General features: G+C 42.8%; 2 protein-coding genes and 1 long non-coding RNA gene across 6 annotated transcripts; 2 read left to right on the plus strand and 1 right to left on the minus strand.

Annotated features, from left to right (window-relative positions):
- The first annotated feature begins 16116 nt into the window (after positions 1–16116).
- On the plus strand, positions 16117–22146 carry LOC106149501. Its single transcript, XR_001235729.1, has 3 exons — positions 16117–17106; positions 18518–19788; positions 20620–22146. It is a non-coding gene; the product is annotated as an uncharacterized LOC106149501 (long non-coding RNA).
- Positions 22147–23633: 1487 nt separating this feature from the next.
- Positions 23634–56303, plus strand: Elk3 (ELK3, ETS-domain protein (SRF accessory protein 2)). 4 transcript variants are annotated; one of them, XR_259422.2, is made up of 5 exons: positions 23634–23842; positions 40124–40452; positions 40773–40903; positions 47925–48047; positions 53724–53813. XR_259422.2 is itself a non-coding variant. In XM_013518521.1 (4 exons), the coding sequence occupies exons 1-4, from the start codon at positions 23636–23638 to the stop codon at positions 53945–53947; spliced, it is 891 nt and encodes a 296-aa protein (XP_013373975.1). In that variant the 5' UTR covers positions 23634–23635; the 3' UTR covers positions 53948–56303. The 4 variants fall into 4 exon arrangements, 3 of the variants coding, with proteins under 3 accessions (XP_013373975.1, XP_013373968.1, XP_005374552.1); XM_013518521.1 differs by lacking the exon at positions 47925–48047 and having other exon boundaries at positions 53724–56303; XM_013518514.1 differs by having other exon boundaries at positions 40124–40903; positions 53724–53920.
- A 5612-nt stretch (positions 56304–61915) lies between these two features.
- Cdk17 (cyclin-dependent kinase 17) lies at positions 61916–105111 on the minus strand (the record flags this gene model as incomplete). Its single annotated transcript, XM_013518508.1, is given in 15 exon segments — positions 61916–64257; positions 65500–65590; positions 66582–66624; positions 68473–68578; positions 69683–69780; positions 72139–72259; positions 77499–77622; positions 79738–79800; positions 80025–80119; positions 80743–80857; positions 81819–81875; positions 93035–93160; positions 95706–95839; positions 100685–100849; positions 104965–105111. Coding segments are annotated over 15 exon segments (1572 nt in total). The 3' UTR covers positions 61916–64141.
- Positions 105112–113850: the final 8739 nt, after the last annotated feature.

Here is a 113850-nt window from a genome sequence, read left to right on the forward strand (position 1 = left end):
AGCCGGGGACGGCGCGGCGTGGGTCCCGGGACGTGGAGACCGCGGGGCGAGCCGGCTGCGCACCTGGAGGCTACACGGCGCTGACCTCCGGGGGGTGACCGGGTCCTCCCGGGCTGGGCAGGGGGCGCCGGCGCTGGGGTCCAGGGAGGGAGACGGGGATGGAGAGGCAGGCGGAGGGCGCGGGCGGCGAGGGCGCGGGGCTGGGGGCTGCGTCCACGCCGCAGGGCAGGTGACCCCCGCCCAGGTTACCGCCCCAGGCGCACGCCCAGTCCATCCCCCTCGCCACGCCGGTGCTGGACCAGGTTTGGGGGAACGACGGGGCTGGAGATGACCGTCGGGCCCTGCGCCTTTAACTTCAGGCTGAACGCTGGCCTATGGTGCTACTGTAACTTTTCTTGGGGAGGGGGTTGGCTCATATTTGGGGACGTAAAAAGGAAAAATAAGAGTCTCGGTTTTGTTCTGTTTTCTAAACCAAATCATCCGGGGGACAAGCTGTTGTTAGGCGGCGGGTGGGGGTAGGAGCAAGAAATGCTATTTCAGAAACTGCAAAAGGGGCTTTTTAGAAGAAAAAAAAAAAAAAAAACAACGAGTGTCGGGAGAGTTTCTGGCTTGTCTGGAAACGGCAAGACTAATTGCCATGCGCTTCCGCTTTGAAACTGGCAGCAGACAGCATCTTGAAAATGACTCACTAGAGGAGCTCACAAAGAAACTGTGGTTTGCTCCTTCCCAGGTTTATGTATTTGTGCCTTTTACAGTTTCCTTTGTAGTGTTCGAGGGTCCCCCGCCCCTTCCCCTCCAGCTCACTCCTGTCCCCCCTGCTTTGAAAGCGCCTGGCCGGTCTTTAACTCCCCCCAGACCCCCAGCCCCGGGTGGGGGCAGAGCGGAGGGGGAGGCCGAGTTGTTTTTGGAGTTGGCTGGGGAGAGGGTTAAAGGGATTCTGCTGCTGCAGGGGGAAAAAGTTCCCTGAATTTTCCACTGGCTGCTGCAGGAAGAGAGAGCCCCTTTAGTCATTGCTAAGTAATGTCTGCACACACACCAACTAATCTCATTAGGAGTTTCCGCTGCTCCTCACAGGAGGGGTTTTGTGCGGCCGCTGTCAGCCTGGGGAGCCCAGCGCTGGAGCGGGAGACAAGTTACTGCCTTATTTACTTCGAGGTGCCTTTTCCGCCCTCAGAGCCTTTCTAGGGCAGCGTCTCAAAAACTTTCAAGTCACTTTGGCCATTTTGGATTTCAGGCTTACAGGTTTTTCTTTGTGTGTGCGTGTGTGTGTGTGTGTGTGTGTGTGTGTGCGCGCGCGTGTGTGTGGTTTCTGTTGCCCAGGCAGCTTGCACACACCCATCCCCTCGCATCTGTGCTTTGTCTTTGTTTTGTTTTGTTTTTGTTTTTGTTTTTGGTCGTGGTGGGGGTGTGTGTGTCTGAGAAACCGAATGTGTTCCGGGCATCTATTAATGAGCCTAACTTGATTTCTGAGCCTTATTGCCCAACAAAATACCCTCTGATCCCACTCTTTTTCCCTCGCTCTGTGGCACACATTTATTTGGAAAAGGTCAGTTATGAGTTTGAATTTATGAGGATTATAAAATCGCAAATTGTGTTAGGAGGGCATGGGGTCAGACAGTTAAGGAGACTGTCCATAAGTGTTCTTAGGGTTTCCAGTAATGATCTCGCTCGAAAAACCCCCTGCATAGGAAGAGTGATGGCCTTTCTCTGCCAAATATAGTGCAGGCCTGTGGTCTTTTTTTTTTTAAAGCCTTTAAATGTTGCCTAGAAATGTGTAGAGTTGCTAAAAAGAGCTGAGTTGAAAAGAACCCTATTGGTACAATAGGTCCCTTGATCAGCAAGGACAGGTTGCCTCTTTTGAGGGTGCTGGCATTTTCTTGTACAGTGGCAGAGCATGCCCCCAACAGCCCAGCCCAGCCTGACCAGGGGGCGAGTCAGTGGCCAGGACTGGGGCGTCTCTCGTACCATGCCTGGCACGGAGCAGATACTCAGCAAATCGTTGCATCGAAGCTGTGATCAGGCTAGCAAAACGTTGAGTAGATGTGGTAAAAGCTTTCAAGGATGGGTGTCATTCTGTAAGGGTTCCCTTAAGACTGGAGGTTGTACATTTCCTTTGAATAAAAAGGAGGTAACTAGAGCTCCTCATTCCAAGTTGTTATTTGGGGTACATGAGGGATCACTTATACCTGTGGTTCTCAACCAGAGTAATTTTGGCTACCAGTGGGCATTTTGAGTTGTCACACTAGAGGGGATGCTACTGGCATCTAGTGGGTGGAGGCCAGGGGTGGCATGAGACATCTGACAATGCCCAGTCAAGCCCCCTATAAAGAATTTCCCTGCCCTACGTGTCCGTAGTGCCCAGACTGGAAAACTCCTGATTACCCTAATCATGGTGATAGAAACTCTCCCACCTGCCTTCATTCAACAAACAGGGTGCTTAAAAGTCCTCAGTTACACTTTGGGGGAGGGTATGTGTAATATACTATTTATGAGTTTTCCATCTTCTCTTTGGTTGGTGGTGTGCAGCAGAATGACATGCAAATGCCGACCCTGTGGTGGTGGCCCTGAATTAGTCCACATCCCAAGCTCCACCGTGACAGCGTCTTCACACACTCAGTGCTAGCGTCTTCTCGACCTAAATAGCAGCAGCCCGGGTCGGGGAGAGCAGTGCATTTTCAGCCACATCTAAATCTTGAAGTTACCTAACATTTATGAAACATCTTTCTTATTTAAGAAATTAAATAATTCAAAACTTACAACACAACAGTAAATGTAAGTCTGAGATCATATTCAAATTTATACTTGTGATAACTTTTGGGAACTTGAATCTTTCCCTGAAATTGCTTTTAAAGGACTTCCAGGCAGTGTATATAAATTATAATATTCTTTCTCGGCTGTCAGATATTGGATTTTATGTGTTCTGTGCTACCCAATTATGTTTATGTATCTGTTTGATTCAGATCATCGTGGTGTTGTGAAGGTTACAAAACTTGGCTTGGTGGCAAACCCAAAGCACTTAAGAACAAAATTGTCCAAAGATGTGACTTCCTGGTGTAGTCTTTCTTTTTTTTTTTTTTAAATGTGGGTGAATTAGTAACAGTTACTGATTGATGCCTTTGTTCCCTTATAGAGAATGACGTAGTAACCCCCATATCTCCTAGACTTGGGGTTTCTCAGTACCTTTTAAAAGCAGTGGGATCTCTGTTATTTCGCTTATTTCGATTTTGCCTTCCTGACCTTCTCCTAAGGGCCTACCTTTACCCGTACCCCTGAGTGGCATGGGTAATCTGCATGAAGGATGCCGTGCTTGTCAGACTTTCGTGTACGTTCCAGACAAATTTTTCATGTCATAGTTATCCATAGTTCTCTTTCCTTTGCAGATTGATTATGGCATGGTAGCCTCAAGGTATTTTCTAAAGGTTAGTTGTTTTTTCCTGTTATGAAAAATATTAACACAAATTGCCGTAGGAAAATAACAGAAAAACGGCAGTGAAAAAGAAAATAAACATCTCCCATAATCTTCCTGTTGACATCCCGAGGTATATTTTTGCAGTCTTTTAAAATGCTTATGTGTATACGTACACGTGGGAACATGCACACACGTAAAGTTTTTATTTGGAATCACACTGTACTTTCTGTTTTGTGACTTATTTTCACTTAACATATCATGTAACACATTTTCCCAGGGAGTGCTGAGGCCCAAATTACCACACATCGAGCTTGTATTTATTGATCTCATAAACGTGTTGACTCAGCGATGGATTGACATAATTTCTACGCAGACTTGCTTGGTGTTTTTGTCCTCTGTGGCTCAAGTAATGTTCCAAGAATGCTGCCTCTCAAGACGGAGTTCCTACGTGCTGTGAATTTTGGGATTTTGACGAGTTTCTCTATGATTTAAGAATGAGTCACGATCTGCAGTAGAATATCAAGATGTAGTAACAGGAAGCGCAGGGCACTACCCATCAAAATAGAATGGTAAATGCTTAAAGAAGAGAAACCAGGTTAGACCAAAAATACACCTTGACGTTGTCATACTATGAAGGGAAAGGAAGGTATATTCTGTGCTCTGAGACAGCTCTTATTTATTACTGTTTCATTTTATATCAGTAGAGTTTCCAAATTTTGAAATTGGTGTTTTAAATTGATTTCTAGCTCAAGATTGCTATTGCCCGTGGCCGCTTTGGATTGAGGTCAGTTAGCTTTTTGATTGAGCCCATGAAAACTCTGATTCTGCCACTTATAACGCAGCCCTAGTAAATTGAATTATCCGTATGTGTGTCTGTGTTTAACCTTCCACTAATAAATCGTAAGGGCCTTTAAAAATAGTAGGTTATTCAATCTTTTGAGAAACTACTCTTTGCAGAAATTTGACTCTCCATGATTGTTACCATCAACCAAAAGAAAAATAATCTTTCATTTATTGCCAGACAGATGAGAAGCTTTCAAATAAATTTTGATTTGGTCATTTTGGTAAACTGTGACTTAGTTTGAATTGCCACAGGGATGAAGGTTATGACTGCTTTATTGACATATTGATTTAAATTTCCTGGAAAGTAATTACTAAATTATTTAAGAATTAAATAGAATTATTTTATAACTTGGCTGATAGATTTATTTGTATTATTTTTAAAGAAATTAAAATGATGGTTCTACTGGTATATTTTAATTTGAATTGGACTAAGATGAATTGACTCATAGAATGTAAAAAATAGGATCAAAGGCTCATAGTATCATAAATATTTTTAAAGCTGTTATATCCAAGAACAGTCCTTAATTATAGTATGATGGGATAGATATAAAACACACATATCTGTTCATCTTAAGATGGGGAGTTTAGGGTACCAAGCAATAGAATTTTAAAAAAAGACTCACGATACTTTTTTCACCTTTTTTAAAAAAATTGAGGCATAATTAAAATACACAGATCTTAAGTGTTATTATATATATGCACGTATACTTTCCTTCCAATAGAGAAAATTTCCAACACTCCCAAAATATTCTCTGCCTGGTTTTTTTTTCAGGCAGTTTCATGATTCTACCAAGTTCATTCTTAAACCCCAGCACACCTTGAAAATATACTGCAGTATTACTATTGTTATTGTTATTTCCCTATTATCTGAAATTTTACTTCATAAAATAAAAAAATTAAATGAACCACTAGGGTATGTATATTTCATCATGCAATAAAAGGAATCTCTTCCACATCATTTGATGCCTCCAACACATTTAATCAAAAGTAGGACAGTATATATCCTGTAGGAAAAAATACATTCCTTTAAATCTAATGAGGTTGCGAACTCGTTAATCTTCCTAGGCCTCAGGTTCATTGGCCGAATGGTAACGTGACTGAAGTGACGAAGCAGTGCTGACCCCTTTCCAGTGTGAAGTCCTGATCGTGTGCCACTGTTTTGGAGTGAATAACTCTCTTGACGAGCTATGAAAGCGTGATGCACATTTTCCCGTTATCCCTGAACTGCCGACTTAGAAGCCTATACAGTATTTCAGCTTGGGAAAAGGAATTTGCTTGAAAGTTTCCTCTTCCACTTCCTCTTGGCTCTTTGTTGCCTTTGGAAGACCCTTCTGAAGGCAGTGTCACCTGCTGTCCTCCTTTGAGGTTGGTGACAGCAAGACTCATTTCTGATGACCGCTTCGCCTCCTTCATCCTTGGCAGGCAGAGAGGCCTCTGGCCCAGGTACGGTTTCCGCCATGTTGAAGTCCCTGCTCCTCCCTCTGGTCATCTTGGGGAGCACTCTCCACCACGCTGCATCTCCATTCCCTCTCCCTCCACCCCTTCTCCATCAGGAGCCAGGGCTGTCCTTTCACTGTACACTTTCGACCTTGTTAGCCCTCTCCTGAACTTCGCCAGGGGCTTCAGCGCAGGAGAAGGACCTAAATGCTTAGCTCGAGCTGCTGACTGTGGTTTGGGGCACCCACATGACCTTTCCTCAGCCCCTCTGAGCTCACTGTGCCGTCTGCCACTGGGCCTTTGTAAAGGCCCTTCTCTCCTGGGACTTCCCTCCCCTGGCATGGGGCACCTCCCCTGTGCGCAGCCAGTGAGCTCTCTCTCAGCCGCTCCCTGTCATCCCTGGGGAAACCTCTGCGGTCCCCAGGCTATGTATCCCACAGTCCTCCGTTTCTGGCCCACAGGGCCCTTGCCCCAGGCTTTACGTACAGGTTCCCTCATGACCCACATCTCCTTCTCCCATTCTCCCTGTCAGACACGGGAACCAGACAGAGTTAGCTACATGTTTCTGGAGATGGGGCTGTTGTCTCTCGTTGTTCATTAATACTTTTCGTCCAAAACTCAGGAAATAAGTACACGGGATAGATAGCGCAGTGTCCTGCCTTTTCCGAATTCGCTGAGGGTTTCCTCGAACCTGTTAGATTTGGATCGATCATGAGGGGTCCCTGTATTGTGACATGTGCCAAATCTGCGGTGCTCATCAGGCTATGAACTTCTGGGTCCCCGTCTCTTTGTCTCTCTTGGATCTACCCGAGCGCTCATGCAATGCCCGCACTCTATGAATTAAAAACAACACTGGGGATGGGGTGGTCAGGGCAGCTTCCCTTCCTTTGTGTTGGACTCCATAAAGCACTTTATCTCTGGGCATAAATCTTAAGTCTTTACTAGACAGTAGGCCGCTGACATTAATAACAGGCAAATCTCTTGGTCAACCATAAAAAGCCAGGAAGATCTTACGTATCAGTTTTGATAGTTTTTGTCTAGACTTCCAAGAAAAATACAAGTACAGAAGTGAGGTTAGGGTGCCTGAGAAGACAAACTTTGGTTGTTGGTGTCAGTGCTACTATGCTGAGAAGGGCTGGTGGGGAACAAAGTAATTCCCAGGGTAGTTCAGCTTGAAAGGACTAGAATATGAGGGCCTTCCCATGCTAGAATTAATCGCTCTAGAACAAGCATCATTAGTCCTTTGCTGAGGTCTTCAGTTGACCAAGTTTTAGACGTAGTTCCCCTGGATAATCATTTTGAGTTCCATTATAACCATAGCTCAGAGCCCTGCTTCGCTTACGGAAGCTGTGTGTAGCGCCTGTCCATAACTTTTGGGACAAGGTGTTTCTGACTGAGTTTTAAAATAATGAAAGACTGCCTGTGTAATGATGAAAAGATGAACGGCTAAAGACCCAGAGCGTTGTGGGCGGAAGAGGACGAGTTCGAAGTTCACCTGCGTTCCGCCAATGAGCAGTGTTGGCTCATCAAACCTCAGTTAGCCAGAATTTGTGATGAAACAGATTCTTCTCCATGCAGTGAGTTGTCAGGAAAAAAAGTGACTAAAACAACAGCAAAAACCAAATAAGGCCTGGGGTTTACTCCAGGCTGTGTGTCTGGGTAGATGCAGGAATTGACCGGGGAATCCATACCGCCTAAACCGGTGTGGCGTCACCATCCTCAAAATGACCCTCCTGAGGCCCAGACGATGGAATGCTCCTCAAGCAAGAAAGAGAAGCATCAGCGTCAGGCTCACTTCCTAACTCTAAAAGTTAGGAGGAACACTTCTGTGGCTGATACTCACTGAGATGGAAATACAACTTCCCCCATGTTAGCACTTTATTGGACCTTGGAAAGTTTGCAGAGGCTGAAATACAAGCCCTTCACTTACTTAGCGTTTATAAGACATGAAAGAGACTGGTGTGGGACAGGAGTGCGTGCAGGGGCTTGTGCGGACGGGTTTGCCTGTGAGGAAGGTTGCAAGAGGGATGATGTAGGAACCTGAGAGGAAGGGACGATATGCACCTCAGTGTCCACTGGTCCTTTGCACGGCCATTCTGCCCATGTAAAATTTGAGCCCTAGTGCTTTGCAGAGGGTGGGTGTGTTTGGGAGTGTTTAATAAACTTCTCCAGCTGGAAGAATCATTATTTCACTATGAGAAGTCAAGTGAGAACCTGGACTTACAATTGCCAGGAATTAGATTCCTGATATTGTCAGCAAGTGCCGTTATGAACACGCAAAGAAGGGACCAAACCATTTAGCAATGTTTGGAAGACTGTGAGTTGCACGACCTCACTTTTTTTGTTATGTTCTTAGACTTGGAATCCCGAATTCTTGAGCCGTGGTAGGGAAGTTGTTTCTTCCAGTGTTCCTCTGTGTTTTCTGAGCCAAGCCCCAGATACTGATCATTTAGACCAGAGGGTATTAGATGGTTTCTTGTTCTGTTTTTTTAAAAGCATTTTAGGACAATGCCTCCAGATGCTCCCAGGAAGAGGTATGTTATCACCTCTGTGCCTCAAGGCTAGAACCGTCCTTGGATGAATCCACTTCCCTCACTGACAGAAGTCAGTCATCCCCTGGCTTCGCTAAATTCACCTGCGGCTGCTCTGTACAATTCTGCACTTTTGATACTAAATGGAATACTCTGAAGAGTGTTAAAAATGCCTTTGAATAAAGGTGTTTGAGGACTTCTTGACTCAAACAGACCCAAGTATACTGTGGTTCTCAAGAGTGGCAGTTGCAGCCCTCCTGAAGGTTGGTGCCTTGCTCTGGCTTAAGTCAGAGCTGAACCACAAGAACTGCATCGTTCGGCCATTGCCACTTCCTCTGATTTTTTTCTTAACCTAATTATTAAGGCCCAGTAATTTGTCTTTAAGAGGACAGAAAGTTGAGGACCTTGTTGGTGAAGATTTAAGTGCAGCAGATTGATTGAAACATGTTCCCTAATGCAAATGTAAAATGGATAATTTTCTTTAGTAGGGGATAAACATGATTATCTAAATCCAGATCTGTTATTCTGCATAGCTAATAGATTCATGCAGAACAATTATAAGGGGTAACCAAAATATAATGAATGTTTAAGTTTTAAGATTTATTACAGTAAAAGACAGATTGCCGTTAAGTCCCCCTCAAAATACTTCCTCTTGCTTCAGACAGTATTCTTATCCCATTATTGTTGCCACTTTCCAAAGCAGTTCTGGACATCCTCTTTCATGAGTGTCTTCACAAGATAAGATCAAAAATACATTGAATGCTCCTGGCAAGTGCCGCCAACGGAAAGGCAAGCTCATAAAAACATTATACGGCGTCTTTGTGCACCTCCTACACCAGATCTGGTGCCGTGAGACGTTAGGCTTTTTCCCAAAGTGAAACTGACTATAAATCAATTCAGGACATTGGGGAGGACAGGACAGTGCAACCAAAGACACCCGTGAAAGCACTGACTTCCAGAACTGCTGCAGAGAGTGGGACGAGTATCTTTGTAATGAGGGCAAGTCTTCTGAGTTAATGATGAGTCTTTGGATTAATGGCCGTGTATCTTTTACTGTAATGATTTCTTAAACACTTAAACATTTACTGCGTTTTTTTCAATCATACCTCAGACCAGAAGAGGAAATAGAGCAACAGATTGTGTGTGACATTTTAAAAAGGGCCTAGCGATGTTAGCAGGTGACGGATTCCCTTGTGAAGATTAAGGGCAGTGAGGTTCCTTTGCGCACGGATGAAAGTGTGATGCTGACGCCTCTGACTGACATCTCTTCCAAAACATGGTGTTGGCGGCTTTTATGAAGCAGGCTTCACCTGGTGGGAACAATCCATCGGTCAGCCACTTGATCACTCTTTTAATGTTGCTTTGTTCACCTATTGAATGCATTTTGCTGATGAATTTAAAATAGGTTTTAAGTATGACACGTTGGAGAGGGCTCCCCTGTCTTGAAATCACTCGTGTATATTTTTGCAGCAGTTTTCTTAGGGATGACAATATCCACTAGGCACGCCGAAATACTTTAAATGTGTTCGACTCACTGTGGTTTGTCCACAAATCAGGCATGGTTTTAAATAGATTCAGTGAAAGCTGGGAGGCGTCTCGCTTGCTCTTTTATCTTCGCAACATCCCATTTTCACTCCATGTGAAAAAGAACTTTATTAGGAGCTGTTTACGTTTAGAATAGGCCCTCCGCATTTGGCGCTGGAACTGTTGTGGGTCGCTAGGCTTACTTTCCACGTGGAAAAATAGGAGAGAAACAGGAATTTGGGGAGAAAAGAGCTGAAGGCCATAGTCACTACCTTTGTGGCTCTAGACCCGGCGAAAATCCCACAGATGTCCACCACATGAGCAGGTGATGATGGGTTGAAGACTACAGATTCACTGCTTTTTACAGACCTCTTCCAAAGTGAATATATTATCAGACCAGATTTATGTATAAAGTTCATGCCTAGAATATGCATTTCCCAAACCATGACAAGGTTTTCTGTGAGCAGAACACCACAGAAAAGCTGTGAAGCTGGTGACCGTGGGCCCAAAGGCCCAGAAGAGCCCAGTTCTGACTCAGGCAGCTGCCCCTGTAAGGGGCTCTTTGTACTTCTCAACTCTCCAAGCAGGATGTCACTGGTGATACCTTGTTTATAGAGACCAGTAATTCAGTCATTTTTGTGACTGTACTATATATACCAGGACTAAAAGACTAGCTAGTGTCAATGTTGTCCAGCTAAATCTTGACTTTGCCAGATTTCAGGAACACATTTTGGCTAATAACTAATTTCAGAAGAAGAAGAAGAAGAAGAAAAGATTTATAATACTCCTAGCCCTTTGTAAATTGTCAGTAGTTCTAATAGGCTCCAAAGTTTTAACTCTCATCATATACATCTAAGCAGAATCGAGATCAACTAACTGGTATCTTTGCACCATTAAGACAAAAAATAGTGTCAATGAATTTATTCCAGTAAGAGAAAAAGGTAACTTTTCTAGGAGGACCAGTGTTGGGGACTTTTTGTTGCTGTTTTTTAGTGACTTGGGCATCCAGAAATGATTGAAGAAGTAACAAAAGAAAGTTTCCAGTTTTGCTGGGAAGAGCATGACTTTTCCCCTTGGCCAGTGCTTTCTGTGAAGAAAAGCTGGAAGAAAAAGATCAAAGGTTCCTATTGCTCTTTCCAGGCCCCTAAAAAATCGCGGCCTGATGCCTTACACAAGCACAAGAAGGGGAGAGTAGTGAGGCGAGACATATTTCAGTTGCGGCAATAAATGAAATAGAGACAGAATGAAACAACCTATGGATTGGCTTGTAGGATGGATTGGCTTGTAGGATGGAGGAGAGAAGTGATTCTCATGCTAGAGGAAGTTATCTTGGAGGGGCAGGGGAAGACCGGAGGGGTATGAGCCACAGCGGAGGGAAGGCTCTGTGGCCCTCGGAGGTAGAGCGCGAATGGAATCCCTGTGCGTCTGTTGGAGGTGGCCTGGGCCAGATGCAGAGGGGCCGCAGAGGGGAAGGCGCACAGATGGCTGGTACCTCTCTGCCAGGAAACGCCTGCCTGTCCCTGCAGCTGGATTGGGATGCCGAGCACAGCTGTGCAGACTTCCCGGACCCCGGTGTCCCTTGGGAATCTTTCTGAGCGGAAGGGAAGGTGTCACAGTTCACACCTGACCCCACCTGGGACTCCTTCCTCCCCAGGCTTGGTGCCATCCTTCCTGCCCCTGGTGTCACAGCTCAGGGTGTGTGCACACGTGTGAGGGAGATACAGCAGGTGTGCTGGGAGAGGTCGCTTGTCAGGGGCACCGATCCCAGGTTGTCAGTGATGGCAAAAAGAACAGTGTCTCAGTTTTTAATTAGAGGAGGGAAGACGCGACTTTTTCTTTAATTAAACATATTTTATCCTGCCTTTTTGTTTTCTAATGTTTCCACTGGGTGGTGCTGCAGGAATTCCTACCTTTTGCCTTGAATCTACCCTTCCCAGAAAGACGCCTCTGCAGCATAATAGGAGGAAGTCCTGATTTAGAAAGATTTTACAGTTGCAACACAATAGAAGAGTTTGGAGGATGCTTTGGCAGGAAATGGCTCAGTTTGTGGATGTGGAAAAACCACCATCACTTTGTATCATGCAAAAAGTGTTCTCACTGCAGTGGGTACAGATTTGGATTTTTACCAGCTTCTTCTGTAGCACAGTAAAGCTTTCAAGGGTATCTGGAAGATTAGGGCTTCCTTCTCGTGGAAGTGGTAGGTGAGATTGCCTGTATTTTGATTTTGGTAAAACCATCCTCGAGTGTGTAAGTCAACAAGTCCTTCCTAAGAGTAAGAGAGCCACATATGTAGGAAAACATTTCTGCTAAGGCGTTGCTTGAAACCGAAGCCATTCTTATTTTAAAGATTACTTCCTCTGTGTATTGATCAAAGAATTATCTTTTTCCCCCCCCCGCAGCGCTGGGGATGGAACCCAAGGCCTCCCGCATGTGAGGCAAATGCTCTGCCACTGAGCTGCATCCGTAGCCCAACTACATAGTTTTTCTTCCAAAATACTTTTGATCTTAAAAAGGCTCTCAATTTGCTAACACCTAGCTAAGAGGTGGGGCTGTCTTTACCCCTTTTCCAAACAAGTAGACTAGGAGAGAAAAACTGATGTCCCAGTCTCCAGTTTGAAGGCTTTGGCTGTCACGAGAACTTGTATAACTTAACTTCCAACTTTTCCCCTGAACGCTCAGGATTGTATTGTATTAATACTAATAGAACAAAAAATGGGGTGGAAGATTTTCCAAGCAAAGGGCAATACATACAAGAGTTGAGAGTATTGGGAGGGTAGGAGGTGCCCACTGGAGGTGAGGGGGCTCATTAAATCGAGGCTTATGTTTAAGGACACTTGGCAAGATTTGAGTGAGTCTTACGAACCCCAAAGTGCCCCGATTTTTCAGGGCGTGTTGTAGTCTTCCAAACTCCACTTGGTTTAGAACCCTGCACAGCTTCTTGGGAGCTGTCTTGGGTTATCTTTTTCCTTCCTTCCTTTTTGCAGTGCCAGGGATTGAACGTAGGTCCCACATGCGCAGTCCCTGAGCTATGCCCCAGCCTTGCAGTATTAATTTTTACGGGGAGTTGCAGAGGCCCCCCTGGGTGCTAGGTCCCATGCCTGTGCCGCCATACGCAATTCCAGCAGGGCTCCCAGCCTGTCCTTGTCCCTCGTGGAGTGGTTCTCACAATTCATGTCAGAGCAGTGTGAAATGCACACGTATTTGGGATCCTTCTCTGGGGCCAGGCTTGCTCGCCAAGGTTGCGTGTGACTTCCATTTCCTTGTCCTGCTGCCCGGCGTACACACACTGAGGAGAGGGACCCATCTCTGTGTGTCCCACAAGCAGCTAGGTTCTAGAACTCAGCACCTCAAGTCCTGTTTCATCATGGAGAGCCAGCCTTGATATGTAACCTTCTGGGGACTGGGAGCCATGTAAATCCGCACCCCCATCTTTCAACAGGGCGATTGGTTTAAAAAATGGAGTCATGGGTTCAAAGATTCTGTCCTGAAAGAGAACCCAGCCTCAGATGAGACAAGCCCAGGAGTGAATCCAGACGTTGCCTGACCTGGATCCTAGTGGGGTGTCGCCCAGTCTTCTGAGGTAGCAAGACAGGCCTCGTAGCTGCAGTGAGGCATGCATGCAAGGGGTGACTGAGAGCTGGACTTGGCCCCGGCTGTTTCCGGAGAGGGGTCTCTGTTCGCCTTTATCGTAACTGTGGCCTGAGTGTCTGGTCTCGCATTTTTCGATCATGGCCTCCTCACTGGTGTGGCGAACTGAGAGTGTGAAATTCGGACAGCGTGTATAAAGCCCCCAGCACGTGGCCGGGCATGTAAGTGGTCGTCAGATGTTACCATTAAAACGGAAAAGTTTTTATGGAAGTGCACCTTTTGGTCTAAACCTTATTCTTGGGCATTCCCTGGGATCTCATTATTACTGGCATTGAGAATGTAACACGGTTTTCTCAGAACACGGCTCTTAGTGTGGAATTTATAAATCATCCTCAGAGTTTTGAAAGCCCTGCTGAAATTATTGTATGTAATGTATTGTGTGTATGGATGTGCACGTACATGTATGTACTTGTATGAATGTATATGTGGATGTATGTGTGTTTTCTGCTTGAGTTTTAGATTCTCAAAGGGGTTCATAGGGCCAGGAATATAGCTCAGTGGCATAAGTGCCTGCCTCAAAGGGGTCCATGGACCAAACATAGTAAGATCCTGCCCCGGGGCTGTGAGCATATGTGTATATGTGCATGTGTCTGCATCTACTTTATGTGTCTGCTTCTGTGTTTTAGGTTGAGCATGTGCTAGTGTTGATGTTGAACTGTTTTGATCAACAGAAATAATAATTTCATGGTGTTCAACCTCAGTTGTGATATCATTAGAAAACCTAACTTGAAGTAGTACCCTAATGGTCATACCTTTTTATATGTCATTTATCAAAACCTAGCAAGTTGAAATTTATTAGGCAGCCTGGGACTGCTAGTAACTGTATTCATCTGAAATAACATCTCTTGTGTCTTGTGTTAGAAATAGTCTCAAATTTTCACTGGGGATTTATTGGCAGCTTTATCACATCTAATGGATACTTTTCTGCTTAGTTTTGTTTGTTTGTTTGTTTTTTCTCTGATGAATTCCTAGGGTTAATCGCTTGGGGGAGGCAAGACATTTTCTGAGTTTTCTTGGGCAGTCAGACACCGGTACCTTGGAGCGTTGCCGTCCTAGGCAGGGTTAAAACAGAGCCGGCACCCGAGGCCAGCTGAAACCAGAGCTGCAGTTACAAAGTGGGACAGATGTGGGAGGCCAGGTTTCCTGTGGCCCATTTTCCAGTTTCCTGCCTGCAACCTGCAGAAGAGGAAGCTGAGTGCTACCAAGTATGAGAACGGGAGAGAGCCGTGCTTCGCGCCAGCAGTGAGATTCATGCAAACCACACAGACAGCAAAAACAATCGCAAAGAAAGTGAATGCTCAGGTTTTCGTCCCAGAATATCCGGCAAGGAGCAGCCTGCCTGTTTAGAGAAAAAGCGTGATCCACAGAGCCTGCAGTCGCCCGCAGGCAGAGGTGGGGGCAGAGATCAGCCAGGTTGCGGGAACCGCTGGTTTTTACAGCCCTGCTCACCTTTCAAGACGTGGCCTGCTGTTGTGATACGGTTGGTTACCTGAAAAGATTTTCCCTGCAGAGCCCGGGGCTTCTGACTCTGCTTCCTGGGCACGTTAATGTGGGAGGGAGGTGGATGTGGTTAAGCCGCTGGCTGTAATGAGCTGCAGCCCCAATTTGGGGAGGCAGGGTGACCAGTCACCTACTTTGATCTGGCAGGCTCATGTTCCTTTGACTGCCCAGTAAAACTTCTGTCTGATGTTTTCAAATAAGCAATTACACAGAGGTGTGTGTTGAAGACAACAGCTTACACACTGCATTGGCCTGCTGGGATCCAGGCAGTCGGAAGACACCAGAGAATGTGAATAAATGCATCTTTTCCCGATGGGGAAAAATGACCCACCATCTAGGCTCTTTCACTCATTTTAGGAGTTTGTGAAGTCAGCGCGCTCCTACCTTAACGGTAAGGAAACTGAGATCGAAAGAGGCTGTAATTCATCGCACACCTCTTTATTGAGTACCGAGTATTTGTCAGGTGCTGGCTTCGCATTGCTACTGGCTGATGCTAATGAAATAATGGCTATACATAAGCCAGACATGGGGAGACGCACCTGTAACCCTAGCACTGGGGAGGCTGAGGCAGGAGGATTGCTGTGAGTTTGAGTTAGTGAATTCAAAGCCAGCCTGGGATACATAACAAGAACCTGTCTCCCAAAATGAAAATAATGGTTAAAAAGATATAGCTCCATTTGTGGAAACCATGTTGCTGATGGCTTGTAATGCACAGGGCACTGTTCTGAGCTTTTCCTTTGCAGCATCTTATTGAAACTGACTTGCAATATTTGAGGTACAGAGAAAGAGGCATGTGCTTCTGGGACAGCCGGTTCCTGACCCTGCAGACGGACCACCTCTTCTTCACGCTCGGAAAGAACAAGCTGTGTATCAGGAACCTTAGGAAATTTTGAGATATTGCCAAGTTAGAGATCAAAGAGGGGCCCGTGTGAGGCAGCCGGAGTGAGGACGGCCCTTCCTGTCTTGCTGCGGGCCTCTGCTGGAAATGCGGGCTCAGACAGAGCCGGGGTGTGTGGTGCTCGGGTGGGGTGGGAAACGGCATGGATTCACGTGTGGGAGGAAGCGGAATATCCCAGAGACGCTTTCCCCGCCAGAGTCAAGGCAGCTACCCATTCACTTTTCCAAAGAATCCTCACCCATGTACAGATCACCAGTGAGCCTGGTGTGGTGATGCATTTCTGTAATCCTAGTACTCTGGAAGGCTGAGACAGGAGGGTCACAAGTTTGAGCCCAGCCTAGGCAACTTAGTGACTTAGCCAGATCCTGTCTCAAAGTAAAAAAGGGCTCCAGATGTAGCGAGTGTGGAGGGCCTGGCCTCCGTTCCCGGTACTGCACAAATAAATAAATGAATAAAGTCATGCAGTGAATCAGTCTAGTGGCTTCTAATTTACACACAGATACCAAGATTTCAGGAAGAGAGGAGTGGTCCACACACAGTAAATTGCATGTTTTGTCACCACTGGTTATCGGTGATTTCTTCTGTAAAATCTTCTTCTTTCCTCAGACGAAAGAGTTACTTAGAAAATATCCGGACTGCAAGTAGGGGCAAATCAATGGGCTGAATACTCCATTCTCCTTTCTGTATTCTCTGTGTCCCTTAAAAAATGGTCAGTCTAGATCTTTACAGTGTAAATGAGGAGGCAAAAACTTGTTATTGAGGGAAAAATCTTCAGAGGACACGGAGCCGGCCTTGCGCATTTATTTTTCTGTACGGTGGTTGACAGTCCTGAGTGTAGTTTTTGAAAATAAATTATAATAATCGTAGCTTCACCTCACGGAACTGGCAGAGAAGACCTCGGTGGGAAGATTTGGGACTCGTCCCCAGTTCCGCAGCCGTGGGAGTTTCAGCCAATACCCAGCTACACGCGGAGCGGGGCAACACCAGGCTCTTCCTGTGCTTCGGTTCTTTTTCTCTCTACTTTTTTACTATAGATATTTTTAATTGACCGTTTCATTAGTATAATCTTAGATTCAGAAGTGATTTTTCTGCTCAACTCCCACCTTAGTGCATCTTTAAAAGTGAAACCGCGAGCGTGCAAAGGGCGCGTTAGGTGTCCACTGACCAGAGAACAAACAAGTGGGCATTTGGTTGCGACTTCTAACAATGGAAGCAAAAACCTGCCTCCCGAGGGTCCTGGGCAGCCGGCTCACATTAGGAGGCGTGGCGCCACCTTGTGGCCGACAGGAGGCAACTCCGCCTCCAAGAAGAGGGAAGTAAGTGCCTGCCTTCTTTTTTTTTTTTTTTTTTTTTTTTTTTTTTTAAAGAATAAAAGAAGGATAACATAATAACAGGGGGGACTTAGCAAATTACAGACAAAATGGTAGGAAATTATCAATGGTTATCATTTTACATATTATTGTCTACAAAATAGTTTCTCAGGAAAACAAATAGACAAATAATAGTGAGTTACAGACAAAAGAGGTAGGAGATTATCAAGAGTTGTTGTACTATACTTTGGTATCTTCAAAGTGGCTTCTAAAGAAAATAAATAGCGCTATACATGAGTGACCTATTGAAAAATCATTAACTATTCTCAATGGTTGTTGTAGGAAACACATAATAATAAACAGACATCCATTTATGAAATAGGATAGGAACATTACAAACTTTACACAGTTATGGATAGATTAGTAGGAAAATATCAATGGCTGCTGTAATACGTGGTGGTATCTTCAGAGTGGTTTCTCAGGAAGACAGAGATATGCAAGAGGGACCTATTAAGGAGTTACAGCCTAAGAAGTGCCTGCCTTCTGTAGAGACCCTGAAGCTGAGAGGCGATACTTGTGTGACCCGCAGAACAGGCTCGGGAACAGTTCGGGGGTCGGTTTCCCTGTGGCATCTTTCCCTTTGAGGGGCTTTCCAGGTTAAAGAATGAACCAAGGATTTTTATAATTTGTTTTTGCCGGCCCTGGGAATTGAACCCAGGGCCTTGGGCAAGCTGGACAAGTGCTCTATCTCTGGCTACCTCCCCAGCCAGAAATCAAAGGTTAAAAAAAGAGAGAAAAGACTAAGAGGAGCACAAAACTATTCGCATATTATTTGCTCTCTGAAAACAAAGAGTTGAAAACTCAGAGAGCAGAAAACGTAACTTTGAGCTGCAGAAATGCACTACATAGCCCAGGCTGGCCTTGAATTTGCAGTGATCCTCCTGCCTCAGCCTCCCAAGTGCTGGGGTTACAGGTGTGCACCACCACACTCAAGCTATACTTGGATTTCTTAAATTGGAGTCAGAACAGGCGCTAGGTGATCTGTGTTACCCATAAGACTTCAAAAATTCTCAGAGAAACAAACATAAGCGTATTCCAAGTCACCACTCGGATTCAGTGCCTGTGTAGGGACATTTAATGAAGGTGGGTACAATGTCGGAATGACTCTTCGAGCCCGGCCCCATGATTTCACAGCATGGCGCCTGCTGTGTACCAGGTCTGGTGACTCCTGTAATCCTGGGAAGGGAGCTACGGGTGTCATGGTTGTGACCTCGGAGGGTACTGCGGCACAGAGAGGGTCGGTAACCTCCCGGCTCACACAGCCAGGCAGGACTCCCGACAGTCTGACTCCAGAGTCTGCTCCTGCCCACTCTGTAGCCTCCCAAGTAGACAAAATTGTTCCTTCTCTCACTTCCAGGTTAGAAAACGGTTGTGCTTCCATGGAGACCTGTATACTGTCGGGACCGAGAGACGGCTCCTCTGACTGACTTAATTTGGAGTTTACGGAGGCCATGTTAATTATAGAGAACTGACCACAAAATAACTCTTGTCTGTGGAGATGCAAATTGTGTTCTTTGGCTGACGCCCCACCTCATTCTGTCTCCGTGGCATGTTCGTTTTCCTGTTCCTATGCTGTAGATGCCTCTGTTCGCATTGTGTTTTTGAACCCTGGTAGTGCCTGCCTGGTTCTCTGGGTGGTTAATAGGTAAAGTAACATCTTTGAAGTGCTCCTTTTTATGTCATATGACAGCCACGATTTTACTGTGTTTTGAAAATTATTTTCTCCACTCTCAACGTCTTGATGACCCCATCGACACCTCCACCACACCCCGCCTGACACCCTGAGCGCCCCGGCCCCTCACCTGGCTTGCTTCATTTTTTCGTAGTCTTTCTCTTCCAACCTGCTGTGGCATCTCATTCCGTCTTCTGTGTCTATATGGTTCCTGTTTACCTTCTCTGCTTGTCCGTGGATTGGCATTTAGGCTGAGTCTGTATCTTGGTTATTGTGAATTGTTATAAATGTTGAGCTGCAGTAAACATGGGACTGCAGATCTCTTTCTGACAGCCTGGCTTCATTTCCTTTGGTCGCATACCCGGCAGTTTGAGCGCTGGTTCTCATGATAGTGCTGCTTTCACTGTTTTGAGGAGCCCCATCCCGTTCTCCTGAATGGCTGTACTAATTCAGATCCCCACCCCCTGTGTGTAAGAGTTCCTGTTTCTCTGTATGCCCACCGGCACCCGACAGGCTATACCAAGTTATCTAGCTGTACCGCAGCAAGATCGTGGCTATAAATTACAAAGGAAATGTGCGGTTGGGACAAATAGTAGGTAAGTGTATTCTTGCGAGAGAGCTGGAGGATCTCAGCCAGCTGCTGTGCCCTCCGCCTGGGGCCAGTGCTGGCACAAAGAGGGAGAAGCTCAGGCAGAGATGGAGAGGGCCCGATAGCAGAGGATAGAGGGGAATGTAGAGGAAGACAGAAAGTATGGGCTTTGGTAGTGTTTCATCACTTGACTGAATACCTGAGAGGGAAGGGTTTATGCTGGCTTATGATTTCAGAGGTTTCAGTCCCTGGTTGCTGGATGCTATTGTTCACAGCCTGAGGGGGAGGCCCTGAAACTTCAGCTGTTCACGTCCTGGCAGCCAGGAACAAGAGGACAAGGAGCAGGGGAAGGAGAGGAAAGAAGAGGGTGAGCTGGGAAGAAGGAGGAGCAGGAGGGAGGGCAGGAGAGGAGGGAGGGCAGGAGAGGAGGGATGGAGGTGGGGGCAGGAGGGGGACCAAGGTCCAGTATACCTGTCAAGGAAATGTCCCCAGAGTCCCGCTTTCTCCAGCCAGGCCCCACCTGCTGAGTTCCTAGGACCTCCCAATGGTGCCACCAGCTGGGTACCAAGCCGTGTGCACGGGAGCCCTCGGGGGTCTTCTAGATCCAGACTGTGACAGAGCAGTGTGCCTTTCAGCATGGGCCGAGTGTCCTCCAGAGGGCAGAGCTCAGTTTTGCATAAAGAAAGGCATTAAAATACCTGCTAAAATTTCAGACATTCAAAATGAGGTTTGGGCAGAAGAAAGGAGTAGAAAATCACTTTCTAATTAGAATAAAAAATTGATTCATTCATATGTAGAAGCTTTAACAAATTGGCCTAAATGAAGATAGCAACTATGAGAGGTTGGGAGGCTGGGGGCTGGGGGGAGGGAGGCTGGGTTGGGGGATCAGATACGCATGGAGAGAGAGAACGGGTCCGGGGATTCTGCAGCACCGGTGGGTAAAGTTAGTCCACAAGAACAGTGTGTATTTTATAAAGACCTAGGACAGAGCGCTCAGAGGCTATGAACATAGAGAAGCGAGGAGAAGGAAATGCCAATGACCTCGATTTGATTAATGTATGCTCTAGGCTTGTGTTGAAAGATCACACCGAAGCCTAGCAGTAGGTGTAAGTAAGGCATGTTAATAAAAAAGTAAAACAAAATTGATTCGGGGAATTTTTCTTAAAGATTTCTAATATTTCTTTTGTGTGTTCTACAGATCTGGAGCTGAGAGTTGCGGGCAGGGAGCTAAATGAAGTTGAGCTGATGAAGGAGTGTAATTTAAAGCGGGCTTCTGCAGGCGGAGAATGAGACATAAATCTCATGCATCAACGCTTTCTTGAGCTTTTTGTTAATCAGAGCCACAGTTTCTGGCTGGATTATATTCTTTTAAAGCGGCATCCAGATGGGTTGGACTTCATTGTACCTGTGTGTTACGATTATCAGAGTTCGTTCAGGATTCTAGGCCCCAGGGAAGTAATTTCTCTTTTCCTGAGTGAGAGGGGCTGCTGGCTTTGCGAATGTGTACGGTGGCCGAAGGGCGTGCTCCCAGGCGCAGGGTTAGAACTGTTTTCTTTCCAGCCGTCTCAGAGGGCTGAATCCGTAGCTGCAGAGGTGTGGAAGAATATAATGCCCAGTTGTATGTGAAAACCAGTGTAAATTATGAAACTCACCTTCATCACAATTAAAATAAACAGTGGAACCGAAGTGAAAGAACAGTTTGTGCCCTCGAAGGGAGAGGACGTGTGCAGAGCCACTGGCTGGTGGCTCGCTGCCCACCTGGTCCCCGCCTGTCCCCCGCCCCCGGGAGCCTGTTGTAATTCCACCCAGGGCTGTGGCTGGCGAGGGTGGCAGGCCTGGTGCTGCGCGCGCGACATCCCCCAGTGACTTCCGCAGAGTGGAGAGAGGAGCGGCAGGCCTTGTAGACGGGAGTCCAAGTGCAGAGGAAATACTTTCTGAGACTCATCTCGGAGTAATGTGTGACTGGGATGCGCAGCAATCCAGCTTTAGGGCCGTGCGGTCGGGAGCCCGGGGCCTAAGTCAGCTAAGGAGTGGCTGGGAGTGCAGTGCGGGGACAGGGGACCAGGTCGGTGCCCTGTGCGGGCGCCCGCGCCTTAGTCAGCACCGCTCAGCCCTGTGACCTGTGAGTCTGGGTGTCTGCGGTCCCTCTCATCCAGTAACTGCTCTTTCCAGTTGAGACACACCCAGTGTCAGGGACCTGAGCTCTCCTGCGACACGTGGTGTGTGCGGGGCAGTGCAGCACCCCAGCCTCTTCAGACCTGGCTCAGAGAGGGCCTGTCATCCCTGCTATCTAATCGGGGCCCAGGTGGAGCTGGGGAGCAGAGAGCTGGGGACGCTGGTGTGGCCCCTCCAGCCTCTCTCTCTGCACCCAGCAGCGGAGGCCCTGACAACGAGGGAGTGGAGTGCACGGATAGCAATCCGGGTGCGTGCGGAGGTCCACAGAGCCTACTAGTGGGAGTGCAAGGTGGTCACGGGTGGGTGCTTCTGTCCCCCAGCTGCCCCCGGGGAATGTGCCAAAGGGAGGCAGTGGCCGGGCACTTTGTCCTCTGCCCCCAAGCTGGAGGCCTGGCAGCACTTTCCATCCACAGTGCCGTGCTACCCTAAAGCTCAGCCCCCCTGAACCGTTGCTTTGAACATCGTGTTTAAAGTTTCAAAGATATTTATATATTTATTACTGGTCTTTTGAGACAGGGTCTTGCTGTGTAGTTCAGGCTGGCCTCGAACTCACTATGTGGCCCAGGCTGGCCTCGAACTTGCAGCGATCCTCCTGCGGGCTGGTGTGACAGTTTTGAAGGTATTTAAAAACTCAACCGCCTGAAGTGTTTGGCTGAAAAGACATCAAGAATTTGAGACAGCTGACGAGCCAGGGGCGGGCGATGAGAAAGTCCGTAGCTGTGCTCTAACCACCAGCGGGTGTTTGGAACTCACGGATGGCACCCCTGCGGCCCAGTGCTTGTACCTCGGGGACTCGGGGACTCGGGATGTGGGGAGCAGTGAACTGATTTACTGCTGCGCAGACCAAGCGGCGGCGGGCTGAATATTGATTTCAGAAAGGAGCCGCGCGGGCGTCTGGAGCGCGTTCCCGATCTGCCGTCCTCTAACAGAGGCACTCGGGTGGCACCCGTGACGAACGTGCTTTGGGGTGAATGTGTGAAGGGGAATAACAAGGATCTGAGCCCTAAAGGGGAGACCCTGGCGGGAGGGGAGGCCCCGGCCCCGCCCGGGTCAGACTCTGACAGCCGCAGTTTGGAAGCAGGGGGTATGTGGGGTTGTGGAGCCGCGGACCGCAGAGGACCCGCCCCGAGGAGGCTGTCATGCTGGCTTCCGGGTCTCTCCATGCACGTCCACCTGACTATGCCCTTGAGGGTGTCGCCCTGTGTCCCCTGCTCTGAGAGGCGATGCTGCCTCGTTCCATCCGCTTGTCCCCGCCGAGGAGGGCTGCTTTAGAGTCAGCACTCGTGTTATGGGTATTTTGGAACGAGCACTCCTGCTTATGGATATTTTGGAATCAGCACTCGTGTTTGTGAATAGTTTCCTCCATGCCTGAAGCTGGGCCCGCTTGAGTTCACCAGGCTGCAAGGCTAGGGAAGCGCGCTAGGCGGAAGGAACGGCTCTTAGAAGTCGAAAACAGCCAGACACCTAAAGCAAAGGTAACATTTTATAGGCCTTCCTCTCCTGGGAAAAACCTGTGGCCATCTGCAGCCCGTGAAGTCTGGGAAAGTGACAGTCTCTTCAAAAGGCAATGACTGGTTGATTCTTCATTGCCACCAGCATCCCCCAACCTGTCAGCTGTCCCAGCGGTCATTGTGCCGGGACGCGGGCTTCCCAGCCTTGCTGAGGAATCTGACCGTCTCTATGCCTGTGTGACAGGAAGGGACGCTTGTGTCTACCCCAGGCCCCTCTGAGTGCTCTGAGCCTGGGGCCAGCATTTCGCACGGAATGGGCTAAGCAGGGAGGGTGGCCAGCCGGCCGGGATGGGCGCTGCTGGTAGGTCAAGCGAGGGAGACTTGGGGTGTAGCCTTTCCCAGAGGGTTCATCTCATCTCATTCGCTCACTGTGGGCCCATGTGGGTCGCGGGTCGCAGGGTCCCCGGATGCCCTGTGCTTCTGGACGGAAGCTGCTTTCAGAAGTGCAGCCAGAAAGCGCCCGTGCAGGGCGCCAGCGGGGGGAAGGGGGCTGCGTGCCCCGCCCTGACCTGCCCCTCTCCCGCAGGTATGGAGAGTGCAATCACCCTGTGGCAGTTCCTGTTGCAGTTGCTGCTGGACCAGAAGCACGAGCACCTCATCTGCTGGACCTCCAACGATGGTGAGTTCAAGCTGCTCAAGGCGGAGGAGGTGGCCAAGCTGTGGGGGCTCCGGAAGAACAAGACCAACATGAACTACGACAAGCTGAGCAGAGCCCTGCGCTACTACTATGACAAGGTGAGCCGGCTCCTCGCGGGGGCTGCGTGCGGCGGTGGGCGTGGCCCCGTTTCATTGCCTCCTTCAAGAGGCAACCATGAGCGGGGACCAAGCTGGAAGGTGGGGTGGGGCAGGTGGAGGCCTTTTCCCCGCCTTTTTTCGGTGGGGTAGGGAGTGCTGCTAGAGGGGTTTTTATTTTCCCCTCCCTGGATATTATTATGGGCTGGATTTTCTTCCCGCAGCTTTTTCACCTGTAGTTTGTTGAAGAACGTTGCTAATGATAGAAATGATATGTCCCGAAGTTCTGGGGCTTCCCTAACCGTGCCTTGCTTCAGAAACAGAATGAGCGTTAAAGTCTACCAAGTCTGATAATCGCATCTTCTTTGTAGTTTTGTCACAAGGCGTGCTTTTCCTTCCTAACTTACTTCCTTTTGCTCTTTCTTTCTCTCTCTTTTCCTTCCTTCTTTCTTTCTTCCTTTCTTTCTTTTTCTTTCTGTCTCTTCCCTCTCCTCCCTCCCTTGCTTCTGCCCTATTCTCTCTCACTCTATTTCTGTCTTTTTTTTTTTTTTGGTGCTTGAGATTAAACCCTAGGCACTGGTCCAATCCTCAGCCCCTTTTTACTTTTTGTTTTGAGACAGTATCTGTCTAAGTCCCTAAATTACCCAGGCTGGGCTTGAATTGGCAGTCCTCCTGCCTCAGCCTCTCTGAGTGATGGGATTACAGGCATGCGCCACCACACCCGCCTAGGCCCATGGCTTTTAAACCCCTGGGTCTTAGTGCCCTGTTCATAAAATGGGAAGGATAATAATGCTGATGGGATTTGTAGCTTGATGAGAAACTTACCTAATTTTGTTTCTAAATCACAGAGACGCGACAGAGTGCTTTGCTAAGTAAAAATAGACTATAGTTGCCAAAGACAGAAAAGTTGGAGTGAGTTTAATGCATTCCTGAAAAACAAATAATGGGCCTGCTAGAGCGAGGGTGTTGCTCTTCAGGATAATCACATCAGGCCTGGAATTGTTGACCATTCCTATTTGAATCGGTTGTTGCTGAGTATTAAGCCTCATAGACAAGAAGGCCGAGAGGCCTCGTAACCACACGCTTTTGTCCTGGCTTCACCGTTCACATTGAAAGGTGAATTAAACGCTGATTTAAATATTAGGTCCTGATCTATATTTAGTGCCTTCTCTCTGCCAACCCCTTTGGAATGGAAGACACAAGGATTATACATTTCAGGAAGTGAAGACATCATTAATTACAAAGTATTCCTTTATATGATCGTAATTGCATATGATTATGCCATTGAAATGCTAAAGGTGCTTTCCTTTAATGTGGCAATTAATTAATCCTGACTTAATGCAGAGCCCCACTACGATGTAAAAGCACTTCCTGCTAATTGCACTGTCTGGAAGCCAAGCAGATGGCATATTGTTTTGCATTTCCCCCCAGGTTCTGAGTTATACCCTGGGAATCGGGCCGGGAGGGAAAACAGTCCTGTTGTCTGTTGTGCCTGCTGGCAGGGCGCCCAGAGGCCTGGCATTCTCGTTGCTCAGAGTCAAGGTGTCTTGCTTCTCTGCATGCCTGGGCCTCAGGGTGCAGGGTGTGGCTCCGTGGCGATCTTCCGGCTGGATGGCAGTGACTGTTCAGACCCGCAAAGCCCTTGCTACCGAGCTCCCTTGCACCTGCTCGCAGATCTGCAGAGAGAGCTGTTTCCGCCTCAGCCAGCTCGTGTGGCTGGAACTTCCTGTTAGGCGTCTAAGGTAGTGGGCTGAGCACTTCCTCCTCTGGTCTGCTTTCAGCTAGACACCAACCAGTGAGACAGGTCCTGGTGTTGGCCTGCTCTTATGCAAATGAGAACTCAGACTGAGAAACCTGTCTTTGGCCCGGGCGCGGCAGGGCCTAGATTCCAGCCCAGCTGGTCTACGTGTGCTCCTGCGAAAGGCACAGCCGCCCCCTCCCTGCTGCGATCTCCACTTCCTTTGCCTTTGAATATCTGAGTTCCAGGCTGGCAGTCGTGCTGCCCAAAAGCTGTTCACAGTCTAAGAGGTTTTTGTTTATTATCAAGAACTTTTAAACCCAGGTGTGGTGGTATACACATGTAATCCCAGCATCCTGGAGGCTGAGGCAGGAGGATCTCCATGTTTCAGAGCTACCCTGTGCTACGTAGAAACTCAAGGGCAGCCTGAACTATATAGTGAGACCCTGTCTCAAGACAAAACAAAACAAAACAAAACAGTGCATGTGCTTAAGGGACGTGTAAGATTAAAAGACTCTATATCAGCCCATTTTCTGTTGCTGTAGCAACATACCTCAAGCTGAGTGCTCTGTAAAGAAGAGATGCCAGGTTTGGTGGCTTGAGCCTGTAATCACAGAAGTTGGGAGGCTGAGGCAGGAGAATCACTTCAAGTTCAAGTTCAAGGCCAGCCTGGGCTACAAAGTGAGTTCATCACCAGGCTGAACTGCATAGTGAAACACTGTCTCAAAAAAAAGAGAGAGAGGAGGGTGTCTATTTAGGAAACCGTAGGGGTCAGGAGCCGCCACGGGTGAGGGCCCAGGGCTGTGTCACAGCACCAGGGATGACAGCATGGCAGGAGCGTGTGTGAGAAGAGATGAACAGTGAGGCAGGAAGCCAGAAAGACCCAGGGCCAGGCCGGCTCTGGTGTAGCAACCCCTCTGCCGGGTGGACCGAGGTCCCGCAGAGCAGGAACCTCTCCCAGGCAGGCAGGCTGGCCGGAACCCTGGGGACCTAATTAGTGTACCAGGCCCCAGTCCTTAGGCTCCCGCCGCCTCCCATCCCTGCCCGTGGGGACGGAGAGCGGCAGGCAGTTTGGAGAGAAACGAAGAGGAAGAAGAGGGAGGAGGGTGAGAGCTGCCGAGTGAAGCTGGTGGGGAGCACACCTTCCTTGTGCTGTAGGGTCCACACTTTGAACGCAGCAGCGGAACTCCAGGATGACCTGTGGGAAAGGAAGCGGCTCAAGCTGCCAATATCTGGGCGGGGCGTCACCTTCACGCTAGGCTGCCAGTCGCACATTCCTGGGTTTATCCTAATAGGGAAGTCTCCTTGTTGGAATAGACAGGCGTGGGAATACTGTTCTTTTTATATGTTCTATGGTATATTTTTAGCTCGTTCCAGAATTTTAAAAATGGACAGAGGGGGAAAAAGTGGAAATGTGAGCGAAAGCGTGCGGGAGACACCAGAGGGCAAGACAGGGTCTGGCCATGTAGTTCAGGCTGGCCTTGAACTCAGTATGTAGCCCAGGTTGGCCTTGGACTTGTGGCAGTCTTCCTGCCTCAGCCTCCCAAGTGCTGGAAATACCGTTGTGGCACCGCCATGCCCAGCTTCAATCACTGTTTTGACAAATTCAGGTTAAGTACAAAGAAGAAAAGTAAAACCTTCACACCACACGCCTGCCTGGGCAGGTGGAGTTTGGGGGACCTGGCCTGGGAGCGACAGGTCTTTCTCATAGAAATCGGCAGGAGCCTTTCGTGAGACGATAACAGCCTCTTTGCCGGGCGCCTATTTCTGTACATTTCAGCTGCTCAGAGCTGAACTGCTGAGGTGTGGTCCCATCTCAGCGACTCTGTGCAGCTCAGAATCAAAGGCTGCACATGAGCGCCCCACATCGGAGGAGCTCCTGGTCTTTCCTTCCCCCCTCAGCAGCTCAAGTGCGCCTGAGGCCTGGTGTGGGGGGATTCAGAGTCACTGGGAGTCAGCAGTGCCCTGATCTGGAACGGCAAAGGACTGAAAGGGGAAGAAAAGCCGGCCGCGAGGGCCCTAAGCCTGGGCTGGCAGAGGCTGCCGCCCGCGCTGTCTTCTGCTCCTCTCCCCGTCTGCGTTTCGCTGTTTCCGAGGCCCAGGGGCCAGGGTTTGCAGCTAAGGCCTCCTTCCTCCCTCGACACTTTTGGAGACGCTGCTGGGCAGACCCGGTTAGCCCGGCCAGATGGGAGCGAACCGGTGCAGGGTGCCCACCGGCTCTTTCCGCTGAGAGCCAGCGCCTGGTGGGGCCAGGGCTGGGGACTGAAAGGCCCTGGTCACCTCCAGTGGTGCGCAGGGAGCAGGAGCACCCGGGTCTGAGCCTGAGCTGGCCGAAGAGACCTCATCGAGGCCTGACGTTGCGGCTGGGCCTTTTACAAGGGTCCACCAAACAGCGTGTTTCCTCGGGCTCGCTTTCGGCCCTGGGAGATGGGTTTGTTGCTGGAGCTCTGACGACCTGACTTTTGGGGTAGGATTTTTACCCTCCTTAGGTTTACACTGAGTCTCACAGAAGATAAGCATACTGATGTCGCTGTAAGGATGTCTTTCAGAGGTCGTATGTGTTAGCAGTGTGTATTAATCCTACAGAGTAATGGATTCGCGGTGCCACGTTGTGTACAAGCCTGTGAGGCGGTTTGGTTGTACTGTCCCCGCCCGATTATCCGCCCTGGCCCTCCTCCCCTCTCCCCTGACTCCCTCCCTCTCTGTAATAGTCCCCCCTCTACTTTCATGGCATGGTTTTTTCCCTAGATTCTGCAGATGAGCAGAGACTTATGATATTTGTCCTTTTGAGTTTGGCTCATGTCCTTAACATGATGGTCTCTAGTCCTGTCCAAGTCCCAGCAGATGACGCGATCTCACCCCTGTGTACGGCACAGTGGCGCTCAGCTATGTGTGCGTCCGCGTTCCCGTCCTCCGTTCCTCTGCTGATGGACACCGAGGCTGACTCCATGCCTTGCCTGTTAGGAATTGTGCTTCGCTCAACATGGGTGTGCGGTTAGAGAGGGTTTATTTCTTAATGGACTCATTTTCTCACTCCTTAACCGTGTTGGGAAGATTTAGTTTTTAAATCTTTCGTCTTGGGGCAGAAAAGAGAGGGGGACGTGCAGGGCTTGCCTGTGACTGGCCCTGACACATGGCACACACCCGTGGGCCCAGTGTAAGGACAGGAGGACCTGATGTGATTCACAGCATCTGTTCACTTAAGCAAGTTCGGGCTGTGTTTAGTGAGGCATCTGCCTCCAGTTGACTGTCCCACTCCTTCACCTCTGCCGTTCCATTGGAAACATGCTTGCCTCAAGGGCTTGAGCAGCTGAAGTGAGGGAGACAGACACGGAAGCCAGTTTTTCCCCAAGAAATCCTGGGAAGGGAGCCAGGCATTGTGGCCGAAGCCTGTAATCCCAGCACTTGGGAGACTGAAGCAGGAGGATCTCAATGAGTTCAAGGCCAACCTGGGCTGCATAATAAGACCCTGCCTCAAAAACAAATCATGGGAAGAGCTGGAGTGGCGATGGTACTCACACCTTCCGGGAGGGACCGGAAGTAAAGGCAGTGGAGAGGCATGTGGCGGACCTGGGTCTTAAGGACAAAGAATGAGTCTTCCAGCTGGAAAAGACAGGAAGGAATCTACCAAGCCTGAAGGAGCGTGTGCAAAAGCAAGGAGTGTGAAAGAGCCGGACTTTGCCAAGCCAGGCATTCTTATTTAAGGATTGCGGGGTAGACGAGGGTGGCATAGAACACTGAACCATGCCACAGTCCCTGCTTTCCGGTGAGAGCCAATAACGCCTTGGAGGTAGCGAGTGCCATGATCGGATTTGCGTTTTAAAGTCAAAATCTCCATCTCCTCTTACTCTTCTTGGCATTGACCGCCTGGCACTCAGACCCCACATCGTGCATCGTTTTGGCCCGTTCCGGGAGCCCATGTTCCCCCTGGCGAGTCGGCCCCATCGGCCCGCAGCACAGGACCTCAGGCTACCCTGGACCTGGGGCGCGGAGCGGGTGGAGGGAGGGAGGGCAGCTGTCTCCTGCCCTCAGCAGCCGGAGACTTGGACTCTGCAGGTTGCTGCTGCAGGACACTCACTCCACCCGTCCCTTCCCACCCAGCAGACCTCGGCGGTGAAAGCCCATCCCGGGGGTGGCTGAACACCCACGGACGGGCACAGAGATGGGGTGAAAAGCCCTCCCGTGGCCACAGCAACACTCCGGCCTCTGTTCACGCCGCACCCGACTGCCTGAGCCTCACTGGAAGGGATCTCGGAGACAGCAGCTGTTGCAGCCTGGTCTTGGAAGGCCACGTCTCCTTCTTAACTTAATTGGAGAATTCATTTTAAATTGGGTATATGGTCACAACAGGAAACTGTTAGGAGTTACAATCCGTAGCTGAGGTCCACTGCTGGCCCCAAGAAGTGCAGCCCTGGCAGAATGCTTTAATTCCCTGAAATAAAATTGGTGAAGATAAAATGATGCACCGTGTCCACACCCGAACTTCCTTGCAGACCGTCCGGCTCTTCTGGACGCTGTTTGCGGGGCCGCGTGTGCCCAGCCCTGTGCCTGAGGGTTGACAGCTTGTGTGTTCCTTCGGGGTCCTTTTCTCTTTGCGCCAGGTCAGTTGCTCAGCGGTTTGTAGGACAGCAGATGGCAGCTGGGCTTTGTCTGGGGGCAGAGGAGGGAACCAAGGCCTCCCTGCAGGGATCTGGCCCGGGATGCTGCCCACCTCGCGGGGGGCATCCAATCTGGTCTCCCTGCCCGGGGAGATCATGGCGGAATAGGGGGCCAGGCTGCAGGGAAGGGGGGCACCCTGCGTGTGTTTGGGGGTGCTTTCTGTCTTGCACAGGCTCCCGCGCCAGCTTCCTGTGGCACTCAGCGTTCTCCCAAACAGGGCGGTTGCTAAGGAACCGAGATGAGCAAGGCCCGGGAGCACTGGCGACGCCGTGTTGATGAGGATGCTTCTGTGCCCGGCGCTCGGCTGCCAAGAGTCCCTCGGCTGTGCCAGATCCACTTGCGTCAGGCTGTTGCCCCCGCCCACGCCGGGGCCGCCTGTGCCAGCTCCGCCGCTCCTGCTCCTGGGCTTCTCACTGCAGGAAGAGTAGGGGTTGCGTAGACAAGCTGACAGAAACCCCAGCGCTCCGCCCCGCCGCCCACCGGCCACCAGCTGCTCCTCTGCGTGGCCTCTTCCCACCTCCTGCCTGCGCTCGGCTCCTGCCCGCATCGCTGACACGAGGAGGGAGCCTCACGTGGCCTGAGCATTCTGTCTCAAGTCAAGCACTGCATTTGGTAGATTTATATGTATCGCTCATTTTCTGACTCCTGATATGCTTGTTCTCATGGCCAGCGCTCTGAGAGCTGGGGAGGCTGAGTCAGAGAGGTTTTCAGTCAAGCTGGTCAGTGCAAGCTTTAGCTTTGGAGTCTGGACCCCCAAGGCCTGTGCTTGGGCTGAGAGAGCTGCAGCCTAGAAGAGGGCCAAGGAACCACCCCGCCGCCTGCCCCTCCTTTGCTAAAGCAGGACGCTCCAAGGAGGGGTGATTTTCCTGTTTCTTTACTTTCTTGGTGTGGTGCTGAGCACGGAACTCAGGACTCTATCTCCACTCAGCTCTCTCTCCAGCCCGGGAGGTGATTTTTAAGGCAGTGGTGGCAAAGCCAGACCGAGAAGCATCCCAGACCCCCGTGGCCCCTACTCCCCTGCACCATCTGTCAGTGCGGAGGCGGCCACTCGGAGCAGGAGGAGGTGGAGGAGGAGGAGGGAGGAAGGCCTGCGGCAGTGCCCTCCCCCGGAGGGGACAGCGAGCAGACTTCACTGGGGGAGCAGATTTAGGTTTTATTTTGTTGACCTCAGATGCCCTGTGTTTAAAGAGTGTTTAAAGAGAGGCAGAAGCAAGACAGGACTCTTCCAGCGAGAAGCAAGAGCAAGCCAAGCAGGAAAAGGGGTGAAGACCCCTCGTGGCCAGCCCGAGTGCCGCTTGTCCTGCTCTGCTCCTCGGAGCACCCTCAGGGCAGCGTGCCGCACAGGCAGCCCGGGTCAGGGCAGCCGAAGTCCGCCAGGCGGTTCACACTGCAGCCTAGCGAAGCCAGGAAAGAAAGAAATCTCAGCCGACCCATAAAGCAAAGCTCCCCGTCAGGAGGCGGCGGTTCAGAGCCGGAGTTAGAGCCCTTTGTGGGCAGCGCGTTATTCGTAGAGGCTTGCGGCAGCGAGTGGGTGTGTGTGAGCACACACTCCAAGCTCAAGCTCTAGCCCGGAGGCTGGGGCGGTTGCGTGTGTCTGATGCGTGGGACCATGTTGCTGAAGGAGGGTAGACCAGGGCTCCCCTCATCCACCCTCGGAGCAGAGGTGACCGCGGAAGGGAGCGTACCGTCCCCTAGGGCTGCTCTCACAGGCGGCCTCAGACTTGGAGCTCAGAGCAGCAGAAACCCACTCCAGTCATCCTGGAAGCCGAAGTCTGAAGTCAGGGGGCCCGCAGGGTCACACGCTCTCTGCACCCTCCACGAAAGACTGTCTCCCCTGTCTCCTCCAGCTCTGGTGGCTTCTGGTGATAGGTGGTGTCCCTTGGCTGGTCCCTGTCTCCCCCTCTTCTCATAAGGACACCGGCGGTTGACTTTAGGGCCTGCCTGAAACCCTGGATGATTCCATGGCAACATCGTTAATCAGTTACACCTCCAAACAAGGTCATTTTGAGGTTCTGGGTGGCTATGAATTTGGGGGACACCATTCAGCTCACTCTAGGGGGAAGACTGTCCCAGTGAGGAGCAGCTCAGGTCAAAAAGCCAAGTGTGGTGGCTCAGGCCTATCATCCCAGCATGTGGGAGGCTGAGGCAGGAGGATTGCTTCGAGTTCAAGACAAGCTTGGTTTACATAGTGAGTTCAAGGACAGTTTAAACTACACAGCAAGACGACCACTCGGTGTTGTTGGGAGAGGTTTTCTCCTCGTGGGGCAGGACCTCAGGGCGCGACTCCTACAGGAATTACCTGTTCTAACTTTGGAGAGCTGACAATTCAGGTTTGTGTCAGGAAGAAAGTGAATCAGACCCTGGTCTGAAAGGAAAAAGTCACATGAGGAGCGAAAGAGGGGTTTTGCCAGGGGAGCCGGCGGCCTGGACAGTAGCCATTCATGATGACCTCAGCTCAGAGTCGCGGGTCCCTCATCTGTAAAATGGGTTTCCAAGTGTTGTGAGGTTCCCAGGAGACCCCCTGCCAGCCCTCTGTCATCTGTAAAATGCCATCCCATCTAAAGAATACCGACTGTTTGAACCAGAATAAAATAAGACAGTGTGATTAGATCATTGCTTGTGAAGCAGAAGCCCTCTGGGTAAGGGGTCACGTTGCAAGGACCTCACATACAGGATACTGCAGGAGGTGTTTTTACTCCATTTGAGGAGTGGGTACACTGAGGCCTACAGACCTTAAGTAAGTTTCCCAAGGCCTCAGTAAGTTCAGAGGCTGGGATTTGAACCCATGTCTGTCCAATCCAGTGTTTGCTCCAGGTCCGGCCCGTCAGAGTTCCAGGTCTTGCCCTTGTGTGAGCTGCTGTTTGCTCAGGCCTCTGGACACTCAGAGGAAGAGGTCCAGGGGCCAAACCAGCGTGGCCAGGGTGGGCAGTAGTTTCCTGTTGTTTTCCTGGTTGGCCTCCCATGTCCTTCCGGTCTTCGGGGTGGGACTAGCAGGGGGCCGAGAGCCCGAGTGTGCCATGGAAGCAGGTGCCTGCTCTGCCCCGCGCTGGGCAGACGGTTCTGTCTGCAGGCCAAGCAGAGCCCCTGTGGAAGATCAGCCTTTTCCTCGTGAGGAGCTGGAAACAGCGGTTCCTAAGCAAGGGCCTGGCTCCCCCTGGCACCCCAGCTGGCTCGCTCGGCCCTGGCAGATCCACTTCAGCGGCAGCCGGTTGGCCAAGTGCGGCTTTTCTAGCAGAGGGCGTGGTGCTGTACGGAAACAGCTCCAGGACCGGCTCGGCTCAGGATACAGCTGCATTCAGACTGCGCTTCACAGTGACGGGCTACGCGACCGTAACCGGGCCCGTGACTCATAGTAAATACCTACTATTTCTTTAAAAGGGGAAATGCAGATAAGCAAAAAGAAATGTCAACATCGCCGTTCAATTTTATTACACACCTCTCAAGATTAGTTTTCATTTCTCCTTTTATTTAAACATACATGTACCTATATAGAAGATCACGTCACTATAATAATAATGACACCCGGCCCAGGTCATTTTGCAGCTAACAGATGTTTACGGACATGGGAAAATGGGGACACCGTACCGCTCCCTGAAGTAGCGAGGCCGGGCTTCCAGTGTCCGGCTTTCCCAGTAGCTAACCTACTGTGTGGTGGAGAACTGCACCTGACCTCACTGTCCAAGCAAGAGCGGTGACTGGTGAGCTCCTCCGCGCAGAATGGGACGCCGCGTGCCGTGGCAAGCTGGCTGTGCGTGTGCAGCGTGTCCCAGCCCCTGCACGCTGGCTGCTGTCCCCGTGCCTCCTCCCCACTGCTCCTTCCACAGAGCTCAGCCAGGATGAAGACAGAGGAGCCCCCCCAAGCCCACCATCCCGTGTGTCTGCTGGCTCCCCAGGGCCGGGGACCTTGGTGACGGGTGCGGAGCCGGCAGTCCCCACGATGACCCCCAGGGCCCAACCTGCCGCCGTCACAGAGCCAGGCTGCTCCTCGCCGGCGCTGCGTGCTTCCTGCTCCACACTGAGCGCTTGGACACCCGGGTCAGCGCTGCTCCCCGAGGGCCGCCCCTCTGTCCCCTGACCCTGGGAATTGGATCGTGCGAGCTTTTCTTCACGGGGGACATCCAGTGCTGGCCACCGTGTTGGGCATGACGTGCCCTCAGCCTCACGTCTGTTTGTGTCTGAATCCAGCTCCATAAAACATGTTTCTCCTGCTTGGCAAAGCACCCAAGGCAGATGTGACTGCTGCTGCGCTGCGCGTCGTGCTGCCAGAGTAATGGTAACGCCGGGGGTGTGCACAGCCCGCTGCAAGGGCTGGTACTGTACTGCTCAATCGTGGCGGCTGACAGAGGTGATGGCTGTGTCTTTCTTTTGCTTAAATGTAAGGACTGTGTGTGTGTGTGCGCACACTCAGGCACGCACACACAAGTGTAAACATAATGATGATAATTCTATTTTTTTTTTTTCTGGTACTGGGAATCGAACTCACGACCTTGCGCTTGCCAGGCAGGCGCTGTGCCGCGGAGCTAAACCCCCAGCCCCTATGATGATAATTCTAAGAGCTGGCACAGTATATATTACAGGTATCGTGTATAGATGTAGCCAGCATTCTGATACCAGCCCCAGGCAGAATGGCCCGTCCCCATTTTATAGATGAGCAAACTGAGGCACATGGCTAGTATGACAGGGTGGTCTTTAAACTTAATCCCAGCAGCAGCCTCGGTGAAATGGTCAAGTGCATGTTCCTTAGCAAGGTCTCCCTGCACTGCCCTCCCCACCAGGCCCTGCTGCCAGTGTGGTTAGGAAGAAGCTTCTCCCACCTTCCTGGGCTGCTGACCTTTCTTGGTTGTGAGGATGGGGACTGGGCAGGTTGCAGAGTCAGGGTGCAGGAAACTTGTGATCTGGGGAGCCCTTGAAGGGTGGAGCTTTGAAGGAAGGGGAGCTGAGTCCCGGGGAACTCCGAAGACCTGGCTCCTGCTGGGGCGGAGATGGGGGAGTGGATAAGAAGGGTGGGTGCATGGAAGCCAGACGCACGGCCTGAGACCCAGCCGAGCAGCACAGATGGACAGACACGCGGGGACACGTGTGCTGAGCCAGTGGGCAGGTGACCTTACGCCTTACTACGCTCTCTAGGGAGGTGTGAGGTTGTAGGCTGCAGAGATGTACATATGGCGCCAGTGTCCGAGAGAGCTCAGTTTAGAAATGCCAGCATAAAAGCATATGCGGGTCTCACCAACACACCCAGCTTCAGCCAGCCTGGGAATTCGCCTTCAGAAACGTGCATCTGCTTGGGTTTAGCTTCTGGCTTCCCGTGTGGGTCACTTCTCCTGCAATTAGTTATACTCATTCACTAAGGAGCATTTAGTTAACTTTTTTTAGTATCACCTTAACATCCTATAATATGAAGAGAAGGTAAATTTAATTCCACAAGCATCTCTTCATTACGTAGTTCTCCATGTATATATTTTTTTAAATTATAAAACTTAGTGGGTAGTGGCGGCGCATGCCTGTAATCCCAGCACTCGAGAGGCTGAGGCAGGAGGATCGTTGTGAGTTCGAGGCCAACCTGGGCTACAAAGTGAGCTCAAGGCCAGCCTGAACTGCATAGTGAGACCCTGCCTCAAAACGCCAAAAAAAAAAAAAAAAAAATTATAGAACTTAATAGAAACGCTTCTCATCTACCCACTGCAACTTTCGATGGGAAACATTCAGGGCAGAAAAAAGAAATTGCATCAGTGCTGAACATGTGCAGATCTTTATTCTGTATCATTACTTCATAAATACAGTAGAACCTTTTTTTGTAGCATTTATGTTGTATAAGGCATTCTAAGGAATCTGAGATTCATGTAAAGTGTAAGAGAGGTACGTAAATACCATGCCATTTTATAATATAAGGATGTGAGCGGGTTTGGGGGTGATGTATTTGAGATTCTTCACACTCCTTTCTCCTTTTGAAAGACAGAAGGCAGGGTGGACTGTGTGGGTGTGTGTGCTGATGCATGCACACCCAAGCATATTTAAACACACCCATGGACACACCTGGTCTTCCAGGAACACCTGTAATCCGTCAGAGCAGCAGACAGCATTGTGAGCAATGCAAATGGGTGTTTTCTGACTTTGGGGTGAAATAACCTTGGGATCCTCTCCTGGGCACTCAGTGGAAAGGGCCCTGGGCCCCAGACTGCCATATTCCTGTCCCCTTTGGGTTGCCTGTCCCAAGGCGCCTGTCAGATGACAGCATGGATAGGGTGACGGTGCATTCATCCTGGAATCCACTGTCCTCCTTTTCCTGGGGCCTGTCGTGGATGCTGACCTTGCGGCCTGTGGCTGACCGGGGAACCGGGTGATGGAGCCAGTTGTGAGCTCACACGCCGAGGTCCCGCATGTGTGAAGGAGGCAGAGTGTGCAGCTGTCTCTCAGACCACACTGAGCGTCACTGTGCGCCCCTGGAGGCAGACCAGCACTCCTTAGGTTGCCAGGCAACCGGAAGCAACAAATACTTGGGAGTCTGGGATGGAAGGGTGCAAAAAAGACTGTTTCTAAATATCTTCGTCACTTATCATACTAAGAGCCCTGCCTACCCACGTCATCCTCCATAGTGGCCAGAGGTGGAGGCCGGACTGCCTGGCTGCCACCTGGCTGCCCCCAGTTCGGGGCTGTAACCACTGCCTCCTTTTGGCCTCTATCCCCTCACTGCCCGAACTTTCCCTGGAATCGTCTCAGGGTGGCTGATGCAGGCCCTTCCCTGCGCCCCCTTTTCATCTGCACAAGAAGAGTTAGCCCTTAATGGACTCAGTGTCTAGCGGTAGCAAGTGCTCGGTTTTCCTTTAAAATGGGAAAAATACTTAGTCTTTGTAGGGTGCGTGTGTGTGTGGGGGATTGGTATTGAACACATCCGTGGCCCTTTATGTTTATTTTCTCTTATTTTGAGACAGGGTCTTGCCAAATTACCCAGGCTGGGCTTGAATTTGCAATCCTCCTGCCTCGGCTTCTTGAGTAGCTGGGATTATGGGCATGTGCTACCTACCACTCATGTTCTTTATTGGGATGTAAATCACTCAGCATATAATTCACCTATTTAAAATATACAGTTCAGTGGCTTTGCTTATATTCAGATCCATCCATCCATCCCCAAAATTGATTTTAGAACATTTTCATTATCCAAAAAAGAAACCCTTACACCTTTTCAGCCTTCTGAGGCTTAGGTTACTGGACTCTACTTTCTGATGTGTGGATTTTGCTTATCTGGATATTTCCTGTAAATAGAATCGTATCATATGTGGCCTTTATGATTCAGTATCTGGCTTCTTTCACTGAGCAGGAATGCTGGGTGCATCCGTGTTGTAGTGGGTACAGGGCTTCCTCCCACTCCACAGCCTGTGTTCCTTGGTAAGAACCACGTTGTGAAGCCATTTGTCTGTGGTGGATTCGTGGACCTTCCTTCTGTTCTCTTTCACCTAGTAAGGCCAGGAGCTCCGTGTCTGACTGCCTGTGCATTCCTGACCATTATTTAAGGAGGAGAGACATTTTTTAAAAAATCACATTGATCACAGCCCTAAATTTGTTCTTGTTTTTTCTTTTTTTCTTTTTTTTTTTTTTTCAGGAATATAATCCCTCCTCAGACATTGTGTTCTGACCCTGTAAGAAAATTAAAGATTTAACAAAAAACACCTGCCAGAAGAAATAATTCAAACTCTTCAGTTGCTCTTTTTCTTTCTTCTGTATAAGTATTTAGGCTTTTAAAAAGTTCGGTCAGTTTAGATGAGGATTCCCACTGGCTAAGGAAAAAAGTCTTCCCCCCAGGGAGGAAAAAACTATGAGGTAAAAACAGAAATATCCTGGAGTTCTAGCAGGTGAAGCATTCGCGCTCTGGGCCAGCACACTTTCTAACGGGGTCTGACTGCAGGTCACGTGGGCCCGGTGACACCCATGTGTAATCTTCCCCTGCTGGGAGCTGATTTTCCCTGGCACATTCTCTACCCAGGCCTAGTGTGTATATGGCAGAGACGCTGTCAAACAAGCGCAGGTAGAAATCTTCAGTTTCTCAAATTTCTCTGAAGGTTTGCCAGTGCGGGTGTGGGATTGAGATCAGCTAGAGGAATGGGGTTCAGTGGCGGGGAGTTGCAGGCCTGAGCCCCAACATGCTGGCACTGCTACTGTTCAGCTTTGAACCTAATCTCACGGGTCCCTCAGTTTGGGCTTGTGCTGGGCAAGGTTTCTGTGGGACCGCCAGGACTGGGATTTCCTGTGTGAAAGGGGGACCTCGTGTCCCTCCCTTAGATACTGCCCCAAGGAATTCCTTCTTGGGAATCTCAGCGGCAAGGTCAGTGTGCCCTGCCCTTCTGCCACTTAAGGGGCAGGAGGCAGAGCACAATGCCACAGTGTAACAGGATGGCGTGCGGGGTAGTGGTGGTGGCATATCACCTAACATGCTTATGTTTAGACCCAAGACATGGTCACAGATTTAAATTTAATGACATTTCACCTCCACTGGGGTTTTTTGATGTTGTTCCTCCACATCTGTGTGGAGGTATGAGAAAGCTCAGGCTTCAGAGCCAGTCAGTCTTGGCGTTTCTTGGGCACGTGACCCCACCGCTGAAACTTCGTGTTGGGAGGTGGAAGGATGACGCCTTCTGCCCGCCAAGAGGGTGGGTGTGGGGATCCTGTGGGGTGGCTTGCTTGATTCAGAAAGGTACTCAGAGAGGCACTCCTGAAGCACTGCTTCCCCAGAGGATCTTGGCTTTACCCTCATTTATACTCCTCTTTCAGGAGGTACGGATTGTAAGACGTTCAGAGTCCTGTCCCCATAGGGCTGCGATGGTGCATGCAAAAGGGAGGCCATGTTTGTCCCCCTCGCGCACCTGGAACCTGCAGGTCAGCCGCAGGGTGCCGCACCAGCAAGCACCTGACAGATACGACTCTGGTATATTCCACAGGGAGTTAATGTACCAGCTTAACAACCCTCAAGGATGGTCTAGCCTCTCGTAGAAAATCCCTGCTCCCAAAGCACTGTGCAAACATTTGCAGCGACTGCTGTGATTCCTTTACATTTCTAACGTTTGTGGACCGGAGCCTAAACTGAACGGCCAGAAGTAGATACTAGCTACTGAAAATACCACACAGATGTCATAAATACCCAAGTAGACAATGTCTTTCTCCTCCAGGGGCTTTCTTAGCAGAAAATGAAAAAGGCAAAAATGGCTACACAACTTAAGAAAACGTTGTGGCATTTGGTGATGTAACTTACATTTCTGTAGCGCTTTCCCATTCTGATCGTATCACCTTCTTATGCCTCCTGAGGTAGGCAGGACAGTGCTGGGATATGGCTGAGGAAATGCTGCCTTACCACTTGCCTGCCAGGTGGATCTATGTTATTTAAGCAACCTAAGATCATCTTTCTTTCTCCCTTTCTTCCTTCCCTTCCCTTTCTTAATTAATTAATTAATTAAATTCATTTGGGGGGTGCTCGGGATCAAATCCACGCCCTTGGGCATGACAAGTAATTGCTCTACCACTGGGACTACATCCCCAGCCCCTTTAGTTTTTAAAACGGGAATACCAACTTCTTCCTCCTAGGACTGCTATACAGATTATCTAAAGCAGGATATGAGAAATCCCAGCCGCATAGTAAGGGCTTACTGCATGGCGACTGTATTATTAGCAGTAACAGTCCTCACCTTACAGAGCACAGAGGGCCGTCAATCCGCCAAAGGCCTCACGCCCACTGCCTGGCAGAGCCACACGCAGGTCCAGTCCGTCGGCCCGCAGCCTGGCTCCCCCTCTCACTGTCCCTCCGCGTGTGCCCGTGGGGACCATCCCGGGGCTTCTGCCGGCAGCATTCAGCACGCCGCCAGGGGCGCTCACCCCTTAAATGTCTCCTTGTGTATTCGCAGAACATCATCAAGAAGGTGATTGGGCAGAAGTTTGTGTACAAGTTCGTCTCTTTCCCTGAGATCCTGAAAATGGATCCTCACACGGTGGAGATCAGCCGGGAGAGCCTCTTGCTGCAGGACAGCGACTGTAAGGTGGCCCCCGACAAGCACGGCTTGGCCGCCCTCAAGAGCACGAGCCGCAACGAGTACCTCCACTCGGGCCTGTACTCGTCCTTCACCATCAACTCCCTGCAGAACCCCCCGGAGGCCTTCAAGACCATCAAGACGGAGAAGCTGGAGGAGCCCCTGGAAGACAGCCCCCCGGTGGAAGAGGTCCGGACTGTGATCAGGTTTGTGACCAATAAAAGCAACAAGCACGTCACCAGGCCCGTGGTGTCCCTGCCCTCCACCTCCGAGGCCGCCGCGGCCTCCGCCTTCCTGGCCTCGTCCGTCTCAGCCAAGATCTCCTCTTTAATGTTGCCAAACGCCGCCAGCGTTTCTTCCGCGTCGCCCTCCTCCTCTCGGTCCCCATCCCTCTCCCCCAACTCGCCCCTCCCTTCCGAACACAGAAGCCTCTTCCTGGAGGCCAGCGGCCAAGACTCGGATTCCCTGGAGCCCTTGAACCTGTCATCGGGCTCCAAGACCAAGTCTCCGTCTCTTCCCCCCAAAGGCAAAAAACCCAAAGGCTTGGAAATCTCCGCACCCCCGCTGGTGCTCTCGGGCACCGACCTCGGCTCCATCGCCCTCAACAGCCCAGCGCTCCCCTCGGGGTCCCTCACCCCCGCCTTCTTCACCGCGCAGGTAAGAGCCGGCGCTGTGGTCCAGGCTTAGCCGAGGAGGAAGCGCAAACAAACACTTCCGTTTGTCCTTCACGGGTCACCCTGGTGGGACCCAGGTCCCCAAGTCCCGGTGCAAATGGCCAGGGAAGTTACTTTTCCATCCAGGGCAATGGGTGGGCATACTGGCAGCAGGGGTGGGGTGCCGGATGGGCGTCTAAGGTGACCGCAAGACGGGACAAGCACACCAGCCACCAGGGAAGGTCCAGACGGTAAATTCCTAGGCCAGGTGGAGGGGAAATTCACACTCCGGAGGCCTGTGGCCTGAGGAATTTGCTATGGCAGAGGCCTCTCTGGGTACTTAGTGTAGCCACTTGTCCTCTGTTAACAGAAAACAGAAGTTCACAGACACCGCCACCGCTGTGGGTAGCTGTCATGCTGCTCCACAGGAAAAACCCCCAGGGCCACCCCGAGTACGAAATACAGGCTGACAGTGAGGAGGCCCGGGCGTACATCACCAGGGAGCGGAGCGCGAACTTGGGTAGTGTGCAAGTGGTTTTTGTTCTTAACCCCAGGAGAAGGCAGCCTTTTCCTTGAAGTAAAATGCCTCACACTCGGAGAGGCTGAGGCAGGAGAGTCGCAAGCTGGAACGTAGCCTGGGTCACTTAGTGACTCTGTGAGACCGTCTTCCAAAAATAAATACATAAATAAAAAATACAATGAAACACTCAGGTCCCATCTGGCCCAGCTGACAGCTGCAGGGCAAAGGTGACGTGGTGCCAGCAAACCACATTTCCGCTTGCTCTTGAGTACTGGATGTGGCTTCGTGGCAGAGACTGAGCTTTAGCCCGGGAGCTGTGAATTGGATTCAGCTCCTGCTAGCGCGCCTCCTAGGAGTGCAGCTGTGGGCACTGCTGTGTGTCGTGAGGGATAAAGGCCGTGCTACATGAGTCCGCTCCAACTCACAGGCAGGGACTGTGAGCCTGGCACGTGGAGTCCCAGGCTGGTGACACGCACTGCGTAGTTGGGAATGTCTGTGTCCCTCCTCCTCCTCCTCCTCGTGAGCAGCAGCAGCAGACACCAAGCTCTCGTGTGCGGCAGCCCTGTCCTCTCGACCCCTGGGCCTGGCCACAAGCCCCAAGGTAGGGATGTCGTTACCCCATCACCGCACTAGGGGAACGAGGCACCGAGCAGAAGCCCTTTGTCCAGGGTCACGCTGCTAGTCGGTGGGAGAAGTGGCCTCAGGCACAGGCAGTCTGCCCTGAGAATCCATGGCCCCCAGGGGACAGAGCAAGTGTGACATGGCCTGTGGGTCTGCAGAGCAGCCGAACACCGCTCTTTGCCGCCTGCCAGTCCATAGCTTATTGGGTTCTGCAGCAGAGGGCCGGGCCTCGGGGACCGGTCAGCAGGGAGGTGGGACTGCCAGTGACACGACCACCCGGTGAAAGGCTACGAGTTCAGGACAGTACTGGAGAAGTGGCCCAGGGGACAACTTGAGCAGCTCCTTCCTTGGTGTCCATTTAAGGATGAGAAGGACCCAAAGCCAGGCCAAGGCTGACTCCGATACCGACTTTGGTATCTGCCTTCTCTGTGAGCCAAAACGGCGGGCCCGTGCCAGCCTTGTCCGTCTCAGAGGACGCTGAGCCTCACCTGTCCTGTGGCTTTGGCCCCGGATGCTGTGAGCTGGGGCAGGCTCCCCTCAGTGGGGGGACCTTGACCTGAGAGAGGGATCTCGAGGGTGGCTCGTGTGCTCCTTGAGCCGCAGAAATGCTCTCTCTTGTGGGTTGGCCGTGGGGAATCTGTGAGCCGCTCCTCTAATCTCTGCCCCACTTTAGTAGCACAGAAAGGGGCGCCGCAGTGGACTCCACAGCCTGGAAATGAGAATCCTCAGATGGGTCATTTCCTGCTCAAAACACAGCGGGGAGGAGGACTCAAGAGTCTTGACCAGCCCCGTGCCACGCCGTGCTGGTTCTCCCCAGGGCCCTTACGACGGGTCCTTGGCTTTGTACTAAAGCTTACTGATGCAGACGGGATGGCCACTGAGAGAGCCCTGGAACACAGGACTACCAGGACCTGAGAAACTTGAACACAGAAGCCAGCGGGTACAGGCAGTGACGACCTTGCAGCTCAGCTGCCGATTTCATGTTGGAGCGTTGCTGCAAAGCACGGCTGTCTCCGTCGGCACAAGCTGCTGACACTGAGAGGGGCGAAGCCAGCATGTGAGGCCCTCCTGGGCCCCGGCCGGGCACCGTGGCAGCCTGAGAAGTGCCAGCTGGAACAGCCAACTCTCGGGGTCTTTTGTCTTGGTACCATCGCTCCCTCTTCCTCCCATTTGTCTTTTCTGTTCGGTCCCCCCACCACTCACCTTCATCGGGGAAATGAATTTAGAATTCCCTTATTTCTGCCGAGACCTGCGTTCTCTTACTTGTGCTGTGGAGATGCCGGACTCGGATGTGCAGGGGCCCTGGGGGTGTGCGTGCCCCAAGGAGTTTTGCTAGCAGCAGTCTGGGTTAGTGTTAATGGAGTGCAGACGGAGCTGAGGTCGCGAATGCTAAAAGCTCCCTCTTTTACTAGTGGCTGGTGGAACAGCTTGGAGCCAGAGTCAGGAAGTGGGGACCTGGAGCCGCGTGGGTGTGCGGGGAGGGGCAATCAGGGCGTAGACCCTCCGAGTCCAGCTCTGGTGTGCGTTTTCACCTCACTGTATCTTGTGCTGTTACTCTCAAGGGGAAGGAAAAGAGCGTAGCTTTCTTCTGACCCTGTTGCACTTCTGGCGCTCTCTCCACCCAGGGCTCTCCTCCTCCTCGCCCCTCCTTGCCTCGTCTGTTCATCCTTCAGGTCCCCGGATCTTCCCCCAGCACTTTTGGCACCTATCAAGACTGAGGCGAGCCCTTCTGTTTTGTCCTCTTCTAAGATCCATGCTACAAACTTCTATGGGACTCTGTTCCTCCTTTAAAGTCCTTAAAACCATGCCTTAATTTGAATTACAGCTCTAGGGATTCACCAGGCCTGTAATCCTAGCACTCGGGAGACTGAGGCAAGAGGATGGTTTTGAGTTCAAGACCAGCCTGGGCTACAAAGTGAGCTCAAGGCCAGCCTCAACGGCACAGCGAGACCCTGTCACAAAAAGACAAAAAGCAAAAAACCTCTCGGGATTTTAGAGAAGAACAGTCACCTTTTATTTGAGATTGTTTTTAACCCAAAGGTGGCATTTTCATGGTCTCCGTTGACGTCCATGTGAGTTTGGAATTAGAGATGTTTCTATAACCAGCTCAATAGACATTCTGACTTTTTTCTTTTCCCTAAAGGCTGAACGATTTACCATTACCTCAAATCATCCAATCAAGTAGTCAGCAGTTACTTCTTGTAGGGTAATTCATGCATATCCTCTTTAGTCAATCCAGTAACTCACTTGGGAGATAATCATTGAATCACTAGGTAGTTGCTGGGGATAGAGGGGTGAGCAGGAGAGACGACGTTCCTGTTCTCATGAGTTGTGGCTGAGCAAGTAAAGCATATGGGGTAATGTATAATTTAGGGTGATACATATGGGGGACCCTAAAAAATGCCTGAGGAATTCAGACTTATTTTGATGGGAAATTAACAGCTTCTAGAGGTGTATGTCAGGTGAAGCAAAGATTCCTTATTAGGATCAGTCAGCAAATAATTATTGTGTGAATTTTTTGCAAGACATAGAAAGGATAGTACAAGTGTATTTTTATGACTTTGGGACCTGGCCCTAGGAAGGCGTACATAGGGGGCTGGGGATTTAGTTCAGCAGCACAGCGCCTGCCTGGTAAGCGCAAGGTCGTGAGTTCGATTCCCGGTACTGGAAAAAAAAACAAACAAACAAACCAAAAAAAAAAGGCAGCATGTGTGCACACACACACACAGATGGCTCATGCTGAGGGTCAAACAGGAAGCACCTTAGGAGATGCAGGCTGATCATCTAGCTCACTCCAACAGACGCTCTTAGTATTTGCTGACGGGCTACATAAATTGTGGTACAATCAGCAGGAAAGACTTTAACACTGGATGTGGGAAGGAGGCAATGAATTCAAGTCTGAACAATAGGGAACTTCAAATGGAGATGTCCATCCACTGCCCAGCAAGGGGACAGGGCACACCTAGAGTTGCACGTGGTTTCATCTCATCGAGGAGTTAGGGGCTGAGCATTCCAGAAGAAAGAAAGATGAGCAAACACCTTAAAGACTGTGGAAAGAGGATGGGAAAGGCGTTCAGATTACCGTAACAGGAGGCAGAACATGTTAAATGTAGAAGAAAAATGGTAACACAGTGTTGAAAGGTGCAGCAGGAAAAGGGAAATCCCATCTGGTTGCGAGGAGATCAGGAAGGTCTTCTTTGAGGAAGGGGCATTTAGATAGGTAAAGGGAGGTAAAAGCAGAAAAGAGAAGGTGGTTGGAGGGCGGGAACCAGGCAAAGTGTCCTGGACAAGGGCACACCAGCGGAGGCCAGCTTGCCTGAAAACTCCCATGTGCGGGTTTCCTAGGATTCGGCATTAAGGGGAGAAGAACTGAGTGGCGAGGACAAAAGATGCTGTTAGCAGAGTCCTTGCCTTGGAAATGGATGCCCCTTGCCCTCGGGTGAGGCTCCTTCCCTGGCAGCCTGGGGGCTAAGGCAAGCATGCCTCCAGGAAGGAAAAGGCGGTATGGATTTTTGCCTGTGGCTTCATTTTAGTCCTCTGTGCCTGGCTCCACACGGCTCAGAGAGGTTTTAGAAGTTCTCACTGTCCTGAAGATAACCCAAGGGAGCCTTTACAGGAACTTTCCTTCAAAAAGTAACCAAATAGGTCCTTCTTTAAGGCCACGGGGTCTGCAGGGAGTAAAGGATGGGAGGGAGAGCAGCAGATGAAGTCAGTGTTCATTTGCATATATTATGGAAGACATTTCAAACACGTTAACCACGAGAAACAGAAGGCCACTGTATTCCGAGTACATCCCGTATCCCCGGGCAACAAATGTGCAGCTATCTAAGATCCAGATATAGGTACAAGTTGCAGACTATGGAATCTAAATTCTAAATCATACATATGGCCCAGAGGATTGAAAAGGAAAGGGTGTGCGTTTATGGCCTTGGATAAGAGAATCGTAGCTGTGTTGGCTGCTTAAGATGATTGTCTGAGAATCCTTCACTGGCTTTTAAATGTTGACGTCACACATTGTGGTTGGACCCCGGCTCCAGAGTGACATGCAAATACTAGTTCTCAGCTCACCTGAGTCTGTGGATTCGAGCCTAACACAGCTGAGCAGAGCTGGAAAGTAAGGCTGGCTCATCCGAGTCCATCTGTTTGGGACCATTAAGTACTTTTCTAGGTAGGTTGAGAATTTCTCCCTTGGAGAGATGAAATATATTTAGCATGTTAGGTACACTTTCAGTTAATTACAGATTTGCTCACTCAAGAGCGTTTAATTAGGTAGAGTGAAAATAGTTTCTAATACTTATTGTGCAGTTCTATGCACCAGGCACATAATAAGAGGCTTAGATAAGCATGTCATCTCGCGGCAACCCTTTAATGTGGGCATTTTTAGTCTCCCCATTTTACAGACGGGGAAGTGGAGGCATAGAGAGGTTAGGGAGTTTGCCTGAGGTTACCTAGCTAGTAAGTAGTGTTTCTGAGCTTGGAGCCCTGGCCGATCTCATGCAGAACTGTTAATCCTTAACCATGAGGCCAGATGGGGCCTGGAATCCTTGTGAAATTACCTGTGAGAACAAGGGCTTATTCAAATATGTATTTATCGTAGTAACCTCGTAGGTCATTAAGTATGTAGGAAATGCCACAAAACCAAAGACTCAAATAATTTAGTATACATTTGTTGACCTTTCAGCCCTTCCCAGTTTGAAGACCTTTGGATGTGGGTCTCCATTCCCCCCAACAGACCAGACCTTTCAGCCTAAGCCCAAATACTCTTGATAATTAGTGAAGCTCCTGAGGCCAGTCCTGGGGAGAAATAACACTCGAGCATCCACCTACGGTGCCATCTGAAATGCTGGCGCCTCTGCCTTGGCCGTGGTCCTTCTCACCCAAAGCAGCTCACTGACATCGCTGATCCACAGAGAGGCCCCTTCCGGTTGCCAAAGGTGCAAAGCCACCTGGCCCAGGGAGCTCGCCCCTGCTGAGAATAAAAGCATGCAGATTTACCAGCTGGAGCGGGTTGTCTCTTCCACCTTCCACCCGGCTTGTGGGCCAGGACTCCCGCTGGGGCGTGTGAGCCGGTGTGGGCCTTGGCACTCCCCTGGGAAGCCCAGGGTGTCGGCTTCCCGCCCAGCCCGACCAGAGAAAACCCCCTTCCATTACTGGGCGACACATTCTCAGCGGCTCTGCTTCAGCGGCGAAATCTGGCAAACCCAGCTCAGAGCTCCTGAGGAGGCCACCACAGTGTATTTTAATGGCAGATTCTCAACTATTAAAAGGCCCTTCGTAATGGGAAGTGAAGTTCTAGAGGTCTTTTAAAAACACGGGTGCATGCCCACCCTTGTAACCCAAGTAATACATGTCCGTCTTAGAAAAATAGTTAGATAAGAAAGCCAGTCCCTTTCTAGGGTCCTGTTGCACACGTACACTAAATTTTGTTTAATCCGGGACAAGGAGGGGAGCACATTAAAGACACTATTTGGACAACAGTGGCTACCAACTTGAGTTTTCCATCAGAATGTTTTGGGAAAGAAAAACCCCTTTCCTTAATACATTGCTAATAAAATGAGCAGTGAAGAATATTACAGTTGCCGGGCGTGGGTGGCGCACACTTGTAATCCCAGCACTCAGGAGGCTGAGGCAGGAGGATCGCCGTGTGAGTTCGAGGCCAGCCTGGGCTACATAGTGAGTTCAAGAACAGCCTGAACTACACAGTGAGATCTGTCTCAGAAAAAAACAACAAAGAAACCCAAAGTGTTCCCAGCCGGGGTTTTCCTAAGGTGGTGGGCTCACCGCTCGGTCTGTGGCCAGGACACGAGCCGTTGTGCTGCGCTGTTGATCACCATGGAGTCGAGCAAACCTCTGTCAAGACCTGTCTGTCTGCTCTGTTCCCCAGACACCAAACGGATTGCTTCTGACCCCGAGTCCACTGCTCTCCAGCATACATTTCTGGAGCAGCCTTAGTCCAGTCGCTCCACTGAGTCCTGCCAGGCTGCAAGGGCCAAACACGCTGTTCCAGGTGAGCATTGGGAAGTGAACTTTCCAGGGATGGCTTTTCCCCAAATTCTGCTAAGGCCCCGATGGTTCATGCCACGGATTGGGCTAATACGTTAGGTTTCCAGAATGTGTATGAATGGGGACGTCCGCCCTTTTACAGAAAGACATTTTTATTGGGACAGTGAAGGACATTCCAAACGGAATACTGTCCACAAATGGAACAGTTAGGTCTTTTCAAATTTATTTTGTTGAGACGTGGTCTAAATTGTCCAGGTTAATCCCACACTCACAGTCCTCATGCCTCAGCCTCCCAAGTAGCTGAGATTCCAGGCATGTGCCACCACACCGGGCAACAGTTAGTTCTTGGAAGTGTTCTGGATATTTTCATTGGATTATGAAAACTGGAAATTAAGGAAAAGATGAAGTCTGAAAAATTATTTTTTATAAAAGCTCTTAAAAGACTTTAAAATATTAACCCAGTTACCAATGTACTACAATTCACACATGTGATTCTCCTGAAGTAAAATGAAAGATGAAAAAGTTAACCATTTCTCCTTGCTGGAATGGAAGAGTTTCCTGCATAATTCTACAAGTCATAATGAAGTTTTTCTTGTTCTCTTAAAACAACAACAATAACAACAGTATTCAGGGCATACAGTTAAAAAATAACAAAGACTTGGCTGTTTTAGCATGTAGAACTCTGTATTAGATGAGCACATCATTCATTATTCATTCATACATTGGATCTTGTGGTAGCATTGCTTGCTATCATGTGATATCCGTAGTTTCTGAGAGACCCAAAGATTGCTGCTCACCCACCCAAGCAGGACAGGAATGAAGCAAACTCCACCGCCAGCTAGTTCTGCTTGTCTCATTCCCCCTGCATTCCAGGCCCCTAGTGTGGCTCACCTCAAGCTAGCTGTGGTTCTTGGGCTCTCCCACAATCCTCCCTATTTGCATTTAGCACTTTCCATTATGACTGCCTGGGGATCTGGCAAACTCCACTAGACTGTGGTTCCTTAAGAGACCGGAAGTGTGGAGTCTTCCTGCATCCAGCACATTGCTTGGGACACAAACGATGTTAGGAATTACTGGTGCCAGGCAAAATGAAAGCATTTCACAGAATTTGTGATGAGGTGAACGAAAGGTAAGTGCTAAAAAGAACAAGTCTCTGTCTTCTGAGCTGGTCATTTTGCTTGCCAAGGTGAGTATCTGCTGAGTACCTCCTCTGTACCAGGAGCATGCTGGGATTTAGGGTCTCACTGGAACAATGGCGGCACTGAGGAGGTGTTGATTGCTATCTTGCTTCTCTGGTTTCCTAGCAGGGCTGGGGTAAGGTGTCGCGGTGTGACTCTATCCCTGGAGTAATCAGGCTTCGTTCTTTTCCCTGGTCCTCATTCCTGTCACAAGAAATTGAGCTGTGGTCCTCCACAGCCAACATGTTGATTTTTAACCACTGTAACTTGAGCAGGGAGGCACAAACTAGACGTAGCATGCAACAAGCAACAAGCAAATGTAGTATCTGGAAAGTTTTAGAGCAGGAATACTAACGCTTTGGAGAGGAGATACAAGACCTCATTTCTTGAAAGTCTCAACATTAGAGCAGCAATATTCTAGTCGTCAGTAGAGCAGAAAGGTATTGTATGGCTACAGTAAACTCCCTGGGATAGGACTGCAATTCTGTGCAAGTCTACAGTCTAACCCAGAGCTTCTGTAATAGGTTATCTGTGAAACTGAGCGCCTCTCACCTCCCTCTTTATTGGGAATTCCGCCACCGGATTGGTACAGAGCTTAGTGACCTTTTAAGAAAACCATGGCGAGCTATTGGAATTACACTAAACTTTTCTAGTCCTGTATTTGATAACAGTAAGTGTGGCTCATGGCCACAGTAATTCTGTACCTTTTCAGGATCACTGAGAGTTGGGCCGTGTGTATTCCCAGCGGTTCTCAAAGGTAGCATGCAACAGAATCACCTGGGCGATGTGGCAAAATAGATTGCTGGGCTCCACCCCCAGACTTTCTGGTTCTTTAGGTCTTAGGTAGGGTATGATAAAAAATTTCAAGCTCCTAGTGATGCCCCTGGTTTGGGAACCGTACTTTTAGAGGCACTGCAGACCAGTGAGTAGTTCCTAATTTACATTGAGAATTCTGCAGGATAAGTTCCTGCATGTAGGAGCTACCTGCTTAGAGTTCTAATTTTAATTTCACCAGAGAGAGCTGGTGTCTCTCCTGGGGTCACTGAAAATATCATGGGCTGGGGGAATACGACCCAGTCTGGATGGCTGGTGGTTTGGCCTTTTTGTGGTTAGATCCATGAGATGAAGGAGGGCACTTTTGTACCTTTTAACTCTTCCTATGAGGAAGAGCCGATGAGCATGGTACAAGTTGAAGGCAATAGTTTTAAAAATGGTAAACAACAAAACACGGTAAAAGGGAGGAATAAGATTTTCTGATTTGTAAGACTAGACATTATAATTGATTTTCTGAATTCAAGTTACTGTTGTGTCCCTCTTAAATAATAAAAATAATTTTATTTCAAAATGACAAACCTCTGTCACATACGCTATGTGTCGGTGGAAGGAAAAAAGTAGACTTGGCCTACAGCAAATTTTCAGTTATGGTGGCAAGTTTCCTGTTGTGATTTTAGAAAGGCAGAACATAATTCATTGGGTGATAGTGGACAGAGCTAAGGAATTTCTGTGCAGGACATCCCCTGATAAAGTTGTTACAGTAGGTTATAGCAGATGTTTAAGGATTTTGTAAGAGAGAAGACAAGGCGCTAGTCTTTCTGGAAGAGGTATACTTTCTAACTAAGAAGTGCCTCAGTAAAGACAGTGGTGCCAAAGACACTGTACCAAGTATAAATATACGACCTGGATTTAGAAATAGTGTTTCACCTGGATAGTTTGGCATTTTTAGCTTATCTACAGGATGTCTGTTCCACTCCAACTTGAGAAGTTTTCAATTCAGTGTTCTTTAGTTCAACAGATCTAACCCAGCAGATATCTGCAGTGCTTCGCGGGAGGGACAGTAGCAGATATACAGTACCCGAACGGAAGAGTAGAGAGGGCTGCAGGAATCCCAGGACAGAGTAGCTTTTACTGGCTGGGGACTGGACCCAGGCTCCAAGGGAGAAGCGCCACTGAGCAGGGACGGGGCTTTGTTAACAGGTCAGCACAGTTCAGTTCTTAACGGATCTGGATGCTTTCAATATGGACATCTGTTCAGGAAGGGACCTGGTGATAGATTAGGTTGGAAAAGTAGCTGCGGGCATTAGAGAGTGTGCTCGGGATACTCCCGCTTTGATCCGTTGTTAAAGGTCCTTAAAGCTTTTTATACCAGAGATAAAAAGAGATCTCTTTTTGAGAAGCATCGCTGCTATCCATGTGGGCGAAGACATGAATAAGCAGAGCAGGGAGACAGACAATTACTGTACTTCAAATACTGCAGGGACAGTCATTTTCAGATGAGAACAGAGGACACAGGAGCCTCCGCAGAAGACATTTCAGAAGTGAGGTGAAGAGCAAGACTTTGAGTCTGGCTTCAGAAGTGAGGAGTAGTGAAAATTAGAAATGCACGGGTAAGTGGCTCAGAGGGCTAAGTGCTTCAAGATGGGAAATGCTCTTCATAACATTTACTGAGGGCCCACTGTGTGCCGGATGAGTCTCCGCCACTTCTTGCAGCTTCCCATCCAGGGTTCCCAGTAGTTCTACTGTAAAGACGGGGAACTAAGGCACAGAGATGCCGCCCCAGGCCCAAGACCACACAGGGAGCGGCAGAGGCTCGATTCAAGTGTTGTATTCCGAACCACCGCCGCCATGGCTTAGAGAACGCACCAGGGAAGGAGGGTTTTGTGGGGGAGAAGCACTGGCGGGGGACACGGACGATGAAAAGGTTTTCAGGACCAGACACGGCGTGGGAGACAAGAAGGGAGAGGACAGAAGTTGGGGGAGTGATGCAGTTTAAGGGCTGCTGTGGGAGAGGAGACAGTAAAGATGACTGAGAAACACACCAGGAAGCCAGACTGTGACAACTGAGTGTCCCCCGTAAACAGCCAGGGCAGAAACCAGTGATATGTTTTAAAACGCGGCGAAGACTAACAAAGCAAAGCTGACTGCCTTCAAAGCACCAGTAAGATGGGCGAAAGCCAAGGAAAGGGGAAGCTCAAACACCCTGAAAGAATGAAAATTCAAGACCTGCTGAATTCTTCCCGCGCTCCCTCAGTCAGTGGGGAAAAGTGCTTCGGAGCCGACACGGGCTCACACAGGGACAGCTGTATGTAAGTAGCTGGGGTGGATAAAATTCCACAAGAAATAAAAATTCCAAAGTGCCAGGAAAGGAAGAGACCTTGGCTGTGCCAGTAACTACGAAGGAAACCTGGGCACTTTAGTACAGGATGATTTCGATCGGAGATTCAAACCCATCTTGGCTACTTACTGGCTGTGACCTTTGGCTGTTCCGAACTGACTTGAACCGTTTGCTCTTTTTGTAAAATGGGAATAAGAATACTGACTTCACAGCTCCTAGATATCAAGATAACCCTTGATAAACAATAAAGCACTAGATGTAAGTTACTGAAACAGTTTGATAATTGCAAAAATGTATTTACTTGTTTTACAAGTATTTGTTGTACTTTCCAGCCTGTGGTAGGCTAGGTAGTTGGGCATTTAGTGCTGAAGTTTAATATTTAACTGACTTGGCCTAAATAGGAACCAAGCTAGAAGACAGCCTAGGAGATTTTGACACATATCATCCCAGCCGATGGAAAACATCGAGTTGCAAGCAGTCATGTGTTAAAAGGAGGCCTTTATTAGTCCTGCTCAGTGGGGAGTATGGCTGACACATATGCCTCAGACCTGAAACTTAGCAAAGCATATGCCTTTAGACCTGCTCTTTTATCATCTCAAAACCTGCCAACTCCAGAGGCATTAATTTTAATCTGTGTCTCTGATGGGTAGCCTATTAAGTTTGGTATTATTTATCAGAGAAAGAATACTCCCTCAGCTCCAAAATAACCATATTCTTTCCATTTAAAATGTTTTCAGGTAAAAACATTCCCTGTTTTTAATAGTTATCGAGAGACACCTTTGTAGGACTTGGGACAACTGATGGCAAATTTCTGAATATGGAATTACAAATTAGTGACTTGTGTAGAATCTGCTTTCCAAAGCTGTTTTCTAAATGCAAATCAGAATTCTAGGGGGCTGGGGATTTAGCTCAGCGGCAAAGCGCCTGCCTGGCAAGCGCAAGGTCGTGAGTTTGGTTCCCGGTACCGGAGAAAAACCAAAAAACAAACAAATCAGAATTCTAAAGAGCCTGTAGTGTTTAACAACAGTATTAGAGCATGCGTTCGTGTTTTTTTCTGGTAGCCTACGAATATAGAAAAACTAGAGACTTTGCCGGGCTGCCCCGTTGTTTGCCCTGGTCATCTTCCGGCTGTTCTGTAAAGCAGATTGGCAGCTGCCCTCCCCGACGGAGGCGATGAGAGAGCCAAGTACTGTGGGCCGTCGAGGAACACGGGGAACCCAAGTTCTTCCGGTGGATTTAGAATAACGCCCTTCGGGGCTGGGGATTTAGCTCAGCGGCAAAAGCGCCTGCCTGGCAAGCGCAGGGTCGTGAGTTCGGTTCCCGGTACCGGAGAAAAACAAAAACAACAAAAAAAAGAATAACGCCCTTCAAACTCTTTTGTCCCCTACAGTTCCCCACACTGCTCAATGGCCACATGCCAGTGCCAATCCCGGGTCTGGACAGAGCTGCTTCTCCAGTACTGCTCTCGTCAAGCTCTCAGAAGTCCTGATGACGTCTGGCCGCCATGAAGGACTCATTACTGATGAAACAAATCTGTCCCCATGGGCTAGTTTACCTGTGTCACGAGAAGGACATTGTGAAACCCTCTATTCATTTGGTTTGCACTTTTCATAACATGGATAGTTTAGATTTGTGTTAGCATTTTAAAAACTGGTTTTTTTTATATATTCAAGTATATATGAAAATCTGTTTTACATTAAGTGAATTTTAATGTTTTTTTATATCCTCTTAGTTCTTAAATGTGGAACACTGTTGACAGTGAAGAACTTTCCTTAATGTTTTCAGTATAACTAATAAGGATGTGAAGCTTTTTTCTTTAATTCTGCCTATGCTGAACTGCGCTTATATACACACTATAACCAGCTGTGCCTTCCTTTGCATTTACTTTTATGTAAATGATTTATATATTTTTTAGTATTAAGAGAAAATGTTTGAAAGACAAAAATTAGTATTGAACAGATCTCTAGTAGAACTTCATTATTTTCACAAGTAGGCTACATATGAAAACATGTATCACTTTTTCTTTTTTGCTTTCAACTGTAGAATTGCCTTAGAACCTCTTCTGAAATGAAATTCAGTAAATGTAATGTCCAAATAATGTTTTTATAAAAAATAAACTAAGCCATATTTAGACAATAAGCCCTCATAAGTGAAAATGTTCTACAGTACATTTTCAAAAAATGAACTTTGAAAGGGTAGCTTTTTAACTGTTTGTCTAACTAAAAGCTGAAGTCCAACCACCTAAACCCCCAGAATACTTCCTAGGTTAGCATGTTTATATTTTAAAAACAGCCCAGACTGCCCTATCTTCCATAGAGAATCACATTCAGATACTTACTGAGTCAGCGGAAGTCAGAGTTTCTCTAAATCCCTAGAACTTTAATTAACATTTCAAAAAAATGTAGTGTTTTGGAAGAGGCTCAGGCTGGTGATAAATTCCAACGAAGAAGCAATTCTGGCATACCAGGAGTCTTTGTACATCTAGGCTTCCACAATTTTTGATGGATCAAAAAAATGCACTGTGTCACAAATACAGAACTGGAGGTACTGGAGGCTCTGCCTGTGGAGCTTGGAACAGGATGCACTGTTTTACGTATTACTAAATTTATGGTGAGAATGAAGGAAATCTGGTAAAAGGAAAATTCTTCAGGAACCTCATCATGGTGGAATTGAACTGATTATGTAACAATCTGGAGCCTTCTGCAGTCCGTTCTTTTGTGTAGTGTAGTTTAGAACAGTGATAACAGAAACACATTTTCTGTTCTTTCAAAAAAATCAGTAGGCATCACTTCAGAGGCGCTATCTATTCATGAAATAGGAAAGACCAAAATCAAGATAAGAGAGCTAGAAAGTGCCCGGTGCTTTAAATTCAAAACTAGGTTAACTATAATCCTTAACGATAACTCACAGAAACCACTTTGAAGTATGACTAAGTAATTGATCCAAAACAAAAAGAACAAAAACAGGCATTTAAAAGGCAGGGATTATAAGAACAAATTTCTTGAATTTTCAAAACAAATCTAAAAATTATGTTGATACTTATACATTTTCCTTCGGAATCGAACACCCCTGGATGTGGACATGCGTGCCCTTACTACTTTAAAACCGCTGACTGTGAAGTAATGGACTGGTTCCAAAATCCACAACTACAGCAACTATGTTCCTCACTCATCATTAATGATAATTCTGTACTCAAACAAACGAGCTGGTAATGACAGAATGGAAATGTTAGAGCTAGAAGGGCCCTTCAGAAAGGGTCCCTCTAACTGGTTCTGGGTACCCAGAGGTGGCTGGAAGTTACCCAGGGCCACACAGCTCACCGAAGACAGTGCAATGGCAGGTGTTAATGTTTCTTGTTTCTCTGAAGCCTAGCTGTAAGTAACTGCTGGTCCAAAATTATGTTAGGTAAAGAAACACATGAACACATCCAAAATGCAAGATTCTTATAAAGGAACTTAAGGAAGTTAATGTGTGAAAATTTCAATGGGAAGTATTATTTTCAATAGTTTTAAAATGTCAGTGTTGATTGGAAACACATAAATAACTACAAATCTGATATTCTTTCCCCCAAATACTGTGCTTAACATACATAGTAGATCCGTTTATTAGAAATGAAAAAGCATCACTTTTTTAATGGATCAGAATATTTGCTGTAATGCAAACAAAAATGGAGATATTGAAGAGTAACTCTTGCAGCCCTGCCTCGTTTGTGTGTGTGTGTGTGTGTGTGTGTGTGTGTGTGTGTGTGTGTGTGTATTTAGGTTCCAAAAACATGAACTTCTTCTTCTGTAAGGTTTTCTTCATCAGTACTAAACCGATATGGCTAAGGTTTGCTAGAACTATCTAACCTGAATGTTGGTCTGTTTGTATACATCTTTTCTATTATTGCAGATTTTCATTCACTTTCATATATGTATCATTTTTACTGTAATATTATTTTTGTTGAATAAATACTTTGTGATAAAAGGTGTTTTAGAGGCAAGTGAGTTCGTTTATTTCCATTCCAAATTTCACTTTTTCACATGGAAACCAGTTGAAAAATCTGTCACCTACCCTTCTGCAGGCATGTAAAAAACTGCTTTAGATTACAGATGCTGAGCTAAATTACTGAGGCTGCGTTGCGGGCAGAGTGGAACGTGTTGGGAAAGTGGTCCCCTCATCTTTTCACTCCTAAATTCTACCAACTGCTCTGTACTGAGAAATGAGCAGGAAGGGAAAAACCGAATCACCATTTTTCCTTTTAGCCGTTTCGCTGATAAAGGGGAATGTGGCCTGCCAGCCTTGGTGACAAGGGGTATTATTCCCCCAGGTCTCACTTGCAGGCTGACCTGCCTCTGGTTTTAGGGCGAGCGCAAAGCAGTCTCCACCTGGGTTTGATACAGGGGGACCGGTGGGGAGGGGAGGAAGGGAGGAAGAGTGGATTAAAGGAGACGGCGCTTGACAAGCTGTCTCAGTACTGTCCTTACAGAGTCCAGATTCCGCAGCTGTGTGTGTGTAGTCGTGACACACTCGCAGGTGTGGTGGGAAGTCATCCACTTCGGTGGCACAGGAGGGACAACATTCACTGGCAGCATTCACTGGCACAGGACACAGTAATGCAGAAATAAGCAGCGACACAGGACGAGCTCAGAAGCAGAGAGGAAGCTTCCAGATAACTGGGGAGCAGTGAGGAAGGGGCCGGCTCAAGTCTGTGGGAGAGGGAAATGGCCAGAGTGGACCCCAAGTGTACTCTTTTGCGCATGTTTCTAGTAAAACGTGTGTGGCCATCACCCGGAGAGGCACTGAAAGGTCTGCATCGCCCTGTCATCCATGCAGCACTTGACAACCTTGGCTCTCAACGTACACAAGAGGGGAAGTAACAAGATCAACGTAAGAGTGGAACTACTGTGAATACAGCTGCAGAAAAGGCTGAAGCGTTCCCATAGCTCTTTTCAGTCGCACTGTTCTAGAGGGCTCGAAAGGCCCGAAGGGTCTTACGCAAGTCCTGAGTCTGTATTCAGTGAAATTCGAGGTCTTTCTCAGAGCCTAGTGGAGCCATCCTCTCGGGAGTCACAGGGCTGCCGGCACACGCTGAGCTCTCCTCCCACTCTGACACGTGCTGTGCATGATCCAGAAGGCCACCGGCCACACCTTCATGCTCATCTCCAGGGTGTGTCCCAGGCACCTCCAGGTCTCCACCGCAGCAGGGCTGAGGTGGGAGAAAGCGGCGGGCGCAGCCATCTTGGCTCCTGTCCTAGTCTCGTCTGTTTTTCTGTCTCCCTGTCACAAGTGTACAGCTACACATCTACCCTCATAGCCACTGCATTTAGCAAGAGTTGAAGGTCTTTGTAGTGATAACCTTCCAGAAATACTAGTTTTTCCAGTAAGATGAATTTCCCTATCAATTAAGAGTGTTTCCCATCGTCATAGATAAAAATTTTTTGTTTCTCTGTAATCCAATCATCAGTCACTTGGCTGTATTCTTCCTGTTTTGGCTGGACAGAAAAGTGATGACTTCATCCAGGCATGGTGCACACCTGTAACCCCAACATGCAGGAGGCTGAGGCAGGAGGATCTCCTCCAGTTCAAGGCCAGCCTGGGCTACATAGTTCAAAAGCAGCTTGTACTGCATAGTGAGACCTTGACTTGGAAGGGAAGGAGGGAAGGAGAGAGAGAGAACTAGTAATTTCAGTGGTTTTTTTTTGGTCAGTAACAGAAACTACTGACCACCTAAGAATGATAATGATTGATGTAAAACTCCTGCCTATCTAACTAAACCTAGAATCTGAATTCAGTATCAAAATATTCTGGTTCTTAACAAGAGGGAAAAAGAACGTCCTTGGGTCTAAAGTAATGCACTAAAAATACTGGAGTCTGTATATATGTAGGTATTCAAATGTTTCAGTTGCCTGCTTATGAGCAGATCAACAAATAAATAAATAGAGGACCTGATCACTATAAACCAATTAGACATAAGAATCATATAAACTATTCTTTACCCAACAACATTCCTCTCAGAATGAAGTTCCTCTCAAGTGCACATGAAACATTTTCTAGAACATACCATGTTATGCCACAAAACATACCTTAATCATTTTTAAACTGCAATCATACAATCTTTTCCTATCACAATAGAATGAAATCAGAAGTTAGTAAGAGAAGGAAAAGGGAAATCCACAAATATGTAAGAATTAAGCAACATACTGATATTAGGAAATATGACAAATAAAAACAAAAACTAGTATCTACATGTATAGGGTAAGCTGAAAACACAGCTGAGAGAATTACAGTGTCAAAAGTCTATGTTGAAAGAAAAAAATCTCAAGTCAGTAACTTAATGATACATCTAAAGGAAGAGAGGAACAGAAAAAAAAACAAAAAACAAAACTAAACCCAAAGCTAGAAGAGTGAGTGCAGACAAACAAAAGTCAGCAAAACCAAAAGTTGGTTCTTTTATTAGATTAACAGAGTTGGTAAAACTGAGCAAAGACTGATGTGTGGGGAAGGGCAGACTTGGAATTTCTTTCTTTTTTTTTTTTTTTTTTTTAGACAGGGTCTCACTATGTAGTTTAGCCAGGCCTTGAACTCACTGTGTAACCCAGGCTGGTCTCGAACTCATGGCAATCCTCCTGCCGCAGCTCCCACATGCTGGAATTACAGGTGTGTGCCACACACCTGGCCAAGACTTGGATTATTAAAATCAGAAAATAAAAGTGAAAATGTTACTACTGAATACTGAGAAACAGGATTAGAAGAGAATACTATGAACAACTGTATGACAAACTGAATAAAACCAATGTAATGGACAGATCCAAGAAACATACCAACTACCCAAACTGACCCAAGAAGAAATAATAATCTGAGTAAAACTATAACAAGGAGACTGTATCATTAATCAGAACCTCTCAATGAATAAAAACCTAGGACCAGATAACCTCATTGGTGAATTCTAACAAATCTTTAAAGAAGAATGGGTGTCGGCTGGGCGTGCTAGTGCACGCCTGTAATCCCAGTACTCGGGAGGCTGAGACAGGAGGATCGTTGCAAGTGTGAGGCCAGCCTGGGCTACAAAGTGAACTCAAGGCCAGCCTGAACTGCACAGCGAGACCCTGTCTCAAAAAGACAAAAAAATTAAAAAAACTTAAAAAAAGAATGGGTGTCAATCCTCGAACTATTCTAAAAATCTGAAGTGAAAAGAGCATTTCCCTACGTCATTCCATGATACCACTGCTACCCTGATACCAAAGCTAGACAAAGATACTAGAAGAAAAGAATACTATAGGCCAAATCCTTTAAGAATATAGGCAAACATCCTCAAGAAAATATTAACAAACTGAATTTAGCAGCATGTTAAAAAAGTTACAGATTGGGCATCCCTAATCTGAAAATCCAAAATGTCTTGAAATCTGAAACTTTCTGAGTGACAATGCTCAAAAATTTTTGGATTTTAGAGTATTTCAGATTTCAAACTTCTGGAACAAGAATGCTCAACTAGTAAAGTGTATGCAAATATTCCAAAATTCAGAAAACACTGAAACATTTCTATTCCAAGTTTTCAATAATGAAGACCCAATCATATATAACAAAGCCATGTGGGATCTTCCCCAGGAATGTCCAACTGTGCTTTAACATACGAACATCAATCAAGGCAATACATATCAACAGTGTGAAGAAAACAACATGATTATCCGAACTGAGGGAGAAAAAGCTTGTTTTTGTTTTCTGTGTTTTGCAGAAATTAAAAATACATTCTACAATCCAGATGGAAATTCAGAAGACCTTTAATAAGCAAAAACAACCCTGGAAAAGTACAAGCTGAAGAACCCACTTTCTGATTTAAAACTTACTAAAAAGTTACAGTAATCAAAACACTGTGCTACTTTCTACATGGATAGACCTACAGACAGACAGACAAATGGAATAGAGCTAGGAGCCCAGAAACAAACCCTCAATTGATCTTGGACAAGATTAGTCAGAAGGCAAATGATACCATTTTTGACAAGTGGCGCTGGGAAAAAAATGGATATTAGAATACAAAAGAATGAAGCTGGACTCTTTCCTTATACCACATACAAATGTTAGCTCCAAAGTGGGTTTATGCCCAAAGGCTAGAGCGAAAACTCTAAAAACCTGAAAAGAAAATATAGGGGCAAACATTTGTGATCCTAGAGACTTGCGAATAGTTTCTTTGATATAACACCAAAAGCACAGGCAACAAAATAAAAAGTTGATTTAGACTTCGTTAAAATTAAAAATATATATACATCAAAAGAACACTTTCAAGAAAGTGAAAGACAGCCCACAGGATGGGAGGGAATAACTGCAAATAACATACCTTATAAAGGGGTAACACCCAGGGTCCATAGAAAACTCTTACAATTCAACGAGAAAAAGACCAGCCTGTTTTTAAAATGAGCAAATTATTTGAAGAGACTTTTCTTCAGTGCAAATAAGCAAAAGGAAAAACAAAAAACACATGAAAGGATGCTCATCACTAATGATTGGTAAATACCAATTAAAACTACAGTGCAATAGCATTTCACATTTATTAGAGTAATAAAAAGGGACAGTAACAAGTACTGGTGAGGATGAAGAGAAATTAGAACCCTCATGTGTTACACGACTGGGAATATAAAATAGATGAGGCTACTATGAAAAGCAATGAGGCAGTCCCCAAAATGTTAAATACAGAACTATGTTTGATCACAAGTGAAAATGGTAACTGACAGCTTTGTGACTATAATCAGTGCCACTGAACTGTACATGTATAAATCATTAAAATATTGCCATTTTCATGCCATAAAGAAGGGGCAACAAGCCCATTAATTGTCCTGAGTCCCAAAGACAGATTACTGTAATTCTATAATTTCAGCTGATAAAGCACCGGAGTGCAGCCACTCTATGTACCCCAAATGGCACATTCAGTGAGTGTTGCTACGCCATTTGGAAAGACAACAAAAGAGGCATCCCTCTCTTACCTTTAAGAACTCCGTCAGTTTAAGAGGATTTATAAGAGCAGAAGGTTCAAACTCTCTGAGTTTCAGCTCTCTGCACCATGATATGATTAATGTCTGAGTGGTGCTCAGGTTATCAACAAACAAAAGCAAAAACAACCTCACAAACACTTGTTCACTTGCCAAATTCCTTAACAAAATAAGGGAACACCCCTAGAACTTCCTGGGAGGAAGAATTTTATGTCACAATTGGATATGCAATACTGTCCCCTTTTATGTGTAAGAACGAAATCTATGGATAAGCTATAGGTCGAATTTGTGACCAATGAAATATATATCCATAAAATGATAAATGTGATGCTATGTGAGAATAGTTTATAAACTGACAGCAGAGGGGCGGGGGGATGTGGCTCAGTGGTAGAGTTCCTGCCTTGCATGCACAAGGCCGCAGGTTTGACCCCCAGCACCACCAGAATAAATAAATAAATAAAAACGACAGCAGAAATTACTAAACAAATGGTCAGCATGATTACAAAGCAGCTACGCCACTCCTGGCACAGTGAGACTCCATCTCACTGTGAAACATCAGAAGAACCCTAATCCACTCTGCCCAGTCTGCCTCCCCAGAAAGAATCATGACTCAACAAAGTCGCTTTTATACAACATGGAGATTTTGTTATTATAAATTTCAAAACAAAAAAAATGGATGAATTTCACATAGTATTTATAACCTTCAAAGTACAATATTAATACATGTCTGTCCGTTAGAAATAACAGCAGTTTGTTAGGCTACCGAGCTTAACATAAAACCAATTTACAGATGTGAAAAGCAGTAGTGGTCCGATATTCACCATCACACATGAATCTGTTTCTTTCAGGAATTTTTTTTAAAAATTAAAATTTCAGTATTATGAAAAATTAAAATAATACCCCAAACATGCCACAATCACTATTCACAAATAAAGTTAAAATGAAATATACAAAAACCCATTTAATACTGTTAAATAACAACAATAAACTACAAGATTTCCTGAACAGAAATGGAAGGACCCCTGAATCTTTTACAGTGAATGTCAGGAAAAAAATTAAGTTATGACTATTTTCATGATGTATAAGGCAAAAATTTACATGACCATTTCAAAATATACCAATTAAGATTTATAGTTTGTAAGATGCACTAAACAATAGTCTTAAAGGTGAACACAAATGCTTAAAACACTGTTACCAACACCAACCTGTGTTTATGATGTTCAAAGAGATGCATAATTAAAACAGTAATATTTATTATCTCTGATAAACAGATAATACCTATGATGCTTTAAAGCAATCCTCTTAAGTTCTCATTTCCCTCGTTTGAAATTTATCATGGCTCATTTCAAAGACGTATTACAGCTTTTTGTTGATTCCAAGTGAATGTTTTGAAACATACACAGCCCCCAAAAGAAAGAAACTGTGCCCCTATGAAGTATCATCCTTTCTAGTAAAAGAAATATTCTTAAACACAAGCAAGACTCCCATGTTTAAATGAACTTATATGGTTAAGTATTAACTAAATTAAAGCACAATGTAAAATAGTTAAAGTCTATTAGTATACAAATATCCAGTAATATGCAGCAGACATTTCTAAAATGAGGAATAGATAACAATAAATAATCTTGGTGCTTTAATTTATTGGTGTCTAATGTGAGAAACCCAAAATATCAGGTGTTCACTTGCTTGAATCAAGTTCTGCATCAGCATGCTTTCCTAAACATAATGTGGTATCAATCTCTAGCTACTCTATTTGCCAATGTTCAATAAGAAATTATATAGCACAAACTTAAGAGTTCAAGATGGCTCACTTAATTTTACTGTTAAGCAAAGCTAAATATATATTCCAGGAAACACTGCAGTTTAATTTTAAAAACAAACAAAAATGCAGCAGTAAAACAATCCATGAGGAGAAACAGATGCATTCACATATAATAAAGCCACTGCAACTTCTTCAGGCATTCAACTGTTGTGTTAAATAAACAGACAGTAGTTATTTAGCAGCAATGATTCTGCAATAAATAATGCACTGTGTTTCTCAGTCCTGCACAAAAATTGCAGCTACAGTTACATCGATAGTTGTAACCTACTGGCTCTAATGGCAGAGAAGACCTTAAAACCGACTGTACAAAAAATTGTCACACTGTGACAACAAATATAAAAACAATCTGTAGGTCTGAAATAAAAAGACTCCACTGTGAAGAGGACAGTGTAGACAAACGGAGATTCCAAGTCCACCAAAAGAAATTACTGCCTTCAGATCTGAGTCCTTGATTGATAAGAAAGGCTGGGGGCTGGGCTTGAAACCATGTTATCAGACTTAAAAGAGCATGCTCTGTCTTCTGTTCTTCCCATGTCCTAAAATATAAAGTCATCTTATGAGGCAGTTCAAGGTTCAGTTTTATCCCACACACAGTATTTGGTGACTAGGAAGCTAATGTTCCCACCAGCAAAGCTAATATCCACGGTAAGATTGATCAGCACTGTCTTAAATGACCCTGTTGTCGACGGGCTCAGTCTACAGCTTCTATGCTTCGAGGTGATGAACCCGATGACTAGGGAAGCACAAGATGTGTCTTCTGCCTCAGGTACCAGGGATGGCGCGTGCAGTGATCAAGCCAGGCCACTTGTAAAAGGTCTCTGTGCCATCTGCAGCTTTCAGGATCCCTGACTTGACTGAGTCAGATTTCTCTCTGAAGATTTACTGAGCTGCCCACATCATACAGAAAAGTGAGTATGTGCAATGCTAAACATACACAGTTGTGGAATGCACTGTACATTGGTTTTTACGTCAATAGTTTTACTGATCAACTTAGAAACCAAAAGCTTGGTTCCACACAAAACTTCATGATCGACATGTGAAATGGTTTATGACAAACACACCTGTCTCTGGATAAGAAGAATTTCGAAAACCCGGGTCCTTTTGCAACTGAATCTCTTTCAAACTGAATATTGATATGCCTGAAATGCAGACAGAAACGATCAGGTGAAAGTGTAACATTATTAAAAGCAAACACAACCCAGCTATACAGAAACATTTAGAAAGTATGTAGTGATTCAACATAAAACATTGATACCATGTTTAAAGGTTATATCCCAGCTGGAAGATCTCCCTTTCTGTGTGTTTTGCGGAGAAAACCAAATGAAGTAATCCCCCTTCAGAACCTTTCTTCTGTCAATTCTGGTTTAAAGCATGGTGCAAGTGGGTGTTTCTCCAACAAAAACACACTGTCTGCTCCAGTGTTACTGGGGTTGGGAGACCAGATCAAAATCTGTCAGTGGGCTCTACTTCTCCGCCTTTCTTCTTTGTCTCTTTAGGGGGGTATTAAGGTATTAGGGAAGAGCGGTAGGTCTCCACAACCACAGCTACCTACCTCAAATCCAACCTGGGATAAATAGTGAGCATCACTAACATCTTCTTAAAAACCACTCATAATTTGCCTCTCATTTCTACTCTCTTTAGGAGGCAGTCTTTTACTAAGACGCGTCCAGGAAGTTCTGAGTGCAAAGTCTTCAGGAGTTTTGACTCAGGAAGCGTCATCACTGAACGTCAGTGAATCAGTACTGTCTAATAAGTGAGGATGGGGGTTTTTCACAGCTCAGCTTCCAAGCCACCGAACTTCCCCACTCACCTCACTCAATTTTAAAGTAAAATACTGCGCTAATTTAAAAAAGCAAAGAACATCATGAGCAAAATTAGACGGTCACTTCAGGCATGGGCAATCTGTTTTAGTGATTCTGGTAACATGCTCAGCCCTGGCACGGGGACAGTGAAGTCAGAGTGATCACAAGAAAGGAAAATCATCTTTACACAATAATGAAGAGATGTATTTTCATGAGGAAACCATCTTACGTTTCCACTGTGCTTCATTAATCCTTATAGAAATCCACTTTTAATAACTCAACTGAAACTAGATTAGGCCTAAGGATGCCATCATTAGATTGCATATTCCAGCTTAAGTCACTAAGGTTATTAACCCATACTTGAGTATTATGGATTTCTTACAGAGCAGGGGCAATGTGCCCAGTACTGCAGGAAATAAAACAGAAAAACAAGACACATCATTCTTCGCGAAACTCCGATCCAATTACAAAAGACTAAAAACTCCACAATCCTCTCTTTCTAAACTTTAAACGCACCCCAGTACCCAACTCTGGACAAATGAAAATAAAGGGAGAAAAACATTTTAAAATTTCTCTTACTTTCTGGTAAAGCATGTATTCTTGGTCCCAGACTTCGGAAGTATACATGTTTCATGGCCTCTTCTGCTGAAACCCTTTTCTTAGATTCATACTGTAGAAAGGCAAAGGACTGCTTCATTAATCTTTTCTCTAACTAATGCAAAAAGTTGGAGAAGGGTAAATTAGGATTTAAAGCTATTTTTTTTTAAGGCTTCATTACTTAGTATGATTACATTCAAACACCAATTTGGAATACTCCAGATACACTCAAATTTGAGTTGCTATTGAGAGTATGTAGCAATATCTTAGTTCTACATTTCCAAGGTAACACTGGATCTCAAAAAATTTAAGAGTCCTTGTATTTTCTGAAGTGGCAAAAAACTTAAATATTCAACCTTTAGTCTTAATTTTCTTCATGAACACCACAGGATTGCTGGAAATACACACAATATCCTCACTACAGATGTTCTGCTATGTATCTATCCAATACCCACTGTTCTGTCTTCCCTGATGAGACAATCTAGACTTGTTCCAAGTGTCCATCCTGCTATCAGATGGAGCACGAATCATGACTGCTCTATGACTGAGCTAATCATAACAATCCTGCTCCCCAATTCCCAGCCTCTTACAATTAATGCTCTGGCCAATGAGACTTGGGAAGAAGCCTTGCAGGGGTTTCTGCGAAAGCCTTTGCTTTCAAGTACAAGAGTTAATGTGGCTGGTACCACCCTCATCCTCCCTCTTCTTCCTGCTTTGGAGGAAAATGAGTGGTAGTTGGAGGTGCAGCATCCTGTAAGGCAGTAAGTATAAGGAAAAAGAGAACATAAGAGAATGTGAATTGCAGAGAACACGGCCTTGACACAGTTGATCCATGCCAGCAGCTGATTACCTCGGACTGTTTTAGGTCACAGTAAGAGACCCAGACACTTAAGAGAAACCATCTATTAAAAGCTTTACTTAAGTACGTGCCTAAAGCATGCCAGATACTAACACAAATAATCCCATTTAGCAATGTTTGAGGGCATTGTTACTCATCCAATTCTATATGAAGAAACCAAGGCTTAAATATTCACTGAACATTTACAAAATAGGATGTAACTTACTTGAAGAAATTTTGTGATCAATTCAACTCCTTCAGAGTCTAACCTAAAAACAACAAAAAAGTAGCAATTTATCCCTTTACTGATAGAAACTTTTCAGATAAGACTATTTCATTGAAGTATTTTCATTTGCTAAGTTTAAGTGCCATAAAATGGCCACTATTGTTGCCTTCAGGTAGACTTAAATTTGTTTTAGCTTTCTAAGACTTATCTGTCGTGTTTGTTAAGAACAAACCATAAAGTAATTGGGCTTCAATTCAAATTTTGAATATTCAAGAAAAAATTAATTGTTAAAGCTGTAGAAATTGTTTAGTCACTGTTCTGTCTCACAAGGGTGAAACTCAGTAATGAAGCTTAAGCATGCACCGACTTGCAGTGCTCCCGTGAAGACAGCACACAACAGCACCGTTTTCCTATCACCGAGATGGGAGCACTGAGACAGGGATCCTCGGATACCTCTGCGGGTCAAGATAAAGCCAGGGAAAAGCCATTCAACAAAGTTTTTCAGGATAATCTGCCCATCAGTGGGTCCTAGAGGGTACCAAGTTCCGTTTTAATACGCCAGAATTTCATAGAACTTCATTAATAAGGACTAAGAAACCAAAGAGATAGTCAATAAGGATAACCAATTACACTGATGTAACTGACATAACTAGGAACAGTATTTTAATGAAATGTTTATTTCAATGGAATAATCTGTTGATCAGACACCACACTGGGCAAAAGTACAACCACAAATAAGGAAATATTTTCCCTTGAGCCTCTTTCGGTCCTGTGGATGCTGCAGGCCGAACCTTCTCCAGGGACTGCTAGTCCTCCATAGTTTGCCTTCCTGGCACATACAGGGAGCTCTCTGGGCACAAACTAGGTGCTAAAACCATGGAGCATCTGCTTCAAGCTGCACTGCATATTACCAGAAGCAAGCAATATATACATAACAAAAAATAGGACTCATGCTGCTCTGGAGGCACACTAAAAAGCCCAGCACATACTGTATTATTCTTCTTCCTAAGAAAGCCTAATTGAGAATATTAGTTGCTATAGTAACAAAAAGGTCATCAATACATATAAATACTGCTACAATATTTTTGGTGTCAGAAATGTTTTGCTGTCCCTTCCCTGGTTTTAGAATAAGCGGAAGCAAAGTAAGTGTGTTATGTTGTAAGCAATGTGAATGGCTTTTGATTAAACCAATGTTCTTATTTGGTACTGTGGTGATTTTAAAAAAGAATTCATTTTAAAGAGAGTGGAAAATGTAGTCAGAAGGCCTTGTTATTCTATGTTACTGTGCTAATGTCCTATATTCTACAAGTGAAAATATTCTGACTCAAATTTTAAGGGGTGTCTTGGATTGACAGGTGTGAGGAGAAACTCCAACTGCAGTGCTGACACATAGGACCTGTGTTTCACTGTGTCAAAAGAGTGTATAGTATTCAAATACAAAATCATGTCACCTAAGAATACTGATAGAACATCATGCATCAGCGGTTTCTGTAAGTAGATGCAGAACAATTCTGCAGAAAGCAGAACAGAAATGTATCACTCCTTTCATATTTAGTAAGGTATTAATCAATGGTACCTTCCTGGGAAAAAGGACTGTCTACAAAAATTCTCATACATACATTCTATTTATTTACAGCTCAAATTCATTTATATACTTTGTTGATTCTTGGTCATTGAATTACAAAAAAATGACAAAGGAAGAAAGAAATTAATTAAATTAGATCCCCAAACATTTAAGTATTGTAGTATTAGATATAAATAACAAAAAATAGGATTTTTTAATATTATATATAAATAACAAAAAATAGCCATGAACCTTTATTGGTTAAATATTTCAAAGACTGAAAAAAGTAACATGGGTTTTCCCCTTTTTGCTTAAGAAAAAGAATACCTGGGTGCATGGTTTATTAGAGGCTGTGGTTTGTATTTTGGGAAGTTGTAGTTCTTGAATTCATCATTTGAAGAAACACCTGGCCAAGTTTCCTGAGATGGAGTTCCTGAATTAAAAAATAAATTTATATATGTATGAATATACATAAAATTATATACGCATATAATTATATATGTACAGATGATAGGTAGAACTAAGAAATGTCTTAGGGAGCAATTTACATTTACTAGATGATTTAATTTCAACTCAATGATAAAAAATATGTATGTATTACTTATGGACTATGTAAAGATGCTATAAACACAAAGGGCGATCCAAAGTTACAATGAAAGTTAAATTTAAAAAAAAAAAAAATAAACTTATTATTGTAAGAGACACACTACCAGGAATGATGGGGTAAGTGTGTTCAACACGAGGGGGGCGTAGTCTGAGGGCTGTGAGAAATGTTAGTGGCAATGTGTCTTTTACTGTAACACATTTTAAAATTTAAACATTAACTCTATTTTGGGGTCAGACCATCGATCAGTTGTTTATGGCAACTACTGTCAAGTGAAAGCTTTCTCGTGTCTCCTCATCTGCCTTACTCACTGGATCTGGCACCATTTGAGTTCTGGCTCTTCCTGCAAGTCAAAATGACCATAAAAGGTAAACACTTTTAATCAACTCAGGACCTCGAGGTACCCACAACAATGCAACTGACGATATGAAAGTGGACACCCAGAGCTGTTTCAGAATGTGGCAAGAATAATGAGATAATAACGTGGGATAAGATGGGGTAAGAATGTGCTGGAAGCAAGGAGCAGTATTTTGGGAGAGGCGGACTGATGGCAATGTGTCTGTTACTATAATAAATTCTTAAATGTGCATATTCACTGTATTTTTTTAATCACACCTATAAGGATGTCTGACCTTTTTCTATCTAGATGATTCTACCTAACCTAGAATTATTCCTTAATAATATGCTAAAGCTAAATTTTCAGTAATATTTCTCTTTTCCTTTCATAAACTCTTTATTGCATTATGAAACTCTGCAAATTGTTACCTAGAAAAATCTATCTTATAATAATTAAGCCAGTGGTGACTCTTAAATGTAACAGCTGGTTATGTTAGTCTCAGTATCACATATTTAAATATATATTTTAGAGATACAGTGTTAATCCAGCTAATCAACTGCAGGTGTAAATCTCTGGAAAAGGATTTCTTCGGTTACCTAATAGCCGGAAAATTAAGTGTAGTTCATCTTCCACAGTCGATCCTGGAAACAGAGGTCTTCCCGAAGCCATTTCAAAGAAAATGCAACCAACACCCCTTTAAAATATATCATGGGAAAAAAAAAAAAGAACAATCTATTTACATATTATGAAGCAGAAGAATTGTTTTCAAGATTGCCTCCTGAAGAATTCTGTATCAGTCTGCTAGAAAACCTCCTGCCAAGGTATCTTTAAATCTAATTTGTTAACATTTACTCTATGTGTCTCAATTTGCATATTGCTAACTCATTTTTCCCACTTAAAATTTCCAGTTCTCTTCTGCATAACTTTTTTTTAATTTTAAAAAGAGCAGTACACGAGAAACAAACAAACAAAAGAATAGAACAGTAGCAGCATACCAGTATCACAAACAAACAAATCAAAGCAAGAACATTCAAAGTGATACAGGGTCTTAAGACAAAGTAATACGAGTCAACAGTGGTTGTTACATTACATATCGCCATCCTCAACTACATTGCTCAGATTATCAGATGCAAGAATGAAAGATTGCTCAAATCATTAAAGAGTTCTGCATGATTCTTAGAGAACACAATACATAATTACTGAATGCTAACTGTGTGTTTTCAGCTGTGAGTGGATACTGTCATCAAATCCTTGCCTCGGCTATAGTGTGGACCATGGTCTGACAAGAAGGAAGAAAACCAACTGAAAACACGATTATGATAGTCTGGGAAATGACAGTGGCCTGACCTATACCAGTGGGTAGCAGGCATAGAGAGAAGCAAATAATTCGTAATAAGTTATTACGAATCCCATTTCCTTAAATGAGGAAATTAAGAACAGGTAGGTATAGGGCAGAGTGTGTGTGTGTGTGTGTAAAGGAAAAAATGGATGGAGACTCTGAATATAGACGCTGTCATCTAGAAACTGGGAATACAAGTAAGTTTACAATACAGTCCTTCCATTAAAGGGCTCACAATCTAGTAAATACACTAAAGCTTATAAAATTTATTTTTATATATTGAAACATTATACAGAAAGTAAAATGTTACAGCTGCTATGGGAAACAGTACAGTGGCTCCTCAAATAATTAAAGCAATTTCTATATGATTTGGCAATTTTATTCCTAAGTGTATATCCAAAAGAACTGAAAGCAGAGACTTGCACATCCATGTTCACAGCAACATTATTTTCAGTAGTTACAAGATGGAAGCAACTCGAGTATCTGTCTCCCATGGATGAAGGGACAAACGCACTTGGCATATACACACAGTGTTCAACCTGACACACGCTGCAACGTGGATGACCCTTAAAGATGTTATGCTGGTGAAATAAGCTTAGTAAACAAGCCACAAAAGGACAAATACTGCATTATTCCATTCATCCGAGGTACTCAGAGCAGTCAGATTCACAGAAGGATGGTAACTGCCAACAGCTGGAAACGGGTGGAATAGGGAGTTTGATCAGTACGGAGTTTTAGTTCCGCAAGATGAAGAAAGTTTTGAAGATGATGGTGGGGATAGCTGCTCAGCAATGTGAATGTGCTTAATGTCTCAAAGTACACACTTAAAACCGATTACGGCGGTAGATTTTATGTTCTGCACATTACATTAGAACTTACAAGGAAGTTATATAAAAGATTTCATGTAACTGTTCACGACAACAGAAGTACGTAACTTCTCAGCACAGGTACATAAAGTATAGGCAGTACATGCAACCACAGTTCAGAGCAAGGACTGACCGCTGAAGGGTAGGCTGTATTCAAGAAAGAATTCTACAAAGCTGGGTTTTTGGAAGGTTACTAAGTACAGGTCCCAGTTAGAAGAACAGAGGCCAGGTGGGTGGACTGGAATAAACACTACAAGCAAAGGTGGGAGAGTTCAGGTTGTTTTTGAGATGTACTGAGTAGGCCTTTTGGATAGAAAGAAACAGATGTAGTGAAAAAGTCTGCAGTAAGCTGCAAAGATACTTTTGAGACATCTTACAGATATATTTAAGTCTGAGACTGAGGAATTACACTTTATTCTAGATCATGAATGCACCGGTGACAAAGATGTTTGGATGGAGCAGTGTGATGCTCAAAGTGGTATGTGAGGACAGCCATAATATTTTAATTATTATTTTTAGATCAACTTAAAGTAGGTAGATTTTGGTGCATATTAAATGATAAAAATAGTAATTCTGTTTTAAATTACTATGTCTCATAGTTTTGTGAGTGATTCTTTTGTATTAGCTCAGTTCTTTTTAATGTTATTTACAGAACTCTGACGTAGTTATTACAAATCCCATTTCCTTAAATGAGGAAATTAAGGCACAAGCCAATAATTTGAATAAGGCCATCAAATAATGGGAGAAGTGATATTTAAATCTAGGAAATGACATTTCTTATGACTCCAGGTCATAATTCTTGCTCACTGCTTTTACTATGCTCTTTAAAATGTCTGTCGATATTTACCACATGTCAATCTGTGTTGAGTACTCTGAGGAACCAAGAAGCACATCAGGTGGCCGATACCACAGTGTGACAACTTCATTTGAGTAGGTCTTCGTTGGAACGGACTTGGCTCTGGCTAGTCCTTCATAGGGAAAAGAAAACAAAGAATTAAATATATTCAAATACATTATGAATACAATGGATTTCTCAGCCCCTACCTCAAAAATGTCTCCACTCAATTCCACAATCAGGGAATAAGCTTACTTTTATGTGTATGAATGTACCTCAAACCAAGTCTGGGTTAATTTAAACTTAGGATGTTTTCCTTTTATTTGTGAGTCATGATGCCCAATTATTTCCTTGATGAAATTAAATTAATGTAAAATAAGCCATTGATACTGAGAAATACAATTTTACTCGCTATACCTATAAACGTTTATCACCTTTTAACCTAATTTCAACATTCAACTGCTATACTGGTTCACTGTAAAACCTTGAAATCATTGGTCCATGATCCAATTAGGTTTTACTGACAATTTCCTCACAGAAATCTATTTAGAGAAGGCTTCCTGGGAATAAGTTCTAATGCTCTCTGTATTCCTTTTTTGTATTGTAAATTATATGGATAACTTTAAAATGAGAGACCTCACTGCTTTGGGATATTACTAATTGGGATAATTGCCTCAATATGGAATCCACTCATTTTCCGGAAAGAAAGTCTTGCATTCCCACCTTATCTCTTTGTCACTAGCATGAGCATTACTACCTCTACACCTCTAACGTCTGATCTCCTGAAGAAGCAACAAAGAAGAGCTGAAGAAATATAAATTTATTTTTATGTATTTTATTTCAAATAATGAGAATTCATTTTTAGGCTGAGATTTCTGTTCTACATAACTACATATTTGATTAGACTATCAAGAAAAATGTCACTAAAAACTCAATACTAGCCAGGTGTGGTGGTACACACCTGTAATCCCAGCACTTGGGAGGCTGAGGCAGGAGGATTGTTGTGAGTTTGAGACCAGCCTAGGCTACAAAGTGAGCTCAAGGCCAGTTTGAACTGCATAGTGAGACCCTGTCTCAAAAATACCAAAAAAAAAAAAAAAAAAAAAAAAAAAAGGTAACTCAATATTGAACTCACATAAAACTAGAAATTTAAATGATTAGATGGTACTCACACTATTGTACTTTAGTATAATGGCTAGCAGGTGTTAACTCAAACAATGTTGACACTATTTTAATTACAAATTTTACTCTAGCATCCCAACTTGGTGCAATAAATTCAATGAATTATTTTTCTACAATTTTTGGCAATTAGCAAGATCAAAGGCAGCATTCTGATTTGTCTTTCTAATAACAAGAAACAAAGGACAAGTCTACAAATCTGTTTACTTATAACTCACACCATCAAGGCAAATGGCCAGTTACTATTTCCTTGTACTTTACTCTTCTACTCCTGAGAAGATCCTGACGTAGGACGCCTGTCCACACAGGCTCCTGGTTCATTGTTAGAATTCCAGCGGTGGCATGAAGTGAAATAAGCAATTTCTCTCCATCTGAGTTAACTAAATGTGATACAGTATTATACAAGCCGATTTTTGTCATTAATGAAAATGTCTATATCAGTAATTCTTAGATTTCTGAATTTCACTGATCCTGGTAAAAGGGTAGAACTTTTAAAGGGATAAAGAACTAACAGTAAAATACACAAATCACCCTCCCTTCCCAGAAACCACGGGTATAATGTATCTGCAATCAATAAAAACAAAATAAAGCAACAGAGACAAAGTTGATTATATTATCTCATGGAATAATCAGAATTTCTTATTGGCCTATGGGAAGATAAAATTTGTATGGCCTGCTTTGCAGAGGTTAAAAGCCAAATGTAAAGCATTCAGAGTATGCCTGGATAAAACTAGATTTTTTAAAATGGCCCTTGACATTCCTTTTGTGAATATCCGAAAGTGCCACTCATTTTGGGATTAAGAACAAAGCGCAGTAAATGCAGTTTGGCAAAGAGGAGGTGGAAGGAGTGGAGCGGGAACAATTATAGGAAAATAAACTGTGTAAGAAGAAATTGTAAGATCTATGTAATAGTCTATAATGTCTTATTTAAAAACACGTGGCCCATTTGTTTCATTTTTAAGGAAGGAAATACAAATACCAATTTACCTTTCAGACAAATGGCAAAATTTAAATGACCATAAGTATAGGAACTGTGAAGACAAATTCACCAAGTAATAACTTTTTAATTTGTTACTAAGCAATACTTGAAATATATGCATTTACGAAATTTAGGTGAACTATCCCCAAAGTAAAAGTATTGTAACTTGTGAAAAATCACAAATGATAATTATGGGAACAGTATAGGTTTCAAAAACTAAGTTCTATTAGAGTACTCAAGCTGACAGCAACACAAAATCATCACAGCTACTCTACAAAGTTCCTTCAGAATAAAAAACAATTTACTTCCTAGAAGCAAAAGAAGCATGTTATTTTACTTTACTTTTTTTTCTTTTTTGGTTTTTTGAAATAGGGTCTCATTATGTATGTAGTGTAGGCCGGCCTCGAACTCTCAGCAATCCTCCTGACTCAACCTTCCAAGTGCTGGGATAACAGGTGTGCACCACCATGCCCAGCTATTTTACTTTCAAATCCAATATCAGATAAGCTAAAATGATACAGGTAAACAACTACAATTTAATTACTGAGCACACAATAAATACAGAGTAATGGCAGGCATATATATTAAGGAAACCTCTTTCACAGAGCTGGATCCAAAGTCTTGGGTCCTAGGACTTATTTTCTACTCTTGAAAAATTAAGGACCCAGGGCTGGGGATTTAGCTCAGTGGCACAGTGCCTGCCTGGCAAGCGCAAGGTCATGAGTTCAATTCCCAGTACCTGAAAAAAAAAGAAAAATTAAGGACTCGGGCCAGCCGTGGTGGCACACATCTGTAATCCCAGCACTCGGGAGGCTGGGACAGGAGGATTGCTGAGAATTCAAGGACAGCCTAGGATACATGATGTTTTTAAGACCAACTTGAAATACACAGAGAGACCCTGTCTCAACAAAACAAAACAAAACAAAAGTACAGTAAGGGTGGGGCTATAGCTCAGTGGCACAAAGCGCCTGCCTGGCAAGCGCAGGGTTCTCAGTTTGATTCCCAGCACCAATAATAACAACAAAAAAGAATCAAAAGTACAGTAAGCACCCAAGAGCATAGCAAATGTGTAATAAACAACAGCTATTTCTATAGTTTGGAGGATTTAATACCCCACTGACAGAAGTACTATGTATTTCATTAAGGAAGAAAAAACTGCTTCAAATTTTAAATTGTGATATAATATTTTTGTTCTTGGGGTTTTTATTTTATACTTAAGGAAAAGGTCTCTAGATTTAAGTAAAAATTTACATCAGACACCATTTTTGTATATCCATAAAAGATATACATTTGCCTGAAAAAAACAATAAAATATTAAGGACCCCCAATTTTTTTTACAGTACTTACATAGATTATTTTTGATAACATATTTGAAATTAAAACAAAGGAAACTTAAAGTACTTATTTACTAGTTGAAACATTTACTCATTTAAAAAACCACTCGTGGGGACATATCTCAGTGTCTAAGTAGGGCACTTGCTTAGTGCAAGAGGCCCTGGTTTCAATACCTACTACCACAAGACCAAACCAAACCAAACCAAACCACCACTACAACAAAAAATACCATTCATGCATGCTGTCATTAATAACATATTTTAACAATTTTTCCATTAATAACATATTTTAACATTAATAACATATTTTAACAGTAATAACATTATTAAGAATGGTCCTTTTTTTTTTTTTCCTTTGGTACTGGAAATCGAACTCAGGACCTCATGCTTGCCAGAGAGGGCCCTATTTTAATGTAAGAGTGGATTCCATATTTACTTGTGCATTCAATGTTGTGATGTGCTTCTTTGATATGTATCACAATACATGTTTCACAGTGTACCAAACACATGTATAATATGGGTTTACACATATGTGAAGAAAATCAAACCTCACACAGACAAACTGGAAACAGGAAACAGGAGGAACATTTTAACAGTCTTTTCTGGTAACTGTTGATAGTTCTCTTTGATATTACATTAGAAGTAGGGAGAGTAAATTATATTTTAAAGGTTATACGGGAACAGCAAGAATATCAACGAACTTGCAGTGCTGTTAAAATCCGCTGGTCTATCTTGTATTCTTTTACCCATGTACAAGTCTATAATATTATCATGCATTGGTAATTTGGAAAATAATGGTTCCTTGAGTTATATATATTACAAATGTTCATAATATCAAAAAAATCCTGTCAATATCACCACTGATCTCATTAGAAAAGTCTCTGGGTATTGGAAAATTATTAAGCCCAAAGCAGCAGATCCAAATTTTCAAACTAATTTTTGTTTGAAAATCTGAATTTTGCAAGGCATGGTGGTGCACACCTGTAATCCCAGCACTTGGGAGGTTGAGGCAGGAGGATTGTTGCAAGTTCGAGACCAGCCTGAGCTACAAAGTGAGCTCAAAGCCAGCCTGAACTGCATAGGCAGACCCTGTCTCAAAAGGCCAAAAAAAAAAGAAAATCTGAATTTTATGATTGGCAGGAAATACTTTGTTGTTTTCTGTAAAACGACAGGCTCAGTTCATTCATTTTCAAGAAAATTCTGCCAAATATCTGAGTCTAAATAAATAACCACAGTTGGCCTGTTGGTCCATTTTTTAAAAGTAAAACTGTTATTTCTTTAAAAAAGAGTGGGGAGGGTCTAGTTCAGCTTGAATCCAAATACAATCACACAAATATTTCTGAGGTAACTGTAGTATTTCTGTGTGTAATGAATGTGTTTTTATGTATAATTCCTACTCATTTCAAAAGATACTTAAAAGATATGTACTCAAAGATGGAGAGTTAATAAAGTTAATAAATTTCCCTAAAAGTGTCAGCTGGTAAAAGAATATAATTCTATATACTTTGGTGGCACTGACTTGACATATACTAAGTAAACAGTAGGTTTCCCCTCTTTTATTATTTTTGGATCATCAGTGCAAATATTAACTAACTGAAAAAGGCAAGTAACATTTGGTGTAATTTTGATAATATATTTTACCTTTGGAGCTCTCTCCTGAGAAAGGACCTCAGGAGCACGTGAGGTTTATGGACTACAACTTGAGGACTCCGGGCTTTTGGTATTGGTTGCTGTTAACCAACGTCAACCACCCACGAAAATTCTGTCAAGTATCTTATTCTGTGGGGTACAGAAAGAACTTCCAAACCCCCACAGAAAAATGACGACACACTGTGACCATGGTTATTCTTTTTATACTTAGCCACCTGATCGTTCCATACCAAAATCCGCTAGCTTTAGCTCTCCTTTCTCATTAATGAGGAGGTTCTGTGGTTTCAAGTCTCGATGCAGCACCTTTCTTCTGTGGCAGTACGCCAAGCCGCGTAGAATCTGGTACAGGAATAGCTACAGAAACAGGAAGTGGAAATCGGTCTCACAGACAGTGAACACAAGCACAAATTAAATACCAGAAAAGCACCTGGTCTAGAATAGTAAAAGAAAAAATTAAGTAATTTTATCCTTTAAAGAACAATACCTTTTCCTTTTATAGTTGTTTGCCGACTTTTATAGTTTACTAATCACGTTGAAGTATCTGCCTTTTTGATCTAACAATACCTAGGAAAATATATACTACAAATAAAATGAACCTTTGTCTTAGTAGTAACAGTTCATTTCTCGTGAACGTATTAACCTACAAAGGCTTACAGTTTGATTTTAAATCTTGACCTAACAAGAAATCAGCCCCTGCCACTTATACCCCTCCTTCTAAGAACAAATGAAAACCCACATCCATCAAAACACAAATAAGCAAAAATCCCCACACCTCATCTGGACCAGTGTCTTTCAAACGAGGTACTGATGGTTTCAGGAAAAGTCTGAATATTACAGAGAATGGTGCTACATTGCTTTGCTCTGGCAAATTACTTGCTATAAAAATAATCTAGCCAGCTTCTATCACCCACCTCCTAAGTACTGTACTTTCAGCACCTCCTACTCAGTCTTGAAAACCTGCTGATTCAAAAGAGGCATTAGCACTATAGTGCTCTGAGTAACTGAAAAAAGTGGTACCTTAAAGCTAATGGAAGAGGTTTCTTGGTGGATTTTGGTGGAAAGTGGGATGTGGAACTATCTTGATTCTTTGGGGTTAACAAAAAAAAAAAACTTGAAATACAGAGGACTCAAGAGGACCTTTCACACCTTTCACTTGCAGGTGAAAAACAGGCATTAGAACACCAAGAACAAGCCAAGGCAAAAGGTGTATGACTGCCTGAATGAATTCTAAGCAATAGTTTCTAGACTCAAATATTTATGTATTTTGAAAACTAAAATTACTATTTCAACGTTTTGTAAAATTTTGTTTGAAAAATATAAATATAATTTTAACAAGTGAATAATAAAGTGCTTTTCTACTTTTTTAGCCCATATAGACCTGGGTATAAAAAAATCAAAACTCCTCAGACCTTGTTTTCTTTCCAAATTATTGCTAATAGAAAAGTAGGAAAAATAAGTAGATATACAAATGACATTCACAATACCTTGCAAAATGAAATGTGCAACATGATGAAAACAATCTTTACAGAATGTATATGAAAAAACATTTAAAGCCTTGTTCTAAAATTCTTAGCTATGTGTGACCAATATGATTGGAGCTCTCTTTTAGTAACAGGAACTGGTTCACCTTTACATCTACCAAACTTACAATTTAAAAGCAACAAAACACATACGTTTACATTTACTACCTACAGAATTAGAAATGTCTTAAACACATAGATGGGACAGACTATTTCCAAAATAGGTTCTCAAAAACTGCTGACCAAGTTTGGATAAATACATCTTTGCTAAATCTGGACAATACCATTCAGGTCAAAGTGACTAGTTCTTACTGCAGTAAGAACACATTTATATCCAACGATTTTACTCAACTAATAACTTTCAGGTTTCATCCGGTACTGTTATAGCAAAAATGTTTAGTACCGCATGAATTCTTAGTTTTATTAAGAAAACACAAGTATCTTACTTCTGTTTTGACAATATAAACGGGTATTTCCAGCATAGCAGTCCTAATACCTCTTGGCTCCTGACCTTATTCATTAGGTCAGAACCCTGAAAAGTTGTTACTTTATAATGACATCCCATTTAAAATACCATTCCGAGCAAATAATCGCTCTTTAAAGGAAGCCTTTTGCAGAATGGACCTATCATTTGTATTTATCTTAAACTTTTTTTTTTCAAAGCTGAATGTACCAGTATATATATTCTACATATAGATAATAAGTTGTAATGTAAAAGGAAACGTTAAAATTTTTTTAAACTTTAAATGAAGTTCTACGAAAAGGTTTAATCCTAAGAAAGCTATACATATAATGTAGTAAACAGAATTTGATTAAATATGTTCAGAAGACAATCTATTTAAAATGCTGGAGAAAATTCTGAATTAGTTATAAAGCTGGTACATTTTATTGTGTAACATAGTTCATTTATTCTTTTAACAAAATTTAAAACTGTCAAAGAAAAACATACCTTTACGTTGTGCATACTCATGATATTCCCACAGTCATCCATGTACTGTTTTAGGTCTTTATCCTGAAAAACACAGCACTTTACTATGTGATACACACTTTTCAGAATGCACAGCTGAGTCACTTAATAGTATCTAATTTTATAAACAAGCTGCTTTTCAAGAAAGATACAGAATGCATCACACACATAATTCACTTAAACATCAATAATTAGTAACGTCCTTGTAGCTGTTAACAAGTTCAATTTGCTATTAAAGCAAAATTATTAAATTTTTATTAAATGCTTACCAGATATTCAAAGACCAGAGTCAAAGATTTATCTGTGTGAACAATGTCATGTAAGGTGACTATATTTGCATGTTTTAAATCCTTTAGGAGAGAAACTGTAAAACAAGGGAAAAAAAAGGTGCCTTTAGTTTTTTGATAGCTAGTCTTCATAAAATCCTGAATTAACCTAACATATGAACTGACTTTAAGATTTGTATTTTAAATTTAAAACAGTAATTCACCAAGGGGGTTGGTAGCATAAATTTTTTTTCTTTTCTTTTCTGGTTTTGGGTTTGAGACTACAGAACCTAAAGTTGTTCTGTTCTCAGTATTACAATTCCCCATCTTCTGCTTTGTCTTTGTTTTGTTTTGTCTTTAATATTAACTTCCTTAGGCTCTGGGATTAACTTATACAAAAAGTGGAAAGGGCTTTCTTCTTCCACACTGTTGATCCGTTTTCTCAAACCATTTGAATAATTCACCTTATTTCCTTATATGTATTAGTCTATACAGCTAATTTATGTACCATGTTCCCTATGTACCAATACTAACACTTCTCCATGTCAAGTATTTGTCAATAGTTTTTAATGATTTCATCAGATTTCATTATTAACTATACAAGAATTCCATAAATATTTAGTGTTTTGTAGTCACCTATTGTTTCTATGGCTGAACTTTTTACTTGTTTAAACATATTTCTAAAGCTTTGATTTTAAAATGTTTAATACAAATATTATACCTTCTCTTATAGCTGTACAGGGTGCACCTTCTTCATGTTCCAATCGGATCTCTTTTAAAGCCACCAAATTCTCTGTCAATTTACTTCTTCCTTTATATACTGTTGCATATGTACCCTATAAAATATATTTTTGAACAATACATCAACACTGTCATGAGTCTTAACACCATCTATGCAATAAAAAGCCATTAAGTGAGTTTCTAATCTCAAACTGTGCCAAATGATATCTTGCAAAGAAAACTTCACAAAAGTCAGCATTAATTTTTCTCAGAGCAGAGAAGGCGGTCAGTTCCCTAATGTACAGCTTCCACATACCTATGATATTAGAGTGTCTCAAAAGTATAAAAATATACAGAGGGTAATTTACATTTTGTAATTTATTTCAGATTAACAATTGGATCAATAGTTTTAAAATCAAAGTGCGTTATTTGCACTGGGGTGTGAGGAGTAAAGGACATTAACTGAGCACATTAAATATAATTACACTGTTAAATCATGAAAATGTTTCTGTTTTGGGGCTTTTCACAATCTTTTATATATTAATTCTCCTTTTAAAAACTCCTTTAAGCTTCCTATTTCCTATTTAATTAAATCTGTTAAGTTTTTGCTTTCTTACTGGAGGGGTAGGTAGTTTCTAAATTATTAATGGTGCAGTCAGTAGCAAATTCAAGAACATCAGGCCTTAAGAATTCCCTTACCCTTGAGGTGTGTCTTCTCTAGAGATACCATTTGTTCACAAGTTTGAGCTCACGGTTTCCCACCTGGCAGCACAGACAGTAGACTGCGAGGAGGTTAACAGACAAAACCCTATTTTGATACCCAGAAAGTGCAATACTTTGTGTTTCAAAATTATAACAAGCCTATAAAAAATACTCAACTTCTTCTCAAACTGATGGGACAATTTGAAGGATGGAAAGGCCTTATTGGTAATTTTCCATTTACTTTTCAAAACAAGATAAAATCTTTTAGTCAGCCATGTTTATTTTTTTTTCCAGATTAGTAAAAACTGAAGAGTAACAGAGGCATGCAGATGATGGACAGGAAAAAAATCTCACGTTTTGAAGTGAAGTACTTACCTCTCCAAGCTTTTCCAATTTGATGTAGGTTTCCATTTTCCCAAAACCAATTTCTGACTGAAAGCAAATAATTACAAATTTAGCATTTATTCTTAAAATTTCAATTAATTTTTTTCCAACTTGTAAAACTCTCCTGAAAAGTCTTCCGGGATGAAAAGCTCTGGTACCGGGCTGTGCAGAAGGCCAGGCTGAGAGCCGGTGGGCTCTGTGGAGTAGAGGAGAGGTCACCGGAGCATAGGTCCTGGGCCCAGCCCCGCCCAATCAGCTACAAGGCCGTGGACACGTCCAGATCTCCCCTCTGAGCCTCCATTTCCTCACCTAGCAAGTGAGAATCTGACAGCTCTCCTGTAGGGCTGCTGTAAGGACTTGGAGGAGATCTCTACCAAGCAGTGAGGGAAGAAATCTCAGAGCAGTGATGGCGAACCTTCTGGAGTTTTCAGTGATACCAACAGCCTGCTGCGGCATGTGTGCCAAAGGGTTGCCACCACTGTCTTAGCGCACCACCTTCTGAGTTACCACGTGGCCCTCAGCCTGCAAACACAGGACAAGTGGCACCCCAGCAAAGCTGGCCTCTGACACACCACCCAGGCCTGACAGAAGCAGCAGACCATCTCGTATGTAAACCCCAAGACCCGGTGGGAAAGAAGGGGCAGGTTCCTCTCTCATTAATTCAGGATTGGGGAAGGCTTTATAGAACACACCACTATGCATAAGAACTGATGGTATGCGTATGCATGTTATTATTATAAATCGAGGAATAAAATCTCATTCTTAAAAAAATCCTCAATTTTAGAACATTAAAAGAGTCAAAAACATCAAAGTTCATAATTACAAGTATCAACCTACTTTAAATATGAATTCGTTAACTTTCTGCTATGAACATTTTATGATACTGAAGAATCTCATACAAGATGACTACTTTTTCTTTCAACAAAACTGCAAAGTAAGTAATTTTTCTATTTGCTTTCACCAGTCTTTGAACTCCTTGGGGGGAACTGAAAACAACAAAAAACTATTGTTTTTCAGGTTCTCCAATCAAAACGGAATTTTAAAAAACACAATAAAATCTTGTTCTACTATGGATCAGGACACAGCAAACACAAGAGCAGCAATTGAGTCTAATTGTAGCAAAAAAAAAAAAAAGTTTGAAGGCAAGTTTTCAAACCCTTGCTTTTAAACTTTTAACAAGCTTGCCTATTTTGTACGATGTCAATAAATGAAGCAGATGAAACAGACCCAAATACATACTAGAAACCCAATACATTCAATAAATATTTTTCTTAAAAAAGGAAAACAAAATTCTTAACTGTAAAAGACTTAGGAAAAAAGTACAGACAGATGTAAAAATCTGAGACTGAAAGAACAGAAATTTTTAAAAAAGGAGTAAACAGAAGAGAGTAAGAATTTCCTTAAAATTGCTTCCTAGAGGGGCTGGGGATTTAGCTCAGCAGCACAGCGCCTGCCCGGCAACCACAAGGTCGTGAGTTCGATCCCCGGTACCAGGAAAAAAAAAAAAAAAAAAAACAAAAAAAAAAAAAAATTGCTTCCTAGAACTCATTTGTAGACATGAAAGGAAGTAATAACCTAAAGGACCATTTGTTGTTTAAATGGTGCTGATGGTCTTAAATACTAGTGAAAGAAATGCACTAGTTCTCAAAGGTGTATAAACTGTATTAGATCAGTAAAACTGTGATAGTTGTGTGTGGCGGCACATGCCTATAATCCTAGTACTCTGGGAGCCTGACAAGTTTGAACACAAACTGGGTGACTTGCCAATTTAGGAAAGAGGAAGGAAGGGAGGAAGGAAGGAAGGGAGGAAGGAAGGGAGGAAGGAAGGAAGGGAGGAAGGAAGGAAGGAAGGAGAGGGAGGTAAGAAGGAAAAGGAGAAAAGGAAGGAAGAAAGAAAGGGGCGAGGGGAGAAAGGGACGGGGCTGGGTAGTTCAGTGGGAAGGCCTTGGGTTCAATCTCCAGTACCTCCTCCCCACCAACTCCTATGTTATAGTCAGGATCAAATATGAAATTTTTCTGGAGCATCCAAAAAAAATAAAAATGTACTTGATGATTAGACTTGGCATCACTTAAACACTTCAGACAACAGAATAATAAACTGTTCAAAGCTGAATGGCTAAAAGTAGCCAAGGACTCTCAAAGGAAGTATTGTTATCTTTTTGTTACAATATTAAATATGTTAAAGGTCACATGGAAAATTGCATGTCCAAGAGTACTTAATTCAGGTTTTGCAAGCTAAAACTTTGGTCATAGGTAGTACTACTAAATGACCAAAAACTGCTTTTTATACTCTTCATTTTTCTTTCTGTGTGTGTATGGTATTTTTCATGAAAAAGATTAAATAAGAAAAAAGAAGTTTTGGTCAATACACTATCCACCCAGGTATTGGTTTTTTTTTTTTTTCGGGTACCGGGAAGCCTCGTGCTTGCCAGGCAGACACTGTGCCGCTGAGCTAAATCCCCAGCCCCAGGTATTGTTTTATATGTGATGCAGCATTAACTTCTTGATTTTTACTATCAATAACTACCCAGACTAAATGAGGTAAAGCTGCAAAAGATGCCTTTCCAGATACAGGTGAAGTTTTTAATTTTAGTATGGAACTGGAAAATAGCCCACTATGGTGTACATGACAGCCTGTGGTACATGACAGCCTGATTTTAAATAGTCTCTTGGCTTTATGTAACTATGTAAAAAGACTAATTGCTAAGGTCACAGAAATGTCTGTACCTTCTTACACCTATCTTTGGAATTCAGGCATCTGAATTCATAAATATGGGAAATGTTGCATTTTTCCCATTAGTTTTAAGCTCTGTGTCACCTTTTACAGAGGAAAAAAATCATATTTAGAATGAATAGAGGCTAGTATGAACAAAAGAATAAATATTCCTGAAAAAATATTAAAAATGCCACTCTGACAGAACTATGATAAAATATAACTGTAAGCTAGGAAACATTTTCTTCTCAAGTACAGAACTTTTCTTATTCTTTTACCTTACATAGATGAATACTAGCATGCTCTTAAAGCTTCAATTGTGCTTTGGCCCAATGGTAACAATCCTGACAAAAATGTTGAGGTTCGCTCTGCAGACTGATTATAAATTAATGGTTATAAAGATACAAACGACTTGGAGATGACTGCGCCATATAAACGTGTAAGAATAAAGTGTGCCAGGCATGGTGGCTCACAGTTGTAGGCAGGAAGAGTGACAGGTCAAGCCCAGGCCTTGGCAACTTGGAGACTTAGTGACACAGTCTCAAAATAAAACATTTTTAAAAAGGGCAGCTCAGTGTGAAGGCCCCAGCAACATTAAAAAACAACAACAACAACAACAAACAAGGAAGGGAGGGAATTCCAAGGGATGCATCAAACATTTAATGCTATAAAGTCATTACTCAGAGAACGAAATTTAACATTATTAGAATATGCTGAAAATCTGCTTTCTAAAGAAAAGTATGGTGGACAGTAATTATACGGCTAGTGAAGAGGACTTTGAATGTCCCCAAAACAAAGGCATGATAAATGTCTGAGGTGAGAGATGTGTCAATAACTCTGATCTCATCATCACACACTGTATCCATGTACTGAAATGTCACATTGTACTACATAAATGAGTACATCAGGGAAAAATAAAGTATATATCTACAAAAGAAAGTATAACGTACCGTAGTTATGAAATATATAATTATGAACTTAAATTTGAATAAGTGGTCTTGAAAATAAATAGCACTACTGAATTCCATCCATGTAGGCAGCCGAAGAGCCGAGACAAAGACACAGAGTAGGGAAGTGTTTGTCAGACCCTAAGTGCAGAGCAAACCACCCCATCCTCATATTAATAGTTTCCAACCTTAAGGATTTCATGATTACATCCAAAGAATAATTAGTGAATGCTTAAATGGCATCTTTAGAAAAATTTGCTTGCACTTATATCTGCTGAACATGACAAGATTAACAATAGATATAATGACTAGCTTGTTGACACGCGCTCCTACAGAAATTATTCGGAGGACAAAGGACAAAGCTCATTTATTCACCATTTACCCAGCACAAGGTTAGGGGCTGAGAACACAGTGAAGATGACAGATGTGGGCCCCACTTTCCTGAGTTCACATTCGGGACTGCATCCTACCTTAGGTTATTTTAGAATACTTAAGATCTGAAACAATTTCAAGAAAATAGCTAGAAATGACAGCTAAAGAAAACGGCACAATAAACTTTGTGTTTTGATGTACGAACAGTCTTAACTCTGCTTTCCAGACAAATGAAGATCCTTCTTTTCCTGTGTTCCAAGCAAGTACTCCACTTTCTGGCAGCAAATTCCTGTTCAGATGGCTCTTCTAGCAAGAGCATATGAATATTAAAAATACACATATATAAAAAAATCTCATAAAAGTTCTACTTGTAATTCAGTGTAACTTGTAAATGTAGCATGCATTATAGGATCTAGCAACATAACTACTGGATCACAGCGAGATATACGGACACACAGGAGATGCAGTTCTAATTTAGTTTCAAAACAAGTGAAGTACATGTAGCAGTGCTATTGGTGCCGTGTCAAAAGTAAGTTATGTATAGGAGAAACACTGGGGGTGGAGGAAGGTTTTCTCTCGCACCCGTTTCCATCTCCCTGTGAGAATTGCTGAGTGGCTGTTTCAGACAGCAATGGGTTTTATCCCTTAGACGGATGGTAGCAGAAAGGAGACGGAGACACTCAGCACTACCGAGTCATTCTGCCTTATAAAAACTGCTATCGACCATCACCGCGATTCTTGCTGATCCTGTGTTGGGAATCAGAACTGTAAAATGACACAGATGTCCTAAGCTCTCCTTACCTGCCTGTCGGGCTGGTTTTGGGATGCAGAAATCACCTTCCTCTCTAGGTCAGTGAGATTAGCACCCAGGTGTGGGGATGGATCTTGGCTTGTTCCCCTTATGATGTTAAACTTGCCCATTCTACCACTGCTTCCCCACTGTTCCAAGAAAAGCACCCTCCTCACTTCCCTACACTGGCTAATAAATAGTGGCTGACTGGAGTGTCTTTGTCTTTGCCCATCCTGAGGCACCGACCGCCCCCCTGCCCTGCCCCCATCATCTATTACAAAGTCTGTTTCTTATTTCATCCTTTTAGTATACCCCTCTCATACAGGTAGCTGGGGATCTTGGCCAGGTCCCCGATAACCATGTGCTGAACATGCCAAAGGCAAACTGTATGCTGACTCTGAACTTCCACTTCCACACTCCGTAATAGATTTATTATTTTGAGAGACATGACTTGATAACCTCTTTCTTCATCTGCTCTTACAAATAAGAAGACTACATATGATCTACGTCGGTAAAACTATGAATGAGGGATTGGAACTTACTGTTTGGGAAGAGGTAAACTGTTGAAATATATACAGCCTGTAATTTTAATATGAGACGAATTTCATATACTATATAGATTTTCATTCTACTGATATTATACTTAACATTCTCATAAAACTGCTGGGTATGCCATTGTTTTAAGTAGCACAAAGCCTTCTGGTAAATCCTGACCATCTGCATATAGGTTTCCCATTAATCTAATTCTTAACTATATTAACTATGCTAAGATGTAGAATGCTGCATTTCTTACCAACCATAAATAAGTATTAAATACCATGTCACTAATTCAATAACCAGTATTTTTAAGATGAGGTATGATGACTAAATGTAACATAGTATCCTGGGTGGGATCCTGGAACAGAAAAAGGATGTAGTGAAAAACTAGTGAAATGTGAATAAAATGTGGAGTTTAATAATAGCAATATACCAATGTTGGTTACTGAGTTGTGACAAATGTATTAAAGTTAACATAGAATGTTAATAGTAAGTATAACTGGGATGTAGTACATAAGAAATCACTAAACTATCTTTGTGATTTTTCTGTAAACCTAAAACCGAAATTAAAAGTTTAAATAGAGTCAGTGAGAAGGAATAAGAAAGGGAGACCAAATGTAAGAGTAAGTATACAGGGATAACAGATATTCTAAGCACCCCGAAAGGATGAGATAGACAGAAGCAGCACTTCTTAATATTAAAAGAAAAAGAACAAAGGAAGTGTGGGGTAGATCTGCGTGCTTGTTACTCAGAAAATGAGGAGTTTCTGGCTTGTAACTTCTATTTACGTTATCACTGCAGGAGAAGACATCACCTCTAGGATAAAAGGTGAACTAATCACAGAAAGACGGTGGAGCAGAGAGGCAACACAGACTGTCTGAGGCTGACTATCATGAACTTACAGTACATCCAACCAGCCGCCCTACGACTAGCAAAACTGAATTCTATGACTTGTTTCGTGCTTCCTATGCAACCCAATGTTTTATGTCATTTCTACTTATTATATGGCTATTGGAAAATATGAAAGCAATACACTGCTAGTTTTGTGCCTTTAGAAAGATAAGACTAAAATTTTATATTTAGACTTTAAAAAATTATTTTTACATAGAGTATACTATCCATGGAAACACGAACTCTAACTCCTGTAACACTACTTGTCTTTCCTCAACTGCTTTTCACTGTCCCTAAGCTTCACACTCTTCATGTAAATCTTAGGGTTCAGGTTTCTCTATTCACGTCCTTGAACTGATCTCAAGATTGATCACGGAGAACTGATCTCCTTGAAAAAGAATTTACTTTTTTTTAAAACAATATATGGCCTACACTGGTGCCACATGCCTGTAATCCCAGTACTCTGGAGGCAGAGGCAGAGGCAGAGGCAGAGGCAGGAGGATTGTGGCAAGTTCAAGGCCAGCCTGAACTACCCAGAACAGCCTGTCTCAAAACACCAAAATCAATAAACAAATAAACAGACACGTGGTCTATGGAAACATGAATTCTATCTAACATGTAAACAGTGATGAAAACCTTAACCAACCTTTCCATCCATTCCTAACCTTCACATGCCCTCCTCTGTCGCCTGCTTTTAAAGAAACGCCTAGGACACACATTTTTCATTTTGAAGAATAATTTTCTCATATATTTCAAAACAATGTGCTTTTAATATGGTAGATGAAAAATGAAAGGGATCCAGAGATAAAAAGCAAACAGAACTGGCATGACTTATCTTTGATATATAAGCCATTTCAAAACCAAAAGTCAAAGGAGGATGTTGGGAGCCACGTAAGCTGGAAAATAATTACACGTGCGTGATGAAGGCAGCCTGAGAACACAGGAGCTCCCCAGAGGAAACAAGCCCTTCGGAGTAAATAAGCCTTTGTAACTTGTTAACTGGTTGCTGGGCAGCGAGACAAAAATTAACCAACCTCTCCAGGGTATAAATAAGCGCTCTACTGTTTTGGGGGCAGTCCTCTTGCTCATCAGGCAAGAGGTAACTCCACCTGACCCCCGGCTATCTTCTCTTTTCTTTATTTTCTAAATCCTCTCGCAGTTTTCTCCCGGGGACCACCGAGAGACCACTGAGTCCCACAGGAGGAAGCTAGAACAGGCAACCACAATAAAAACTCCAATTACTTAACATTCATTAGAGGGCACTGTTTTACTTAATTTCATGTAGACTCAAAAAAAAAAAAGCTCAGATGATAGTGTTAAGAACATCTGATGAGAGCAGCCGAGTGTAGTTCAGTGGCACAGTGCCTGCTTAGTACGCGGGAAGTCCCTTGCTTGCTCCACAGGACAAGACAGGACGGGATGGAAAGAATAAAACAGAAAGAAAAACTGCATGGTGATTAAATCACACTTTTCTCCCCATCAGAAAAACACAACTTCAAAATTTATCCTAAGTGCCAATAAAGATCAGTAATCAAAGAAAAACTTTGGGGTATGGTGGCGCACACCTGCAATCCCAGTGCTCGGGAGGCCGAGGTAGGGAGATTGCTGCAGGTTCAAGGCCAGCCTGAGCTACATGATGAGTTCAAAACCAGCCTGAAGGGGCTGGGGATTTAGCTCAGCGGCAAAGCACCTGCCTGGCAAGCACAAGGTCGTGAGTTCGGTTCCCGGTACCGGACAAAACCCCTCCCCCCCAAAAAAAAACCAGCCTGAAGTACATGGTGAGACACTGTCTCAAAAAACAAAACAGAGAGAGAGAGAGAGAGAAAACCTGTGACCAGAAAATCAAGTAACAAAATTATCTTAGTAAGTTTTATGCAGTAATGCATAATTATAATGATCAAAGACCTATACTGAAATCAAGTTGGTGTCACATTTAATGAATGCACTCATAGTGCATACAGAATAAAGTAATCTACTCCATCAAAACAGAAGATATTGGTGAATAAAAAAATTACATCATATAATACATAACTGCTGGCAATCTAGAAGTCATCATCAATTGCTCTCCCTCAGGTACGGTGTTCAGCTCGGTACCAGGTCCTGTCTGTTTATCTCTATGTGGAGTATACGTTCTACTTTCTATTTCCAGGAGCGCCACATTATTCCTAACTTTGAGTAAATTTCTAACATCTCCATGCTTCTAGTCTTTCTTGACCACCACTTCATCATTTAATTTTTCTGATGCTATCACTTGAAATAAAACTGTGATGTCAACTGTTGTTCAAGCAGATACTTACAAGGTCCTCCCTGTACATGGGAAGAAGTAACAGACTCCATGGCCTGACATTTAAGGCTTTTCATAATCTGGACCTATCCGACACTTTGAAGCCCTATTCCATATTTGCTTTTCATATCATTTACCTTATCCCCAAATGACACACACATTCATATTTCTGCGTTTAGTTCAAGTGTTCTAATTCTAGATCTGTTTTCAATTTGAAAGATTCCTGTCCATTCTTGTTCAAAGGTAACATCCTGTGTAAGCTTGCGATTCACGGACATCTCACCTGCTCCCTCCTCTCTTATTCAGTGGCACTTAGTGCATATCTCTAGTACGGGACTACCATCACCCAAAGACAGCATTCGTGCACAATCGCCTGAATCACTCAGTTTACACACGCAATTTCCTGGATTTATGTAAAAGGTGATGGTCAACAGGGAAATCTCCTTTCCATGAAGTGCTGGCCCAATGGCTACACACTAGAAGAAATTTCCAAGATATAAAACTGACAGAGCTCCTTTAAAGATAATGTATAAATAATTCTGATAAATCAATAAGAAACAGTAGAAAACTCAGTAAAGAAACAAAAGACTTAAGACTTAAGTCAGTTCACAAAATGTCTAAATGACCAACAAAAATATTTGAAAGTGTTCAACTTAGTCATCAAAGAGATCACAGAATAAAACTATAATAAAACCACTATTTTCAAAGCCAGGCGTGGTGGCACATGCCTGTAATCCTAGCACTCAGGAGGCTGAGGCAGGAGGATCGTTGCGAGTTCAAGGCCAGCCTAGGCTACAAAGTGAGCTCAAGGCCGGCCTGAACTGCACAGCGAGACCCTGTCTCAAAAAGACAAAAAAAAAAAGACCACTATTTTCAAGAAAAGTTTAAATTCAAAGAAAAAAGAAGAGGAAGAAGACAACAAAAGCTGGCAAAAGGCAACTGTAAATATCACACACTGATGATGAGTATAAATTGGTACTACCACTTTGACAGTGTGCAGGAAAACGGACCATATGCACACAACATGATCCAATGATTCCACTTCGAGGTATGTACCCAGCAGAAATTTTTATATATGCTGACCAAAAAACACGCACAGGAATGACGACAGAACCACAACTGGTAATGGTCAAAAATCAAAAACAGGCCCAATGCTCATCAACAAAAGAAGGAATAAAGTGTAACACACCCCTCCAAAGTATGACCACTTATGACCGTGCAGCAACAAGCACAAATATTCTGTACCTACATGCAACAACACAGACCAAACTCACAAACTTCCTGCTGAGCAAAAGAAACCAACTTTTATATTTGTATGCTTTCACACATACTGAGACATATGTTACATTTTATATATATAAAAACTCTGTTAACTATGCATTTCCATATATTCATACAAGATATTTTAGTAATTTATATATTCAAAATTATATAAAGTTCAAAAGTTTAAGAATAATCAGAAAATATTATATATTTTAGAAATATATATTTTAGAAATGAATGGCAATAAAAATGATTCAGATATTAAAGTGAACTATCAGAATAATACGATGAAAATAATGTGGCCCATACGGTCAAAGATACTCTTTAGGATTTGTAGACAGGGATTACGGCTGCACTTGAGGAAGTGAGTGTCATGTGAAGAGAAAGGTAACAGAAGGGGGTTTCTGGGACACTTTGAAGTTTTCTTTGAAATATTCACATGGCTATTGGTTACACAGGTATGTTAACACTGCAAAAACACAACGTGTTGTATGGTTACGGCTAGAGTAGTTACTGCACTTTACAATGGTATATATTAACAAATGCTTGTATATCCAGTATGTTGTGGTTGATACATTGTGTCAACCTGAGGAGTCCAGAGGCTAGCTTAAGTGATCAGCAGTTCCACATCCTGGGGTGAAAAGGACACGCCCTTCCTGCTCTGGCATGTTGTTCGTGGTGTCCATGTGAGCAGTTTAGAAGGTTAAATGAGTGACTAAGCAGGGACAGGTCCTCACTTTGTATCATCCTGAGCCTGTGCAGGAGGAGGGCGTGGAGATGGTGTGAGTGCCACTAGCCCCAGGGTGGGGGTAGCCTGCTTACAATATAAGGAGGGAAAGAGGCTTGCTCCCCCGCCTCCTTATTGCTCTTGCTGCTTTTGCTGTCTTCTGCTGCCTTGAAGTGTTACCTCTGTGCCATGCTACCCTGCCTTGGAGCCAGCTGATTATAGACTGAAACCCACACAAACTGTAAGCTAAATAAACCTTTCCTTCGTTAATTTAGGGCGTCAGGTATTTTGTCTCAGCAATGAGACAAAAGTAACCAAGACACAATACATATAGTACATATATCTAGGATACAGATCTAGTGCATATTCTGTACATATAACATATAACAATAAAGTTTCCAAAGATAAAATACAGTTTAGGTCCTACTCTAATATATGAGCATCTTTAAGAGCTTTAATAACTCTTAAGAATGAAAAATGGTAGAATTTAGAAGATAATGTAATTAATTTTAACTACTCAAAAGTTATATATAAAAATTAATTTAAGCACAATGTATAGCTTAGTGTTGGACTGCTTGCCTAGCATGTATTACAAAAAAATCTAAGAAATAAAAAAATAAAACATTTCACAAAATCAAGTAAACAGATCTGATGGTTGCAGGTACAGGAGACCGAAAACTTACTAAGGAAGCTCTACGGGACCTTCGGCTCATTGGTTGATCAAATGGTGGACTGTTGATTTGTAATTTTTCGAGATATCCATCAGGTATTCTAATATCTGCAGGCAGGGATAACCGCTTATTTAAATCCTACAAAAAGGAAACAAACAACAATAACAACAACAAAAAACTTAGGTAATCAAATATAGAAAAAATTGAATTCATGGGCTTTACTGTATTATTTTTTAGTGATAAGTAATGAAAGTTTTATTGCAGTTGCAAAGTTACCCACATTAGTTACATATATCATACTGAAGGTAAAAATATTTACTGTAAGCAAAGATATATAGTGCAGTTTTCACAGAAATAATAAAAGGACCCAGTTACTTCTGAGTCCTTTAACTAGTAATTTACTCTGAAATTATTAGACCCCAAAGCATCATCTATAGGCATAGGCAAAGACTAGCACAAAATGTCATCAACTTAAATAAACAAATAGATATTACATGATTTTATATATAATATGGAAAATTAATATACTTATTTCTATTTCATTTCATTAGAGAAAGTGAGCTGTGAGACACTTGAAAAGAATCGTGCCTCTGTCATCAAAAGACATAAATCTATAAAAAGAAATCCCTTCTATTCATTTTAGTCATCAAGCCATAAACAGGGAATATATAAATGTTCACTGAGACATGTAAGATTTAAGTAGACATACCACGTTCCTAGATGGTAAGACTAAACAGTGAAACAATACTGATTTTCACTATATTAATTTTATCTATTTTTCACAACCCAAAGAACTAATCACAATATATTCAGAACATGTCTAAAATTCATCTAGAAAAAATATCCAAAAGCATTCTAAAGCAGAGAACAGATCTTCCAGTACTTGCTATGGGGTTAAGTCCTGAAAAATACATTTTAAGGTGAGAATATAGATGACTCCGAATGTATTTAACACACTAACTCACTGAACGCCTGCCTCAGTTTAGCACACAGTGACTGCAAGGGTAACTGGGAGTTGAGGGGCTGCTGCTGCGCAGCAAGGCAAGAGAACACTGTACTGTGCCTTACTGGCCCAGGAAAAGATCAAAATCCAAACTGTGAAGCACAGCGCTTACTGAGTGCATACTGACTTTGCACCACTGTAAGGATAAAACTCATCAAATGAATCATGGTAAGTCAGGGACTGTCTGCATATATATGCACGTCTCTCCAGATCCTAAAACTAAAAAGAATACACCCTGGAATCTGTCACCTTTGAGAAAATAGATGTAATTCAATGAAAGAATTAGAAAGTCCAGATATAGACTCTAAGGCTAACATATTTTAAAGATATAACAAAAGGTTACATGTCGTGAAGAAAAATAAGGAATATTTATATCACTGTGATATAATCTATGCAGTTACACAGATACTATGATGATCTCAAGAGTTACAAGTATTCATTTCTCATTCAAAACTAATATTGTGTTGGACATGGTGGCGCACGCCTGCAATCCCAGCACTCAGGAGGCTGAGGCAGGAGGATCGCTGCAAGTTCAAGACCAGCCTGGGCTACAAAGTGAGCTCAAGGCCAGCCTGAACTGCATAGCGAGACCTTGTCTCAAAAAAAAAAAAAAAACTAATATTGTTTTTCTGAACTCATTCAGAAGTAATCTTTTAACAAGGAAAACATATTAAGCCAACAGGACAAATACTGTAATCACTACTGTCTGGACAACAACAACAACAACAAAAAAAACAAAAACAAAAATTTTAAGACATATTCAATTTTTTTGCAGAAAATGATTTTAATCTACTGTTATACTAAAATGGTAGTAGTCATAATGGCCTTCTGTCCTCCAGGTTATAACACTGACAAAGAAAGGGGGAATGCATCCTGTATTCTGTTACATGGAGAAATAATGTAAATGTGCTATAGAGATCTGCAGTCACACTGAACCACAAAGGAAATGATACCCATACTTACAAAGCAAGGCAGGGAAAGCTAGTGTCTATTTTCTATACGTGTCTCAAAATTTGAAATCAAATTTATAAAAATGAAGTAAAGCTAGGTGTACTGATACACACACCTATAATCCCAGCACTGTAGGAAGCTGAGGCAGGAAGACTGACATTTGAGCCCAGCCTGGACAGTACAACAATTTAGTGAGACCCTGTCTCAAAATTTAAACAATAAATTTAAAAATTTTTTTAAAATGAAAAAGAATCCAAGGATACAGCTCAGTGCCAAGGCTATTGGGTCCACAGACAAGTAAGAGTCAGTTCATAGACTATTCTTTTAAAAACTTTTTAAAAGCTGGTAATCCAATCCCCAGTTTTAGCCTGCTCCCCTCAAAAGCACCAATATGAATCTCCAAACTTAAAATCATTATCTTCTAAAAAGAAGACTCTACTAATTTATCATTTGAGATTTCCAGAATTTTTAAAAGTTCACTTTTGCTTTACAAGGAATTTAAAACTGTTTTGTAGAACACGAACAACAATAAGTAATGCGTAAGTGCTTTGGGCTATTAATTAGAAAAAAAGGAAATGTACAGACTTCAACACACTAATGCAAAGAAACAAATATCACTTGCCATCATAAAAATTTTCAAATGGCATTTATTTGCTTAATATCTACGGACGTGTTAGTTTAGACACACAGACTCACACACAAGAGTATCCGTATATTTTAGGTGGCTACCTCCATTGAGATCCGCCTATGTATACGATTTCTGAGACAAACACCCGTAGGTGACTGGACTTCATCGGATGATGTCCCAGAAGCTTGGTCACTCTCACCGTCTGATCCCATCTTTAGATTCTCATGAACAATATCTGTATCAGAAAATAAGGCACAATTACCTTAAAGAAAATATATCCTACTATATCATATAATTTATCACTATAGGTAAAATATACAGTCAACATGCAAAAATTATAGTATTAAAAATCACAGATATGCAATTAATAGATCAAAACAATTTTAATTTTCTTAAAATAGTAAGGAATACCTTTACATTCTGATTATCAAAAATTATGAAAGACTTAGCATTTAAGTTTTTACCAAGAGTTAAATGTTACAGCTTATATCTAGATGTCCCCCAAAGGCTCATGCCATCACAGGTGGGGCTTCTTCAGAGGTGGCTGGATCTAGAGTGCGAGATGCTGTGTGGTTACTAATCAGTCCACCGACTGGCTTGGCCCCACCCTAATCCCCACAGCCTGGATAGATAGGGCATAAAAGGGCAGAAAGAAGCTGCTAAGGTCCCTTGTTTGCGCTCACCATCCGCCTGCTTGCTGTGGACTGTTTTTCCTCTGCAATGCCCATCTGCTATGCCACTCTATCTTGGAGCCACCCAACTATGAGCTAAACCCTCTACGAAATGTGAGCCAAATGAGCCTTCTCCTCCTCTAACTTTGGGTGTTGAGTATTTTATCTCAGCAACAAGAAAAGTAACTAAGACATTGAATAAAATTACAGAGTGGAAATGATACTTAAGAATTAGTCATTTCTTTTTTTCCAGATGTGAGAACTGAGACTTGGAAAGCTACCCAACTTTTAAAAGGTCATATAGCTTGAAGGCAGAGCAGACTAGAAACCTGTTCTTCTAACTCTCATTTAGTTTACTCTTCTTTCAATTAAATAATGTATCATTGGGTCCATAGACAAGTAGAGTCGGTTCACAGAATATTCTTTTAAAAACTTTTTAAAAGCTGCTAATCCAGCTTGCCCTCCCAAGCCCCAGGGTTAACATTTCAAATATTATTCAGAGCTTGGCATGGCAGTGCACACCTGTAGTTCCCCCATTCTGGGAAGTGCAGGCAGGAGGATCACAAGTTCAAACCCTGCCTGGGCGACTTAGCAAGACCCTGTCTTAACAAACCAAAACACAACACAACACAACACAACACAAAACAAAACAACAAACTATATATATTGTATTGTGTATGTAAAAGGACTGGGGATATAGATCAGTGTGAAGGCCTGGGGTTCAACCCTCAGTACCGAGGGAAGGGTTAGCAGGTAGAGGGTCTCTAAATATCTATTTTGTACCAAACTACAAAAACAAGTTTATGACTTCTCAAAGCTCAAAAATCTGCTAAGAAGAAGAACATATATTACCATAAAGGAAGTAGAGAGGAGGGGGATTAACTCTATCTGGAAATATTAAAAACAAGCATGTATACTTCCATACCTGTTTTTATATTTGCATTTCTCATTCATTCTTTTTTTTTTTTTTTTTTTTTTTCTCCGGTACCGGGAACCGAACTCACGACCTTGCGCTTGCCAGGCAGGCGCTTTGCCGCTGAGCTAAATCCCCAGCCCCTTGTCATTCATTCTTGAAGGCATCTAGCAAGTGTAGCTCATCACAAATAATAGCTAGATCTAGAGCCATCTCTCACCATTATTCCTCTCTGTGCTTTTTCATCCTAAGAGTCCTGTGTTGCTTCATGCTGCAGTGTCTTAACTTACTTTTTCCCTCCCATTATATTAAGCTGGAAAACTCAGAGTTATTCTTCAAAACTATGCTCACCATTCAGCGAAGTCTTTTAAAATCTCAGACACAGTGGCTTTTATGCCGGCATCTGCTGCACCAAAGAGCACTTTGCGGTTCACATGACTTTGTATCACACCAGGGGACCCTTGGGAGCAGGAGCTGATTATCTGCTTTTGTATTTTCCAAACTTAAAAGTACTGGAACTTAGAAGGTCCTCAATATTCAGTGAACTGAATATTAACTAAAAATCAAAGAATGGACGAGATAACTGGACCTCTTTTTCAAATGAATATGCTAAGTATAAATTTAAAGTTAATGACATATTTACTTACAAAAGCGAGAGACCTGCTTATGTTAAGAAAGACTGAAATCAGGGGTCTCATAGCAAATCAGTATTTCAGTATTTTTGGCTTGGTAACTTAGTGCTGAGAAAATTCAACTCCTATTCATAAGCAGTTATAAATGGTAATAGAATACATTTCAACTCTATAGAGATTTCTGGAGAAATTTTATGGTGAGATCTGAACAAAAAATTAACTTAGCAACAAAAGTCAATGTATTGGTGACTGACTCCTAATCTCTTAAAATTGGTACCTAAAGAATCTAAGGTCACATACGCTTTTCTGTCATATTGCTAAATGTTAAAAGACAATTTAAGGTTTCCATTTCTGGCAAAATCTAAAAAGCTACTTCTTCAAGGAAATATTTACTAACTGTAACACCTTAAAGTGTATAGCTAAATTTGTAAGAATGTATGGGTAAGACCCAAGAAGTAAAAACAGAGAGGACTGAAAACCCAAAGCTCTTATGCACACTCTGCCACCTTCTTGGAAGGGGTTTCTGAGCTTGGTATGAACAGTCCAGGTTTAGGTGCCACCACGGGATTGAAGATGAAACCCTTGGTACCTAAGTTGCAACTCAGACTGTCTCATAGAAAGCCCCAGCTCTTAAAAGTGTCAAGTCTTTGAGACGTACAGGCCAGAATTTTTAAAAAAGCCTGTTGTGTATGGATTACAAAAGAAATTTATGAGATGGGCGTGGTGGGGCATGCCTGTAGTACCTGCACTCAGAAAGCTGAGGCAGGAGGATCGTTGTGAGTTCGAGACCAGCCTGGGCTACAAAGTGAGCTCCAGGCCAGCCTGAACTGCACGGTGAGACCCTGTCTCAAAAAGACAAAAAAAAAAAGAAATTTATCTCAACGGAACAAACACTGAGGACCAACTGACTCAACCAAGAAATCACATTATTAACAAACAAGTATAGCTGTAACACTTCTATTGGTTTGTAACTTTGTTTCCTTTGAGACAAAAGTGAAACAATGACAACTGTGTCAGAACATTACTCATTTGTCAGTGGGGTAAGGAACTTCCTTGCTGAATCAGGTGGTGGTTTTTAAGAATTAGAAGAATATTTACTTGTTCAATTTTGGGGCTTTTCACACAACTGTAAAAGCTTCAGACACAGTACACTTCTAAATTTTGCCGGCATTACTAATATTTTCAACATTGCCTTCTTAAATCTATAACAAAAAAGGACACTTTGGGGCTGGGGATTTAGCTCAGCGGCAAAGCACCTGCCTGGCAAGCGCAAGGTCGTGAGTTCGGTTCCCGGTACCAGAAAAAAAACCAAACCAAAAAAAAAAAAAAAAGATATAAAAAAGGACGCTTTGCGCTTTGGTTTGTTTTTGTTTGGCTTGGTTTGGGTACTGGACATTGAACCTTAGGGGCCTTGACACTGAGCTCATCCCAGCCCTTATCTTACTGAGATAGGATCTTGCTAAATTGCCCAGGCTGGATTTGAACTTGAGACCCTCCTGGCTAAACCTCCCCACAACACACTGGGTTTGCAGGTATGCACCACCATGCCCAGCAATAATGGATGTTGGCCACTAAACTGAAAATACGTTTTGCATTTTTTTAGAGACTTTCCAGCCAAAGGAAAAAAATATGCAACAGAGACAGTAGTCCATAAAACCTAAAAAATTTGCTAACCAGCTTTTGGTCTAGTCAATCAACAAAGCAGTAAGCCCCTCTGAGCTACGGTGTTTACTGATTCCATGAGGTAAACACTCCCTCTGTGGCCAATTTCAAGCTACCAATATGACAGCACCTGAACATTTAACATTTGGAAGAAATGTGCAGCAGTGCACTGTGACATAGTACTTGGACAACAAAGATACAACAGAACCCTCACCTTATAGGTGACAGTAAAAAGCAGTAAAAGGATTTTAGGAAATAATGACTTGAGTATTTACTCATTACCTTTGTTTTAATTTAGCTTATATATCCGTACCTAAGCTTATTATATTAGCTTATATAACTCTAAGCTTATATATGATTTAAAATAATGATTTAAAAAAATAGCTATTTTAAAAAACGGCTAGTATTATTAATAGCTATGCTGAACAACCAACTTGCAAAGCTCCTGAAAATTTAACAATCATCTCTCCTGAACCACAGTGAGCCGATCCCAGCATACTATTCTGTACGGCTGCACTCTGGGAAATAAGGCTGCACACACTTCCCACAGACACCACTTCAGTGTAGGTAAGCTTAGACTCTCAGACTAATGTAGCACATCGAGAAATAATCTACCATGCAAGTAATGAAGCAAGCAACAGAATAAAATTCACAGGAACTTCAAGAAATATCATGATCTAATGAGACAATAAAACAGCTATGTTTAACAAGATTTTAAAAATCAAAACATGATAATATACTAACAAAAAAGATCAGAGAAATCATAAAGAAATAACTATAAATACATGTTTTCCCTGGATATTTAAAAGAACACAATGATAAAAAAAGTAACAACACAAGTGATAATCTAATTATTGTACTACTTTATCAGACAGGATTTGAAGAGCTACTGAGGTAAGACCCTAAATGAAGCACCAACCTAAGCAGCCTTTCATCTTGAAATTTTGCATCTATTCTTACAGGGCTTGTTTTCTTTCTACTGGACAGGTGTCCAAATATTACTGTTCTTCTCTGTAGTGTCAGCCCTACTACCTCTCTAGAACCTTCCCACTTTCTGCTATCCTTCTACTGTTAACTTGGTTTTTATCTGACGAAGAGAAATCAGGTAACAGAGGTCCACTGAATTCCATAAAACTAAAACATAAATATGTACACGTCCTACAATCAGGAAGTTAAATATAGCAGAGAAATAACCCAATTACCTAGTCTGCTTCCATTTCTCGGCATTGCCATGAAGGAGCCAAGGCTGCCTCCAATAACACTGTGGGGTCTCCGCAACGGGGGCTTCTTGAAAGACCCTGTGTACTGGTGGAGGAAGGAATGCATACTGTGAGACGTGGGAGGCCTGCCATTCTTCACAATAGGCTCTGTGGTTCACAATATCCAAAAATCATTCCATCGCCAGCCCAAGATGCAGGATCACATGAGAAGGATCGGGAAAGCAGAACAGAAAACAAAACAAAATGCTGTAAGAGAGGTCATTACATTTAGCCTTACTTCTTTGGCTATCTAATACAAACACTAAAGTTAAAATAATTTCTATGAAAGAGTACTTATAGAAAATTAGTTGGTCTAATGACTTATCTATACATTTCTCATGTAGCCAAAATTAACAATCACCAAACTACTAATGTAGTCTATCAGATTTTTAATTGCCTATTTTAATGTCTCAGGATTGTTTCCACACTCCTCTTCCATGTACTGACTTAATGAATAAACCAGAAATACTGAAGTGTGCATCAGTACAGAGGCTCTGAAATTACAGCGCAAATTTGGAATTTTTAATGTAAGGAGTCTTTAAAGAACAACAGACTCACTAAAGCACAAAGTATCCAAATACAGAACTTAAAAAGTATTTAAGTGGCTAAAAATCTGGGTAAGATTTTGTTTGAATGTCTGTTTTGATTCTTTTGAGTTTATCCTTACAAATGGAACTGCTGGATTATATGGCTCTATGTTTAACTTTCTGAGGAAATGAGATAGATTAATTTTTGCTAGTTTTTAGGAAATTAAACATTTAATGCTGTTTCAGTTAAAATCTGATGAGCTCGGAATAATTTTTCCTTACAGATACTTTAGGAAAACTACTTTACACTGCAGTTTATAAATTTCTGTGCAAACATTTCATTTCATACTTAAGGAGAGCTATACTAAGTGAAGGTTTGAATGCTTAAATCAACCAAGTTTGTAAACTTTCAAATTATTTTTAACACACTGACTACAAAATCAGGATTCATCTTTCCCTAGATTCAATCCACCTGTCATATGCAAACATCCAAATTAAATAAATACACCGAATAATATGAATTACAATTATATTAATACATTTATAACTGAGTTTAAAACTTTACAGTGCAGCCCAGTTAATGAAATGACAGAACTATTAACTCAAGGAAGAGGAGTATGGACCAGTGAGAAACTATGTGCATATCTATTACCAAAAGCATCATATGTACCATAACTTTTCCAAGATGTTTATAGTACAACTTCTCAAAGTGTGTACTTCCCCATTCAACTGGTTCTAGGGTATGCATGACAGCTACATGACTATATGTAATGCAAGAATAACAGGACTGTGGTCATACATGTGATTAAACAAGAGAAAGGAGATCAAAAGTTCATCCAAACAGTGTTTACTCGGGGAAATATAAACTATATGTCTCATATTCCATACTAACACTCTCATCTGTCGTTAGGCAAAGGCCATTTGTGATTTATAAACTCATTATATCCTGTATGAGCAGATTAAAAAGTATTATCCCACACTCATAACAATTTGACATAGACTATGTTTGTGTATGACCTATCTTAGAAGCTTTTTGTGCTTTAAAAAAATGAAACAAAAAAACTAAACTCCGTAAGGAAAGAATGTGTTGGACAGAACCGGTTATCAGGCACTGGTAGGCGACCAAAGAGATGTAGAATCTCTGCCAAGGCTGTTCGTGAAATCCATGAAAAAGAGAATAAGCAAAAGCAGGTACAGTAGTCCACGCTACCAGCAATCTCCACAGCCCAAGAAGAAGCAATGTTTATTATGAGGTCTTCAAGTATTATTTCAAGCAACTCAGGCCAAAAAGAAACAACAGAACTCCTGTTTTATTTTTTCCTATTAGAATTACTACATTCATAAACGAAGTTTTAAGAATATAAACTACTTTAAAAAATTAGGTTTTTTAACATTTCACCATTTGTTACAAACTATATGCCTTCTAAGATAATTAATATTAAAATATTCCAGAAAATATGTAATCAGTCTAAAAAATAACCAATTCTTCAAAATGTTTCTTTGATTCATAGTTTTTTTAAAAAATGTAAAAAGAGAACTGCTTTGTAGTCAAACATACATTAAGAACGTGTCTTAAAAAAAAAAAAAGAATGTGTCTTAGATGCTATTTACCAAGATGCATACTGTGCTTATTTTATTCCTGAACATCACTGGTAAACATACTGGCAAGACTCTTCTATCCTAACAATGAACACACTGGATTTAATTAATATGAAGTCTTCAGTGGGAGTTTGCTCCATGTATCCAGTAGAATCAGCTTATAAGAGGAAGAAAATATAAAACCATCTTCAGAATTTGATCCAAATGCAAAATTTTCCTTTCTACATATAATTATATCCTAATTATTATTTTACATTTCCTGCTGAGCCCATCTCTCTTCTCCTTGTGTTAAAAACAAAACTGGCAGTGCCAAAGGAAAACACTAGCAAAACCAAGAAGGTCTGAGAAAACAGACGTGATGCTGCAGACTGAATGAAGAAAACCTACGCTGTACTAACTGTGCCAACAGTCACCCAACAACCTGGGGGCCCCTAAAAAACCAGACAAAGTTTGGTAAGCATTACCCCTTTGAAAAAACCAAACACGTTATCTAAAGCCTGAGTAAGATAAATGACGCCCAGGACCAGCCCTTGTAGGGTATTAGTATATTCCAAATCACAGCCCGTGACTCATAACTTAAAATGCAGCCCCTTCCCACGACACCTTTCCCTCTCTCACAACACAAGCATCCACAGAGAATGCGGCAGGGTGGGGGTGGGGGTGAACATGTTCGCGTTTTTACGCACTGCCACAAGAGCAGAATTTCAAGGCACAAGCAATGATGGCTTGCCACATACTCTACATATGCTAACACTGGCAGCCATTCATTTAAATTCTTTCTTGATTATTATGACATCTATGGAGTTATTTTAGTTTTAAGTACGTAGCCATGTTCTAACAGTTTCACCAAGTTTGCATTTTCATTCTATTTAACAAGCTCTTATATTAACATTGTTAATAGCTCTTTACATTATATATTAACAGCCCTTTTACATTAATTAATGTATAATTAATACATATATTGTTAATACATATATTAACAGCTCTTTTACATTATATTAACATTCCACTTGGAATTGTAAAAAGCACCGTCAAATGCATGAAACACTGTATATCACCTGCCTTAAGTGCTCTCAATACTATAGATAGGTTCTGGTAAACACAAAATACAAGAGTAAAAATACACAGTGATGAACCCTGTAACTTATGTAAACAGTCCCTACGTACACAGTTTATTATAAAGCTATGAGGAAGTAACAAACAGGAATTTCACAAACATCCTATGTACTTTAACTCAGGCTATAAAAATAACAAAAATAACTGAAAAATACACTGTGATCAAAAAATACAGTGATAGTTTAATTTGCTTAAAAATGTTACAGTAAAAGATGCATTACTATAAATCCTCCTCAAAAACACCCCTTCACTTCAAGCACACTTATCGCACCACTCCTGCCACTTTCTGAAACAGTGGTACAAGTCTGCTTCTGTATCTTTAATTGCACTCCTGTGGCTGTCTCAACGCACTAAATCAATTCAAAACGGTTGCCTTTCGTGGTCATACTGACTCTGGGGAAGAAGCAGAAGTCACAGGTGCCAGAACCAGTGAATAAGGTGGAAAAGGACCAACCATAATGCTTTGGTGAGACTGCCAGGACTGCCTGTTCATTAAATGGCACGCAGCAGCGGTATTCACCATAGTTTTATCATATCTTGTAAAGACACTCATGAAAGAAGACTTCCAGACGTGCTTCAAAAAGCGGTATGAATTAATAACAAGGTATTTTTTAGTATAACATTTTCAGTGGAAACCCTCACCATATATTTTGATGATCCCTTGTAATTTGAAAATAGTTATTTAACAATTAGCATGATGTTACGCAACTTATCCTTACTTATGAAATAGTAAAAAACACAAAGATATGTGGGATGGAATAACTTATTGGGGTTTGAGACCAAGCACAGTAACACTGCTAGAGTGACTGTAGAATACTCCAGTAAGTATGTAGAAGTTATATAATCTTTTCTGTCCCAAGAAACAAGAGACAGAGAGAGATAAACAAAAGGATGCTGTTAGGGATCTATCTGGGCAGTAAACTTACATTCTATCTATAAAGTAACTGAATGGGGAGCATCTACCCCATCCCAAATATTTACCATTATCTTTGCTGCTGTTTTCTTCAATAGTCATTTGTTCAGCCAGTTCAGATAATGATTCATCAATAGTCTGGCTTCCTCGAAGTGTGAGGGACAACCTTCTCTTAAACTTTTTCATCCTATCAATTGAATGTGGCTTGAAAAATCCTGAAAGAAAAGAATGAACACAAAATTAAAACTAAATATTTTACTGCTCAAGAAAAAATGTCTGGGTTTCCTAGGAATCTTCAAACTAGGAATACAGTGAGGAATTCTTCTACTAAACTATAAAATTCAACCCTTTATTTAAAAAACACACCATGTATTTATCCATAGAAAAGAAGGAATTCTATATAACTAAAGATTATAAGCATAATAATTGAGATTATAAGCATAATAATTACATTTATTTTGTTGTTTTGTTTAGTATTTTTGAAATAGGGTCTTGCTATGCAGTTCAAAAAAGCAGGAATTCACTATGTAGCTTTGGCTGGCCTTGAACTCATGGTGACCCTCCTACTTCAGCTTCTTAAGTGCTGGGATTATAGGCATGCATCACCTTGCCCAGCAATAATTAAATTTTTTGGAAATGCAAATTTTCTTAGGATGTGCTTTCTAAAAACCAACATAGAGGCAATATCAATACTAGCTTGATGCTTTTCTCACCTGAAGGTTCTAAGGTCATTTGAGAGACGCAAATTAAAACAACACTGAGATTCCATCTCACCCCAAAGAGAATGGATATTATCAAGAAATCAACCAATAACAAATGCTGGAAAGGCTGTGGGGAGAAAGGAACCCTTCTCCACTGCTGGTGGGAGTGTAGACTTGTGCAACCATTGTGGAAATCAATGTGGAGATTCTTCAAAAGACTAGTCTATTCAAAGTCTATCACAAGTCTCAGTCATCATATAGGAAGCAGCCAGTGACATCTTACAGACACCAATTACTAGGAGGTAGAAGAGGTGAGAGGGGAAGATCAAGAATTTCGTATGATACTTTACCATCCCATTCTCAGGTTAGGAAAAGTGCTCAAAGAACTTCTTTAATCCAAGTCAAATACTAAAGAATGGAATTACAGTTTAAAAGCAGGATTACCATTTAGTTTTCCCCGTACATTGTAATTTTTCTGAAATCAGGATGTAACTCGGTTACTGAGATATCAAGATCTAATTGACAACATTTTTCCCATTTTCTGTCTTAGAGCTATGTAGACTAATGGTACAATTCAGAATGGAGTCTTAGCCATTATGAGACTTGATAAAACCAATTCTTCAACAATTTATCCATAACTTCTTCCCTAAATTGCTATTTCTGACTACTGGTAGTTTGACAAATCACTATGCAAACTGTAACCATTATCCCAAATAAGAATAAGGGCACAAAAGAGAAAAGAAAGAAGGGGAAATTACGTGTGTATGTATATCCAGGATAGCTAACATAGTTGTACTACTGACTTCTATCACTTTACTGAAAGGAACAGTTAATGATTACTTATTTGATCCATTTTGCATGTCTCTGTTTGTTTTCCTGAGAAACCACTTTGAAAATATCCACATGTAATACAACAACCATTGTTAATTTCCTACCACTTTGTCTGTAACTCTGTATTGCTTGTATTGTTCTTACGCTATTTTGTAAATGGATGTCTGCTTGTTAATGTTTCCCTTCTTTTATTTTTAAAATAAATTTAAAAAAAAAAAGAATAAGGGCACTACAGCAAAAGAAATTATCCACAAAGTGAAAAGACAACCCACAGAGTGGGAAAAAATTTTAGCTGACTGTCCTTCAGACAAAGGACTTGTATCTAGAACATATAAAGAACTGAAAAAAATCAGACCCCCCAAATTCAAAGACTCAATCAAAAAATGGACATCTCAGAACACTTCTCAGATGAAGAAATGCAAACGGCAAATAAATATATGAAAAAATGTTCAACATCACAGGTCATTTGAGAGACGCAAATTAAAACAACACTGAGATTCCATCTCACCCCAAAGAGAATGGATATTATCAAGAAATCAACCAATAACAAATGCTGGAAAGGCTGTGGGGAGAAAGGAACCCTTCTCCACTGCTGGTGGGAGTGTAGACTTGTGCAACCATTGTGGAAATCAATGTGGAGATTCTTCAAAAGACTAGTATTAGGGGCTGGGGATTTAGCTCAGCGGCACAGTGCCTGCCTGGCAAGTACAAGGTCATGAGTTCAATTCCTGGTACCGGAAAAAACAAAAAACCAACCAACCAAACAAACAAACAAACAAAACACTAGTATTAGAGGTCCCATTGCACCCAGCTATTTCCCTTCTGGGTATCTTCCCAGAAGAATTAAAAACATCATACCACAGAGATATATGTGCACCCATGTTCACAGCAGCACAATTTGTAACAGCCAAATCTTGGAAACAACTCACATGCCCATCAACGGAGGAATGGATAAAAAAGATGTGGTACTTTTATGCAATAGAGTACTACTACTCAACCATAAAGAAGGATGAACTTGAGACTTCTATAGATAAATGGATATAACCTGAGGCCATACTCATAAGTGAAATAAATCAGACTCATGTGTAAACATTGTACTGTCTGCCTGGTGTGAGAAACTGAAAGAGTAAGTATTAAAATGTACAACAGATATTGTGAAATGGGAGGAAATTGTTCGAAGGGAAAAAAGAACTAGGATGGGTGAAAGGGGAAAGGACAATAGAGAAAAGGGGAAAAAATGCAAGTCAGTTATACTGTTTGTGTCTCTTAGCTCATTAAAAAGGAAAGTTTGCACTAATATCAATTGGAGAAATTTTTATGCCCATACCTTGTTCCCTAAGCAGCTACTTTAAAGATAATATGTAATGTATTAACTACTGTTATTTTCCTATTATTTTGTTAGGAAATGTTGTTTTACCTTTTTCCGATAAATTTTTTTAAATGTTAAAAGAGTAAGGGCACTACAGCTCCCTGATGCTAAAATACACGAAGTTTACCATCCTGCTCTCTTTATCTATTTTCCCTCTGTATTTTGCTTATTTTCTCACCTAAAGGTTCTAAATAGCTAAGTTTAAGAACAAGTGATTTCTTCATAAAGTATCAGTCATGGAACAATTTTTGTTTGTTCAAACACTAAAGGAAGGGTATCAAGTACACTTATTTATAAGTGAAAATAATTACATGTTTTATCCCCATAATACATATTTAATGTATTTTTAAGAAAAAACCACAGCCAGGCATGGTGGCGCACACCTGTAATCCCAGCACTCAGGAGGCTGAGGCAGGAGGATCATTGCAAGTTCGAGACCAGCCTGGGCTACAAGATGAGCTCAAGGCCAGCCTGGACTGCATAGCGAGACCCTGTCTCAAAGAAAAGACAGGAAAAAAAAAAAAAGAAACCACTATAGTAAAAATATAAAACCACATACATTAAAATAGCAAGAATTGCAACTACACTCACATAAGGACCCTTTTCACCCTTTCACTCTTTTCATAAGCTGTCAGATAAGAGATTTGGTTTGGTGAAATATTTAAAAGTTGCTATATTTTATTTTGGTTTGGTCTTCACGCCAAAAAGACAAATCCATGCTGCTGAATGTTTTCTATTTACTTATCTTCTAGGTTACTATTCGTCTTTTCAGACGTGTCTAACCAGCAGTTAAACCTATCTATTGTGCTAATTTTAGTTGCCATATTTTCAATTTCAGAATTTCATGATTCTTTTCTAAGAATTAATGTTCTTTTGTGGAATTTTCAATCTCAGTATCTCTTTTCACGAACAGGTTGGTTATAGAATTATAAAGCCCCTACAACTCCAAAGTCTACATAACCTGGACTTGTTTCCACAGTCAATGTTTTCCTCTTGATTTTATTTTGTGCCTAGCGATTCTTTATTGAATGCCAGACTCATGTTTCACCAAGCTAAGTTAATTTACTGGCCACTGGTTTGTTCTCATTCACCTGCTGTGGCCCTTCAGGAGATGCAAAAGTAAACCTACAGCCAGAGCAACAATGAAAACAATAAACTATTGAAAGCCCTATTCAACTTTCTCAGTTGCTTTTCGTTCATCTCTTCTGCCCAATTCAGCTTTTACCTCCTTATCCAAATCAGCTTACATTGGAAAACGCAAGAGGAAACAACACAAAATGTGTCCGTCTCCTTTCTCTCTTCAAGACTTGGCTGACTCAGAAGTGCTAAAAGGTCTACAAAAGGCTTTTTTTCCCTAGTATCTTTAATAGGTTTGACAGGAATTTAAGTCTTCTGTAAGTTACTCCACCATAGACCAAAAAAAAAAAAAAAAGAAGGGGGGTTGACATAATTTCAACAAGCTAAGTGAATTTATGAGACAGTAAACTCAAGACTTGATTCCAACAAAAAAAAAAAAACTGTAGCACATCTTAAATGTTTTTTCCTTTTTTTTTTTTGTACTGGGAATTGAACTCACAACCTTGCATTTGCTAGGAAGGCACTGTGCCACTGAGCTACATCCCCTAAATGTTATATTCTTCACATGTGATAGTCAACCTTTATTGTTCTACTTTAACATTCAGTATTCCATATTCACATTTTTTGTTAAAAGGTATCAGAGCCAGACATGGTGGCACATGCCTGTAATCCCAGCACTCCAGAGGTTGAGGCAGGAGGATCATTGTGAGTTTGAGGCTAGCCTGGACTACAAAGTGAGCTCAAGGCCAGCCTGAATTGCATAGTGAGATTCTGTCTCAAAAGGACCAAAATAAATAAATTAACAAACAAATAAATAAAACGTATCAGATGTTTAAGGCAAATAGAGCTGTCACTCTCATCTTTTTGTTTTGTAACTTTACACCAGAGATGCTCTCCTTTGAAAGGCTCTTAGAATCATCCTGTGCAGTAAAAAGGCAACTCAGCAGGTTTATGGTGCTTAAACTCTGGGCATGCTGAAGAAAGGACTCACCTGAAAGGTACTCTGGAAGATAAGCTCTAAGCCCTTGGAATATTCTACCTACAAGAATGTACCTGTAAACCTGACAGTGGATCATACCAGACATATTGTTTCTTGCAGTGCTCAGGATCAACTAAGGCCTTGCACATTTAGGCAAATTTCTATCACTGAACTCATCCCCAGTACTAATCCCAATAATTTACATTAACAATGTGAACTATGTCATAGCAGCGCAATTTGTGATAGCTAAATTGTGGAAGCAACCCAAATCCATCCACTGAGGATTGGATAAAAAAAATTGTGGTACTTTTATATAATGGAATGTTACTCAGCTATAAAGAAAGATAAACTTGAGGCTTTTATAGGTAAATGGTCACAACTAGAGACCATACTCAGAAGTGAAACAAATCAGACCTGCATGTTTAAGAATCGTATTGTCCCACTAGCATAAGACCTGAAGGAGTGAATAAAAACTAGGAGGTATAATAGACATTGTGAAATGAAAGGAAAATGCTCTAAAGTAAAGGTCAACTGGGAAAAGAGAAGGAAAAGAAGGGGAAAATACGTAAGTACGTATATACAGGATAGCTAACATAGTTGTACTACTGTCTTCTATTCCTCTACAGAAAGGAACAGCTAATGATTACTTCTTTGATCCATTGTGTATGTCTCTTGTTTTCTTAAGAAAGCACTCTGAAGATATCAATAGGTAACACAACAACCATGGTTAATTTCCAACAACTTTGTAACTCTGTTTTGTTTGTATTGTTCTTATGCTAGTTTGTAAATGGATGTCCGTCTGTTAATATGTTTTCCTTCTTTTATTTCTCAAAATTAAAAAACAAAACAATGTGAACTATGGTCAGTGCCTATTTTTGTAAACCTGGAGCTCTGGGCCATGTGGGAGAAGGAAGGGGAGACTAGAGACTAAGTAGCTGGATAAAATCAACTGATCCCCAACACAAATCATGGATGCAAAGATCAATGTGAGTTTCCCTGGTGACATTCTTTGTGCACACTCACACACACAGGTACTGGAAGAATTAAGTGCTACCTGTGTAATTCCAGTAGGAAAGGACAACTGGAAGCTCATGTGGTTTCTTTTAAGTTCACCCAAAATATCGTCTCCTCCTTGTTTATTTTAACTTGAATCTCTTTAGATGTCATGAAGTATAACTAGGAGTTTAATATCTGTTTTCTGAGTGCTGGGAGTCCTTCCAGATTTGGTCTTGAGGATCCCAACACATACCATTCAAGAAGTCTATACTGTATGTCCAAACCAAAACTCCTAAGAGCTGGCAGTTCGTAACTACCAACTTTAGACACCAGCCTTCTCTAACACTGTGTTATGGTCACTAATGTCCACCCAACTATATAAACATCACTTCAAAAACATGGTATACCATTTTTGAAAATTTGCGAATCATAGGACCTGTTTATTGTTCTAGATGACAAAGAGAAAATGCATGACAGAAATGTTAATACAGCATTAGTTGGCATACCACACTAACACAGTGTAGACTCAATTATATATTCAGTATATATTATAGTATAGAGTTCAGGTATCTAAAACAGCAGCCGAACGTTAAATGTGGTTAATGAGCACTTGAAAAGTGCTTGGTTCAAACTAAGTTGTGTTGTACATGTAAAATATACACTGAATTTTAAATACAGTATAAAAAAATGTGAAAATATCTCAGTATTGTCAAAAATTATAGAAAAAAGAACGTACAATGATAGCTGTCAGTAGGGGAGAGGGATGGGTACAAGCAGGTAAAGAATTTTAGTTTTCCAAGACGAAAAGACTTCTAGAGATGTGCAGTGGAATGGCTGCATAGCAATATGACTTAGTAATAAAGCATTATACACTGAAAAGTGGTTAAGATGGTAAATTTCATATGTATATTTAAAAATTCAGGAGAAAACCCTCTGTATTATCTCACAAATATGTAACTGTTTTACTAATAACATGTTGAAAAAACAGAAATGTTTGATGAGGTAAAATATATTACTAAAACTACCTTTTAAAATATGCCTTCAAGCGTTTTAAAAAGGTACATTTTATGTTCCTATTGAACATGCTGGTATACAGCATCAGTCAGATCTTGGTGGTTTTAAATTGGGTAGCCAAAAATAAAATGAGTGACATAAGCCTCAATCTTTGCCTCATATGATGCACTTGGACAATAGTACATATCCAGGGAACTTGATTTTAAAACTCAGAGTAGTACACGTGACACTTTTCAAAGAGTGATGACAATTCTAGTCTATAAAGTAATTTTACAGATATTTTCTACTGTCAGAAAACAAGACAAAAATGTTTTATTATGAAATTAAACCTTATACAAATTTCTCAAAGAAAACCACATCTCCAAAAAGGTTCCTTTTTTATCTACTATGATACAACTAACATTTCAAAAAAAATTTTTTATGAGTACATGTTTGCAGTACATAATTTTTACATTCATCTTAGAGAATAAGTACATATATCACACAGACCTTAATTATTTTTATTCCCCTTCCAACTGTCTTTAGATCCTTTTCCCATTTACAAACATCAAGCTCCCTGTTTCCTATTGTACTTTTTTGAAATTTATACTTTGGGATTCTCATATAAGAGAAGTTATGCAATATTTAAGCTTGGATACAACTAACATTTTAATTAAGTATCAACGATTACTAGACACAGATGGTAAAGAATTTCATTACAACAGCCTAAAGCATTATTAATGAAAACATATTCCCAAATGAAATTGGTTCACTGACATCCTTTAGGAGTTTGATAAAAATATTTTTGGGGAATTGTTAGAATCTTCATATTATTGCTTCTATGTATAGTAAGACAAGTTCACCATGTGATTTATTAGAGTGTTTACGTTTTAAGTTACTTTTATGTTTAATTCATGCCACTAAAAAAGTTATTTTCACCCTTGAAGTGAACACATTGTAATGTCAAATGATCCCTAAAGACAAATTTCACAATTGTTTTAATACTTTAAAGACTTAACTAGATAGTGTATTATTGTAAATGCTCACATTCCAGCATAGATGTCCTTTCTTAACTCTATTTCTTTATACTACTCACATTTTTAGATCTCACATATCATATATAAACATATATGATATACATATATATTTGCACCTGAGATATATGTTTATGTACATAAAATTGTGTGTACATACTGCAAAACAACTTTTATCCTTTTGCAATGGTCAAAAATACCTCTGTTTTTTTCAATCACAGCTAGAGCAAAATGAATATAGTAAAAGGGCAATGAAAGGACACAAAATGACAGCCTAAGTCTTCATATATACATATGTTTATACACATAGGCAGCTGAAAATGTTCAATATCAGTTCCCAATTATAAATGCATAAAAGGAACTTGAAATATAATGCATCATCATATTTCCCTGGGGCTAAACTTGTTCTGGGATTATCTGCTATACAATTAACAAAAAATTTCACATTTCTTTTATTCTGAAAACAAACTATTCTATCTACTTACAAAATGCAGATAGCCATGCTGAAATGCCAACTAAGTTCTGGCCATGCAGGAAGAAAAAAATGTCTACCCACACAAGTGCATGCACACATGTACACACACACACACACACACACACACACACTTTTTTAAAAAAAGACAGCCACAGGTGGGGGTTGGTGTGGATGTTCAGTTATGACCTAGGCTAGGGTCTTCTCAAGCAGCAACAAGGCCAGCGAGCCTGGGTCCTGGAGCGGGCCCTCCAGGTGACTTGCTGATGAGATGCTGCTCTCCATAGGGATGCTTATGCTTTCAGCTACATAAGTCCACACCATCTTGACTGTCCAGCTCTTTGCATTCTTAAGCTTACTACCTGTAGGAGCAGACATTTTAGTGCATAATTTTGAAAATGCATCTCAGACATTTGATGATCTTCCAGCAAAATTTGGTTATAGACCTCCAGCTGAAGGTTTAAAGGGTTTTTTGATTAATTCAAAACCAGAGAATGCTTAT

This window comes from Chinchilla lanigera, unplaced genomic scaffold (assembly GCF_000276665.1).
Source record: "Chinchilla lanigera isolate Chin_1 unplaced genomic scaffold, ChiLan1.0 scaffold00004, whole genome shotgun sequence".
NCBI classification, from domain to species: domain Eukaryota; kingdom Metazoa; phylum Chordata; class Mammalia; order Rodentia; family Chinchillidae; genus Chinchilla; species Chinchilla lanigera.

Bases quoted from the DNA above. Each gene is read 5' to 3' on its own strand.
- Elk3 (XM_013518514.1), top strand. From the start codon at position 23,636: ATGGAGAGTGCAATCACCCTGTGGCAGTTCCTGTTGCAGTTGCTGCTG. The intron at 23,843-40,123 runs GTGAGCCGGCTC...GTGTATTCGCAG, and splicing joins TGCGCTACTACTATGACAAG to AACATCATCAAGAAGGTGAT. The intron at 48,048-53,723 runs GTGAGCATTGGG...TGTCCCCTACAG, and splicing joins GGCCAAACACGCTGTTCCAG to TTCCCCACACTGCTCAATGG.